At 40.3% G+C, this 144,179-nt stretch overlaps 2 protein-coding genes and 2 pseudogenes across 8 annotated transcripts; 1 reads left to right on the top strand and 3 right to left on the bottom strand.

Annotated features, from left to right (window-relative positions):
- The first annotated feature begins 20,526 nt into the window (after window positions 1-20,526).
- On the top strand, window positions 20,527-24,376 carry LOC149023943 (uncharacterized). The gene is made up of 7 exons (XM_089144374.1): window positions 20,527-20,616; window positions 21,710-21,732; window positions 21,847-21,927; window positions 22,036-22,144; window positions 22,405-22,554; window positions 22,999-23,062; window positions 23,145-24,376. Exons 1-7 carry the CDS (start codon window positions 20,614-20,616, stop codon window positions 23,816-23,818), a joined length of 1,104 nt encoding a protein of 367 aa, XP_089000500.1. The 5' UTR covers window positions 20,527-20,613; the 3' UTR covers window positions 23,819-24,376.
- A 33,451-nt stretch (window positions 24,377-57,827) lies between these two features.
- On the bottom strand, window positions 57,828-83,392 carry LOC149023942 (alpha-glucan phosphorylase, H isozyme-like). Its single transcript, XM_089144373.1, has 16 exons — window positions 82,751-83,392; window positions 82,040-82,277; window positions 80,703-80,882; window positions 80,004-80,180; window positions 79,832-79,917; window positions 79,488-79,677; window positions 79,043-79,135; window positions 76,840-77,024; window positions 76,563-76,680; window positions 76,335-76,463; window positions 67,755-67,973; window positions 67,450-67,653; window positions 64,425-64,583; window positions 63,583-63,846; window positions 62,537-62,727; window positions 57,828-58,217 (listed from the first exon to the last, which is right to left on the bottom strand). The coding sequence occupies exons 2-16, from the start codon at window positions 82,247-82,249 to the stop codon at window positions 58,091-58,093; spliced, it is 2,532 nt and encodes an 843-aa protein (XP_089000499.1). The 5' UTR covers window positions 82,250-82,277; window positions 82,751-83,392; the 3' UTR covers window positions 57,828-58,090.
- A 2,913-nt stretch (window positions 83,393-86,305) lies between these two features.
- LOC149023941 (pentatricopeptide repeat-containing protein At4g33170 pseudogene) lies at window positions 86,306-99,307 on the bottom strand (annotated as a pseudogene). Of its 6 annotated transcripts, none has more exons than XR_016171590.1 (3): window positions 97,167-99,307; window positions 95,065-96,951; window positions 86,306-89,370 (listed from the first exon to the last, which is right to left on the bottom strand). The product of XR_016171590.1 is annotated as a pentatricopeptide repeat-containing protein At4g33170 pseudogene, transcript variant X2 (transcript). The 6 variants fall into 6 exon arrangements; XR_016171591.1 differs by lacking the exon at window positions 86,306-89,370 and having other exon boundaries at window positions 94,937-95,171; window positions 95,517-96,951; XR_016171592.1 differs by lacking the exon at window positions 86,306-89,370 and having other exon boundaries at window positions 94,937-95,166; window positions 95,517-96,951.
- Window positions 99,308-108,325: 9,018 nt separating this feature from the next.
- On the bottom strand, window positions 108,326-128,871 carry LOC149023940 (uncharacterized; annotated as a pseudogene).
- Window positions 128,872-144,179: the final 15,308 nt, after the last annotated feature.

Below are 144,179 nucleotides of genomic sequence, written 5' to 3'. Positions count from 1 at the left end.
AAGGGAAACGTGTGGACTTTGCAATAAATGAAGTAGTGGGGAAGATTAATGCATCTTTCCGAAACGCATCTTCACAATATTTCTACAAAATTATTATTCGGCGAGGAATGTAAAGTTAAGTGATAAGTTTTATCATTTATACTTTGATATTCAAGGCAAGATTTCGGCAGGAGACAGGGAAATGGAAAGGCCAACATGAAAAAGAAATGTCTATTCATTAACAAGGAGGTCAATCTTTACAAAGATACAAAAGATAACTCCCTAAGCCTCTTCTTCATTGTTGCCCGAGGGACCTTGGTCGGGAGGACTTTTCTCAGGATCTTGAGAAGAGCCTTCCTCAAGAATGACATTGGCTGAGTCCTCTACAGCAGCAACTTGAGACTTGGCTAGTGATTTCTCCTCTGGAAGCGCCGGCTCGTCAGCCAGGTATGCCTCATATTGAGGGTCAGCTGGAAAAGGATCATCTTCTTCCCAAGCCCAGTCTGGGAGATCCATGCCAACTTTCCCGAAGACCTCTTTATGGCACACCTCACGAAAGGGAGCAGTATCGAAGGAAGGGATTGATGCGATAATTCACTCCCAAACGTCATTCTGCCCCAAGCGATAAGCTTGAATGTTGTAGGCACCTAGCAGCTCGGAGAAAGGTACGTTGTTCAGGTATTTCCGAACACACTCCTTCCGAAGCTCTGGCTTTATATGCTCGGGCTTGCTAGGGATCGCCAACTTCAGATATTCTTCGTTCTCCCTACATCGGAATTCAAGCCTGTCACCGAACAACGTGGCAGCTGCTTTTTGCTTCCTGGCCTCGCGCTCAGCAACAGCGGCACGAATCTTCGAAGCATCGAGGGCCTCCTTGAGGGAGATTACTTCTTCCTCATGCTTTTTCTGCAGCTGCAGTAAGCCGGTCTATCTCAGAATTGGCCTTGGCCAAATTCTCTTCACAGGTTTGCAGCAAGGAGCTGGTGCGGCCAACCTGACTCAATGCTTCCATGTGTTGATAGAAGCTCAACACAACATTCCTGGGAAGGCGGAAAATATTATGAGAAGTCATAACAAATTATGAAAAAATAAGTAAGCGAGAAGACCGGTACCTTGTGGATTGACTAACAAGGGAAATGTCATCCAGGGCTTCAAATTCCTGGCGGTCAGAAGGAGCAAGACTGAGGGAGCTCCACTCTGCAGCTTTCTCAGGATCCCGAGTCACCCTGTCGGTCAACTTCAGGGTCCACTGGGGGGTGAGGACCTCCTCACAATCCGTTGAAGCTTTGGATTTTTTATGGGAGGAAGCATCAATTGTGTCATGCCTCCTTTTGGTTCGGGCGGAGGAGGAGACATTAGACCTCTCCACCATTGGCTTCTTCCCTTTACCCGAAGCATCAGCCACGGGCCTGATATTCCTGATACCCCTATAAGAGGGGTCGGGAGGGGGAACAGAAGCCTCTTGATCTACGGTCAAGGCTCTGGGTGATCGTTGCTCGGCTGTCACAACGGCCCTAGCGGCCTTCGCTCGCAGGTTCTCAAGGTTCATTCTTGGAGGCACTGCAAAGAAGAACAAGGGTCAGAACTAAAGACATATCACTTCAGTAAAATTAAAGGATGATGGTTAGAAGCTCACAATGAGCCAAGCCCCAGTACTGAAGAATGGAGTTATACTCCACCTCAAGTCCATGTATCTCTTGATACCATGGAATGGATTTGATCTTCCTGACGGCCGCCTCATCTTCTTTGGATAAGGGGAGGCCTTGGTTATTCTCGGAAGAAGAAGTACACCGCCTCCAGGCAGTTGGGAAGTTAAGATCCGATGGAGGCGCTCGACAGAAAAAGTATTGTTCGCGCCATCTTTTGTGGTTAGAAGGGCAAGTTCCTTTGGCAAGGATCCTGCCCCTCCAATCAAGTTCAGCCTTATTGTGTTTGGACAGAAAAACCCATCCGGGAGGATGGGGGATAGAAAGATTATGAAAATGTACAAAGAGAGAAAGAGATGGCGTAATGCCAAGTTCAAAACACAAACCCAAGAAGCCGACGATGAGACGCCAGCTATTGGGAAGGAGCATTCCGAGACAAATGTCCCAATGATTCAGAATCATGGAGAACAAAGGATTAAAAAAGGGAAAGCGAACCCCGCTTTCCAGTGCATCTATGTACAGAGAAAATTCACCCGAAAGGGTTGAATCAACCCTCTCATCAGAAAGGGGAGCCCTAACCTGATAAGAGGAAGGAAAATCAAAATCTTGGATGGCTGAAAGAAGGGTTTCCTCATTATAAATGGAGGGAACAGAGCCAGGTCCACCATCGGACCTGGAAGTTTGAGGCTGCCTAGAAGACTCGACAATCTTGGAAGATCCAGACTCGAGGAAGGCAGGAGGAGTTTCGGTTTTTCTCTCTAAACCTTTTTGAGAAACTTCAGCAAACTCGCGCCAGAGGACAGTTAGGGTTTTGTTATCACTATCCAACTGTTCGGAAGCAGGAGAAGCAAAAGCCTCACTACTATTACCAACACTGGGTACCAGAGAAGCCCCATTGTCCTCCATTACTTGTTTCAGTAAACTACAAAAAGAAAAAGACCAATAAACTTACTAATTTAGTGAGGCATAAGCTTGAGAGCAAGAAGGCGCGAAGCAGACAACAAAGGTTCAAATTCCAGACAGGAAGAATGAAACCTACGAAGACAACGAACCGCTTTTAAAACACCCGCACGAGTGTTCGGGAATCTGAACAATCGAGATTGATTCAAAATCAACGACCGAGATTGAAAGACGTTTTGAAAGTTTGAACTCACGAATCCGAAACAGGCGTTCGGAAACCGTCGCTTGGATTACGTGAGCCACGACAGATCGACTGCAAGGTGACACGTGGCCTTACCCTCACAACGCTCGAGGAAAAGTGACCACCGCATTAAATGTGATATGACATTTAATGGAGCACGCATAGTCTATCGCCTGACAAAGAACCCAGTTAAAAACCAAGCCCTCGGGATCGACCGAACGCTTGGTCTGGGGGGCTCGTGATACAGAGAAATTATGATCAAACCGGGTTCGTACCTGGTTCGACCCTCGACCCCGGTCGAGACAGAGGGAACCAACTCGCTCCCAAGTGAACCGGATCCAGAAGATGGCTTGTTGAAGAAGAAAACTGATTCAGCTACAAGCACGCCCTAATCCTACTTATGGATTAGGGTAATTACCCTAATGATGGCAGACTCGAATTGACGGCTGCGGCTAATCATTATCGAAGGGATAATCATCGCATAACCTAAAGAGTTATCTCAGGAGTCCTCTACTAGTCCAAACTAGTAGAAGTCTGTTGCTCAACGGATCTATCTGCTAAGATCCAACGACTACCCGAAGAAGGCTCAAATGCATCCAACGAAGGAGATTCGAAGGTACACTCTATATAAACCTCACTACCATACGAGGTGAGGAGGATCGAAAACACACAATTTGAGACTCAGGTTCAGATACATACTGATAGACTTAAACTATCAGCGGCTTACGATCTAGATCACCTTTCCCAGTTCTTCATTCCTTAGCTCTGTACTTCTAGCAGAGCCGTTTGTGATTAAGTTCATCAACTGACTTAGCCTTCGGAGGTGGACTCCCGACCCCCGCGGTTGGGCCACATCTGACGCTTTCGTTTTGCAGGTCATCACGAGGAGATCTAAGGGCTGAGCAGATTTTGGACGCATCGCTTCTTTTTTTCTTTTAGTAAAAATAATTGTTGATTTAAAACAGGTTGCATTCATAATTAGCTTGAAATTGTGATTTTCCCATGAACTCCAAAGTAGGAGCACCTATGCTCAATTCACCAAGGAATCCTCATAGGCTTTGTATGTTTTGTAGCATAACAAACTCTCAATTCATTTCACTACTGAAAAGGTCCTCTTTTGGCCTTTAGCTTTGCCATTTTTACTTTCTACCTTCAATGTTCCAAGTCCGCTCCATATCTGCTGGTACATATACAGGCTTCCTGAATCTCTCAAATCATCCTTGAGCTTTTGAGCGAGTTGGTCATTTTTGTGGCTGGTGGATGGAAGGATCACTTTCTTTAATCAAATAATCTTGACCATGAGCAGGCCTGTGACTGTGGGTGTATGACTGTATGAATAGCCTGGGTGAAGAGGATTTGAATTTGTTATCTGTGGACAGGTTTTCTCCATTTTCAGGCCTCCCACCTAATAAACATGGAAAAGATTGACTTGCAGCCTATCCTCTTCATCAACTACTTGGAGTTTTGTTGTGGATTGATTTCCTCCAACTTTCTGCTCAAATTTGTCATCTGACTTCACTTTTTTGGAATCCATTTAGTATGTATCTACTACCTCTACTGCAGAATGAGTTGCAACTACTTTTTCTTCAGAGCTGTCAATCAATTTTCCCATCTACAGGATTATGGTATGAGGAAATGGCAGGAACCTCAGTCAATCTCACACTATGTAGATTAGTGACAACGGGTTCTTGGAAATATTACCGGATCTTTCATACTTCAAGAACTCCAACTCACTAAGTATGGAAAGCAAGAAATATAGAAACAAAATAGAAAAGTAGAATTTATAGTGGCAAACACGATAGGGATCCACCTTTGACCATGCTAATAATGTTGGAATGAACTAGGAAAATTAAAGCATGAAAAAATGCTTTCACTACGTGACATGTTCTAAGTAGAAAGGCATCATTTGTGGCAAGCATGATGATCTGGCCTAATTTCACTACGTGGCTTCTTGATCTTTGTAATCAGGACGTCATTAGTTTTGCCTGTTTCAATAAAATTCTCTTAAAAAAAAAAATTCCCAACAAAACCCACTTCATAAAGAGGATTGTAATAACTAAGGACCCATTCAATTATTAGAAAGAGACATCAATGATGTTATATGGCTCTAATCCATAGACATTAATGATGTTACATGGCTCTAATCCATTAAGAATCTTGTATCTCGCGCTTTAGCTCCTTTTAGTTGTTGTCATATTGTGCCATTGACAACATTATGTTCGTTTATTACATTAGATTGTTCATAGTTTTACCTCCAACATTTGGCTATGTTGTCATTAATAAGTCGTCTTTCCTCTCTCTCCAACAAGAGTGGTTGGTTTTGTATTAAATTGACATGAATAGTTCTCGATCCAACTTGGGTTCAATTTCTAGATACCACAATTGAAAGAATTATTTGTATCCTTGTTTGAATAATTGAGATGAACCTTTGCCTCCTAGTGAAATCCCAAAATTGGTCATTATGGGCAGCATCACGTAGGATGCACTAGCTAGCACAATCCGACTAAACATGCAATGAAAAAAAAATCATTAAAGTCCTGCCTATGTACAGGAACACAAGGAAAACAACTAAACTCCTTCATCTTGTCATCCTGAATGATTGAGTCAATATGTAAGTTAGATTTCAAATGTTCTGTCCCAATTTATTTGGGACCAATTAACCCTGACATTGTGGATCATCTCCCTCTTCCTCTCTTCCTCTCTTCCTGCCTATTACAACCACAGCTTGTGAAAACTGAAAACGGAAAGCTCTGCAACTCCTTCAGATCGAGCAGCTTGAGGCGGAGAGGCTCGCCTGAGTAGTCTCTCCACCTCCCCTGCTCCCCTCCGTCTCCGTCTCCGTCTCCGATCTCCTTCTCCTCTTCCGCCGCTCTCTCTCCCGCCCTTTCTGTTCTCTCCCGTTTCTTTTGTTTCTCTCTCCTGTCCTCTCTGTTTCTCTCTTCTGTTTCCCTGTTTGTCCCATTTTTCTCTGTTTCTATCTGTTTCTCTCTCCCGTCGGCTCTGTTCTTTCTCACTCCCTGTCCCCTCCGCCTGCCTTCCCTACTCCTCTTTTCCGTCCTCTTTCCCGTCTCCGTCTCCCTCTTTCCCGCCTCCATTTCACTTTCTCCGTTAATAACCAGATCTAGGGTTTCCCCTTAGATCTGCGGTTGCAGTACTTTGTTTTTGTTTTTGTTTTTTATTTTTTTTTTTATTTTTCACATAACAGCTCCTTTGCTTGCAGCGTTTCCTTGGTGCACACCCCAGAACAACTCCAGCTTTGGGTACAAGTTCTTCTGCGTCGAGCTTGATAGGTACGCCTATATGGCAAAGCCGGATGGCAGGTCCGATCCGCATTTTCGCTGCTACCATCACTACAACTGTAGGAGTTATGTGTCCGCCCTTGAAGCATGTTGTTTGTCCCCTTATGTGGGTGTTGTATGTCTGTCCCCTTCTGTGGGTGTTGGTGCTTTTTTGGTGTTTCTGTTCTAAGGGTTTTGTGGACGTGATCCATTTTGGGCTTGACCCAACCCTTACCCTGGCTGACCCTATCTATTGCATGTACGACAGTTTGGTCCTTGTCCGCTACTTGGTTCGGTTCGAACCTTGTGTTCTCATGCAGTTATGTTTGTACTTCTTTTAGTTATATGAATGAAGTGCTGTTTACCAAAAAAAAAAAAAAATTAACCCTGACATCCTCAATTTGTTTTTATGGTGGTTTGATGAATTTATAAGATAAAGGGTTTTCTCATTTTACCAGGCTTCTCAATCTTGGGGAAATGTTTTGCATTTTAGGTTTCAGCCTTTTGATCGTTTTGAGTTCTTTAAGGATTCTAGTTTTCGCCGTTAAAACACAGTGTTTGCTTTCATATTTTTCAGAGTCACGGGTTCATAAATTGAATGAAGAACCCTAGGAGTTGAAACTCAACTAAACAACTACAGTTTTCATATCTCATTGTTAACAAGCCCTACTTTTACTTTCTCCCTTAGTTTTGGATTTATTATTGCAGGGTAGGAAGATTACAACAGATTGTGACCTTTAAGTTTTCTTGGTAAGAACAAAACTTTGTAAGATCAATCAACCCAATGACCATACAACCAAAGTCTATTGTGAAATTTCAGATTAGGAATAAATTAGTCTCAGATGATGATCTTCTCTCATCTCCTAGTGCAAGTTGGATTCTCAGCCCTTCACTAGAAAATCAGTTTTTGCTCAAGAGAAGATAATAGAAGAACTAATTCAAGGTCATGAATCTGCAGGTCAGCTTCAACTTGTCTCCATGATCAAGTACTCACTGGATCTGCTCATGAATCAGCAATGACGCAAAATGTGATTCTTTGTTTTGTTTGGTTTAATTAGTGCAAAGTGCAGGTCTAATTGGATTATTAATACATATTGTTAGGGACTCTTAGTCATTATACTTTATCATATGGGTACTATTTCTTTGCATTTCACTTTATAAGTACATGTATTCATGTTTTACATAATACAACTTCTGATTCACTTTATGGTATCGAGCTTTCTCATGGGTCTCTGCCCTAACTTCGATTCTGGAGAATGGCGTCACCGAGTGTGTCGTCTCTCCCATCTCTATCTTCTGCTCTTGTGATTTCTCTGAATTTTGGAGCCAATCTCCCTATTAAACTTGATTCTACAAACTTTCTATTATGGCAAGCACAGTTTTTGACCTTTCTGCGTGGTCGTGAGTTGATCAATTTCGTTGATGATTCAAATCATCGTCCCATGCCTGATCCTCTGTTTGATTGAGTGTCTGATTCACTTTTGGAGTCTCAGCGGCTATGGGATCGTCAAGATCAACTTATACTTGGCTTCTTGGTGTCATTGCTGTCTCACTGTCTCCGAGTGTCGTGCCGCATATAATCTCTGCAACCACATCGTTTGAAGCATGGATGGTCTTGAACAAGATCTACGCCTTGTGTTCAAAATCTAGAGTTCTTGATTTAAAAGATAGGTTGTTTCATGTTCAAAAAGGCTCTTCCTCTGTTGCTGATTATCTTCTTGAAATTCGATCTTTTTCAAATGCTTTGGTTGCGGCTAATTCCCCTATTCCAGATAGCGATCTGGTATTAGCAACCCTTCATGGTCTTGGTGAAGAATTTACTAATTTTTCTATATCTATTCAGCTTCGGGCTGAGTTAGTTTCTTTTGATGAACTTTCTGGATTACTTCTGTCTCAAGAACTTCATATAAGGTGTTTGGCGTCTTCTTCTGTGGCTTCGATTTTAACTGCAAAACTTGCAGCTCAAGGATCTTCTAGTCGTCAGAATAGTTCTGTCCCTTATTCTTCTCATTCTGTCTCAAATTCATAGTATGGCTCAAGATTTGGCAATGATTTTTCTAATTACAATCGTCGTTCATGGAATCAGCGTGGTGGTCAATCTGGTGGTCGGTTTGGGTCTCAAGCTCGAAGTGTCGATCATAACACTGACTCGAATTTTGTGTCTTTTGATTCTCGTAACACTGAAGCTACCCCTTCTTTTCTAAATGAGTCACGTCTCATATGTCATCTCTGTGATGCTCCAAGACACAAATCCAAGCAATGCCCACAGCGCTTCAATCACGCATTTGTTGGAAGTTCTTGTGTTCTTCAGCTATTCTTGCATAAAAAAAACAGGTGGTAATTCAGTATGGGTCTTGAACACTAGATCTAATTCTCATATGACCACAAACTTAGCAAATTTGGTTGTTCAAAAACCATATACAGCACCGAAAAATGTTTACATAGGTAATGGTCAAGCTCATATTGGTGCTTCTACTATTATAGCATTTGGTAGAAAAAATTCTTTGACGAATCTTCTATGTGTGCCCTCTGTTACATGTAATCTACTGTCTATTTCTCGGTTCTCGATTTACAATAATGCTTATTTTGAATTTTTCTATGGGAATTTCTTGGTTAAGGATCGTTTGACACATAGGGTTTTACTAGAGGGGAAGAGCTCTGACGGTCTGTATTTTGTGGACTTTGGATTATTTTATGCTGTATGCAAGAAGTCTGCAAATTCCTATGTTATGTTTTGTAATTCTTCTAGTAGAAGTAATTGTATAGTAATTCTTCTAGTAGAAGTAATTGTATAGGAAATTCTTCTTTGAATTGTAGTGTTGCTACTACTGAGGACTGGCATCAATGTCTTGGTCATCCAGCTCCTCAGAGGACGCACTTGATTCTTCAACAACTTGGTCTATCATTTGCTTCCCTGCCTATGTGTGAAGCATGTCAATGTTCTCATAGTCACAGGCTACCCTTTTCATCTTCTACAACTTTGAGTCGTGCTCTTCTTGATATTGTTCATACAGACATTTGGGGACCTGCACCAGTTGTTTCATATGATGGATATAGATATTATGTTGTTTTTGTGGATCAACATACAAAATATACTTGGTTTTATATGATGAAACATAAATCTAATCTTCAGTCTGTGTTTGTTCGGTTCAAAACATTTGTGGAGAATCATTTTTCAGCTCGTATATGTACTTTACAAACTGATGGAGGTTCTGAATAAAAATATTTGTTTCAATTTCTTGGTGCACATGGTATTTCTCATCATATTTCTTTGTCCATATACTCCTCCCCAAAATGGGACTGTGAAGAGGAAGCATCGTCACATCCTTGAGTCAGGCTTAGCTTTACTTTTTCAAGCTGAGATGCCCTCAAAATTTTGGTTTGCTGTTGTTCGTACTTCGGTTTATTTGATAAATAGGATTCCCATTCCATTTCTGAAGTTTTGGTCACCTCTTGAAGTGTTCTTCTCTATTAAGCCAAATTATGTGAATTTAAAGATTTTTTGATGTCAATGCTTTCCTTGGCTTAGACCATATGCTACAACTAAACTTGATGTGCAATCTCGATCTTGTGTTTTTATTGGGTATCCTGATGGATATAAGGGGTATGCTTGTTATGATATTGTTTCCAGAAAAGCTTTTATTTCTAGACATGATCGATTTAATGAAGTTGTTTTTCCATTTAGAGAGGTTAAGTCTAGAACACTTGATCCATCACACTGGCTTGCTCTCTTTCCAACTTTGTCCAGTGATTCCAATGTAATCTGTAATACTCATCCTATTAATGAAAGCTCCCCACCCCTGCTACATGGGCCTAATATTGTTTGTAGGGCCACGGGTACTGTTGCTAGGAATGGAGATATGATGAATGGACCATTGATCCTAATTGGGCTTAATCAATGTTATTCTAGGCTGCCTTCAACTGGAGGTTCACATTTGTCCACTTTGTCTCAGCAGAATGCAATTTTGGCACCACCGAATACCGCTGAAGGGCCTACTATATCTGCCGCACTATAGCCTCCATTGAATAATTCAAGTGTACAAATGGATTCTACCATTGCTATTCAACCTCAACGCCATTTAATGGTTACTTGTCTAAATCTGGTTTATTAAACCAACGGTGAAATTAAATCTCATTGCTTCAACTGAGGATGAATCCATTCCCACTTGTTTTTCGTAAGCTATTCTTTCTTCTCAATGGCGGAACGCAATGAATGAAGAGTTTAATGCTTTGGTTTCTAATGGAACATGGGTACTTGTTCCTTTCAAATTTGCTTACAATGTCATAGGTTGTAAATGGGTATTTAGAATTAAGTGTAATCTGGATGGAACTGTGGAGCGCTACAAAGCTAGACTTGTCGCTAAAGGCTTTCATCAATGACCGGGTTATGATTTTGATGATAAATTTAGTCCGGTTGTTAAACATACTACCATCAAAGTGGTATTGTCTCTTGCTATTTCTAACAATTGGCTAATTCACTAATTAGATGTTTCTAATGCTTTTCTACATGGAGATTTAGTTGAAGATGTTTATATGGAACAACCTTCGGGGTTTGTGGATTCTTCTAAACTTGGTTATGTTTGTCATCTTAAAAAATCACTATATGGACTGAAACAAGCACCTCGAGCATGTATCACAAGCTTACTTCCTTTTTGGTCTCTCAAGGATTTATTGGGTCCAAGACAGATAGTTCACTATTTTTGTTTCATTCCTCCTCCGTTACGCTATATTTTCTTATATATGTTGATGATATTCTTATCACTGGGAACAATTTTGGAGCCATTAGTTCTCTCTTGAAGGCCTCATCAACTGCATTTGCCATTAAAGATTTGGGTAATTTGCATTATTTTCTTGGAATGGAGGCCAAGAGAACTTTCGATGGATTATTTTTTACTCAACACAAGTATATTGTTGACTTGTTAGCTCACACCAATATGACTAAAGCTAAGGCTGTTTCTACTCCAATGGCTTCGGGTACCCCGTTGTCTCTAGAACTTGGGACTTCTCTTCCTGGACGGAATATAGGAAGGTTGTCAGTGCTTCACAGTATCTTTCCAATACTCGTCCTGATATTGGCTTTGTTGTCAATCAAGTTGCTCAGTTTATGCACTCACCCACTGATGTTCATTGGAGCGCCGTTAAAAGAATTTTGTGCTATCTACGTGGTACTTCCACTATGGGTATTTTTTATTTCAGCAAATCTTCAGTTGTTCTAAGTGCTTATTCCGATGCGGATTGGGCTGGTTGCACTGATGATGGACTTTCTACCACTGGCTATTGTATTTTTCTCAACAATTATTTGGTCTCATGGAGTTCACAGAAGCAACGAACTGTTTCTCAATCTTCTACAGAGGCCAAATATAGAGCAATTGCTGCAGTTTCTGTAGAGTTGGTTTGGCTTCGCTCATTGCTTGGGGAGCTGCGTGTTTTTCTTCTTTTAGCACCGTAGATTTGGTGTGATAATGTAGGGGCTACTTATATGACTACCAATCCTATTTTTCATGCTTGCACTAAGCATGTGGAAATTGATTTTCATTTTTTTCGTTATGATTGCTTCTCATCAGTTGACTGTGTGCTACATGTCTACTACTGATCAACTTGCAGATCTTCTTACTAAGAGTCTTCCACGTGCATGTTTTCTACTACTTCGTGACAAGCTTTCGGTTGTGGATCTGTTACGCTTGAGAGGGTGTGTTAGGGACTCTTAGTCATTATACTTTATCATATGGGTACTTTGGGTATTTCTATGCATTTCACTTTATAAGTACATGTATTCACGTTTACATAATACAACTTCTGATTTACTTTACATATTACTTTCTATGAAGCTGATGAGGAATGGGAATCTCTCAAAATGCCTAGCCTATTTAGTTTAATTTCAAATTCTTTTCGTTTTATTAAGCCAAAGATGGGCGATGCAGTACTTTTCTGGAGCATGATGCCTGACGCAACTATAAATCCCTTAAGCTTGCATGGTCAGCTTTTGCCCGTCACTTCAGTTACTTCAATCCATAATTCTGATTTTCATTTTTGACTAATTCTAGGGGTAATTTATTTTGTTCTTGATTTAGTTAAGGTGCTTGTCCTGTGATTAGGGGGAATAAATGGGCATTACCAAAGTGGTTACGTGCAACGAGTACAAGCAGTAAGCCAGTACACAAGGTTCCTTTCTGTGATATGTGGACTGAACCTTGTTTGTGTTTTGTGGATAATAGCCTTGTTTAGGTGATGCATGGACTTGGATTTGTGTTTATCATGCTTGGTGTGTTATGTGTGTAAATGAGGATGGATGAATGGTGTCATCTTCCATCACAAGCGGTTATGTATATTGCCTCAGAGACGCTTTATATTTTACATTGCCAAGGATCCTACCTTTTTGCTGCTTCATTAAACAGCTTTTTGACTTGTTTCTAGCTATTGTACTTTCTCTACCTTTATGTAACTAGATAAAGATTTAGTCTCATTCTTCCTTACCCCTTTGGCAGGTTTTTGGATGAATTTTCTTGGATTATTGTTGTTGTAACATATTTAACAAATGGTGAGATAATTTTAGGCCACAGCTCATCTCTTGTTGGGCCTGAAATCTATGATGTTTCTTATTATGTAAATCACTTTGGCTTCAATTTTGACAAGACTAATGGAACCATGTTAACTAGCATTCAAGGTTGGTTGAAGCTAGTCAACCCCTCATCCAGCTAAAGAATCAAGAAGACATGTTTCCAAAGGAGCTTCTTCTTTTTTCTTTCTTCTGGTTGCTCGAGTTCAGGGTTGGGCTGCTGCTAGTAGACAATACTGTACTGAAACTATAAAACCTTATATACATTTAGTTGAAAATTTTACAATTTGATGTCTGATTGTTTCTCTTGGCTTCATCTTTGTCATATAGAAAAGCTATATTTCAAGTGGATCTAGGCTTCTGGATGTACAATGTTGATATAGAATAAATCCAAATCTAGGGAAGGAGCTCATCAAGCGCTTGTCTCCACTATGGTATTGATCTCTCTACGGCTTTGTGAATTGTTATCTGCCTTTCTTTGGGTATGTTTTGGCGGTTTGAGCTTCTAACTTATAATTTGTAACTTGAACTCACTAAATACAAGAGCTTGGTGTTGTCCTATCAATGATATGTTCATTATGATGTTAGAAGTATTAAACTTTTTTGAAGTGAGAGAAATGATGTTTGTTATTCCATGCCCTTGTTCTTGGTAAAGACATTCTTGTAGTCTTATTACATCTTTAATTGACAAATTTTTTTTAAGGATCTTTAGCTCAATTGGTAGAGCACTTGAAACATGAGCATGTTTCAAGAGATGGTGGTTCAAATCCTCCAAGGTTCTTTTGGTTCAATGATGAATTAGGGTTCAAAAAAAAAAAGTGATGAATTAGGGTTTAACCAACTATATGTAATTTGTTTAAGTTGAAATAAATGTGTTCCAAGTTTTTTACTTGTTTTATTTAAAAAAAAAAAAGTGCCAATCAAAATAAATGTGTTCCAAGATTTTGTGTCCATTTTGCAAGAGAAATGTAGACATCTTTGCCCAACCAATTCTAGAATCCATTCTATTCCCAATTTATCCATTTTACCACAGAAGCATAAAAAGTTGATTCTGTGCAGAAGTAGGCAAATTGGGACAGAATCATTGTCATACAACCCCTTACCTGATAATTTAAGCCCGCCAACGGTCCAACCCCCACTTTCTATTATGCAGGTCATAGAAGAAACATAAATACAAAATACAAATAAATAAATAAAAAATGAGTGGGAAAAGTAATTTGAACGTTGGAAAGCAACATCTCGATTGGATCTCTATTGACTCATCAAAGTACAAACACTATGCACTTGGTTGACGTGTACTTTAATTAAGTTTATAGATAGGGCTCAAAATATGTATTTTGATTATATTGCTTTACATGGGTGTTGGTGGAGCAACTCTTCTCTATTTAGAAGACATATTGATGTTGACCCAATGTGCAGGGAGTGTGGAACTGAAATTGAAACCTCTTTAGGAGTGGTTGATTTGCATATTCATTCAGACTGTTTACCTGTTGTTTGTGCTCTACAAGGTCTCCACTCATCTTTAGATTGGATGTGTCTCAGTTTAGTAGTAGATATTTTGAAGCGTTGTTCTTTCTTTACTAGGGTTTCTTTTAGTTATATTCCTAGAATTGGCAATGGCTTTGCTGATTTCCTTGTTAAGGGTGCTTGTAAGTTATCTTTAGACAGATCTTGGTGGGGTATACCACCTTTGTTTATTGTGGATTCCTCTCGTTTGTATAGGTCCTTTGACCTAAACTCTTTCATTTAATATAATAGCAGCTTTTTGTTTTGGCAAAAAAAAAAAAACAACAGCTGACCATATTATGTTTGCAAAGCAGTATCGTTTGGTTGGCCCCTCTCCTATCTAACTCCTACTACCCAATCCCCTTCAATTGTTAAATGGCTGCACTCTATGTCAGATGGAATCCATTGCGAAGAAAGAAAAGAAAGAATAGATTAGCTTATGCATGTACATCTGCTGGTACATTTGGATAGCCAGGAACGATCGAGTTTTCGAAAGAGGTGTGTGGCAGCCGAAGGAGGTTATTGAAAGAGCTTGGGCTATTAAAAAACCACCTAATCTGTTTGGTGCAGCCCAAAGGAATTTAGAGGTTAACAGCAAGCCCATTTCTCTGAATTAGTCATCTACTAGAGCCCATGTAGTGTATTGTGATGTGGCTCTCCCTTGCAACTCTATTAAAGGTGGAGTGGGCTTTGCTATACTTAACTCCAGGGGTCAAGCATGTCATTTATTCTCAGAGCCCATGGACTTTAATGAGGCTCTTGTGGGTGAATCATTAACTAGCGAGCTGCATTAATTGAGTGTCACCATCATGGATTCTGTGAGATCGAGATTGTTTCTGTGAAGCCATCATCAATATTCAAAATCATAACCCCAACCCCCAATAGTTGTGGCTGGCATTTTTTTTGACATTGGGCTCCTCATTGAGGAATTTGAAAGTTGTAATTTTTTTATTATCTCTAGGGATTGTAATGGGCTTGTGCACTCCCTAGCCAGGAAGGCTCTCATTGTTTCTTCTCGGATTGAGTGGCCACTATCCTCCCCATGGTTACATGAGGTGTTATCTGCCTTTCCCCGGCTTTGTCCTCTTGTTGAATGAAAATCCTTATTACCAAAAAAAAAAAACATGAACTGTTGTTTAGAAATGTCATTAACACTAGTAGCACCACTAGTAGTTTCACTATTAAAAGCAACACATTGCTTAAAAACAACCGAAGCATCACCTAGGAAGATTCAACCTAGAAAGAGCAATTTCAGCAGGTAAACACAATTTAGATGCATCAATACTCCCATTATGAGCTAAACAACAGTAGCTACAACATTAGGAAAGACAAATGAAAATGCAAATCAAAGAAAAGAAAAGAAAACACAATTTAGATGCATCAATACTACCATTATGAGCTAAACAACTAGTAGCCACAACATTAGGAAAGACAAATGAAAATGCAAGACAAAGAAAACAAAACAATAATGTGAAAGAAACTGGTGGTGCAGACGTATTTTCGAAAGGAAAAATAGTTTCATCATAAACAACAATGCCTGAATATAATGGTTTTATCAATGTAGGAGGATTAAAGCACTTATACCCATAATGTTTTTTTTTTGTTAAATTATACCCATAATGTTATGCAACCAAAGGCACACATAAACATTTTCTTGTAGAGTTTATGAAAAGGTAATCAAAAAGTTAGAGTAACAAAAGAAACCTATTAATAATATAAACCATACTACCAAAGGCATCACACCAAAAATCACATAGGTAATCCTGAATGAGCAAGCATAGACAACTCCGTCTCAACTATTTGACGTTGCTTCATTTCAACCTTCCTATTTTATTTAAACGTATGGGAGCATGACAATCTATGAGCAATCCATAGGACTAAAGAAAAAGGGGAGAAACTTCTAATTCCCCTTCCCAATCTAACTGAAAGACTTTAATAGAGGATAAAAATTGATTCTCTACAAGTCTTTTGAAAATTTAAAGTACTTGCAATGCATCAGATTTATGTCCTACAGTATATAACCAAGTTTATCTTCGTTAATCATTCACAAATGACACAAGATGTTGAAAATCTTCACTAGAAACAACATGACTTGGTCCCCACAAGTCAAAATGCACAATTTGAAGAGGTGTCGTTGTATAAGTATATGATGTTCAAAAGCAAGTTTGTGTGATTTTCCTACTTGACAAGAATCAGAAATAGTAGTGCTATGTTTAGCAATTGTAGGAAGACCAAACTTAGGAACTAGCTTCTTAATAGTATAAAGATCAACAAGTCTAAAATGTAAATGGCATAATATGGTGATGTACACAATAAAAACCACCTTAGAACTAGTAGATAAAAAATTTGTTGGGGAGGGATGTAAAACAATGAAGAAGAAAAATAACCAAACACAAAAATTTAAGTGGAAAACCCTAGTCTGGGGAAAAACTACTGCCGTTGTTAAGAGACAACTAGAGAAAATCACTATGTGAATATTATACAAACAACTCTCTTACAAGCCACATTTCCGATACACCCACTAGATACCATGACTCACACCCAAGGTCCGATATTTCGCCGGGTTCGCTATCCAGCGAACTGGGCGATATGGCAAAATATCGCCGAGATTTCGTCCCCCAGATTTGGGGGCTATTTTTGGTCAATTTGGGCTTAAAATTGGTGTCTACCCTAATTTGATGCCAATAAACACAGTGGGATCGCTGGTTTTGCCTAAAAACTCACCCAAATTGGTGTTCTTGATCAGCACATACTTGACTGTATATGGGTAAAACTGGAATTCTATAACATTATTTTAGACAATTAAACCAACATAAATATGCACAATGACAATAGAGTGATAACATCAACTAAGTACCTGTTAATACTCAATACTAAGTACTATGCCTCGGTGGATCCGTCAGCTTTGTCTCTACAAAACACCCCGATCTGCGTGAAATCTAACTTGATCGTTGTGAATATAATGCTATACCCATCAAAATGTAGTGAAAACTAAGGTTTTATGTCAAATATCTAACAAAGATATGGAAAAAATGCCAAGAACTAGAAGAAAGAAGCTCTGGGGGAGGTCTGGAGAGGAGAGAGAAAATCACAGAAAATTAATGACATAATTCGCATAAATCATATATATTGCGATATATATCTAACTCGGCAATATATTGGCAAGATATCATCGAGAAATTGGCGATGTCTCACCAGTTCGAGTATCGTTTTCTTGGGTAGCGAAATTCGGCGATATTCCCTACCTTGCTCACACCTTACATCTCCTATCTCCCAAATAATATAAGAAAAAAATAAATTTAACTAAAGTCAAATACAGTTTTTAACATGTATTGATTTGGATTTTGGATTGATAGAACCAAAGGCTTGGACCTTCTTATATAGGTTTTCCCCTTGCCTTCTTTTCTTATCTTTCCGATGTGGGATAAAATTAACTTTCTTCATTCTTTATTTTTAATAAAATCCAATAATCTCCACTTTGATTAAAAATAAACATAGCATCAGCTCTCGCTGTTTTCACCAATAGTTATAGTTCTCCTTGTAGAAAATTATCATACTCCACCATAAAAAATATCTCCACTTAGAATATATCAATTCTAAGAATTTTCTTTTAGCACATACTAAAAAACATTGCTTAAGATTATGGTGCAATTCTCTATTTTGCTTTCCTAGAAGTTTATCAGCCCTCGACATACAGTTTTCATCACACATCTTGCATCAATGTCAAATCAATGCCCGTGTGAAAATATGCAATCTAACAACTGATTGTCTAATCCTTTTCCTTCTTTTTTTATTTTTTTCCTTGGATCATCACTCCTTAACATTCAAACAATTGAAGGGAAAAAAAGAAAAAGAAAAACTACATGATCTCTAAACTGGATAATCCTACCTTCAATTAATCCATCGAAGCTTTTCTCGTTCTCCTTGAATCGATCCTCTCATTCTTGATTTTTTTCACCCTTCGGCATTGATCTACCGAACCTTACTCTGATATCACTTGTTGAGGACGGATGCACAATCACGAAAAGAAAAAAAAACACAAGAATTTATGTGAAAAACTCTAAATTAAGAAAAAACCACGGCCTTTGTCAAAAGCCAACTGGAGAAAATCATTATGTGACAATTTGTTTCGATTATACAAATAATTCTCTTACAACCCAATAGAATCCTTTGCCTTGGTAGTAAGAGAGAGTAAACTCCATCGTCCATAGGTCTAGCCAAAAATAGGTGCCCCAAGAATTGACCCTTTATATGAAAATGTTTGGATGAAATTCAAAGAAAACAGAGTTATTAACGGTAAACTTTTTAAAAATCAAGAGGTTACATGAAGTAGTAGGAATATGAAGAACATACTTAAGTTAAAAAGAAGAACCACCAAGAAATAGTAGAATTCCTAGAGTGTTAAATTAACAAGCCTGATCCATCACCAATTTTCATAGAATTAGGTCCTTGATACTTTGAGGGAGAATGAATGGCATTGAAATTAGTAGTATCGATGACATTCAAATTAGTAATGACGTGATGAGAAACCCTAGGCAGGGAACCATGAAGTTGCACCAAAGGAGATAGACGCTCCAACAAAATTGACTTGTGGATTTTCAGAAGCATAGATAATAGAAACATCCAACATGGCTAGGCTTGTTATAGATATGAAAGAAGAAAGATCTATTTGAAGCGTGACTCCACGAAAAAAATACCTTGCCATGCTGGTGGATGAGAAGATTTGAAGCCACCAAATTTCAAATCCAATGAAAGTGTGACCTACTTAAGCAGTAATGTTTGAAAGGCCTGGAAGAGCAGATGCAAGATGAATTTCTTCAGAGAGTAAAAAACCTTGAAGATTAGACATCTTGATCGGTGTCTCACGAGTAGTAAACAATGTAACAAAAGCTTGATTCTCAGGTCCAAGTCCACCAAGAACAAAGGAGACAAGGTCTAAATTAGAAACTGGTTGGGACGCAAGAGCAAGAGCATCACTAATTTTCTTGCTTCTTGACACCATGCAGCTGCATTCTCAATTAAATTATATGAGCCTTAGAGGATGAAGTATAAGCTGCTGAGAGAGCATTCCATACCTCAAAAGAAGTCTTCCACCCGACAACTTAGAGTGAATAGACTCGATTAGGGAAGATAAAATCCAACTGAGTAAGACTTGATCTTGCTTTTGCCAAATAAAGCTAGATTTGCGACTAGTATAGCATATGAAGACTCCAAAAATTATGGAGGACAAAGATGAATTTCATTGATGAATCTCAAAACACCAAAAGCTCGAGGCAGAGGTTGAAATTGGGATTGCCAAACCAAATAGTTAGATGAAGAGAGTTTGACCGAGAGATAATGATGTGCATCAGAAAATGAGAGATAATGAGTTATTAAATACGATACTAATAATAACATTTAGAAAAAAATATAACTCCAATAATCCATCTCTTCTCAAAATTTGAATTATGTGATATAACAAATTAAAATAATTAATAACAAAACTTCTAATCTACTACTAAATTTTGATGTAAAAAATTAAGAAAGAAAGAAAAAATAATAATAAACAAGAAATGGAATCATGAGGTTGAAATGACTCAGGATCAAAATCATTAGCTGTACCAAGGATTACACGAGGGTGAATATTAAGGTTATAAGCAAGATCTGAATAACCACAAAATTATGTCAAAGTTCGAGATTAAATGCATGACCAAAATTATGATCGAAATCAAGGCCACAAAATCAAAGATGTATTGAAATAGGTCTGACAAGACAAACACTAATTTTTTTCGGTCCGTCTTAGGCCCTAACCCCCAAAGACCAAAAGTTTGAATCAAGGCCAAATTTTCACCCCTAGGCTCAACTGTGGATGTTAGCTTTTCTATCATACATGACATAAAGAAAAACCTTCCGTGCCAGAATGCAACTTGAAATTGAGAGATTTTATAAGAAGATTTTATATATGAATTTTAGATTATCTAATTTGACAAGTAGATGATTGTGCTCCCTTCACACCCCCTCAATACACTCTTACGAGGAGGTTCACTTGCGATCATGGACAAAGTGAACTACAAATAAACTCCCTCTTAGATATATGATAAGAGATGTGAGGAAAGTTAACCCTCCACCCCAATGGGTAAAAGAATCCCAACTCAGTGAATAAGCAAGCATACGGTCATACATGGAACGCTTTTGGCATGAAAAGTTCTAAGGCTGAGATTGAGTCACCAGTCGCCATCGAAATAAACAAAGCACCGATACTCCTTATTGTTACCATTTCATTCTACTCCACACGATTAGAATTTCATTTAAGGCGTTGGTTCAAAGGCAGCCCTCCACACTCCACGTACTACTAAATTAGATTTTAATAGGGTTTCATGTCCGGATCGAGAAGCTTCTTTTTCTCTCTCCTCCACTTATATAACCTTCTTTCGTCCCTGCAGCAAAACTTATTTCTCGTTGAGGGCCTGAAGGAGTTGAAGAGCGATTCGTTGTAGCTGACCGGCCAATCTTCAACTGATCGTCGCAATGGTATGTTTTTAAGATTCCAGTGCTCCTATTGATGTTCGAACGGTTACGTTAGGAGCTGTTGGCCTGTATCTGATTCTGTGTTTTTGGGGTTCGATTTTCAATCTGATATGTAATTTGGTTTACTTGTTTGCTTGGATATGTATCAGTCCTCTACATGAATTTTATGTTTTTGTTTTATCGTGATAGGTACTATTTGATTCATTTATGTTCTAGGGAATTTCTGTGTAAATGAGAAAGGATAACTGTAGTGCTGTTTTGCATGTTGGTCTATCTGCATCTCTTTTTTTCTCCTCTTTCGTGTAATTGATATCGGGAACGGTAGCTACCATTATTCTACGGTTTTGATTCTGTTTTCTACACTTACAATTTTTTTTTTTGGGGGGGGGGGGGTTAATGATAAGGGGGGTTAATTATCATTTTTTTTTTGTTCAAGGGTTAATTATCATTTACTCGTTAGGGTTGCGATTTCCTGTCTGATATGAGGTTTAATGATGCGATCCGGTTGAGTCGTTGGTGTATGTTATGAATTCATTTCCCTTTGATATGTGTCATTGTTTTATTATGATTTAGATTCTACATGATTTTATCATATCTTCCACCTGATTGTATTATTATATTAGCGGTTTTTCGGTAGACATTGTGGCAGTTGTTTTATATTGATTTACTACCTTACAAAGGATTTTGATTTTGGTTTGTGTTTCTGTTTTGGGTACAAATTTTTAGTAGAATAATTGGGGTGTGTCCTTTGATCAGCAATTTTTTAATTGCTTTGCGTTCCCCTTTTCCTGCCCCTCCCTTTCTTCAAGGTTTTAGTTAATCAATCTTGTTGAACCAGTTTGGCTGTATGCTTATCTTTGATAAAAGAGCATGAGAGCACCCTTGCGAGGTCATTTAGTAGTCTGTTTTGTGGAATCGTTGAACTTTCTTGATGAGATCTCGAGAATGGATTGTTTTCTGTAATGATATGGGTATAGTATTTGGATTTTGCTCGACGGTGCTTCTTGACTCGATGGAATTGTGTTGTTCGTAATTTTTCTGATTGGATTCACTGGATTGTTTTACTGACTGAAATTATTGCATTGTGTTGCTCCAGATGTCGTATTCAAGGCGTTCAAGGTGCTGTTCCATACCATTTCCATTATATCATAGGCATGATTATGATTTGATAATCTGTCATGGTATATACTGATCCATTTCCGTATTGTGTGAATTTTCTCTTGAATTTTCCAGGTCTTACCGCTCTCGGTCTCCATATGAGCGGGACAGTAGGTCTGTTTCAAGGTCAATGTCAAGGTCGAGGAGCAGGTCAAGGTAAAGCCTATGTTATGATAGACCTTTGTATAATCTCGATGCATGTAGTTCTACATATTGGTTGAGCGCTCTAACAAAGTGTATCATCTTTTTTCTGTTGATGAGCAGAAGCCAATCAACTGATGTGGAAAATCCTGGAAACAATCTCTATGTGACAGGTCTGTCACCTCGTATTACGAAGAAAGAGTTGGAGAAGCATTTTTCATCTGAAGGAGAGGTATCTAGAAATTTTTTTGGTGTGTAATACCTGTATTTTGTGGATGCACTTCAATTTGTTCTGTATAAGATCAAGGATTTGAGTTTGAGGATGATTGGCTGTGGTTATATAATTGTATTTGAAGCCATTTGTTTATACATCCTATTTCTCACGCTCATTTGAATTTCTCACATTGTCGATGATATATGTGGAATCTTCTTAATCTTTGTGTGGTCAGGGGTTTATGGGTTGTTTTATAATGGAGGCTTTGTATTTTGCAGGTGATTGATGTTCACCTTGTTGCTGATCCATGGACAAGGGAGTCTCGAGGCTTTGGTTTTGTAACCATGGCCACAGTTAAGGATGCAGATCGCTGTGTCAAGTATCTGAATCGTACAGTTCTTGAAGGTCGGGTCATCACGGTTGAGAAGGTAAATTAAAACAATTTTTATTTGGAATTTTTCCGGTTGTCACTTAATTGGGCCATTGGTCTCTTTTGGAGGTTAATATAATTAGATTGGAAATGTTGACAAATTTGGATGTTCCTTTGTGTTTTGAGTATGTTACCTCTGTCGCTTGAAGTGTTTTTGGCAGCAGGTTAGCTGTGTGCAGCAGCCTCTTCACCAAACTCCAAAAGCCTTACCACAACTTTAACAACCAAATCAAACTCATCAAGCAAATATCAGACTATATAATCAGAGGGTTGTATGCCCTGCATTTCTCTCTCTTGAACATTTTAGCATATTCATTTTCGTTTTATGTTCCTAGCTCTACTCTTTAGTTGGATTTCTTTGCTAAGTTCCTGTTTTTTAGTTGCTGGTTTGCTGTGAATCTTGAATTCAACTCTCTCATATGTTACTCTTTTAAAACTTCAGGCTAGGAGGAGAAGAGGTCGAACTCCGACCCCTGGAAAGTATCTTGGAGTGAGGACCATCAGAGGTACACTCGTGATCCATACACTCTGCAGTTCGCATGATATGTATTTTGGATGATAGCTTATATTGTTCTTCTAATGTTGCAGTGCGCCGAAGATCACCTAGTTACTCGCCTTATCATAGGAGCCGTTACAGTTCCCCTCGTTATTCCTCTGAGGAGAGAGGGAGGGATGAATCTTACTCTCCCTACAGCCGGCGCAGGTCATACTCTCCTGACTACCGTCGGCGCAGGTCTCCATCTAGATCACGGTCCCCCTACAGCAGATCCCCTGTCGGCAGGAGAAGCCGTGTGTACTCGCCTTATTACTCAAGGTCATACCATAGGCGCCGCTCCTACTCTCCTGATGATTATTATTACTCAAGATCGCACTCCAGGCGCCGCTCTTATTCTCCAGATGACTCAAATGACCGCTCTGTTTCGCCGTACTACAGAAAGCGGTATGACCGATCGGTGTTGAGGAGTGTGTCACCAGTGCACAGGAGGAGCTCAAGGAGAAGCTATTCCCGCAGTGCGTCACCACCACCAAGGAGGAGCTCTAGGAGAAGCTACTCGCGCAGTGTGTCACCACCACCAAGGAGGAGCTCTAGGAGAAGCTACTCCCGTAGTTTGTCCCCTGCTCCTAGGAGTTCAAGGTGGATGAGCTATTCAAGGAGCCGTTCTAGAAGCCGCAGTGTGAGCTCAGAATCACGATCGAGATCAAGATCTGTATCTGTATCTGAATCTGAATCTGAATCGAGGTCAAGGTCGCCATCACCATAGGAAAGGCGTTAAAAGGGTATTTTGAAATATCAGTCAAAGTTTTAGATTTGCTACTGGTTCTGTATTTAGCAGAGCTTTCTCAAATCTCTGCTGTCGTACTTGAATATTAGGTCGTCTGTCACATATCTTGGTTTTTGACTTGTAATATCTAGATCTGTATTCGCCTCCTAAGTTATTTTCGCATCCTCTTTGGTGGTTGCCAAGAACTTGACAGCTTGTAGTGTTTCAGTTTCAATTCCTGGTTCTCGTTCTCTTTGGGGACGGATTGTCAGTATTCTGGAATTTAAGAAATTGACGCTAGCCACTCTAAAACTAGTGTGTTGTTGTAATGTGTACCAGTGGCAGCCTCCGGGCTTCAGTTATTCAAAAACAGAAAATGAGGAGATCCGAGTTTGATATGTCTCCAGGCTGAAAGAATTCAGATGGGTTAAGGTTGATGAGAAGGTACAGAGGAAGGGTATTAGGACAATCCACCGTCTGCCCCCATTTATTTAATTAACTAAGCCCTTGGACTTTGGATGTGTAAAATTTGATAGCAATGAAGAAATTATGTCGCATATCTTTTTATTTTGCAGTTGGACAAAGAGAGTTTGGGTCGGCATGATGGACACAGAAACAAAAAATTGATTATTGATTTTTTTCCATTTTTAGTATCACATGCTGAATTTTATAGTACATAAATCTTTTGAAGATACTAGCTAGTATCAATAAATGGATTGGTGAATTAAAGCTCTCTCAAACCAGGATTAATAATGAGAAAAAAACCTAATCAATCCATCTTTGCTTCTGAACATTATATAATTTTGGTTATTCATAAATACTCGTGCATAGGCTTATCTGATAGACTAGAAGCTGAAAGGTGGAGCATGGAGTGCTATGGGAAGGAAAAATTCAAAAACTCATTGAAGGAACAGCACTCGAAGGACAACTAGTGGGAGATCAACTATAAGCAATTTGAAATACAACAGTCAGCAAAACTGAAACAAATCCAAATGCAACAGCTCTGGTGTGATGAGTACATGATGGAACAAATGTTACACGGGAATATAGATCCAAATCTAGGCAACACATAGGACAATCTTATGTGGCAACTATGGACCATGATGGATTTAACTGCAACACCTTTACTTAATGGTAGCTTTTCTTTTCACAAAATAAAAAAAAAAAAAAAAAAACAATTACTCTCTCTTCGTTGTGGTTGGAAATGAGAAGCTTTTGGAAGAGGGTTCTTTCCAATAATTAAGATGTAAAGCGTAAGAGGGAAGGGAAGCTCGGAGTCTATGACACGTGAGACGGTGAGAGGCTAATCGGTTTGGGATTATTTTTATTTTTTTAGAAAGACGATTTTTGTATATAGAGGTTGAGTAATACCCCAACCATAATATATGGTCAGGTAAAGTTGAAATTACGATTTCTTTACTTAAAAGGTCGGTCTGACCAATCGAGCAATCTTGTAATGTTAGGAAGGAAATTGAATAACTTCCTCAAACCATTGACAAAAACGCCAGGTGTTTTAAGGGAAAGCACCACATTGTGCAAGAGAAACGTCAAATGGTTTTGGAGGTAAAAAATGTTCTGCATATCGTTGGTAGACGCAGTTGCGATGTCTATAAGGATCTTACAGAGTGGAGCTTGGCTCAGTTGAAGGCGAGTCAATATGCCTTTGTTAAAGTTATCCGATCACACAATCACAATCATATGAGCCTATCAGGCTCTGCATGACTGGACTTTTTTCAGGTCCATCCATTTTCTTTGAATGAAAACACTTGTCAATCAGTTACGTCTAAAGATTGAAATTAAATTAAAATAACAAGATTTCGAGTGACTCTTCCATCTGGAAAGCAATTTGTACTGTAACTTCCAAAGTGTTGAGCAACAGCAAAGTTGATGTTGGCAATGGAACTTCAGCTTTTTTCTAGGAAGATAATTGGCTGGAGGTGGGGCAGAACTTTAAGTCAAAAGCTATATATGATATTTCCAGTGGAATGAGTAAGGAAAAAATATCATCATTTGTGGATGGAAATTGAGGTTAGGGAAAGGAAAAATTCAAAAATATATTACCTTCTGACTGTTGCATTAAAATTGAAGCATGCCCACCGCCAAGTACAGGCGGAGGAAATGATGTATGGCTATGGAATCCATCACAGAATGGATGTTTTACAATAAAACCTGCATATGAAGTGTTAGAAGATTCCAATAGTCTTGGTGTGGACACTTCTTTTGATAACAGGTATTCGGAGGCCATTTGGAAGTTAAAGGTGTCGCAAAAAATTTCTTGTTTCATGTGGGTTCTAAGTCTTAACAAGCTGTTAACTAATGATAGGAAGTGGGAAATGGGACTCATGAACCACTCATTCTATAACTTCTATCTTCATGAAGCCAAAACTAGTCTACATGTATTTAGAGATTGTCAATATGCGAGTGGAGTATGGAAATGATTAATCCCAATGAATCAACAAGGACATTTCTTCAATTGTGATCATAGCGATTGGCTTTACTTAAACATATGTGGAAATCTATCACAACAACAGAAAGGATGGTTAGCCAATTTCGCCATCACACTATATCTACCCTGGGGTTGGAGAAATCGTGATACTCATGAAGAAGACTTCACTCGACCAGGGGGAGGGGTGGAAATGATAAAAGAATACTACTCACATGTGGAGGCAGCTTGGACCAAGGAAAATAATCCACAATCATTGCACGAAGTGTTAGAAGAAAGGCAAAGTGGAAAAGACCAACGGAAGGGTGGCTAAAATGCAATGTAGATGCTGCAGCTGGTAAAGAAGATTTCAATCAAATTGGAGGGGTTTTTCGCAGCTCAGAAGGGGTGTACTTGGGAGATTTTGTGCATAGAATCCCCAAGACAAGTGTTCTCAAAACTGAGCTTCATGCTATTTGTGTAGGCATATGCTATGCCGTAGAAAGAAATATGCTACCTGTTTATGTGGAGTCTGACTCTTCACAAGCAATCGATTGTTTGAAACTGAGTGCTCAAAATCAAGGAAGGATGACAAAGATTATTGTGGCGATTCGAGAGTTGGTAGATTTGCATGGAAATATCATCATTACTCATACTAATAGAGAAACAAATATGGTTGTCGATTGGATAGCAAAGAGAACAACAACATTGGAGTCTCCTACGCATTTCTTTCAGAAACCCCCTCAAGGTATAGAGGAGTTCCTTCAGGTGGATCGTTTGACCAGCTCTCTTTAAATTGATTTGGGTTTTTTAACCACGTTTATGTATAAAAAAAAAAAAAGAATGAGATTAAATTAAAATAAAAAATTTCTTTAATTTTCTTTTATTTTTTAATACAAAGACACTTTTTATATATAGGGATAGGGAATTACATATGCCGCCGGTAAGAGTTGAACCCATGACCTCTCCAGAGAAGTCAGGTTCCTAACCATCCTACTACTCCTCCATTGGCAAATTAAGAAATTTTTGACCTGATAAAATTACGTGCATAATGTAGGTAGACTTGTAAACAGATTGGATTCGGCTTTGATACACCAATATCCAAATCCATATCCGATTAGCAAGACAGCTATCCGTATCCGAATATGAATCTAGTGAAAATTTAGAGAAGACATCCAAATTCGAATTTGGAACTTAATCAGATATCCGATAATAATCCGATCCCATAAACTATATAATTTTTATTGTCATTTTTTTTAATTTCCAATTTCCACTTTTCGATTACCAATTACCGGTTTTCGAATCCAATTATCAGCCATTTTTAAGAGAAAATAATGTTTAATACTTTACTTTAGCCGGATAATTTTCGATTTCTAATTATCCGGTTACCGACTACCTGTTCGAATCCGATTATCATCTTTTTTCAGATAAACAAATGTTGAATAATTTATTGTATCCAGACATTATCTGATCCGATAAGCAATTATCCGAATTTGAATTTAGTTGCTTACCGATGGATACAAATATTTTTTGGTAAGAAAAATTCCAAATATGGACACCCTTAAAAGAATACAAATCCAAATTCAAAAGCGAATTTCGACTATCCATTTACATGTCTAACCGGAGGTTCTATGATAGACATGCACGCATGATGTATTAATGTGAACCACTTGTTGCTTCTAGCTTCCGCAAAAAAAAAAAAAAATGATAATTACTGTTTTTTTTTGTCCCATAGTTTAATTAGTATCTTATTTCTTGTATTTTTTTAAATTATCAACTCAACCTTTAAATTTGTCCACATTTATTAATGACCCCGTCATTAAGCTTCTTTTACTTAACTGATGAGTCGATGACACATCTTTATATTTTTTTTAAATCCCAAAATTACCGTGAAGTTTTCCTATACTTATTTAACCTCTTGTCAAGTTACTTTATCATCCATAATTAACTATGGAAAAAATTAATCTTTGAACCCACTGAGAATAAGGTAAAGACGTTCATAAAACTCATAGTCAATCCTTCAGAATCATGAGCTGCAATGGATTTCTTGAATCTCACAAAGAGGGAATTCCAAGTTCTCTGCCAAAAAAACAAGATTCCAGCAAATATGAAATGCAGACATCACTGAAAACTCTTTGCCACGTTGAAGGATTGTTAGAAAACCTAGAATCAATCTTTGATGCAACCAAAAAGATTTCATAGAGCTCTCTCGTACCACCCAAAAGTATCAACTCGGCGAAGAATAATAGTTGGAATTGAAATAAAAAACAATACCAACGTTTCAGGGATTTCTGAAACAACAATTACTTAGAAGAGTCGGAGAAGAGCCCCCCAAAAAATAAAAAAAGCCTACGTGTTCTGGTTCTCATTGTGGGGAGATCTGACAGACTGTCTGAGAAACGATTACGTGAGTCGGCTCAGAAGAAGAATAGCAGCAGTAAAAATTGCAATCTTATCTGAAGAAGAGTAGGAGGATTTTGAGAAAGAGAAACCGATAGAAGCTCATGAGATCTCTTGTCAACAAAGAAAATGAAGAATGTAATCTTGAGGTTTTTGATAGTGATATGGAGAAAATATGATCAAACCGGGTTTATACTTAGTTTGATCCTCTACCCCGGTCGGGACAGAAGGAATCGACTCGCTCCCGAGCGAATTGGATCCGTAAGATGGCTTGCTGAGGAAGAAAACTAATTCAGCTACAAGCACGCCCTAATCCAACTTATGGATTAGGTTAATTACCCTAATGATGGCAGACTCAAATTGATGGCTGCTGCTTATCATTATCGAAGGGATAATCATCGCATAACCTAGAGGTTATCTCAGGAGTCCTCTACTAGTCCAAACTAGTAGAAGTCTATCGCTCAACGGATCTAACTGTTAAGATCCAACGACTACCCGAAGAAGGCTCAAGTGCATCCAACGAAGGAGATTCGAAGGTACACTCTATATAAACCTCACTGCCATACGAGGTGAGGGACTCAGACTCATATACACACTAGTAGACATAAACTATCAGAGGCTTACGATCTAGATCACCTTTCCCAGTTCTTCATTCCTTAGCTCTATGCTTCTAGCAGAGCCGTTTGTGATTAAGTTCATCAACTGACTTAGCCTTCGGAGGTGGACTCCCGACCCCAGCGGTAGGGCCACGTCTGACGCTTTCGTTTTGCAGGTCATCACGAGGAGATCTAAGGGTTGAGCAGATTTTGGATGCATCATTTGGCGCCGTCTGTGGGAAACAACTTGTAAAGCCATGGTGTCTAGATCGGCAGCAGCCGCTGCACAGCGCGATTCCGGTGTTTAAATCCCTGGAGTGAATAATCCAGACGTTCCCCAGGGAAGCCAACATCCTCTTGAAGTAGATGGTGGTCAGAGAGGACATAATCCTCCAGATACATTCCAAGATCAATTGAATCAGGTGAAGATTCAACTCTTGGAGGTGAGCCAAGCACTCCGCTTGCTCACCAGACAAGTGGGATTACCGCAAGAACCTGATCATCGCGATTCAGGGAGGCATGCATTACCATATGATCAAAGATTGGCTGAAGATCGGAATATTGGTCAGAACTTTCGTGAAGGTGACCGAGGGCCTAGGAGAATTGACGATCAACCTAGGCGGGACGATCGGTTCGACAGACTGCAGGAAAGTACAACATATTCAAATACAAGGTTGGATACGGGGGTGAGGACTCACTCACCAACTGTCAGAAGAACCGTTCGTGATGATTGAGCAATTCGCGATGAGCGGAATGTTCGTGATGGACGGGCCGTTCGTGATGATCGAATAGCTCGTGAAGATCGTGTTTTTCGAGGTCGTGATCATATTGCTGAAGATCATCCGACCCAGATTGGTCAGGAATTGGCAACATCAATCAGAAATTAGGGCAGTTGGCTAAGGGAAGGATAACTGAAGATATTTGCTTAGTCATTCGGAAGACCCCCTTTGCCGAGCCAATTGCGGGATATCAGTTTCCCCATTATTCCGTTTGCCTACCTTTTCTACATTCGATGGCTCTGGAGACCCCACGGCCCACATTGGCTATTACCAACATACCATGGCAGTTTTAGGTAATTCTGATGAAATTCTATGCAGGGTTTTTGGTTCATCTTTAACCGGAACAGCACAAAAGTGGTTTTCGAACCTCCCATCTGGAAGGATCATAAACTTTGATGAGTTGGCACGCAAATTCATAGGGTGATTCCAGAGTGGAATACAGGTCAAGAAAATGGAAGAAACCTTGTTTACTGTCAGACAAGGAAAGAGCGAATCGATCAGAGAGTTTCTGAAAGATTCAACAAAGTAACGATGGAGATAGAAAATTTGGATGAGCAAGTAGCCAAAACTGCTCTATTCACTGGACTCACTAACCGAAAACTCCTTGAATTATTATTATAGGATATGATTGCAACTTATGCTGAGTTGGTACAGAGATGCCAGAAGTAGGCCGAAGTCATGGAGATGTTAGATGCGCGCCAAGGAGACAATAAAGCCTCCACTAAGGAACAGAAGGCTACTGAGCAGAAGTAGAAGCCAAAGAAGAATGTCCGCAATCGGGTTGGAAAATCTCAGGCTTGGCACTAGAGGTCTCCCGGTAAAAGTGAGTATACTCCATTGAATGCTCCTCGGGCTGATATTCTAAATATCATCAAAAGGCGAAATATTTTGAAGTGGCCACCTAAAATTCCTTTGAAGACTGGAGAGCAGCAGGATCAAGAAAAGTATTGCCGATTCCACAAGGACTATGGTCATTATACAAATGACTGTCGTCATCTAAAAGCAGATATTGAGAGATTAATATCTCAGGGACACTTGTCCAATTTTGTTAGCAGAAGAAGGGAGGAGCCACGTGAGCCAAGCGCGGCTGCCCCTAAAAGGGATCATTCGGTTAGTTCAGAATGATCAAGGGAGGCTCTGAAGTCTAAGAAAGGCAAGGAGGTGATTGAAGCTACTCGGTCACCGATCCTTACAATTTTCGGAGGACCAGAGCCCGAATCACTTCGGAGTTTGAAGACAAAATCCAAATTAATCGGAACCTGAGAGACGCAGAAGCGGAAGAAGCCAAACGGAGAAGATTCTATCACCTTTGGCGAGGAGGATGAAAGAGGCATTTGTCTACCTCATGATGATGCCATAGTCATCAAGGTAGAGATTGCACGCTAAGAAGTGCATAGAGTTTTGGTTGATACAGGGTCTGCAGCTGAACTAATTTCTTATGAAATGTATCAAAAGCTGAAGGTGGATGAGGACTTGATGGAGCCTTCATCCACGCATTTATATGGTTTTGCAGGATCATTTGCAGTGGTGGAAGGATTTGTCCAATTGGACTTATCTATTGGAAGTTTTCCTAAGGAAACGATCGTCCGAATCAATTTTTTGGTGGTTGGGGAACTGCCAGCTTATAATGTTATCCTCGGACGACCATCTTTATCCAAGATAGGTGTTATTTTTTCGACAAAACACCTGAAGATAAAATTCCCACCTGATATGGGAATTGGTCAAGTTTCCTCTGACTAGAGGATCTCTCGGCAATGTTACGTTGCCTATTTAAAAGACAAGGAGGGCCCGAGGAAGGTGACTTCCCTACCTATAGAAGTTCGAGATGATCGGGAAGAAGCAAAAATGCAAAGGCCCGAGCCAGTGGAAAAGCTACAACAAATCCAATTGTGTACCGAGAATGAGAAAAAGATTGCTTATATCGGGTCTGAGCAGCTGGAGGAATTCAAGGATGAGTTGAAGTTATTTCTTCAACGGAATAATGACGTATTCGCATGGTCTACCGAAGACATGCCAAGAATCGATCGGGCTGTCGCAGAGCACAAACTCTGGATAGATCCGAAGGTGAAACCAATGATACAAAAAAGGAGAAATTTCTCCATTGAAAAATATGAAGCCGTTCGGGCGAAGTTGAAAAATTGAAAAATTCTGGTTTCATAGAACCAATTGAATGCCCAACTTGGTTAGCCAACGTGGTAATGGTAAAAATGGCAAATGGGAAGTGGAGGATGTGTACAGACTACACAGATCTTAACAAGGCTTGCCCTAAAGATTGTTATCCATTACCTTGAATTGACCTTTTTTAGATGCGACTGCAGGATATGAAACTCTAAGTTTCATGGATGCCTACTCAGGGTATAATCAAATCCTTATGAATAAGGAAGATGAGAAGTTCACGGCTTTCATGACTGATCGTGAAGCTACTATTACAAAGTCATGCCATTTGGCCTGAAGAATGCAGGAGCTACATATCAGAAGGCCGTCAACAAGATTTTCAAAGACTTGATAGGGAAGAATATTGAAGCTTATGTTGACGACATGCTTGTGAAGAGCTTTACAAAAGCGAATCATATTGCAGATTTAACTGAGGTATTCTCAGTACTGCAAAAATATCAAATGAAGCTGAATCCAGAAAAGTGCACCTTTGGAGTTTCTTCAGGCAAATTTTTGGGCTTCATGATGTCACAGAGAGGTATTGAGGCTAATCCTACCAAAATACAGGCTCTAGTTGACATGGAGGCTCCCAAAACTGTTCATGATGTGCAGTGTTTAACAGGGAGAGTTGTCGCTTTGAATCGTTTCATCTCCAAGTCTGAAGAAAAGTGTTTGGCGTTCTTCAAGGCACTCAAAGATTTGAGGGGCAGCAAGGAAGCAAAATGGACCGACGAATGCCAGAAAGCTTTAGAGGAGTTAAAAGAGGCACTGGGACAACCACCGATTTTGTTCCGACCAGAGAAGGGGGAAATATTACAGCTATATCTAGCGACGTCCCTTTCAGCGGTCAGTGCAGTACTTGTTCGTGAGAAAGATAAAAAATAGTGGCCGATTTACTATGTGAGTCACGTATTACTTGATGCGGAGACACGATATTCGCAGATTGAGAAGCAGGCTCTGGCTCTCATGATGTCCGCCAGGAAGCTAAGGCCATATTTCCAAGCTCATCCAATAGAGGTATTTACAACTTTTCCTCTTAGTAAAGTTCTTAATTAACCTGATTTGTCTGGAAGGATGGTGGCCTGGTCGGTTGAACTCAGTGAGTTCCAAGTGAGCTTAAGCCTAGAAAGATAATCAAAACTCAGGCACTAGCCGTTTTTGTAATAGAAACTACTACACCAGTGGAGACCACCATTGAAGATCGCATTATACCAACCACTTGGGAGGTATATGTGGATGGTTCGAGTAATAAAGATGGAGCAGGGGCTGGAATTCTATTGAAAAGTCCAGCAGGATTTATTATTCGATATGCTTTGAGATTTGCATTCGAAGCAAGTAATAACGAAGCAGAATATGAAGCTCTGATAGCTGGACTTCGGTTGTCAAAAGCATTGTCCATTACAGATGTTACTATTTATAGTGACTCTCAACTTATAGTCAACCAAGTCCAGGGGGAGTATGGTATTAAAGAACCAAGCTTGCAGAAATATCAAGAGATTGTGCAGGCATTTCAAAAGCAATTTTGGAATCTAAAGATATCTCAGATTCCGAGGACTGAAAATATAGCGGCAGATGAGCTATCCCGACTAGCCAATGCCAAAGAAAAGAATCTAGACCCTTCGGTCTACATTGAATAGATAACATTTCCAAGTTATCATGAGAAAGAAATTTCTTATATCGAAGCGAGTGTTCTCTGGATGGGTCCGATAATTGAGTATCTAAGAGATGACAAATTACCCAAGGATCCAAAAGAGGCAAGATTGATCAAGATACGATCAGCAAGATTTGTCATCCAGAATGGGAGACTATACAAAAGATCTTATTCAAGACCCCTTATGAGATGTATAGGTCCCAAAGGAGCAAAATCAGCTTTGGCTGAGGTTCATGAAGGAATTTGTGGTGCTCACATGGGTGGACGAGCTCTGGCACACAAAATTCTAAGACTTGGGTTATATTGGCCTAAGATCCAAGAGGCTGCTATGGAGTATGTTCGTCGATGTAGCAATTGTCAAATTCATGCTATAGTATCGAAGCGCCCAACGGAAACCATGACTTCAATTCTAGATCCCATCCCCTTTGCGATGTGGGGAATTGATATCATGGGCAAATTCACCAAGGCGTCGGGCAGACGAGAATATTTGATAGTAGCAATTGATTACTTCACGAAATGGGTTGAAGCCAGCGCCCTGGCAACAATTACTGAGAAAAAAGCGGAGAAATCCGTGCTTGAGTCAATCATATATCGCTTTGGGATTCCAAAGATTATCGTCACTGACCATGGTACTCAGTTCGACTGTCCGCAATTCGAGCAATTTTGTGGAACTTATATGATCGAGCATCGTATGTCCTCAGTGGCATACCCCCAGAGCAATGGACAAGTAGAAGTTACTAACCGAATGCTACTGGAAGGAATAAAGAGAAGACTTGAAGCTGACAAGGCTCTATGGGTCGAAGAACTTCACAATGTACTGTGGGCTTATAGAACCACGGTTTGAACACCCACAGGAGAAACTCCATTCAGGTTAGCATATGGGTCCGAAGCATTGGCACCTGTGGAGATAATGGTGGGGACATTGCGGGATCGAGAGTTCGAGAAAAAAGTGAATGAACAAGGACTGCTTGATAGTCTTGATCTGTTGGACGAAGTTCGGACAAAGGCAATAGCATGAACTCAACATTATCAAAGAAAGATAGCGTCGCATTATAATACCCGAGTGAAGAATCGTCGGTATTTAGCCGGAGATTTGGTGTTGAGAAACACCTTAGCTTTAGACCCACGCCACCAAAGAAAATTGGACCCGTCCTGGGAAGGACCTTATATGGTTGTAAAACCAGTCGGTTCAGGAGCTTACAGGCTGAAGAACATCAACACCCAGAAGAGTTGGATTGTTCGTGGAATGCCAGGCATCTCAAAAAAATTTATCCTTGATGATGATTTCAATTTTGTTCACGATGTAAACATTTTCAACTCAATCAATGCAATTATTGGCTTTCAACAAATTATCTTTTGATTGGGGGGCATCATACACTACATTGAAGGACAAGATCCAACTATAAGGCATCGGATGAAAATCCATGTGGGTCCTTCAACACTTATGGAATTTTTTCGGAATTTCTTAAGTCAAGGCATCGGATGAAAATCCGAGTGAGTTCCTTTCGCAAGGCGTCAGTTTGAAACCCGAGTAATTTCCTTCAAGACTTATTGAATTTTCGAAATATCCTTAAGTAAAGGCATCGGTTTAAAACCCGAGTGAGTTCCTTCTACAAGGCATCGGTTTAAAACCCGAGTGAGTTCCTTCTCAGACTTATTGTATTTCTCCGGAAATCCTTAAGTAAAGGCATCGGTTTAAAACCCGAGTGAGTTCCTTCTACAAGGCATCGGTTTAAAACCCGAGTGAGTTCCTTCTCAGACTTATTGTATTTCTCCGGAAATCTTTAAGTAAAGGCATTGTTCTAAACAACTAAGACCTAGTGCAACAACGATTCAAATGACTAGCAAAGTTCAAGATGAAGTTAACTTCTTATTTCTTCAAAAGACCAAAAGAGGCCGGTCTCAACATCAAACATAAGATTACAAGAGCTAGATACAATCTTCGGTCAAAAAAGAAAGTCATCATCGATGATCATTAAGAAGTCATACAAGATCGGCACAACTTTGCTAGAACAAACACATGAGTCAATCATTGGTATGGATTCAAGGAAAAGAAGAGGAGAAATGAGGATTACAAAAAACATTTCAATATGTATAAAATCCTCCGCAATTTCATACTCTTTGTCAAGCTTGTCGAGGAGAAGTATGGTCCTCGACCAAACTTGCATTCAAGGCGAGCTCGACATAATTGAATCCTTCCAAGGGAGAATAAATAGGAGAATCTTCCAGATAATGCATAATATCTGGATCAGAAGGCGGAGGATCAATCTTATTTTTGGTCCAGTCAGGAGATGGAAGACCCAAGTTGGTAAATACTTCAGGATGGCAAATAGCACTGAAGGGAGTCGTATCAAAATAAGGATCCTTCCTTAGTATTGATTCACATACTTTGTTCTCACCATCCCGGTACGCCTGCAAGTTATAAGCATTCAGCATATCAACAAAGGGCTTACTATGTAAATACTTGAAGACACAGGCTATGTGAACGGCAATTGGAAGGGATTTGGGCAAAGGAATGACAGCTTGCCTTTGAGGTAACGCTTCAGATCCTTTGGCTCCTGACTTACCAACTCCTCGCTCTAGTTGTCGGATCTTCTCCCTGGCATCATCCAAGTCTGACCGGAGATGATCGATCACCGAATTCTTTTCTCCTGCAACCTCCAAAGCTAGCTTTCTAAGGCGAGCAATCTCAGCGTCTTTAGCTTCAGAGATTTCCCGAAGCCTGGAAACTTCATTGCTCAACCTATTGAGCCTAGAGGCTGCTTCCACTTGGTTGTGGAAGTTACCAGTAAGACTCCTACAAACAACTTCCGAGTTAAAAAGGAGCAGAAGAGTAAAATTCAGAATCAAAAGATAATGAAAAAAGACTTACATCACCATTGGCTTCATAAAGACCTCATCTGGAAGTTTGGAAAGAACTGCACTCTCAGAAGTCATTCGAGCAGTAGTGCACCATTCCAACGCTCTGTCAAACTCGTTTGACACTAATTTGGGCGAAGGATGAGAAGGATGAGAAGGATGAGCTTCATCACCTGCCAACCGACGACGCTTCTGGTGGCAAAATCCTCCGGCTCCAAATGAGAGACAGAGGATGCCAAACAAGCTCTAGAATTGGAAATAGAAGCAGCAACTGCTGGGACTGCACCTTCATCAGATGCCAACATAGTTGCCTCAGATGCCCGAAGAGTCTCCTTCAGGGGTGCACGAACGGTCTCTGCAGCAGGGGCGTCAGCAGCGCCATCAACAATGGAGTGATCAAGATCTTCTTGGGAAGAATGAGCGATCACTTCAGGTAGAAGAGGCGTAGGGGTGGAATCAATATAAATTGTGGGAATCTGACTTGAAGATTCACCAACAGCAGTCGCTTTACGCTTAGAGGATCCACCAGCTGAAACCACCTCACTGGCCCCAACCACCACCGATGGAATGATTTTCTTACAAGATTTCGCTCTGATAAAATTCGGATCGATTCTGGGAGCCACTGTATACACAGAAAAAACCGTATTTGCACAGAAACCCAACAACAAAACAAACGTGGGAAAACCCTAGTTCTCTGGTCGATATGAAATACCGATTAAATAAACCCCAAGTATTACTACTGTGCAGTTTACTCAGGGGGAAAGGGAAAGAGATGAATAATAGCAAAAAGCTCACTTGTTCAGAAGCTGATAGAGTTATTGTTGGAGTACGAGGAATACGGAAGCAAGCAGGAGGACAGAATGTTGCTTTTGCAAATCTAACTTGCAGATAGCAGGATAGATGGAGAGTACCCACAAAGGCTTTAAATAGCCTCAGGTATTGAGACGATGGTTGAGAGCTAAAGACAACCAATGGCCCAGATCGAAAAGACGCTTCGAAATCCACAACAAGCAAGATCAACGGTCAAGGAGGCCACGTGGAAACATGTGGAAGCAAGCACCCGATGCAAGAATACCTCCAATCGTCGCACCGCCATTGTGATAATGGATGTATTACCAATTTATTGGAAACAGCGAATGGTATACCAAAGCAAGAAAACGTTTGGACTTCGCAGGTACCAGAAGGGAAACGTGTGGACTTTGCAATAAATGAAAGAGTGGGGAAGATAAAGGCATCAAGGCATCTTTCCAAAACATATCTTCATAATATCTTTACAAGATTATCATTCGTTGAGGAATATGAAGTTAAGTGATAAATTATCAATTATATTTTGATAGTCAAGACAAGATTTCGATAGGAGACGAGGAAATAGTAAGGCAAACATGGAAGAAGTGTCTATTCATTTGCAAGGAGGTCAATCTTTACAAAAAATAAAAAGGATAACTCCCTAAGCCTCTTCCTCATTGTTGCCCTAGGACCCCTGTACAGGAGGACTTTTCTCAGGATCTTGAGAAGAGCCTTCCTCAAGATTGTCATTGTCAGAGTCCTCTTCAGCAACAGCTTGTGACTCGGCTTGTGACTTTTCCTCTTGAAGTGGTGGCTCGTCAGCAAGATATTCCTCATATTGTGGGTTAGCTGGAAAAGGATCATCCTCTTCCCGAGCCCAGTCAGGGAAATCCATTTTTAACTTCCCGAAGACCTTTTTGTGACACACCTCACGAAAGGGAGCAATATCGAAGGAAGGGATTGATTCAAGAATTCTTTCCCAAACGTCATTTTGCCCCAAACGGTAAGCTTGGATGTTGTAGGCACCCAGCAGTTTGGAGAAAGGTACGCTGTTCAGGTACTTCCGAACACAATCCTTTGGAAGCTCGGGCTTGATGTGCTCGGGCTTGCTAGGAATCGCCCACTTCAAGTATCTTTCGTTCTCCGCACACTGAAATTCCAGTCTGTCACCGAACAACGTGGCAGCTTCTTTCTGCTTCTTGGCGCCATTGAAGAATTGAGGGCCTCCTTAAGGGAGTTCATCTCCTCTTCATGCTTTTTTTGCAGCTCCTTAGCAGCTGCCGTCAGCCGGTCTATCTAAGAATTGGCTTTGGCCAAATTCTCTTCACAAGTCTGCAACAAGGAGCCGTTGCGGCCAACCCGGCTCAATGCTTCCATGTGCTGATAGAAGCTCAACACAACATTCCTGTGAAAGCGGAGATTATTAGAAGAAGTCATAAGAGATTATGAAAAAATAAACAAGCAGGAAGATCGGTACCTTGTGGATTGACTAACAAGGGCAACATCGTCCAGGGCTTCAAATTCCCGATGATCATAAGGTATCAGACTGAGGGAGCTCCACTCTGCAGCTTTCTCAGGGTCTCGTGTCACCCTATCGGTCAACTTCAGGGTCCACTAAGGAGTAAAGACCTCTTCGCAATCCTCAGAATTTTTGGATTTTTTATGGGAGGAAGCATCAATTGTATCATGCTTCCTTTTGGTTCGAACAGAGGAGGAGACATTTAACCTTTCCTCCATCGGTTTCCTCCCTTTTCTCGAAGCATCAGCCACGGTCCTGATGTTCCTAATGCCCCTGTAAGAAGGGTCGGGAGAGGGAATAGAAGCCTCTTGGTCAGCGGTTAGGGCTCTAGGCGACCGTTGCTCAGCTGTTACAACGGCCCTAGCGGCCTTCGCTCGCAGGTTCTCAGGGTTCATTCTTGGAGGCACTGCAAAGAAGAACATGAGTAAGAATTAAAGACATATCACTTCAGTAAAATTAAAGGATAATGGTTAGAAGCTCACAATGAGCCAAGCCCCAGTACTGAAGGATGGAGTTATACTCCACTTCAAGTCCAAGTATCTCTTGATACCATGGGATGAATTTGATCTTCCTGATGGCCGCCTTGTCTTCTTTGGATAAGGAAAGGCCCCGATTATTCTCAGAATAAGAAGTACACCGCTTCTAGACGGTCGGGAAGTTGAGATCTGATGGAGGCGGTCGACAAAAAAAATATCATTCGCGCCATCTTTTGTGGTTGGAAGGGCAAGTTCCTTTGACAAGAATGCTGCCCCTCCAATCAAGTTCAGCCTTATTGCGTTTGGACAGAAAAACCCAGCCGGGAGGATGGGAGATAGAAAAAATATGAAAGTGCACAAAAAGAGAAAGAGATGGCGTAACGCCAAGTTCAAAACACAAACCCAAGAAGCCGACGATGAGACGCCAGCTATTGGGAAGGAGCATTCCAGGGCAAATGTCCCAGTGATTCAGAACGGTTGAGAACAAATGATTAAAAAAGGGAAAGCGAACCCCGCTTTCCAGTGCATCTATGTACAGGGAAAACTCACCCGAAAGGGTTGAATCAACCCTCTCATCAAGATGGGGAGCCCTAACCTGATAAGAGGAAGGAAAATCAAAATCTTGGATTGCTAAAAGAAGGGTTTCCTCCTTGGAAACGGAGGGGACAGAGCCAGGTCCGCCATCAGACCTGGAAGTTTGAGGCTGCCTAGAAGACTCGGCAGTTACCCTAGGAGTCTTGGAAGATCCAAACTCAGGAAGGATAGAAGGAGTTTTGGTTTTTCTCTCCGAACTTTTTTGAGAAACTTCAGCAAATTCGCGCCGGAGGATAGTTAGGGTTTTGTTATCACTATCCGACTGTTCGGAAGGAGGGGAAGCAAAAGCTTCGTTACCACTACTATTACTGGCACTGGGTACCAGAGAAACCCTATTATCCGCCATTACTTGTTTCAGTAAGGTACAAAAAGAAAAAGACCAGTAAACTTACTAATTCAATGAGGCAAAAGCTCGAGAGCAGGAAGGCGCGAAGCAAACGACGAAGGTTCAAATTCCAGACAAGAAGAATGAAACCTACGAAGACAATGAACCGCTTTTAAAACACCCGCATGAGTGTTCGGGAATCTGAACGATCGAGATTGATTCAACATCGACGATCGAGATTAGAAGACGTTTTGAAAGTTTGAACTCACGAATCCAAAACAGGCGTTCGGAAACCGTCGCTTGGGTTAGGTGAGCCACGACAGACTGACTGCAAGGAGACATGTGGCATTGCCCTCACAACGCTTGAGGAAAAGTGACCACCGCATTAAATGTGATATGACATTTAATGGAACACGCAGAGACTATTGCTTGATGAAGAACCCAGTTAAAAACCAAGCCCTCGGGCTTGACCGAACACTTGGTCTGGGGGGCTCGTGATATGGAGAAAATATGATTGAATCGGGTTCATACTTGGTTTGATCCTCTACCCCGGTCGGGACAGAGGAATCGACTAGCTCCCAAGTGAACCGGATCCATAAGATGGCTTGCTGAGGAAGAAAACTAATTTAGCTACAAGCACGCCCTAATCCAACTTATGGATTAGGTTAATTACCCTAATGATGGTAGACTCAAATTGACGGCTGCTGCTTATCATTATCGAAGGGATAATCATCGCATAACCTAGAGGTTATCTCAGGAGTCCTCTACTAGTCCAAACTAGTAGAAGTCTATCGCTCAACGGATCTAACTGTTAAGATCCAACGACTACCCAAAGAAGGCTCAAGTGCATCCAACGAAGGAGATTCGAAGGTACACTCTATATAAACCTCACTGCCATACGAGGTGAGGGACTCAGATTGATATACACACTAGTAGACGTAAACTATCAGAGGCTTACGATCTAGATCACCTTTCCGAGTTCTTCATTCCTTAGCTCTGTGCTTCTAGCAGAGCCGTTTGTGATTAAGTTCATCAATTGACTTAGCCTTCGGGGGTGGACTCCCGACCCCAGCGGTTGGGCCACGTCTGACGCTTTTGTTTTGCAGGTCATCACAAGGAGATCTAAGGGCTGAGCAGATTTTGGACGCATCAGATAGCATAGTCAACATCAACAACAATTCTGAGATCTGTAATATAGAGGAGAGCTCTGTAGTGGATTCGAATGGTCCCAATCTCAAGAGAGTGAAGAATTGGATATTGAACCTCTGTCTGTAGAGTTTCAGGGAATGGGTCTCTGTTAGAGTATCTCACATCAGTATTATTTTCTCATATTGTTTTGTTATCATATTCTATAAATATAAGATTATGATCTCATATTGAGATCATGAGTTCACTTACTTAATATGGTATCATCACCGTAGGTTCGCTCTTGAGGATTCTTTTCCCACTGCTCACCTGTGTTCTTTTTCTCTCTTCTCCCTTCTTGATTTTTTGTTCGGTTATTGTGTCTTGCACTAACAATGGCTTCCGATTCAGTTACCTCTGTTCCAACCATGGAATCTCCTCCTAGTCACTGTTCTTCTTCACTGGGATTCTCGAACATTCATCATTTTCTCTCGATTGGCTTAACCTCTGAAAATTATCTTGTTGGTAGAGTTAGTTCCTTCCTATGCTTTGAAATTCTGGATTGATGGGGCTCATCGATGGTACAAACCTCATGCCTCCTCCATTTTTAAATCATGAGTCAGCTTCAACTACTACAAATCCCGATTTTCTTGCCTGGCAGTATCGAGATCAAACTCTTCTCAGCTGGATTCTTTCCAGTCTCACAGAGTCCGTTCATTCGCACGTTGTCGGTCTTTGCACATCTGCTGAGGTTTGGGCTGCGTTATCCTCTGCGTTTGCTTCCTCTTCTCAAGAAAGGGTTATGCAACTCCATCATGTAACGAAGGGTTCTGACTCCATGGCCGATTACTTACTTAAAATCAAGAAGCTCGCTGATGCCCTAGCCTTCGCATCTCAAACCAATACCTGATTCTGATCCATTGGATACCCGATTCGGGAGCCTCTCATCACATAACCTCTGAATTGGGTGCTCTCAGTTCTCCGGCCGAGCATCTTGGTTTTGATTCCATTCGTCTTGGTGATGGTTTAGGTCTGTCCATATCTCATACTGGCTCTTCTTCCTTCTTTGTGAATGGCAATAATTTTCATCTTGATAATGTGCTGCATGTGCCTACTGCTGCTCACAATTTACTATATGTAAATCGTTTTGCTTATGATAATGATGTTGTGCTTCCATTTGATGCATGTGTTTTTTTATTAAGGATCGATGCTCGAGCCAGGCCCTTCTCAGAGGTCCTGTTGATAATGGTGTTTAGACACTTCCTGTAATGTTGCATAATAATTCTATTAAAGCATTCTCTAGTATATGTGTTACTCCTAATGTTTGGCACTTTAGGCTGGGTCATGCTAGTTTTCCTGTTGTCAATCGTATAATGAATACATTTCATCTTCCTTCTTCTAGTTCTTGCTCCTCTTTTGTTTGCTCTTCCTGCCAGCTAGGTAAATCTCATAGGTTACCTTTTATCTTGTTCTACTACTACTACAACTCCTCTTCAATTGGTCTATTATGACTTGTGGGGGCCTTTCACTACTTTCATCCACCGAAGGCCATCGTTATTATGTTTCTTTCATGGATGATTTTACTTGTTTTACATGGCTTTACCCCATTACTACAAAGTCTGATGCTTTTCAGGTTTTTCAAATCTTTAAAGCTCTTCATGAAAATCAATTTTCTTGCTCTTTTAAAAGTTTTCAATCTGACTAGGGAGGGGAATTTCAGAGTTTACTACCTTTTTACAATCTTGTGGTATTCTTCATCGCCTTTCATGTCCTCACACCTCTGACCAAAATGGCCATGTAGAACGTAATTGTGGAAATGGGCCTTTCTTTGCTTGCTCATTCTGGCTTGCCGTTAAAGTTTTGGTCTGAGGCTTTTTCTACTGTTGCCTTCATTATTAATAATCTTCCTACCATTGCTTTACATTTTGACACTCCTTTTCATAAGCTTTTTAATCGACATCCTGATTATACCTTTCTTAAAGTGCTTGGCAGTAGTTGTTTTCCATTATGAGACCTTTTCATAAACACAAACTTGATTTTAGGTCTTCTGTCTTTATCGGCTACAGTCCTAAGCATCATGGGTATAAGTGTTTGTCTTTATCTACTGGAAAGGTTGTCATTTCTCGTCATGCTATTTTTGATGAATCTTCTTTTCCATTTTGTTCACTGCCATCTCTTGTTCCCCCTTCTCCCTTATCATAGTCTCCTTTATATGTTTCTTGTCCTTCATTGCCCGCACATACATTTTTCAAATCAGCTTCTCATAATTGTTCATCTGTTGTTCATTCTTCACATGTGAATACTCCTACTCTGTTGTTTCGAATCGCATATACTTGAGAGACATTTCTGAAGCACTAGCACGTGCACCTAGTTTTATGCAAACCATTGATATGATACCTCACCTTCGGACCGATTCAACTGAACCAAGTGGCATGAACGAAGTACCTCACCTTTGCCTTCGGATTGACTCAACTGAACAAGTGGCATGAACGAAGTACCTCACCCTCGGACCGACTCAAATGAACCAAGTGGCATGAACGAAGTTACACTTGGGGCAGAAGCCACACAAAGAACCACTCGCACTAAGGAACTGCTAGGGTATTTAAGGGATTATGTAAAGTAAAACAGAGGAGGGAAACATATATTTTAAGGGGAGGGGGAATATACCTCACAATGTTGATTTCCTATTGGCAACAAACGTAACCGACTATCAGCATGCAGAATTATATAATGGATAAACAATACTGTGAGAGGGATGAGAATTAACTCTCATCTCAGTCTTATCTCTAACCTCTCTTCTGTCTCTGCTACTTTCTCATTTCTTCTTTTCCTCACCTAGAATTTCCTCTATTCTATCATTGGTCCGACCTTTCGGATCTCCATGGAACTCGCGCACATCAAGCTAAAGAACTACTCCGTCAACTAAGTCATGCATCCACTGATCACGCCTCCCAGATTAGCGAGCCAGAAGGACACCTTGGTTGAACAATGAAATAATCTAACGGAGCAATGACTCATTCTTGTAGAGATCATGGCGAAATTGATAGCAATGGAGGTTAGATCAAACCAAGGATCTATCATGGCTGACAACAGAGGTATATTAGGCACTCCACCAGCAGCTTCCAGTGCCTCCTCAAGTCACCATACATTCCAAACCAGAGCAGCTCGCGTGGATTTCCCAAAGTTTGATGGCCATTATCCCATCGGATGGATCTTTCGAGCAGAAAAATTCTTTGAAGTGCATGGAACCCTTGATGGTCACAGATTGGCGATTTATCGATTCATATGGAAGGACTTGCCCTGCAATGGTTTCAATGGGTAAGTAAGGCTAAGCTATTTCATACCTGGTCTGTTTTCACTAAAGCATTAGAAATCATATTTGGGCCATTAGATTATGAAGATCCGAAAGCGGCCTTGGCGAAATTATTTCAGACAACCACGGTGATCAAATATCAAGCTCAATACGAAGCATTAGCCAATTGAGTGGAAGGGCTTCCGAATGATTTTCTAGTCTTCGATCTGACATCCGAAACGAGGTTAAGGCATTTCGCCCAACTGAATTGATGGATGCTGTAAAGCTTGCAAGGGTTCAAGAGTAGAAAATAATCGATTCCAAACTTGTCTTCATTTGGCTAGTACGACCACCGACCAACTCATTGGCCACCTTCATTTCCTCTGGCAACAATAATTTTTTTAAAAATACGGTCACACCGGCAGCAACAAATGGAATCCCAATTAAATGCCTCTCAACAGCAGAGATGCAGCAACGTCGAGAACGTGGCCTATGTTTCAACTGTGATGAAAAGTATATACCAGGGCATCGCTATATATCTCGGCACCTATTACTAATGGAGTTTGACGACGACGAAGTCAATACCGACGAGTTATTAAGCGAGCCTGAGGCTGTGAGCTCTGATTCGGTGCTTACAACAGAATTATCTTATCACTCTGTGGCAGGTATCACTACTCCCACACTCTTTGTTTTGTTGGTTATAAAAATGGCAAACTCTTACAAATATTGGTTGATAGCGGAAGCACACATAATTTTGTGCAAACCAGTATAGCTTGCCGTCTGGGCTTGGCCATTGCCGCTACTCCAAGCATGGTTGTTCTTGTGGGTGACGGTTATAGGTTACAGTGTGAGGGCCAAAATTTTGAATTACCGTTGGAAATACAAGACTATATCTGCAACATCCAGCCCAAACCTAGCCCGGACACCCTATTTATTTTGGGATAAAGAAAGACTTGTTCAATGTTAGACCTTAAAAGTTGGACTTTAATTTCAGTATTATTATCTTTGAAAACCTTAGGAAGCCATGTCAGACCTTTCCCTTAGGGTAGATCTGTAATGTCTGGCCTTATCCTAACCTTGACTCGGCCCGGGACCTGCTATGTTTGTAGGTCCAAAAACCTGAAGTGGGGGAAATGAGACTTGTGGACCCTTTTGGTTGAAGACATGGTGTTTGACCCGAACCCATGGGCATTGACGATGATACCCTTGGTTTGAATACATTGTCAGTGTTTAAGGAAAGTCTGTGCATCGGAGAAGATTAATTTAGTTGAAGTACCAAATGACCTCCTGTGCACAATCCGAAGGTATTCCCCGAAACTAGACTTCTTGATTGAATTGTAGAAGAAAACCTCACTCAAATTGACCTTGTATAGCCTTTCAAAACCCTACTTGAAGTTGCTGAACTAAACCTGTTTTTCTGCTGAGAAACATTTTGGTCGATCCTTTTGGTCGATACCATCGACCAAGGACCATCGACCAAAGTTTCCCAGTCTGCCAAGTTAATGATTCCATGGAATATTCCCATTCTATTTATTATAACCTCGAGCCTTGAGCCCTATTGCAATCATTTTCTCACCTGAAAACTTGGGGGGAGCTTCCCAAAGCAACTCCTTGGCTAATGTGAAGGGTACTCCACCAAAAACTCCTTGTTTATCATTGATTCTTGTCTACATCTTCAACACCAAGGTATGAATCACCCTTCCACTCTCTATCTTACCATTTTCTATTCTTTTCTATTCCTATCTTGCTGATGAGACATTGGAGATGGTGCTGCAACCTTGCAACCACCACTCCAAGTGTCTACTCATGCTTAATCCATGATTTTCTTAGCCATTCATTGATGCTATGCCTCCATCTCATGCCTAGAATATGTATTCTTTGATTTTTCTATTAACATCATGCCATTTTGTACCAAACTGAGTTGTATGGTATGTTATGTTCATGTTTATCACTATTATATGATTCCAATCGAATTTCTATTAGTTCCCCTAGCTATTACATGCCATTTCCTTGTCAATGCAATCAATTCCAACTCATGCCATGATGTTTGTCACTTGAACTTGGTAGCTCAATTTGGGGCTTTTTGTTTGGACCATTGGATTGGGTTAATTTCTTGACTTATAGTGTCCTACTACTGTTGTTAAGCATTCCTCCAAGTTTCAGATTGATCCGAACACCGGAAAATCAATTTCGGATGAAAACCCCCAAAATCCACTATTCTGTCCCAAAGAGAATTTTGGTCGATCCTTTTGGTCAATACCATCGACCAAGGACCATCGACCAAAGTTGTTGCTGACAGCAACCTTGGCCAGTTTTGATCCAATTGACATCCGATCTTCCCGACTTCTTCTCTAACTTATTATTGATGTTTGTTTAGGTTCTTAACAATTCTTTTGGACTAATTCTTGGTATTCTCAATTCATCATCAACTCAACATAAGGTAAGGATGGTTATCTCCATAAACATATAGATCATCAACTTATGATTCACGTTCTTATTTATGAATAGAATCTCTTGATTACTTTTAATCTTTATAAGACTGTTATATATGTGTTAGAACAGTAGTATTGAAATCTTTATACTCTTGTCATGTTACATTACTATTCTTGTTTACTTATGTCTATGATGATTTATTTCAATATCATGATTTAACTTGTATTATGAAGATGTATTGGATGTATGAGAAGTGATGAACTTGAATATGTGATTGCCTACGTATAACTTGGGATTGGGGAGTGTCCTATTGATGCTTCTGTCCTTGGGCACCGGAGGGAATAGTATGGGATGTTCTCTGAAGGTGCCTATCGACTCTTTCTCGGGTTATTGGATGACATACATAGGACTGTCTAGTGGTTTGGTTAGGATGTCCCAATCGTATCAGACCCGAATCGGAAGGGCATTGAGGCCGAACGACCCGTGGTAAAGTGGGGATTTGTGGGCACTCAAGACCGGTAACCAACCTGTGAGAGGTCACAAATCTCATTGTGGGAGCCATTTATTGGTAGGGTTGCAAATGGATAGACTTGGGCTCACGGGAGCTCAAGACCGGTAACCAACCCGTGAGAGGACGTGAGAGCTTCCCGTTTACTATTTGTGGATGACCAATAGGGTTGATGAGTCTGTAATCCGGGATTACGCTGACTCTAGCGTGAAGGATACCGGAAAGGATCGCCGGGGGCGAGGAATGGACGTTTCTGGATCTGAGATGATATGACTGAGTAGATGACTTGCACTGGGCTAGGCTTTACTGTGACATGCGCCATTACTTATACCAAATGGTGATGTGAGAGAGCGGTGACTGATCCCCTTACCATGGTTTTTGAGATGACTTTATCGAAAATCCCCTGGCATTCCCAAGATATGGAATGGGAGAGTGACAGACGACCCAAAGAAGTATGGTGCTATGATTTAAAGCATGTCTACCTTAGAGACCAGCATTCATAGAGTTAGAACCATACTTACATCATGTGTTCCATATCATATTGCATCATATTATGGCTTGTATCATATAGTTTATATTTTATGAAATGACTACCTTGCTGAGTTCTTTTGAACTCACTCCTTTTTGCAACATATTTTGTTAGACTTTTCTACAGGTACTACCACTGTTGACTGTGGCAGTCAACCCTCTGGAGGCCGAGTTGAAGACTTATATCATACTGGTGGCGATGAACCAGTTGATAAAGACGAGTAGACCGAGATCGGGACTTGTTTGTAGCAGTTCAGTTTTATATTTGTGTGTTAGGGATGGGATGTTGCCTCATTCCCTTTTTAACATTTTTTTTTGAATTGTCGGGACTATAGCTTAGTTGTTTCACTTGTTATTTGGTGAATCGGTTGTAACCTTTATTTTTAGTCGTTTCATCTTCCGCTAATATTATAGGATGGGTTCCCTCCCTCCTTTTCACACTTGATTGTTTATACTAATGGAATCCTTTCCGCACTCTGATGTTATTTGTGAATCCTTCTGAGGTACTTTCTCAACTTATATTATTAAATTATTTGGATACAAGGAATTGTTCTTGCTTTTGATTATATTATTGTGCTAAGTGACTATGATCGTTCCTAAACTTGATCAACGGGACTGTAATTCACTCCCCGGGTAATCCAGATAGGGTATCCCCTTGGTGGATTTAGGGCGGGATGTGACAATACCACTGTGGTTAAGGCTTACGTTCTACCCTTGGTTGGGGCTGATCTGATATTGGGCATTCAGTGGTTAGCTCAATTAGGCCTGGTTTTGTTTGATTATACAAAACACACTTTGGCATTTCAATTAGAAACTACAAAGATGACTTTGATGGGTACAGATGTTATGGCTTCACATCCAATTCATTATCATGGGCCGAAAGGGTTATTAATGACCCATGGATTAGCCACTCTATTTTTATTATCATTGACTACACCATCACCGAACAATGCAACCATTTGGGCCCCAGAAATTCAACAATTATTATCTGATTATGAGGATATATTTAAAGAGCCCATTGGGTTGCCTCCTCCAAGAAGCCAAGACCATAGTATTCCGTTGTTACCAGGATGCCAAGCAGTTAAAGTAAGGCCTTACCGATACCCTTATTTCCAAAAGAATGAGTTTGAAAGACAAGTGTAGGCCATGCTATAGTCTAGTATTATACGACCAAGTCATAGCCCATTTTCCTCGCTACTGTTATTGGTTAAAAAGAAAGATGGCACTTTGGATTTTGTGTGGATCGTAGGGCCTTAAACACTATCACTGTGAAGGATTGCTTTCCCATACCAACCATTGGTGAACTTTTCGATGAGTTACATGGAGCCCATTATTTTTCTAAGTTGGACCTTCGATCGGGTTATCATCAAGTACGTGTACGGGTTGAAGACATCCACAAAATGGCCTTTCGGACTCACGAAGGCCATTACAAGTTTTTGGTTATGCCATTCGGCCTCACCAATGCACCATCGACCTTTCAATGTATAATGAATGATATATTTCGCCCATTCCTTCGCCAATTTGTCTTGGTATTTTTCGATGATCTATTGGTTTATAATTCATCGTGGGCCACCCACATTCAACATTTGAAGGAGGTTTTCTACACTCTACGGGCCCACAAAATTTTTGCAAAGTTGTCTAAATGCTCTTTTGGACAGACTACCATAGATTACCTTGGACATGTAGTCTCTAGAAATGGACTGCAAGTTGATCCCAACAAAATAGCCCATGTATTGGAATGACCCATACCAAAGAATGTAAAAGAGGTGAGGTTTTTTGGGCCTCACAGGATACTACAAGGTTATGTTACGATAGCCAGCCCACTCACGGATTTGCTAAGACATGGGCCCTTTAAATGGACCGAAGCAGTCCAGCAAGCCTTCCAGGCCCTACATCACGCGATGGTACAAGCCCCCATTCTTGCCTTATCGGACTTCACTCAGTCTTTTATATTGGAGATGACGTTTTAGGTTGAGGCATTGGAGCCGTGTTAGCCCAAAATGGCCACCCAATTACTTATTATAGCAAGAAGTTATCACCCAAGTTACAAGCAGTGTCTACACATGCTCGTGAAATGTATGCCATCACCCAAGCCGTGGCTAAGTGGCGACAATATTTATTGGGCTGCCGGTTTGTTATCAAGACCAATAAAAAAAGTCTACAGGAGTTATGTACGCAAGTTATTCAAACCCCAAAACAGTACCAGTTCATGTCGATGATTGGGTATTAGTCAAGTTGCAACCGTATCGCCAGACAACAGTGGTTGCCCGCCTCAATCAGAAGCTCTCTAAATGCTTCTCCGATCCTTTTTGCATCACCGACCACATTGGCAAGGTTGCCTACCGCCTTGCTCTCCCTTCAGCAGTGATGATTCAACTTGTCTTTCACTTCGCTATATTGAAGAAATTTTTTGGTGATGCTCCACCTTCGTCTGCAATTACTTTGGCAATCCTTCCAGCAATCGCCCTTGTTCCTTTAGCTATTCTCCAACACTGCCACTTACTCAGTCAAGGCCACATGGTTCCCCAAGTCCTTGTGCACTGGCGAGATTGTCCACCTGAAGATGCTTCTTGGGTTGACCTGCACATTCTGGCATCACCGGTTTCCTAGATGAATCTTGAGGACAATGTTCCTCTGGATGGGATAGGGACTGATACGTCCCTGATACAATACATCACCTTCGGATCGACTCAACTGAACCAAGTGGCATACGAAGTACCTAACCTTCTGATTGACTCAACTGAACCAAGTGGCATGAACGAAGTATCTCACCCTCGGACTGACTCAAATGAACCAAGTGGCATGAACGAAGGTACACCTGAGGCAGAAGCCACACAAAGAACCACACACACTAAGGAACTGCTAGGGTATTTAAGGGATTATGTAAAGTAAAACAGAGGAGGGAAACAAATATTTTAAGGGGGGAATTTACCTCACAATGTTGATTTCCTATTGGCTACAGATGTAACCCACTATCAACATGCGAAATTATATAATGGATAAACAATATCGTGAGAGGGAGGAGAATTAACTCTCATCTCAGTCTTATCCCTAACCGCTCTTCTGTCTTTGCTACTTTCCCATTTCTTCTTTTCCTCACCTAGAATTTCCTCTGTTCTATCAACCTTTCAGCAGCTATTGCACCTGAATCACATTTTCTGAGCAAAATTTCAAAGGTTGCTGTCCCTGATTCAAGTCTACTGCAAGAAGACTCCTCCCATTCTGCTTAAGCTTTTATGAAAGATCTTTCAGAGGTTGCTGTACCTTAAAATTCTAAAGCTGATTTGGGCCCTCTACCAGAAAATTATGAAGCTGTTGTTCATGCTTGTGATCCTCTTTTGGTTCCTCGAAATGATTCTACTACTTCTCTGCAAGGTGTGCTTGTTGATGATGCTCAGCCGAATCATTCTGCAGCAAACACCCAGTCCACATATCAGCATACTAATGATGCTTTAGTTGTTGGGCTTGATAAAAATCATTCTGCTTTTGTTAATGGGTCTCCTACTTTTGGTACTAAAGATGTAAATAAAACAGGGTCTGTCTATGAACATTCCACAGGGATTGTTTCTATTAATGATGTTTTTACTTCAACTAGATTGGATACAAGTTCTATGTCTAGGCTTATTTGTTCTCATACCACTGTGACCTCTACACACCCTATGGTGATTCGTTCTATGGATGAGAACTGCATTCCAAAAGTACCCAAAAGTTACTATGCTTCTCGGTACCCAGTTCCACTAGCTCTTATTACTCATCACTAGCTTTGGGGAAGAACCAACTTGTTATGGTCAAGCATCTAAATCACTTGTTTGGCGCAATGCCATGGATGCTGAGTTTAATGCTCTTTTGTGCAATCACACCTGGGTACTTACCCCTCCACCATTGGATCTTCACTGATAGGGTGTAAGTGGCTTTATCGTGTCAAACGTAAGACTGATCGGACCATAGACCGCCACAAGGCTCCTTTAGTGGCTAAGGGATATACACAAGAATATGGATTGGACTATGATGAAACTTTCAGTCCTGTGGTAAAACCCATTACCATTCGCATTGTTCTTGCCTTGGCTGTCTCTTCCAAATGGCCTCTTTGATAGCTTGATGTCAACAATGCTTTTCTAAATGGTACTCCAACTGAGGAAGTCTATATAAAACAATTGCTAGGGTATGTGGACTCTCACTATCCTTTATATGTTTGCAAACTGTAGAAATCCCTCTATGGCCTCAAATAGGTGCCTAGGGCATGGTTCCAGCGCCTAAGTACCTTTCATCTACAACATGGCTTTGATGGTTCTAAAACCGATTCCTCATTGTTCATTCAACATCATCCTACAACAACCTTGTATGTCCTTGTTTATGTTGATGATATACTCATCACTGGGCCTTCTTCGCATGCTATTGATGCTTTACTTAACACTTTGTCCTCTTAAGTTTGCTCTTAAAGACTTAGGCCCAGCTCGTTATTTTTTGGGAGTTGAGCTCATTCCTCTCAAGACTGGGCTTCTTTTGTCACAACAAAAATATATCACTACTCTTCTGGATCGCGCTGGCTTATTGGATGCGAAGCCTATTTCCACTCCTATGTCCTCCTCTCTTCACTTCTCTAATGTATCTGATAAACCAATGGCTGATCCCACACTATATCGTCATTTAGTTGGTGGTCTTCAATATGTCACTCTTACTCGCCCTGATTTATCATATGTGGTGAATAAGCTCTGTCAATTTTGGCATCTTCCTAGGAGGTTCATTGGGTTGCTTTTAAAAGATTGCTGCGTTACTTGAAGGGTACTCTATTTTTTGGTCTTCATCTCACGCCATCTTCTTCTACCTCTTTAAAGGCCTATTCTGATGCTGACTGGGATGGCTGCCCTATTGATTGAAAATCGCAAAGTGGTTATCTTATTTACCTAGGCTCCAATCTGTTCTCTTGGCAATCCAAGAAGCAGTCTAATGTTGCACGTTCTAGTATTGAGAGTCAATATCGTGCTTTAGCCCTTGCTACTGCTGAACTTACCAGGATTTAGTCTCTTCTTGGGGAATTGGGGATCTCCCAAGTTTCTTCTCCGATCTTATGATATGATAATATTGGTGCAACCTATTTGTCAGCAAACCCTGTTTTTCATGCTCGAACCAAGCATATCGAGGTTGATTTTCATTTTCTTCGTTACAAGGTTGCTAAGCACGATCTTTGTGTTCGAAATGTCTCTACTACTGACCAACTTGCTGATGTTCTCACCCAAACCCCCCCCCCCCCCCCCCCCCCCCCCCCCCCCCCCAACAAACACCCTCTAACGCCCCCCCACCCCCGCGGGGGGGGTTAAAAAAAATAAACAAATATATTTTTTTTTTAATCCTATATTATTATCATACAACAACAACAACAACAACAATAAGCCTTTTCCCAACTAAATGGGGTCGGCTACATGGATTCTTGCCCTCCAATCGGTTCTGTTCAAGGCCATGCTAGATACAAGGCCTAAGCTATACATATCCTTTCTCACCACTTCTCCTAAGGTTATCTTAGGTCTACCCCTAGCTCTTCTAGTTCCTTCAATATGGATTATATCACTTCTCCGAACAGGAGCATTTATAGGTCTCCGTTGAACGTGGCCGTGCCACCTCAAACGACTTTCTCTAAGCTTATCACTTATAGGAGCAACTCCCAGACCAACTCTAATATGATCGTTTCTTATCTTATCCATCCTAGTTTTGCCACTCATCCATCTTAGCATCCTCATTTCTGCTACACTGAGTTTATCTATATGATTCTTCTTAACAGCCCAACACTCTGCACCGTACATCATAGCTGGTCGGACAACAATCCTATAAAATTTTCCTTTAAGCTTTAATGGAATACGCCGATCACATAAGACCCCGGATGCACCTCTCCACTTCATCCACCCTATTTTAATTCTTTGGGAAACCTCATCTTCTAAATCACCTCTTTTACTTATGATTGAACCTAGGTACCTAAAACAATCACTCGAGGAATCTCTTTATCGTCAAGTATCACCACTTCATCATCTGCCCGATCATGACTAAAGTTACAAACTAGATATTCTGTCTTCGATCTACTAAGTTTAAAGCCTTTTGATTCCAAAGCTACTCTCCATGATTCTAATTTGGTATTAATCCCCACTTGAGTCTCATCAATCAACACAATATCATCCGCAAAAAGCATACACCAGGGGGCCTCATCTTGAATGTCTTTGGTTAATTCATCCATTACCAGTGCAAATAGATATGGGCTTAAAGTTGACCCTTGATGTAGCCCAACTGTTATCGGGAATTCATTACTTTGTCCCCCCACTGTTCTAACACTAGTCACCGAACCATCATACATATCCTTAACTATATCTACATATTTACTTGCAACACTTCTTTTCTCTAGTACTTGCCAAATTAACGCTCTAGGGACTCTATCATAAGCTTTTTCTAGATCAATAAATACCATATGAAGGTCTTTCCTACATTCTCTATACCTTTCCATAAGTCTCCTAATTAAGTAAATAGCCTCCGTTGTAGATCTTCCCGGCATAAACCCAAATTGGTTCTCCGTAACTATAGTTAAGTGTCTCAACCGGGTTTCAATTATTCTCTCCCATAATTTCATCGTATGGCTCATCAATTTAATGCCTCTATAGTTATTACAACTTTGAATATCTCCTTTATTTTTGTAAATTGGAACCACAACACTTCTCCTCCAATCATCTGGCATTTTCCCCGTGCTCATAATCTTATTAAACAACTTAGTCAACCAAACTAGTCCATGGGTTCCTAAGCTCTTCCATACTTCAATTGGGATTTCATCAGGACCTTGTGTCTTGCCGAGTTTCATCCTCCTTAAAGCTTCTTTTACTTCGGACATCGAAATTCTACGAATATAAGTTCGGACACCAATGCCTTGGTGAAAAGTGTAATCGTCCGAACCATAAGTGCTTGAAGAATGCTCATTTAGTAAACTAGAGAAATAGGTTTCCCATCTTTTCTTAATATCCTCCTCACAAACTAATACTTTACCATCTCCATTTTTAATACATCTAACATGGTCAAGATCTCTACTCTTCCTATCCCTCATCTTAGCTATCTTATAAATAGATTTTTCCCCTTCCTTTGTGCCCAACTTATTGTATAACTCTTCATACTTCCTTTCCCTTGCTTTTCCCGCAATTTTCTTAGCTTCATTTCTATCTAACCTATACCTTTGAAGATCCTCAACATCCTTAGTTCTTTGCCATGTCTTAAAACTAGCTTTTTTATTCCTAATGGCAGCTTGAACCTCACTATCCCACCACCACGTCTCTCTATAAGAATGGATCTTTCCTTTTGATTCACCTAGAACATCTTTAGCCACTTTCTTAATACACATAGCCATCTCATTCCACATTGCATTGGTATCCCCTTTAAAATCCCATTTTCCTTGTTTGACTACTTCATTAACAAAGGATTTAGAGTACTCTCCTTTCAAATTCCACCATCTTATTCTGGGGATAGTTTACCTTGGACCTTTTATATGTTCTTGGGACTAAGCACATATCCAAGACCACAAGTCTATGTTGTGCAGTTAAGCTTTCCCCCGGTATCACCTTGCAATCCTTGCACAACAATCTATCAGTCCTTCTAGTTAGGAAGAAATCTATTTGGCTTCTATGCTGTCCACTTTTGAAAGTAATTAAATGCTCATCTCTCTTTTTGAAGTAAGTATTTATAATAGATAGATCAAAAGCAGTAGCAAAATCCAAAATTGAAATCCCCTCGTCATTCCTTTCTCCAAAACCATAACCTCCATGAACACTCTCATATCCTCTTTGATCTTTTCCAATATGTCCATTTAAATCACCTCCTATGATAATCTTTTCTCCTTGACGAATTCCTTGCAGTAATCCACCCATATTTTCCCAAAATTCTAGCTTTAGACTTTCATCTAGTCCTACTTGAGGTGCATATGCACAAATTATATTTACGAACTCTTTCTCCATTACAAGCTTGATAGCAATAATCCTATCACCCACTCTTTTAACATCCACCACATCATTTTTTAAATCTTTATCCACTATTATACCCACTCCATTTTTATTTGTTTTCTCCCCAGTATACCAAAGTTTAAAGTCATCCAACTCTTTGGCTTTTTTACCCCTCCATCTAGTCTCTTGAATGCAAGCTACATTAATCCTTCTTCTCCTCATAACATCTATCAATTCTAAGCTCTTACCAGTTAGAGATCCTATGTTCCAAGATGCCAATCTAATCCTATGCTTATGCTTATGGACTAGCTTCTTTACCCGCACTCGTCCACGGCGCGGGAACCCTTGCCTACTTATCACCGCATCCGGGCGCCGATGCGACGCGTCGCTTACAGGGGACGCCCTAGCTAACCCTTGCCCACTTATCACTACACCCGGGCCATAGTGTAGCGCGTCGCTTCTTTTGTCGGGGAACGCCCTAGCATAGCTTTTATCATATAAGGTCGAATCCATGAAAAAAGGTTTGGCTAGATTTTTCCGGTGCCGGCTGCCGACCCCCCCCCCCCCCCCCCCCCCCCCCCCCCCCCCCGCCCCCCCCCCCCCCCCCCCCCACCCCCCCCCCACCCCCGGGGGGAAAGAAAAAAATTTTTTGGTTGTTTGAATGATTGTTAGTTGGGGAACAAGACGGCCCCCCCTTTGTTAAAGATCCCTTCCCCCCCAACTCAAAACCACAGCCCAAAAAAACTTCTTCGCCGCGGTTTCTTTCCCCCCCCCGCCAAACAATCCTTTGGCCCAGGAGTCAACTTTAGAGATTTTATTGGAAACGAGAAACAGGGGTGGAAAATTTCAAGGTTGATGAACGCTCCGAAGGCGATAATGAAGATGACCCTATGTTTGTTCTTGAAAAAATGCAAACCAAAGAATTTGAGCAGCATCTTGTCAAGGATGAGAGCAACAAGATCCCTAAAGAGTTTGTCTTTGAATTGGAAGAAATTTCTTCTTTAGCACTTGAAAAACCAGTGAATTGCAATTTAAAGAGCGAGATGTTTGGGTTTTTGTCCCACTGAGAAACCAGTAGTGGCGAATGAAGGTGTTAACAGATAATGGTGATAAACTTGCCAGTGAAGAACTCGTCTCTCCTTCTAAAGTGGAGGATTTTTTACTTGCCCAAGTACAGATATGTGATCAGGGCCTTGTGATGAATAATGAAAGTGTTTTGTTCCCTGCAAGCTATTATTATTACCAACAATGATATTGTGTCGGATATATCAAACTGTGAAACAGATTATTTGGACGAACATTTCAAACGTTGCTTGGATAATGTCTAAGATAGAAGGTGAGCTGTTCTTTATTTTGACGGAAATGGATAGAGTTGACGGAAAGGAAAAAGTCTAAAATGACAAGAATATAAAGGTAAGACCGTAAGACTAGTATTCATTATGGTTTTTATAAATGAGAGTAGCATTATATTTTGATTTCTTAATTCTAATGAAGGGCAAAATAAAAATTAAACATTCAATTTTAACAGTCACTAAACACCGTTAAAAACGAGGGGGGGGGGACGGGGGGAGGGACAATAGTAATTTCGTAAAGAACAGGGTTTGATTAGTAATTAACCTATAGTACAGGCGGGCAACAATAATTATCCAAAAAAAAGAAGAGAGAAATCCAAGCAATACAACTATTCCACATTACAGAAAAAAACAAGTTCTACATTATGCTTGCAGCACCTATAATTATTTCATACAACAGTGTAGCATGATATGTTACAAGGATGAATGAAGTGACATAACTTTCATTATTTGCAAATAGAGGATAAAGCCAATGATATACATTGCAGCTATGTCAGTGCATCTAATAAGAGTTATGGTACCGGGCACTCCTCTATGTTCCAAATATCTTTGGCATACTGCGCAATTGTCCTGTCACTGCTGAATTTGCCACTTCCAGCAGTGCTAAGTATTGACATTCTGAGCCATTTCTTCCTGTCCCTGCAAGACGGTTATTGGTGTAAGATGACATACGTGAAAGTTATCAGGCTATATGAATCCATGATAAATCAATCAGTAGTAAAGCAGATTAAAAGATCCTCCACCAGGAGACAAATTCTTTTCATGACTTCAGAAAATAAAATCATCCGGACTTCATGGAGCTACCAAAGATAACATACAGGAAATACCAATTTGAATATCTATATCGAAAGCAACAAATCATTTTCAAACTCTAGAATTCCAATTATTCATGGAAAATCTTTTACTTTTGGGTTCTGTAGCTTCTGTACTGGGAAATTGGAGGGTAATATCCTAATTTTCAATTGCACTCTTCTGGTATGGCATCTCTGGTATGTGGAGGTGTATTAGACTGTAACCTTGAGGACGAGTAGCATAACCACATAATCCCCTAGTGAAAAAGTTTGGGGGAGATGCCCGGGAGGAAGAGCTCTGGTGGTGTTGGTTAATGGTACTCCCCTAGCCTGAATTTTGATGTGTATAAGAGAGCCAGCATATGGGAATTGGGGGTCAATAGAGTGACTGAAAGGATACAATTTCACACATTGAATTTCACGTAAGTTTGGTCAGGTTCCAGCTGTAGCAGTGACTAAAATCTGGACAACAAAGAAACAAGAAACACATACATAAGGAAGTGGGTTGGAACATGGTTTAGTTTTTCCACATCACTCATGGTGGTTGTCTCCTACTGCAATCATATCCATAGGGACATTGTATGTTGGTGACGGGGTGGACTAGAGTTGCAAGAAAGGCAGTTGGAACTTGAAGCAGATTATTGTATAACTTAGGCCAAGATGGCGATCTTGGGATGTTCCAGAGAGGATAGAATCATAAATAGATGAATCTGCGGGAATATAGGGGGATCACCAGATAGATGATAATATGAGGAGAGTTGACTCAGATGGTTTTGCATGTAGAATGCAGATTACGGACCGCAATTAGGGGCATGCTGGTTTTCAGGTATCAAATGAGTAAAATGGACAACATAAAGGCTAAAAGGCTGTGGGGATTGCATGTTTCACTGCATAATACAGATACATTTCCTGATAAAAGTAGAAAAGAATGCACCCAACCCATAGTTATCCATTCACCAAGGCGTTTAAGGCCCTTCTTGACTGCCTTGGCAATAGGGAAGCCACGGACGTCACCTCCATGAACTAGGTGTTCCAGTAAACTTGTTCCATGCAGATCCTTCTTGGATTTGGCACAAGATTCCTTTCATTGGCTTCCTTGTTCTTTCAGCTATCTCCATGAAGATAGTTGATGAGCTTTCATCTCCTTTTGGCTAGACCCGTAGCACCCTAGGTTCTCTCCATAATTTTGTAGCCACTCAGCTTACTGCTCTGGTACACCAAACATGCTTTGCTGTTTTCCTTTTTTGGTTTCAAAAAAGGAAAAAATAACCCTCATTCTTGGGTACAATCACTTACTCCTCTCTTCTAGTCTTTTGACACCAAATCTGGTTGGAATTTGACCTATCACTACTCCCACCATCTCTTGGTACCTATATCACCAAGCCACCATTTAACCATCTGGAGATCCCTTAATCCTTATATCCTCACCCAATCCTTCCTCCTTCACCACCATATCCAAGTCACCTCCCCCCCCCCCCCCCCAAAGGAAAGAAAAGAAAGAATAAAAGAAAAAGAGAGAGACCCCTGTTGCTGGAATGCTAAAGAGTCAAATCACTTTTTTTTTTCCCTTGCCCCCTTTGCCACCACTATTTGGACCAGAGTTGTCAATATTATCTGGCCATGTATTAGAAGACCGCTCCCTTTGCCAAATAGTGCTATTGATTTAAATTGCAGTTATGTTCTGGTCAAACCTTATTTAGAGCAAATGAATGCTGCCGAAATCACTTATCAAGGCAGATTTACTTCACTTTCGATAATTAAAAATGTTTAACCATGGTAAGATTTATGGATTTTTCAGATTTGAAAAGAAAAAAACCCCAAGCATTATGCAGTTTTGGAAAATTTCACACCTTGTTGAAAATCCAACTTCTGTTCAACTTGGAGGCTGACTTTTTATCCTCCTAAAATTTACTTCTTTTATCGTTTTTATTGGATTCAAATATAGGGTATTTGCTTATTTACAAAAAATATCTAAGTAAATGAATTATCAAATATAAAAATATCTGTATTTGTCATAAACAAGGGCCATTACTGGATCTAATACCAATAAAAGCTAGTGCAAGCCACTTGGCAATAAGATAGAAATTGACTTAGGACCAACAAAAACACCTCGACGTCAATGCCTTGAAAACTATGAGCCAACCCCAAACCGTGAATCAAGGCTATTTGCAGTTGTCAATGGTTCTCTCAATAAGAACACCAAGTTGGGAGGTTTGGGGAAAGTTGGTGATGGACCCTTACGGCCTTACCTCCCTTTCTCACCCATAGACTGACACTTGAAAAGAAGCATTTTTGCAGAGATGCAGGGAACCTACCTAGCTATCTCCAGAAAACATTATCCTATGTACCCTGCAAGTTGGTGATGGACCCTTACCTCCTTCCTTTCTCACCCATAGACCGACACTTGAAAAGAAGCATTTTTTGCAGAAATGCAGGTGAACCTACCTACCTATCTCCAGAAAACATTATCCTATGTACCCTTCTCAACTGGGGAGAATAAAAATAGAAAAACTATTTAGCCACTGATATTTGGTTACGCATCATGTAATATAAAATTTCTTTTGTACCTTACAATAGACAAAACCTAGTAATCAGGCGATCAGGTTTGTCAGATAATGTGGAGGGCAGAATAAACAACTCATAATCTTCTGGAGTGCCTGAATCCATTAAACAGGGTTTGGTCCTATGGGTAATTAGGTGTCCATCAAAATTTTCCCTACATGCACAGCATGTTATAGAACAGTGCTTTATAATTGCATTCCCCAAGGATAATAAGATGGATTTAATCACATTCCACCAAGAATCCAACTAAAGTAACTTCTCTCACTAAAATAACGAAAATATAGTTTCTCAGTGTGGGAACTGAAGCCTACAGTAACAGAACTTCTTCCATGTGGCAGTTAGCCTGGAATCATTTATAGGTTCATCTAAATTAACTGTTATGGTTCCCTTTACTACATCAGCTGTACCCCCAGAGAGTAGTTCACTTTCATCTTACTACTCTAGTGAAATTGACCCAACCCCAGCTTATTCCACCTTACAGCCAATCCCCTCCCCCCACCCCAACCCTCCCCAAAGAAAGAAACCTGGAGCATTGAGAACAGGAAAGAAAAAGGAAAGAAGAACAAAGAATGGAAAAATGGCATTCATGCATGGCAGTTGTCTGTTGGGACAAAACATGTTTAGAAACTGGAAATTGTGATTCATTACATGTGTAGAACCACTCCTGGCTGTCACGTGCAAAACACCACACTGAATATTTTTAATAAAACAACATATAAAGCATTGAAAACACTAAAAACTGAAGCAGTTCTTATGAAAAAGGTGGCTTAGAGAAGAGCATTTATAACATTGAGACTGCAAAATGACAGAATCCACAGAATTCCAGAGAAATATATAAAATAAACCCCTCAATATCATCCATGACTTCGTTTCCGATTTCTGTTATGCAATATGATGGCAGAGAATAGAAGGTTTGGTTAACTGTGTTGCACATTACAAACTGGTTCCTTAGATCTGGTCTGGAACTATACTAGGCCAGTTCAAGCCTCACCAGGCCCACTCTTTGGCGCAGCTGAAATGGGAGGATTCAGCATAAACTAGAGGATAAACAAAACCACAGGATAACAAGGTCAGAGGACCACTTGACTGTCTTTGGGGGACTTAGTCACCACTAGAGGACCTCAAACTCACAATCAGGTTCCCCATGGCACCTTTACAGGTTCCAAGAGTACAGATTATCGACCCCACCTTCTATGTATCCAAGGCAAACATATATAGTACATCTAGAAAGGAGTGCATATAAAAACAAAACCACTGCTTGAGAAAGATATTGGAAAAAAAGGGGGGGGGGGGAATTGGAGTAAGCATTAATTGCTCATTATCATGCTTGCAATTTCACTGACAATACCAGCCCAAAGCTTATGGGAGCCAAAGGTGAACTGGACAAATGGCTCACTGTTTCCCCATGGCAAGACTTGAATTTTATAAAAAGAATGGTATATACTCCAACAAAATACCCATGCATAGTCCAAAAGGACATCTGCAGAAAAGGCTAATATACAAACACTACACAGAGAGAGCCTAGGACTTGGCATACTTAGTAACATCATACAATGATCAAGCCATTATATGAGTGTGAAAGAGGAAGGTAAATGTTTTACTTACTTGTAAGCTTCATCCACTTTTGCCTGAGCTTCCATATAGCTTGGGAAATCATGACCAACGAGAAAATAATCACCACGCCCATACCCACTGTTACCCTCCAAAGATTCCAGGAGTGGGTTATAGTCATAGCTTCCAAATGCACCGCTCCTTAAAAATTTCTTTGTCTCTTCAAATCGTGGATCTGGCTTAAACTATACCATCAGCAAGGACTAAGGTCAGATTATGAATACAGAATCTCTGAATGAATGAACGATATATGTTCTGTTCTTATTACTAACATGTATGAACTTGTGCGTCTACTTGATTTTAGTGATAAAGTATCACAAGAATGCAAAATTGAGTCTGAAAACACACAAAAAGAGCCTCATTGTCTATTGTGAGGATTGTAGGTGAGAGTGACAAACATGTAGAGCAGTAACCAGTTAGCTTTCATGTAGGATGTGCACAATATAAAAACTTCCACTAATCATTGGCATATTTACCAAAATATATTCTCATTAATATGCAATGATGTTCATTCCACAACCCACAGCAATGGATGCAGGCACCAATAAATGTAAGTACAAATGTGGCAGCTGAAATGGGCGAACCTGGTGCCCAGGGCTTCTGCACAAGCAGTCTCGGGGGAGGAGGGATTTCCTACGCAATGACCCAGCAGTTTTTGCTGAGAGCCTGTTTTGATACCTTGACCTCAGGCTACATCTTTGGTCCACCGACCATTGTGCTAAGGCCTGCCCCTTAATGTGGCAACTGAAGTACTGCTAAGGAAAGAAGACTTCTGTAGACGAACAATATGACAGACTAGAGGAGCTCCAAGTTGGCTTTCCATCTTGGTGACTAAAAAGGGCAAACCAGGTGCCAAAGGCTTCACACAAGCAGATCCAGGGGGTCAATTCTCCATCTCGATGACTATCTTACTTAAAATGAGTTCAGTCAAGGAAAATTTTTTAACATAGTATGAACACAATGACCTGTCAGTTGCAAAAAATTAAAGCTGCAGGTGATAAGGATTATATGTTACCCATAGAAAAAATGCAGCGTATTACCAGTCCATCTTCTCGCTCCTGGCGCACCCTGGGGACTTCGTCTGCTTTGGCACCAAAAAGGAAGAAATTCTCCTCCCCAATTTCTTCTCTGATTTCCACGTTGGCTCCATCCAGTGTTCCAATTATGAGGCAACCATTGAGGGCAAATTTCATATTGCTCGTGCCACTTGCCTCCATACCTGCTGTGCTAATGTGTTGTGACAGCTCACTTCCAGGTATTAGCACTTCAGCCACAGAAACATTGTAATTTGGAACAAAGACAACCTGAAGTTCACAAGAATTAGAGGAAAATCAACCTGACAGTAGGAATGGTAAATTATATGTTTCAAGTAATAACCATCTCTAATTTATATATTATATCTTGAGAAACTGTTCCATGAGTTCAACATTGACCCTTAAACGTCACCATCCTTTTTCTGTTGGAATTAAAAGATGGTCCTCTAAGCTCTGAGGAATGACTGGCATAATAACAAATTACTGCAAAACCTCCTTCAAGTGTGAAAGTTATAGTGAAGCATGCTAATTAATTTCAGCTCATTGTTTAAATTGGACCAGTCCACCAGCATCCATTAGTTGGAAATTCTGGGGAACACAGCCCAATGATTTTTCTTCAAAAAGGCAGACTGTGGGGTGCTCAAAAAATTTGATGAAGTGATCACATCCATCATCAGTAGCAAAGGTTAACACCTCTGTAACAGAAAAAATTATCCTCTTTTACATGTGAAAGAGAGAGCAAGGGTATCCAGAAAATGATATTTAAAATTGGAAAGAAAAGAAATCCCAATACGAATGCAAGTCAATCCTGTAATAATTCCTGGCAATGCAATATGAAGTACTTCTACCTTCAAATAGTCATTGACTTCAGGATCAGTGTTGACAACATCACCAACATCAGTCACCAGCTTCACAATTGTTTTGGCATTTGAATATGTTGCAAATGCTTTGCCCCCGATCATGATTGTGCGTGGGGTAGTCTTCTTCCTTTCTTCAAGGCTCATCTCCTGTAAAAAAAACAAGTTCCAATATAAGCATCTTAGCTAAATCTACGCAAAATATGCTCAACGAAAGATGCCATAGAAGTGAGAATTGCAATTTTCATTTATATAAAAACACTGTTAACAAGTATATATTTAAGATAAAATGGCTCTGAAGCTTTTTATAGTCAAGTTAGACTGAAAGATAAATATAAAAATCTTGGAACTAGACATTGAATCAGTGGAGTCACTGAATGTGAAATATAAAAAACCAAATTGTTTGATAGAAAACCTATCGCCTTGGCATATGTAAGTGCAAAATGTTAGGGAATGACCTAACTACCCGTGGGGAGAATGTTAGGGAAATGACCAAAGTACCCTTCAAATGTTTTGATGAACACAAACACATATAATTGAGAACTAATGATATACTTGTGTGTTTAAGATAGACATATCGATATACAAACCCAAACACCTAAGCAAAGAGCATAAATTGCATGAAAGCAGTCCAAGCACTCTGAAAAGATGGATTTTAAGGACTCGAGGTGTGGAACAACAAATAGACATACCCACATGCAAGTATAAGTTCAAGGCTCAAGAATGATACAAAGACCCTCTTTGAAGATCACGTATATAGATTAGGAAAGTGGAAGATGTAATTACATGCATCTTTCAAGTTAAGGATTATAAGAAACTAATCATATGGGCAAAAGGGACTATTGAGTCAATCTCTAGGGTTGTAAATGGATTTTTAAAACTATTTTGGAGAGCCTTGAAAAAGTCACGGTTCTTGTGCTTGTTGACCATGAGCTAAATAAGCCTGATAGACCACTACCATCCCAGAGAGCTTGTAGTACAATCTGGTGGAGACTCTCCGGTCGACCATCAGACCACCAAACCCCCCGATCGATGGTCGTAGTTGACCATCAATCAATTGTGAAGCTAGTTATCCTTCTAACGGCTAGATTCCAATGACTAGATTGAGTTGGTTGACTGAAAGATGCTAGGTCGAGCATGAGTTAAAAAATATGACTGTTTTGTATCTATTGGGACCTAGTTTGACCCAGTCTTTTGGCCATAAATAGACATCACTGTGACACTCTAGAGCATGAATTCCAAACAGCAAAAAGCCCCCATTCTTATGCCATCATTATAGGTTTTTAGCCTCCCTAATATCCAAATCCCCTTAGAGATTTATTCCCTTTTCTTATAAAAGGTTGTAGTGTTGATCTCAAGGTATAGATTAGACAAAGCTTGAGACTGCATATACATTCATTTCATTCCAAGGGAACTGCCACTGCTAAGGTCTTGTAAGTGTTTGCAACTTCTTATTTATTTTATTACTTGTAATTGAGTACTCTTGCTTGGAAATAGGGGTTTGTAAAGGTCCTCTTTGGCTATACACTGTGTAAGAAGTTGTTGTGTCCCCACGCACCATACTAAAAGTGGACATACTAGAGAAAATCCTTCTAGATGATAAGGAGGAATAGACATAGATTCAATTGAATTGAAACATTAGAAATCCTTATGTCTTGTCTATCTGCCTTATTTTACTGCTTTAATTTTTTTTTTTAAATAATTGCAAAGACAAGGATGGCTTCTAGTCTCAACCTATTCACCCCCTCTCTAGGTTGACACTCAGAAAATGTTATGAATAAGGGAAGGAACAGAATATAATTTTCTTTTTCCGATTATATTAGGTCAAAGGCCAATTCAGTCAAATGAACCCAGTCATCTAAGTATTCAGTGTGATCAGCCAGAAAGCAACTAATTGGTACATATCTGAGAATCATTTTTCTCTTTCTCGAATGTCAAAACTAATCAAGAAAAATGAGAAGAAACTACTAGGAGAGCAAAAAGTGACCAAGGACTACACAAATAGAGAAAAAGCGAAGGAGTGCATATCCTAGAAAGACCAAACAGCCAACATGAACTCCTTGCTTGGATAGCTCATCCACAAGAGAGTCTTCAGTTACAGGCATCCAAGAGAACTATGAGTTCAATGAATGGCAGGGGCATAAAAAAAGAGACATGGAAATAAATGCCAAAGATGGCAGCAAGTTAATGTCTGTGGTAGAGTCTCCCACCATTATCAAGTTCTGAAGCCTGCAATGAAGCCAAACCAAGACATTATGTATGAGTGCAAATCTTCACCCTAATAGGTCTGTCGGTTGAGTTCTCCTATGAGTTCAATTCTGAGTTTTAGTTCATGTAATTTTCTATTTCTTGTTACCCAAGTAAGGGTATTTATGTAATAGTTCTCTTTTCACCTTCTTATAAATAAAGAGCTTTAGATCACATTGATCAATTAAGCCATTCTATCATAATCGATTGTCTCAACATGGTATCAACTTGAGGGGGAGTGTTGGTTGAGTTCTCCTAGGAGTTGCAATTCTGTTAGAGTTTTAGTTCATGTAATTTTCTATTTCTTGTTACCCAAGTAAGGGTATTTATGTAATAGTTCTCTTTCCACCTTCTTATAAATAAAGGTCTTGAGATCACACTAATCAATTAAACCATTCTATCATAATCGATTGTCTCAAGAAGGTCTCCCAAGCTATAGGGCATACTGGACGGTTATCTACAAAGACAGTTACGCCTATGTGTAGAAAAACCACCTAAAAATTGAGCAAGATGCCTTGCCTAGTGCACCTCTTGGGTGTCAAGGGGAGTTGAAGGCTGGATAATGCTTTTCTTAGTAGACAATATGAGAACCCCAGAGAGAGCCAATAGGGGAGTACCAATTGATAAAGCAATGTACTTTTCATTTTTGCTTCTAGAATATAGAAGATTGACATGTTCTAAAAACAATTTATACAGAAAAAGGGACAAAGAATATGAAACATGACCATGCATAGCTTAGGACTATATTGGCTAGTGGAGCCTTCTGTACCTTTAATTTTTTGTATCTATAAATTGCACCCAGAATGTTCATCAGCTGTCTCTTATATTCATGGATGCGCTTAACTTGTATGTCAAAAAGGCTGTTTGGGTCGATGCTGACACCTGTCACTTGTAAAACATACTCTGCCAGGCGTAGTTTGTTAGCCATCTTTGCACTTTCCCACTCAGCATGCAACTCCTCATTGTCAGCAAACTGTCACACATTGGGTGAGGAATTAAATGTGTAACTAAAATAAGTACCGATAGAAAGAAAAAGAAAGTTTATATAATAAGAAAAATATTTTGACCATATACCTGGGAAAGCTGTGAAAGAAGGTCAAGATTTGTGACCCATTTATCAGTTTTTAACCATTTGGTGATTATGTTACTCAATTCAGGGCTGCAAAAATGGAGCCATCGGCGAGGAGTGACACCATTAGTTTTATTTTGGAACTTGGTGGGCCATATGGAAACATAGTCGGCAAACAACTCTGATTTTAAGATCTGACTGTGTAACTCTGCGACTCCATTTACCTACAGAGCAATGTAAAGAAAAATTTATTTTATAAATCAATATTTAACTGAAAGAAATTCAAGAGGCTTTTTATTTCTACTGTTTTCCCACAGAGGAAGGATATAAAATCCCCAGACGATACCAAAAAGAGATACGGATGATACAGTTCATGCATGGTTATAAGTTGAAATGATCCATCAAGGTCAAAAGTGCCAAGGAACAACTCTCCCTAGCAACAGGTATGAGCCAATTCTTGATTGAAATTCATCAAATATGTTAAATGCTTTTCCAACATGATAAGTAGTATATAAAAGGGCTGACTTTTTTTTTTTCCATGGCCAAAGAGAGCATTTCTATACTGCCCTAACTTTTTATTTCCATGTGGCATAATATCTAGGGCAGTATTTGGGGCATGACCAAATTGATTGGAGTATGAAATGTGAAAGATGACCTGTCCAGACCTTTGCTTGTCATGACTGTTATGCAACCATTCCCAGGGAAAGTACAGGGCCTAGGATTTCTTCCCCAAACCTCATGGCCCCTAATTCCACCAGGGGTATTTTGGTCATTTTTGCAAATTCGTCGAGTCCAATCTAGGATGTCATTGGGTCCATCATGTTAGTGGGACCCCAGATCTACTTCTATTTTTAAATTTGAGTCCTTATTGAAAGTTATTGAAGAATCTTGATTAGAGTGAGATAGTTTGTGAAGGAGTCCCTTAGAGTTGTCCTACTTCTTGCAAGGAATCCACATCTACTCTTACAATTCACATTGGAACTCTCTAGAGTAAGTTATGGAGGTTCCTTGTGTGAGTTGAAGTATTAGGAGTTTTAGTTAGAATTGGATTACAAGTTAGAGTCCTATTTTGTTTTCTTTCTAAAGTTGAGTCCTGTTATGTTTTCTTCCTACAGTTGAGTCCTGTTATGTTTTCTTCCTTAGAGGCTATAAATAAGGCTTCATTCCTTTTAATCAGTAAGTTGAATTGAATTAATAAAATTGGTTAAGCATTGAAGGCAAGAGAAGTCGTGGGTTTCCTAAGGGAAGCCTGTGGCAGCTTCAAGAGATAAAATTCTGCAGTTTTCTTCAATTTCGGCAACATTGTTCAAGTCCAGCAGCCATATTTCATCTTCAAGTAAGTACAAATTACCCACAGCCCCTTCCCAGCCCTTCTCTTCTTCTTATCTACTGCACACAACCCTTCCTCATCCCTTGAAACCCTAATTTTTAGATTCCCAGCCCTTCCCTCAATTGCAGACAACCCCAGCCCCATCCCCAACCCCTGTCGCAACCTTAGGATCCATCCCCCCCCCCCCCCAAACCTCTTTCATAGTTACAGCCCCTTCCCCCCACCTTTTCTTCTTCTATTCTTCTTTTCTAGCCTGCAGTAACTCGGCAATTTTCCAGAATTTATAAACCCTAAGTGCAGAAGCTTAGTGTTACAATTATGAGTCCTATCCCCTAGGTCTAAACCCTTCCCCTTTTAAAATTAAGCTTTAAAACCATTCCCCTGCCTCCGATCCTAAACTCCAACCCCTTCCCAGTTTTTTTTTTTTTTTTTTTTTGGATGAATAAATAATTATATTACACGAAAAGGAGACAAGAGAACAAGGTCTTTAAGCAGGAGACCAAAAAACAAAACTAAGACCCCAAGAGACAACAATAAGCCTGTTCCTTGAATATCATCAACAGAGGGATGGGGGATAGCTAACAGTCTAGAAGATACATCAAAATATATAGCATTCCAAATCTTGTCTATAGAGCAGGATTTGGAGGTTCATCTTCAAAGATTGCACTCCCACAATAGGTGATGGATCAAGGCATAGTACACTAGCTTACCAATCTTATCACAAATGAAAGTACCTGAAAAGTTTCTTAAAATCCAAACCAATCTCGAGTAAATCCGTAGGAACGCCTAGAATGGGGCCAAATGGAAGCGAGGGCTTTCCCCCAGATAGATTTGAAGAAGGGGCAAGAAAAGAAAAGGTGCTTAAGGTTCTTCAAACCATTCCAACAAATGATGCAATTGGGGTTAGGGGGGATGTAGCTGTCAACAAGGAAGGATTGGGTGGGAGGGGCCCTCTAAAGGGTAAGGGATTGACGAGGAATGTAGCCTTTGAACCAAACCAATGGGGGCTAGGGGGCTTAGGGTTGTGGGATAATAAGGTAGAGAAGGTTTTGGTGGGGGAAGGGAGCCAAACAGTTAGGTCACAAGTGGAGTGAGAGAGGAGGGGAGAGATTCCCAAACCTGTGTGAGAATGGGGAGGGGAATTAGGATCCAGGATCCATTTGAGACGACGTTTGACAAGGGGTTGGTTTTGGGGATACGGGTGTCATAAATAGTGCAGGGACCAAAGTGGTTAAAGAAAATGCCCATCGAATGCCACTGGTCAAGCCAAAAAGATGTGGAAGAGCCAGAGGAGATGGTGGTAGAAATAGCAAAGATGGCGCAAGGGAGTAGCACGAGAATTTTCCTCCAAACCCATGAAAGGTTGGAGGATATAGGAGCACTCCAGAAGGAATCAGATAGGAGAAAGAAAGAATAAACCCACTTAACCCAGATAGAACCATGCTTTGAGCCAATTTTCTCGATAAGTTTGAGAAGGCAAGCTAAGTTAACATCAGTGATCTAGCGGATTCCTAGGCCACCTTCAGACGTAGGCGGCAGATGGATGACCAAGCGACCGGGTGGATGAAGCGCGAGGCTTCTTGCCCTTTCTAAAGGAAGGCACAAAATAAGGATTCCATAGCATGGATGGATGATTTGGGAATTCAGAAGATTCTGCACTAATAGAGATAAGTGGACTAAAGTACAGAACGGATGAGAACCACTCTACCAGCAAAAGACAGAAGCTGACCCTTCCAAAGCTATAGCTTTTTACGAATATTATCGAGCATTAGGAGGCAGTGGTGGTGAGTGAGCTTACTCGGAATGAGCGGGAGACCAAGATAGACCACGAGAAAGGAACTAAGCTTAATACTCGAGAGATGGAGGAGAGAGGCTTGAAGGTGATCGGGGACACCAGAGAGAAAGATGGTGGACTTGTCGAGGTTGACCTGAAGGCCAGAGAGGGATTCAAATTGCAAGAGGGCCGAGAGGATGGAGGAGATGGATAGGTCGTCCGCTTTAGAGAAGATCATAAGATCGCCAGCAAAAGCAAAATTGGTGAGGTTTAGGGACATGCACTTGGGAATAAAAGAGATGAGGTGATCAGTTTTGGATTGAAGGATATGGGAAGGACTTCCAAGGCTAAGTAGAAGAGGTAGGGAGATAGAGGACAGCCTTGGCGGATGCCAACACGAGATGGGAAGAATCTCGTCGGGGATCCGTTGGTGATGATGGAGAAGCGAGGAGAAGAGACAAGGGTCTCAATCCAGTGAATGAAAGGGGGAGGGAAACCCATGGAAGAGTGGACATCGCTAATGAAGTCCCAGAGAATAGAGTCAAAGGCTTTGTGAAGATCAACTTTAAGAAGCGCAGCCAGGGAGTGAGTAGATTTATCAAAGTCGCGGACAATTTCCGCACAAAGAAGGTTACTATCCACAATGCTACGGCCCAAGATAAAAGCCGATTTATTCAAACTCACAAGGGAAGGAAGAGCCTTTTTTAGCCTATTCGCTAGGACTTTAGAGATAAATTTGTAAAGGAGGTTAGAGAGGGAGATGGGGCGAAAATCGAAGAGGGAGGAGGCTCCTTGCTTCTTGGGAATGAGGCAAATGAAAGTTTGATTGATGTATGAGAGTTGAAAAGGGTTAAAGAAGAAACTACAGATGACATGGACAAGATCATTTTTAATGAAATCCCAAGAGGCAAGGAAGAAACCCATACTGAAACCATCAGGACCCGGGGCCTTATTGGGCTTGTGGGAACCGATGGCAAGAAGGATTTCTTCCCAAGAAGGGAAAGCGCTGAGAGAGGAGATTATAGAAGGGTTAATGAATTTATTAATAAGGTTGGAGGGAAGGGGGGTGCAGGGAGGAAGAGAGGGCGAGGAGAGAAGGTTGGAGAAGAAAGAGACGATCTTGGCCTTGATGCTAGTGGGATCGGAAATGCAAGTACCATTATTAGTGATGAAGGAGGGCATGGAGTTGAAGTTATTCCGAGCCTTAGAGGGATCGGTGGGAATAGGCAAAATCGGAGTCCCCGAGCTCAAGGCACTTTATTCTAGTTTTTTTACGGAGAAAACTTTCTTCCAAGGAGAGGAGGGAAGAAAGCTCAGAGGAGAGGGGTTTTTCATCTTTGGCAAGGGTGGGGTTGGAGGGGTCATTTTAGAGAAGAGATTGGGTGAGCTGAAGATTTGAGCGGCAGGAGGTGACCCTAGCAAAGATATTGCCAAAGGTAGAGGATTTCCAAGAGCGGAGAGCTTCCTTAGTGTTACGAAGCTTGGGGGCAAAGGCAATAAGAGGGAGAGGGTGACAGTGGACAGGCTTAGGCCAAGCTTCTTTGACAGTGGGAATGAAAGAAGGGCTCATAGTCCAAATATCAAAGAATTTGAAAGGCTTTAGACCAAAGGAGATGGGAGGGGAAAGGGGGAAAAACAGAGGGAGTGGTCAAAAAGATTAGAGTTAGAGAAAGAGGCATGGGAAGAAGGGAAGGAGGAGAGCCAAGAAGCATTTTGCTAGGAAGCGATCAAGCTTAAAGGCGATTCTAGCCGGACCTGATCGATGATTATGCCAAGTGAGAGGATGGCCTGACCAATGGAGGTTGTTAATACCCGAGTCATCAATGTAGGCATTAAAGTCATCCATCGCGATAGGATCAGGAGTGGAGCCATGGGAATATTTGATGATTTTAAAGTCCCCACCAATACCCCAGGGGAGATTTGGGGAGGAGGAAGAGATAGATCTGATATCCTCCCAAAGAGGGGTGCGATCAGCGGCACGATTGAAACTGTAGATGATGGTGAGAAGAAGGGGGGGGGGAGAGGTTGCCTAGGATATTGAGATGCAAGAGCTAGGGAGAGGATCTAAGAAGGGAGATTTGGAATCTCGAGGAGTCCCAAATAATCTAGATACGACCATTGACAGATGGAGAAGAGTTTGAGATGAAAGACCAAGAGGAGGCAATAGAATGAGCAATCCGATGGATATTATCCATTTGGACATGGGTTCTAAGAAGGGCACAAAGAGAGACTTTAGCTGTTTTGATGGTGTTTCTAAGATTAGTTTGTTTTGGAAGGGAGCTGAGCCCCCTGGCATTCCAAAAAAAGAAATCAGACATTATTAACAAAAATGGGGGGGGGGGCATCATTTTTGTTGTTGGGGATGGGGCAAGGGGGGCAGGGTATGAAGAGGGGAGTCTCACAAAGGGGGGAATTGAGAGGTGATGGAGTTTATAAGATGTTTGGATCAATGGAAGAGTTGGAGGAAGGGGATAGAGGCTCATGGCTGGCAATGGAGTTCAAGGGGGTAGAGGGAAGGCCTGGATTAGTGGTGAGAAGGCATGGGTTAGAGGGGGTCATGGGATTAAGGATGATGGGTTGGGTGGTTTTGCAGGTATTGTTTTGGGCTAATTGGGAATCAGGTAAAAGGTTTTGGAGTTCATGAACGCTGGTAGTGGGCTGGGTTTTATGGACACTGGCAGTCTTTAGAGGTGGATTTTAAAGATCTAAGGGGGCTAGAGGCTTTTGAAGGCCCATGAGGGTGAGTGAGGGGGGGCCTAAGGTTTTAAGAGGGCTAGGCCCATTTAAGTTGGGTTTAGGTAGGGAAGGGGGTTTGGGCTACGAGAGTTGGGCTTGGGCGACGGGGAGAGGTTTTGGATAAGGCTTTATTTGGTAAGTGAGATGAAGAGGGAAGGGGCAAAAAGGTATTTTTGGCCATTGGGTGAGGGGATAAGGATGTATCATTGACAGTGATCGTCGCAGGAAAAGAGGGGAGTCGAAGACCAGTTCCCACACCTAAAACCTTAAAATTTTGCAACTTATCTTTAATTTTAGGAAACCCTAACTCTAGAATCCACCAAACCCTAATTTACTTAAACCCTAACTTCAATTAAAGGTCTGAAACTGCAATTACAGCAAGGTTTATTGATTGAAAACCTAAAACCCTAGACCCCAAGCCTTGCTGAATCTACCCTAACCATAACCTAACCCTTACCAACCCCACGTCTATCCAAAACCCATCCACCAAGGTATTTGCAGCCCTAGTGATGTAACAGGGTTGAGGCCCCCCTCTAATTGGACTAAAAACCTAGACCCAAAAGGCCCAGTCCAAACCTGGCCAAATACCTCAGGGGTTTTTTGATCATTTTTCCAGCCCTTTTCAGCTCAAGAAGGGTTTGGTTAGAACACCTCAAATCCAAGGGTCATGGATCTATCTTCAGTTTTTTTATTGGAGTCCTATAGGGTCGTCAGCTATAGGGTTCTCGGAGGTCAAAATACTTAGTCAAATTTAGAGAGTTAGAGCATCTCTCAATTGGAATCTATTTTAAATTAAGATTCCTTTTGGATAATTAGGTGTTATTTTCAGATGGTTTCTTTTATTTGTGGTTGAGTTTTAGGGGGAATCTATTTTAAGGAGATTCTATTAGATCTTTAATTATTTATTTGGATGGCTGAGATTATTTGTAAAGAGGTTCTAATCTATAAAGGAAACCCGCTTCGGATTAGAGTCTTTTAGTAGGCCATAAATAAGCCTACTCTTTCTTTGTATTTTCTTAAGTCTGAATATTTGAATGAGATTACTTGAGTTGCGGACCGTGGTTCCTGTTGAGGGGGTCAAGTTGGATTTAAAGTCGAGTTTTTTCTTCAGAGATCAGTAACAACAATCTTTCTAACACCCTTCCTCAAGAAATTCCAGCAAGCTTGCAAGTAAGCAAACCCCAGCCCCTTCCTCTGTCCCCCCTACCATCACAGGCCTCTGCCACCCCTTTCCCTTCAATCGCAGCAACCCCAGCCCCTTCCTCACCTCCCCACACCCTCGCAAGACCCTCCACTGCCCTCCCCTGTTCTTCGCAGCCATAAAAAACCCCTCCACCTCGCTGTCACATGACTCACATCTCTGCAGCAGCTTCTTTGGGACCCCACAACACCCCTAACCCTCACAACTCCCCATATACCCTCCCCTACCCTATGGCACCCCTCTTCCCCTCTCTACCCCGTTCAGCTCTCTCTCCCTTTCTTCACCTCCTTGCGGCACACCAGAAACAGAAAAAACCAAAAGGAAAATGGAAGAAAGAAGAAAGGTGAGAAAATAAAGAAAAGAAAAGAAAGACAAGAAAAGAAGAGGAAAGCAAGGAAGAAATAGAAGAGATCCTTTCCAAGACCCAACCCATAACCATTCCCCATTCACTCCTAAACTTCCCCAAACCCAGCCGCAGGTCTACTTGGGCATCCTAGGATAAACTGGAGATCTCAAATCCCCTTCTATCTTGACTTTTTAAGGCCCCAACCTTTACTTGCCAACCTCACACAAATCCTATAATCATCTTTACTTAGCCTTTACCACACCAAACCCACCATAATTCTTGAAAGACATCCAAATCAACCAACACCCTTTCCTTGAAGTTTCCTAGTAATTCTAGAATCACCTATTAGATCCTTGTTATTTACTTGCAACATTATCAAAGATTATGGGCAACCCTTTATTTTAGGAAATTATTCCAAAAAACCCTAACCTAAAAATTGGGTTTACATCACCTAGAAGACTGCTGATTCTCAAGGAAGAGGATCCTAGAGTTAGCTTGGTTCTAGGGCTACATTCAATCAACTAACTAGGGTTCACATCAGACTGACAGCATAAGGTTTTCTTCCATATACCGTTGCTGCCTTTGAAATTGGTTCAGACATGTTATGATTAACAATTTAACATATATTTACAATCGGCCATCTCCAGAAGCCTAGGGCAAATGTTGTTTCTTTAAATTACACAGTTTGCAACCTTAAACTGACTGATGCTATTTTCTTAGGACATATAATGTAGCAGATCAGATTTAGGATCTACCCCACAACAACTCAACCTTATCACAACTGCATGGGATTGGCAACATAGATCTTTCCCTCCATCCAAGATTTACCATGACCCACAGTTCACCAATATGAGAGCTTTAATAATTCAGTCAAATGGACTTCAATCTGGACCTGGATTATTAGATTGCCAATGTATCAAGTTAGCAAAGATTAGCATAGATCTCCAAATTGGGACCACTCACTGGTAAATAGGATATAGGATCAGATCTATATGGATTGATCCAATTATGTACTGTGATTCTCAAGAAAGCCACTCAGTGTGTAAATAGGATATAGGATCAGATCTATATGGATTGATCGAGTTATGTACTGTAATTCTCAAGAAAGCATTCTTTGTATTATGATTTACATCAATTCTTGAAGTGCAATAACAAGGAGTGAAAAATGGCCAGTTTCACATTTTGATGCAGGTCTTACCGTGTGTGAGGACACGACACATAAATTTGCCATCCGCACAACTGGCTTCTGGGGATTATTGTCCAAGATGCACATGCCATTGAGCTTACTCTCAAGATCAGGATGGGTGGAACATATCATGGCCTTGAACTGGAAAAGGAGGAAGGGGAGGAGGGGAGTCACCAGTCAATCAGCAGATGAAGACTACAGATACAGAATACATAACAAAAGGTGGAAGTGGAACTATACGCGTTTATCGATTTCTTCTATGATCTCCATATGGCGAGGGAGAAGCTTCCACATTACAGATTGTGACCATTTCTCTAGTGCTTCAGGAAGGACCGTGTGATTGGTATAAGCAATAGTCCTGTAGATTGCAGAAGAAAATCATCCGCTACATTGTCAGCAACCATTAAGAAGAAGACATCACAATGTGCAAAGGTTAACTCCAAGATTGCACAGAGTAGAACAGCCAAGTAAACCATTGCTCTTTACACATTAAAGAAGATAGAACTAATTAATGCACCTAGTTGTTATATCCCAAGCTTCATCCCATCCAAGCCCCTCATCATCCATAAGTAGATGCATCAGTTCTGGAATTGCTAGAGTTGGATGTGTATCATTCAGTTGTACTGCAACCTTGCTAGGGAAGTCAGACCACTGCCATGAGCCTTTTTCAGCACTCCTCTCCTTAAACCGGAAAATAATGTCCTGTAACCATTAAGAAAGAGAAATTTATACAATAGAATGGAACCCAAAACTATGTTTTCTTGTACATTGAAGAAAAGTTCTGTAACAATTACAGCTTCACCACTATCTTAAGAAGAACTTACTGGTAAGTGTTGCATGGAAGTTTCTGCTACAAATATGTCCTAGCTCTAGTGCATTTGCACAAAACTTCAATAATTGCATCATTTTATTTCAAAGAACCAATCCCTAAATTCTCATTATCACTCTGAATGAAACTTTTAAAAAATTAGGATGGGCCAGTTGTACCAGAAGGAAGTGGAATCCCATCTTGCTTCAGATAAAGAACCATCTTGACTGAAAATAAAAGGGGGGATTCCAGACACTGTCTGGTTTTTCTTAAAAGCCACTTGATTCATTTAAAAAATTCCATGGTTTATAAACATATATTGAATTGCATGTGCAAATTTTTTATTCAACAATCTGCTTTGTAATCAATTAGCAGTAACCGTTGAACCAGGAAATGCCTTGTCGCTTAGTTCTTACCCTGTTTTCGTTTTTGGTTTTGGCTTTTTCTATGTATTTTGTTTCTTTATCTGTTTTTGCAATTACTAAATTTTTTAAATTCAATAAACCATGATTCTGCCAAAATCAGAAGCTATATCCTTTTCTGTTCAACCAAGTTTGGTTCTAAAGACTGATTCCAAACTCTATTTCTTTTAAAAATGGGGTGAACAGAGTTAGCCATGGGTAAACAAAATTCAACCTCTTTAAGAGAACACCTCATGCCTTGGAAGCTCATCAATTGGATTTTGAAGAAGTCATTAGGCCAAATTAACCATTTCCGACGTTAGAAAAGTCTTGAATTGATTTTCCATATCCTAAATTGAGATTCACTGGCAAGTCAAATCCAGTAATGATTTTGGAGAGGCATATTAACCGTTTATCTATGCATTACACACATAGTTCTACCATGTAGCAGGTTTGGACGGGACTGAAATTTTTTAGCTGGAAGACTTGAAGAACCCCTTGCTCAAAAAGGTTACAACCCAAATGGAGTTGGCTGGTGGCATAATATAAAAGAGCAACCTGGTGCATGAGGCTCCAATTATGATGATCTGGAAGGGAAAATGTATGCAGCCTTACCCCCATTTTGCGAAGCAGCTGTTTCCATGTTTCAACCTGCAACCTCATGGCTGCAATAAGACACTAAAATTTGAAAGGTTGTCCATAGATACCGTACTGCATGGGTGCGTCCCAATGATAGAACTGCCAAACAGGTGAATAACAATGTACAAAGGAAAAATGATCGACTTTGAGTCCAAAATTTGCCATTTCAAACTTGGATTCAATATCGCCCTACCGAGTGGATGAACTAGGTGGGCTGGCCATAGAACCCGTACAGATGGGCATGTCCATAGACCATTTGTAATACTTTAAATAACAAATTATTAAACAGAAGAAAGTATTTGGACTGTTGACGGGGTGAAAAGCTTCTAGGGACAATCATGAACCATATTTCTATACCTTTATTTCACAAGCAGGTTAATTATTGGAAAACAATTCAGCTTGACCCAGTCCAAAACAAATTGAAGTGCATAATTTTACAGGCCTTTTCTTTAGTTTTGACACACTATCTGGTTAGATCCAAATTTTTACTCATCTTACTTACTTGCCAATGTCAAGACCTAGTAGTTCAGCCTTGATGGCCATAACGTACTGCATCAACATTCATCAGTTGGAAAATCAGATGTACCTAGAGTTGGTGAGTTTGTACCAATGGTAGAAGTGGTACATCACCTAGGTAATGGCACAGTGTGGCCATGTCCTTGGGAAGTCATGCACACAGAATTTATGGTTAAAATATATAGCTGAAAGCAGAATATGGATTGCAAAGGATGTAAAATCAGAATTGAGTTTCAGTCTACAAAGTCAATTAAGAATAGAAATCCCTCATGGTTTTCAAAATTTTCTTTTCTTGGCTACTGAACGCACCGATGGAGTTAGAAAAGGCTGGGGCATGACAAAAAGTACCAAAATACCTGAAGTGAAGCACTACAGAGGAAAAATTGTTGCTTTAATCGTAAAAGCTTTCCATTTTCGGTAGCATCTCCTGGATATAGAACTGCACAAATCTGCAATATAAAATTTCAATATATCACAGAAGATCATATATAAATCATATATATAACCATACAAATCACAACTCAATCAAAAAGCACTCCGCTTTCACTGCAGCAACAGTTGGTTTAATACTTAGATCTTTTAACACGATCAAAACCAAGGTTGTCAAGGCGACAAGGTTACACCAGGTTGCCTTCACCCAAAGAAGGGTCAGGATGCCTAGGTGACGCTTATGCCTTGACAACCTTGATCAAAACGCACTCTGCTTACTCAATATATTACCAAGTAAACATTAACAAAGACAACTGAAAGGGACCTGATGGATTTACTCATAGCCTTTGTACCAAGCCAACAGTAACCAACCTGTTGAGCTGTGGAATGAAGCTGTGCAGCAGACTCATACTGCCCATCGTTAAATTTGAATAAATTGAAATCCTCAGCCCGAGCTTTTGCTTCCCAAAGGCGAAGACTAATGGTGTTCTTGGTTTTGTATCCTGGGATGGGCACATCATAAGCAAGAGCTTGAATAACCTCACCACCAACCCACTTTCTCCTGTCATTCATTTAATGGAAAGCCTCATGAAAGAATAAATGGATATGGGTGTTTTTACCCAAAATTTGAGGAGATTAAGAGAGATAATTAATATTGATGCTATATGGTAGTTCAAATTTTTTGTCAACAAATGCACAAAGACAGTGATGCTTACGATCCTGTAGGAGAGACCTCCACATGACCAAAAAACTTGATAGGATATATGACATCATGCCTAACAACTTCCCATGGACTGAATTTCTGCGCAATTCCCACCAGAAAGTATCAAGTAATATACAAGGTTTTTAAAAATAAAAAAACTAAAAAGAATTTGTATCCAAACAAACCTCAAGCCAATCCTCTGGAGTTTCTTCTTGGCCCTCCTTGGCAATCCTCTGCTTGAATAGTCCATATTTGTATCGTAAACCATATCCCCATGCAGGCAAATTTAGTGTGGCCATGGAGTCCAGAAAACACGACGCCAGCCTCCCTAGACCACCATTTCCAAGAGCTGCGTCTTTCTCCTACAAAAAGGGCAACCACCAAAATTAACAAGCAAATCAGATTGTCTTTCTGAAAATAAGTCCCAACAAGATGAACATAAATCTTATCATCTTAATCCATGAATGGAAAATCATTATCATCTTAACCCATGAATGGATACAAAGATGGTATCCTAATGGAGAGCAACAAAGCAAATGCAGGTCCACCCAAGCCTACCGAGAAAACAGAACCCCAAAAATGTGATCAAATATAAGAAAACATTACTTTAAGATTTTTCACACAAGGATACATCACACTAAGAAATAATATCCATTGGCATCCAACTTTTTTTTTTTTTTTTTTTTTTTTTTTGAAAAAATAATTTCTCATAGATCGTACCATGAAACTGGCCCAAATTAATTGGGTATAAAACCTGAACCTTATAAGGCGAAATGATAACATGAAGCATTAAACGATAATCTCTTTGAGGGAACTCCATGCAAATATAAGAAGCAGAAAAGATGTATTTTTATCCATGCAAAGAGTTAAATAATACAGGATACCTGTTCAGCAATATTCTCAAGTTCATGTCCCAACTTAATCAAAGCATCAGCATATGCATCTTGAGTGTCCAAATTCCCCATAGCATTGGTTAGAGCGCGGCCTTGGAGATACTCCATAGAAAGGTAGTATGTTTGTTTTGGATCAACTTTGTGGAAATGAAAGTAGGTTGCATTCCATTGCTGCAAAAGTAAAAAGTGAAGATATACATAAGGCTTTCATCCTAGAACTGAAAACTATTATAATATGCATGGTAATTTCCTGCGTCCACAGGTGAATAATGAAATGCTGAAATTGACTTTTGCAGCTCCAAAGCAAGCAATAACTGGAGATGAGTTTTCTCCTCAAGGAAGAAATGAAAATTGGAAGTCTTAATATATCCAAGCATCATGCTTGAAATTCCAAGTCCTGGGGCTTCATGATACTTCTATGTTATCAGGTGAAAAGAAATCATAAATAACAATAATGTATAACATGAAAGTAGAGATTTGCCACTTAACCCCATTACACACTTATTTACAAATATAACAAGAATATCCTCTAATTCAATTTTTCTTCCAAAATATCAATGATATTATCCAAGATGCAACTCTGGTTATTAGGCAGTCACTTCCACATTGATTCGGAAATATATATTAATTCATTTTCTTCCTCCATATTTTAATAGTCAACAATATTGTCTAGATTCAAGTCTGGTTACTAAGCACTCATTCTCACATTAACAGTAGGCATTACCTGCATCAGATAATCTCATGCAAGCAGGCTAACACAAAAAATGCCCCAACCGGCAATTCGTCACATCTGATGGGATATAGAGACTACAACATAGGTCATCCGGAAGACTGAATAGCTACACTAGTGAACACCTAAGGCTTGTGGCCCTCCAAATGGGTCTATGCCCCTCATGATCCTCATTGCAAATAGAAAATTTTATGGGTGTCCATTTCATGGAATTACTAATTTAAAACACAAGAAAGCTAATAGATTCATAATGAAAAGTTTAAGCACATGAACAATGAAGAGACTTAAGAGGGTTCAGTTGGAAAATCACTTATCCTGCAGGCTATAAAAAAGATAGGCACCCGCAAACATTTCCAAATTTATGGTTGGATACATTTTGCATATCAAGGAATTAAAAGGATTCTTATCACAATAAACCAAACTGTGCAGTAAAACTACTGCAACCTGATTCCCAGTAGCAGAGGCATGATATAAGAATTAAGAAAATCTTGTACCAGTGTTTGGCATGCATTCCAAACACACCTCACAAGAAAGAAGCTAGGTGAGGGCATATTTTTGCTTGAAACAAGGAGTTTCGTAAGGATTTCAGAAGGCTCACTTGTATGAGGCGATCACGAACACTCTCAGCTGTTGCATAGTATGCCTGCTCAGGATCAAACTTGAAAGGAGAAAAATGAGGGCTGTATTGTGCATGGTAATTGATATTGGCAGCAATATCTGATGATTCCTCTGCTAAGGGATGTGACACTGCCAGAATTTTAGCGGAAATTCCATGATCAAGACCATTGACTTTTGTAGTAGTTTCCATCTGAAGTTCTCCTAGAAATTCAGTTGATCTGCTAACAGCATCAGAAATTTACCAATCAAATCTTGGTACTTTACATAGTGAACATAGCAATCAAAGAAGTTGGATGCACAAAAGAGATACAAAAACCGAAAATTTAAGCTCTTTATCAACCAGAGAACAGTGATATGCTAACTGAAAGGCAGGTTGACAATACAGAAGTGAAACTAGTGACATTCAGAAACATGATAAGGACTGAACTGAAAAAGGACAAAGGAAAGAAAAGAAAAAAATTCATTACTAGACGCTAATGGACAAGCATATAACTAGAACCAACAAATTCATCAATTTATAGTTTAACATAAGAAAACTATCAGCTGAAATTAATGAAGAACTCCTGCTAAAATTAACAAATTTTATGCAACAAAAAACAACAAATCCTAGCGTTAAAAAGAAATAATCCAGTTTCCAACAAATAAGTTCGCTAATTATTCAACAGCAAATCCACTAGAAACAAGAATCTACCTGAATAAATAATTTAAAATAACCAAAAAACAATGCCTCCTTTTATAAAGTCTAACTTAAGATCTACTGGATTCAATCTTCTAGCTCCCGGTAAATCCCCGAGCAATTTGATAAGAAAGGTTGACAGTAGAGCAACAGAAGCTTAGCACCACACTGGCAATCAGAAGCGAAATCTCCAATTCACATGTCAAATTTGAGCGTCGCTTCAAGCGTGAGATCGAGTGGAGGAGATATCAGGAAAGAATACGACCATGACTGAGTGAAACTAGTGAGACTAGATATTTTCAGATGCTTTTTGATCGACAAGAAGACGAAGAAAGGTGATTTTCAGTGCTGTTTGGTGACATCGACGTCAACGGTTTATCAGCAAAGGATGTAATTCTTTGAGAGAATGAACCAAAAAAAAAAGATGATTGAAAATTAGAGACAATGCGAGTTCTCCCAGAAAGACCCGGAAGTCAAGTGGAAGTGATGTGCTGAGGAAGCGTGGGAGTGAATGTGTTGAGAGTGAGAGTGACTGTGCGAGTGAAGAGCGAGAGTGACGGAGAATATGCAGTTGCTAATGCCATCTTCTATGGGAAGGACACGTGGTACTGCAACATGGGTGTGAGAGATTTTTGGCGTCAAAGATACCAAAATGGCGCGCGAAGCAATCAGAAGGTTCATTATAACGCATATCTTTATTTCACCGGCTGCAATCTCAACTACCTCGGGGGAAACCGCCGAGTTACTTGTGAACCAAACCATCTCAAATTAATTTTTTTTTATTGGTATTGACCTTTATTTTTAATACTGGAAGTGAAATACCGTCTGCGAGGGTCGAACCCACAAACTCTCTACTGAGAAGTATGAATGTTATTACTCAACCAACCTGCATTGAGAAATCAGATTACTTTACATGTTATTTTTGGGTTGATAAAAATTTTATTTAATAACCAAAATGAGAAAATGGGGAATGGAAAAAAAAAATTAGTACAACAGATTCTATTTCTTTTTAAATCTGAAACCCAAGGGTAAGTGCAGCCAAGTTCATCATAAGATAACGACTATATTGATGGGGGAGGGGTAGAAGAAAACAGAATTGTCTGCTGTTTTGAAGTGAGATTATTAGCTGCAAAATTGCCTCAATAAGAAATTTTTCATAAGGGAGATATCTTTAACAAAATGTTTTATTTTCCAAGTTATTTTCTCTGATGAGGTCTGAAACCAAAGGATGATGGTGGCATTATCACTTTCTATCAGAATCCTTTGGAGTTACAAAGAAAAAGCATACTGGAGTGCCCATTTGATTGCTGCTGCCTCTGCCTGTAGTGCAGTGAAATTTTCACCAGACTGCGAAACAGAAGACCCACCAGGCCTAAATGATCTCTAGCCACTCCACCAAGTCCCGCTTGAAATTGTGTATCGTTCTTTTTTATGGATGTGCCGTCAATATTAATTTTGAAGAGTCCCTGTTCCGGAGCTGTCCAACGGAGTGACTTTTAACCCTGTTTTAGATTAGTCTTTCCTGCAGAATATAGGTACTCAAAAAGAGGAAACTTGCGAGCCACCAGACTTGTGAAGTTCCTGTATTGCCTGTGATAAGCTGCACTATTGAATAATGATCAGATGATCCAAATGATAATGAGATGCATTACAAGGGTTCTCCTTTGTTGTGGATTTGAATGTTGTTGTTTTCAACCAAAAGTATATCTGTTCACTAAGCTCTGGATATTGATTCCCCCAACAGAGTTTGAAATGTCTCCATACCTGCCTTGTATAACAGCACTATAGAAATATATGATTGACAGAAGCTCCTTCATTGTTAAATAAAGAGCAAATATCCGAGATGTTGCAGCCTGTTTCATTAAGAAGGGGGGAGGGGATTTATAAAGACTTGCCTCATTAAAATCTAGCAAAGCCATTTTCAAAATCAGAAAAAGAACTAGACATCAAACGGATTGAAGAAGACGTGCATTAAAAAATTGTTTTCTTTGCCTTTTTTGTTTCTAGGTCCTTTTCATATATGATTTTCTACCTTATGAAATGAGACTTAGATTAAACTCTCTAGGGAAACCACCTTAGAGATAGGAACAGAGTTGTTTACAGTGATTTGTGCACACGCGGTGGGGGTGGAGCCACAAGCAAGAAAGTCTGCCTGCAAATTCACACTTTTTGGGATATACTTAAACAGTTGAATATCAAAATAATCACTAAATTTCAGAAGTTCATCCACCAAACAACTGCTGATCCAATCCAGACTAGAAGGCTGTCCATTAAGAGCAGCAACTGCTGCTTGACAGTCCAAGAAGATGATCACCTGGTTGAGCTCAAATGAGAGGGAGAGCTGCACCCCATCTATAATGGGTTCAAGTTCTGTGGCTGTAGCTGAAAAATTCCTACTGAAAGATGTCCTTGCTGCAATAAATCTATCTCGGTCCTAAGCAATACACCTCTGCCACCCACGTGGGAAGATGAAGACCAAGAAGCATCAACAAAAACCTGATGTAGCTGAGAAGTGTAATGCTGTACAGGGATCACAGGAATAGAGTTGTGCCTTTCTGGACTTTCATTCGTCACACCTGTGGAATAAATTTCATCAAGAGAACTAGAAAGAAGTGTCATAATTTTATATAGGAAGGGGATTTCACCGAGAAACAGAGCAGCATTTCTGCTCTTCCAAATGATCCACAGCATGGTACTCCAGATAGAGTGGACATAATCTATGTCCTGAAACTGTTGAAAAACAGTCTGGATGAAATCTATTCAGTCAATGGACTGACCTGTGAATCTAGAAACATCAAGCCTTAAAGGAGAGGCTCTCCAGCACTCTTTTGAAAAGAACGGTGAAAGAAAGCATGACAAAGAATTAGAATCTGAAGTACAGTAAACATATAGGTGTTGATGTACTGTTCTTCTCAAACAGCAACTGATTCAAAGGGAGGGTTTCATGGGCAGCCCTCCAAATAGGGCTGCAACAGGGCTGGGCTGGGTTGGGCTTTTGCAATCCCAAGCCCAGCCCTATATATTCTTATCTAAGCCAATTCCCACTCTAACCCTAATTTAGGGCCAAGGATTATTGTCCCTGACCCTAAGCCTACAGGGCCAAGCCAAGCCCATTCCCGCCCTGATTGGCCCTGTCTCTGGCCCTATCCCTAGCCCTAGCTCTGGCCCTGATTAACCTTATACTTAGCCCTGGCCCTGATTGGCCCTATACTTGGCCCTGGCCCTGATTGGCCCTATCCTTGTCCCTATTACTAATTCGTTGAGATTAAGCATCTGGGACAAAATTAGGGCCAGGGTTAGGGCAAAAAATTAGGGATAAGTCGGGACAGGCCCAACGGACCAAAGAGTAATCCTAGGCCCGCCTTTGGCCTTAGTCAGGGTCAGAATATTTTGGCCCTAACTCGCCCTCAGGGCCAAAATCTTGAGCCCAAGCCCTATTCGGGCTCAAGGCAGGGTTAGTGCAGGTCAGGGCCGTCAAGGCCAAACTTGCACCCCTACCTCCAAATAAAATTATTTACCTTGGGAAAAGTTTTGATCATCCAGATGAGAGACCAGTGAGAATGGCTTGATGATGATGCCCCGAATGAGGCCTCAACAGGAGAAGAAGAGGTTAGTAGAGAGTTATAAGCAGATCTCACACTTAATCTACTTGATTTTGATAAACCCCAAACCCATAAATCAAAAGTATATATAGATAAAATGAGGAAGAAAGACCTTCCACTTCAACGGGTATAAAAAGTGACCTCAGAAGAGGAAGTTTCCACTGCTGTAAATTCCAATCTATGAGGTTGCGAACAAGATGGGTGGTATTGGGAAAAAGGGGGGGAGGGGATTGAATAAAATGCCAAGGGAAAAGGGGACCCAAGGGTCTGAGTAGACATGGGTGGGAAGACCATTTCCCACCCTTTGAAGCTAAACCCTTTGTTTAGAATGAGAAAGAGTAAACACAGTTATGCTCTAAGAGCTTAATAAGGAGGGGCTGCTGAGGTGAAGTATCTCGAATTCCCTATTTCATACTTATAGCTTAGTGAGTCATATCAAACAAGCATTCACCATACTTTATACCTAATGCATTCTTGCACCCTTCACATCTGCAGTTGATTGAACACCCAATGCCTCCTAAAAAGAGAAGCCAACATATCTGAGTTGATGACAATCAATAAAAGGTTACAAAGCCTGATAGCATCACAGTATTCCTTTAGGCAACTGGATTTCTTACAATTTTGATTAGTTTCGAAGCATAAATTTGTGCATGATCAACCTGGTCAGCATTTCTTGATTCATCTACTCAGTCAAAATTAGTGAAGCAACAAATGGATTTTTTGCTGCATTTAGACCAAGAAATGCAATCCCCAGTCCAAAAAATCCAATTGACTGAGTAAAGGCAACAAATTGGTTGTTACCAATTACATTAAGCTCAATAAGCGTCTAGATGAGTTGACCAAAATTTGATGATAGAGGATTGACTGAAATTCTCAGCAACTACATTACGAGCATTAGGCCAACCTATCCAACCACAACTAACTAGTAAGCATCTCACCATACACATAGTTTAGGATCAAGATTTCAATGAGATTGACTATTTTCTTTTCCTGTCGAAACCAAAGCCAGACTTGGATGGAAGGATAAGATTACAGTAAAATTTTGGGATATACTGAGAACATGTCAAGATAGCTAAGATCTCACCAAATTCTGATCAAAATATCCAAGATGTGAGCAAGATGACCGACATATGACTGAAATATCCAAGAACTCAGTCGAGTTTGGGTAATCCAGATTACTGAATGCTATCTCCCCTTGGATCTTGCAAGATTTCATGAGTTCTCAAACTATGATAATACATATGAAAAATGCAAATAGACATAAATAAATAGATGAGAAACAGAACAGACACAGAAACATTGTATCAAGAAGAGTTTCTACAGGTGATGTTAGCTCTACCACTGAAAAGATAAAAAAAAATAAAAATAAAAATAAAAAAAAAGCATGACGGATGTATCTACATGGGGGGAATAAAGAGAAATTCACTTAAGCATCATAGTTACTCATGACAAGTTTCCTTATAAATTGATCTTCAAAATTCAAACTGCACATTAGTGTCATTGCTCTTTCTCATTGGAATACCAGTTGAATTTTTCTTTTTAAAAGGATTTACAAAATAAACCCATGATCCACCATCCTAGAAAACAACTCAAGCACTGATTGCTTATCCCCCTGTTGTGCATAACCAGCGATCATTGCATTCCATCCAACTACATTCACGTCAGGCAATGCATTAATGATACAATGTGCTTCCGAAACAAGACCCAATTTCCAAGATATGCATCAACCAAGGTAGTCCCAACAACAACTTTCAAGTCAAATCCAATGACAACTGCATGACCATCAATTATCCTGCATTGTTCAAGAGCAGCAAGCTCTGATGCAGCATGGAGTGCGCCAGACACACTATACATGGTCAACCCAATACCAGCAAATCTCATATCAGTAAAGAGCGATGATGCACCCCTGGACTGGGAATCTGTGTGAGGCTAACGATGATGGCCGCATAACATATTTCATCTCTAAGAGGTATTTCATCAAACACCTTTCTTGCTTCTACTGGGAGACAACACCATGAGTACAAATGGACGAGAGCAGAGACAGAAAAGGGAAGGTCAGCAAGGGAGAGCTTGAGCGAGAGGGAGTGGAGCTGGAGGCCATTTGGTCATTCTTTGGGGTAGTTGTTGAAGAAAGACCTAGTTAAATCTTTTTGACCAAGCACTAAGAAATAAAACTAATATGATTCATCACTAGATAGTATGAGATCAGCTGACAAAAGTATATCACACCAACTGAAAGGGACTCTTCCTTGGTTCCTATAGTAATAAGAATTATCCACAGAATATGAAGTCTGTCAAAATATTATGTTTATTCCCAGCCAATACTGGTGCTGCTAATTATTGTTTTACCTACCTCCATATACATGGAGTTTTTCTTCCCTCCCCCCTTCACTCTCTCACATTTTCACCCCTACCTACTTTTTCCCATATCTTCTTCTGCTGAACTTGGACCGTCAACCATCAAACCTGCAGCTTCGTTTAATCTTTCATCTCCTCCAATATGTCACATTTTCCTATCTACTTGGTCTTTTGCAACTACGGAATTCCATTCTCCACCTAAACAAATTGACAAGAAACGACAGCCCAAACCCACGAACTGAAAATTAAGGGGGGAGGGAAGAAAACAAGAAAAGAGGACATAATCTAGCAATGGACTTACGAGATGGTTTGGTAACGTTATAATAAGCAAGAAGACAAGAAAATTATCATTATAATCCAACAGTTGGATTATCGGTTATCAGCGAAGGAGTGAAATTAGAAACTAGTTGATTCTTACACTAGATCTCTCAACAAAATAACAGAAGAGGTGAGAGCTGTTGCAGATAACCAGAAACTCCCATATGGAATTCGAATTAAAACTACATTTTACCATATAAAGTACCCTAATAAAAGATTCTGGGGATGCAAATACTCTCCATGGCTACATCCTTTAAACCAGCTAAATGAGAATGATCAAAAGAAAGCCTCAAGAAGCACTCATGGGGGGCAACTCGATCAAGGTCATATTGGCCACTGGATGTGATCCCCCTGCCACTGAAACAAACAAATGAAACAAATCATTAAGCCCAATTTTAACGTTCTACAACTGACGAGAAACTGTATGGTAAGAACAATGGGTAGAGTTGGTAGACAATGAAAAATGTCTTCCAACTAGTTGAAACCAACCACTCAATTACACCTACAGCATGTGTAGGATACTCTGGGGCTGTGGGGCAGAATAAAAGTGCTCACAACTCCTGTTACAGTAAAAATCTAGCTACTGAAAATTCATTAACAGTTAAAAGTGGGGTCGTTTTAAATGCAAATAAATATAGAATTCATAAAGAGAGTCATGGTTACTCAAGATTGAATTCATGAACCTCGTCAAGGCTGAACATCATGCTTTACACAACCATGGTGGGAGATCTCGCTCTCGAGCGAGACCTCGCCACTCAGAATACCGAGATCTCGACCGAGATGGTGAGATCTCGGTCGAGATATGCCAAAAAATTGGCGGTAGTCTCAGTGGCCCATCTTGGTGAGTTTTAGGGCTCTGGTTGGGCTGAAACTTGGTATTTAACCTATTTAAGGCATTTTGAACACATTGGTGGCCTTAGATTTGTGAGAAAATAACCCTAACTATGTCTCCTACGTCGACCCTATGTGTAAAACCGAAATTCTGTGAAATGCAAGGTTAGAGTCTTAGAGAATAGAGATTATAGATATAGAATTAGAGTCTTAGAGAGTCAGAGACAACATGTAATGTAATTATGTAAAGATATCAAGTAATTCAAGACTTCAAGTTAATGAGTTATCATTTATCAACCATCAAGTATCAAATACAAATATACAAATACAAATATACAATAACATTACACATCAAGTATTCAAGTCAACAAGTGATCAAAGTTCAAACTTCAAACTATCAAAGATTCAAAGTAATAAATTGTTAAATGTCTTCAAAATTTTACAACCATAAGAATTATGAAGATTACAACTTACAACTTACAAGACTAAGAGCATCACTCAACATTCCGCATCAATTGATTCTAAACGGTGACCACATATGACTCCCAAGTCAATTGATCACTGAAGTATGTCACATATCGGTTTATATGATCATTATATGTTTGCATGTCAGAATACTGGAGGAATAGCGATGCAGGATAACCGTCAATCGTGGGTGGGTGAAAGAGCCGTTGTTGTTGTTCATATAGTTGTTGAGTATTTGGGTACAAGTTTCTAAACCACTCATTTAACAACCCACCTTCACTCCCATATGCGTACTCTCCAGGTGAAGGGTCTTGAGGAATAGTATGACCTTCATAAGAAGAATACCCACTGTAATCGACCCGGTCTTTGTGATCCCCGTATTGGTACCCCGATGACAGGCTCTGCTGTTGTGAATCACTCTGATCTAGGCTCATGCTTCCCATGTTCAATTCAAGATCATGCATGCTCGCATCATCATTCGGTTGCCCCTGCCCTTGATTTGATCTGTTCTTCCTACTCCTACTATAAGTCCGAGAGATAGGGGAACTGTGGCTCACATGTGTCGGATGACTCGGACCTGGTGGAGGTGAGTCAGGTGACTCCCTTTGTTGACGCTGACTTCCACCGAAAACACGACCAGCTGATCGCCTCCATGACTCGAACTCGATGTCTGATTTGGGCCACTTGGCCGCATGGTATCATCGGCATCATCATCTGAATCCCCACTACTAGTTGTCACCTCAGTTGTTTCAAGTCGACCAGGTGGCTCCACAAATGGTACAGCTGATCTTTCTGATGCCGCTACAGCAGCCTGACCCTCATCAGAAGATAGGTGCTCAGCCACAGCATCTGGGACCATAACAAAGAATGGTAGGATCGGGCTGCCCTTCCGACCCATCCAAGACCTGGGCCACCTCGATCCCTAACCCACTGATATATGACATCATCTTCCTCATCTTCTGCGGGGGGCTCGTGGAATATATCAGTCAACTCAATCGGTTCACGATTGTCGTCATCTATATTATCTTGTATGTGCCCTACTCTCAATCTCATGTTGTAATGCACATACACCAAGTCCTCGAGCCTCTTACTCCCCAACTGCTCCGTACCTTACTATGGATGAGCGAGAAGGTGCTCCAGCCTCCTCTCGCAACCGCAGGATGAGCAAGTCTCGGGAGAGTACTTTAATTGCTATGTCCCCGAGATTTGGCGCACTAGTTCCATATATAAACCACCAACACCGCATAACCAAAAATAAGAATGCATTAGGCAAGTAAATCTTTATATTTATATAACTTATCAGTTATCATTTATAGAGTTGTAGTCTATAGACTTAATGACTTAAAGAGTAGTGAACTATTTACCAGGATCAGTTTTTTTCCTAGTTGCAACTGCAGAAGGCTTTCCAAAACTCCCAGAGGCATCCCTGAACTCCCTGATCTGTACACCAATTATTCAATTGTTGTATTATGTATATGCTTAATGCACTAATGCAAGAAGTTGAAGAAACAATTGAATAAGTTCTCACCTCTCCATTAATTGTCCCTTGCATGACGGGATTTGACACAAGCTTCTCCACCACCTCTTGCACCGCAGTCATCAACTTTACATCAAGCCCCAGATCATTCTTGTAATGGTACTTTGGGTTGAGGTAGTAAGCTTGCATTGTGGAAATAAAAAATTTGGTTAGTGACTTAGTGATTTGGTTGTTTACTAACTTACTTGTTTATAAATTATAAGTTATAAGTTATAACAAATAAAGAATTTAAATTAAAGTATACAACAAAAACTTAAAGACTTAAAAGTGACTCACCAGCCAAGTGCAAAGGATGCATCAAGTGCATCTCCCATCTATTATCGATGATCCTCTCGTAGGATTTGAAGGTGCTAGGGGCAGCAGTTTGCTAAAGGGCAACATATATGTGGGGCATTGTGGGCTTCTTCTCCGAATCCACCATCCTTAAAACAAACACAATAGGCTCTAAAATGCCCAGTGTCCTATTCAAATGCCTCCAAAAGGAATCATCAGCAATGGTTTGTTGGGCTAGTACTGCATCAGGATGGCTAGATCCACGCCAACCAAACCACTCCTCACTTGCAAACATGTGCCGAAGACCACCACTTTCTTCTGGAAGCTTTTCAGAGCTACATAATTGGTGGCGAATCTAGTTAATCCAGGTCTGACTAGATCACCCTTACAGTGGTTCCTCATCATCTTCAGCACATAACCATGGTTATAAATAAAATTACTTACCCTTCTAGCCCTCTCAACCACAGTATTGATTGACTTTCTTTTCCCCAAGTCCTTCAACATAAGATCAATCGAATGAGCAACACATGGTGTCCAAAAGAGGTGGATCCTGGTGCTCTTCTTCCTCATCAACATTTCACCAGCTTTTTTTAAGTTTGCACCATTATCTGTGACAATTTGGACAGCATTCTTTGGCCCTACCTCGAGGACCACCTCCCTAAGAAGCTTGTAAAGGTAGTCAGCATCTTTGATCTTATCTGAGGCATTCACTGACTTGAGGAAGGATGTTTTTCCATTGCAGCTCACCATGAAATTAATGATAGACTGTCTAGTAGGACCAATCCATCCATCAGCCATCACAGTAACACCATATGTACTCCATTTTTCTTTTAATGAACCAATGTATTCATCCACCTCCCGCTTTACCTTGGGTAAATATTTATTCATTACTTCCCAAGTCTGTTGGGCCTTTAACCCCTACACCGCCCTAGCAACCGCATTGATCATCCCCTGACAGTATGGTGTTTTGGCTACATTGGGTGCAATGTTATTATAGAGCATGAATTTGCTGATTGATAACCTAGCTTCCTCCTCCCTACTGCCTTCTCTACCTCCAGCAAACATATAAGGAATGCTTCTTTGATAGATGTCTTGTTGGTTGAAGAGGGAGGGGTCTTGGTCAAATGTGGAATCATAATGTGTAGTCTTCCTCCTCCTCCTTTCGGTCCTCTCAGCTCTCGGTTCCTCGAAAAACTATGTCTAGGTGGCATGGATGCCCCCGACCCCGAACCACCCGCTCCCCTTGTTTGTTCATATTGCCTCACACTATCAAAGCATGTAAGGACCGTCTCGCTAACTTCCATTGCAGCCTTCATCTGTCTCCATTCGGCTCATGACTCAACACCCATAACCCTCCTCCTCTCTTCATCATCGCTTGACTCCTCATCAACATCAAGAGTAGGTCCAGATAGCACTGTATCCTCAAATTCCCTTTGCTTTTGTGCCATCTCTTCCTTTTTTTTGTTTCCCTCCCTTTAAAGTTGCTGCAATTGCTTTTTGCACTTCATAAGGAACCCTGGGACACTTGGCAACATCTTTATAACCACCAGCCAAATGTTGCTTTAATCTGGTTGAACCACCAGAATTCAAAGTCTTAAGGCAATACTTGCATCGGGATTTCTTCTTGTCAGCAGTCAGTGGATCCCCATGTTGCCAAGCAATGTCTTGAGTCCCACTACCAGTCCCGCCACTCCCACTAGTTGCCATTTAAGATTCAAATGTACAGCACTGAAAGTCTGAAATACATACATGAATCATGAATATTCCCAAATAATCATTAAAATAATTTTAGATACATAAAAACATGTAAAAACAATTTATAAAACAACAAAACACACACTTTGTTCTAAGATAACATATATACATTGCTCAAACAAACATGTTAGTATTTTTAAAATAAACTACATAATATGAGCATCATTTAAAAAAAAAAAAAACAGAAATTTTTAATAACATATTATTTTTTATAATTATTTTATGTAAAAATAATTTATAAAACAACAACACACACTTTGTTCTAAGATAACATATATACAATGCTCAATAAGACATGTTTGTATTTTTAAAATAAATTACATAATATAAGCATCATTTAAAAATAAAATAAATAAATAAATAAAATAATAATTTTTTAATAAAATATTATTTTTCATAATTATTTTATTTAATTATTTAAATAAAAAAATTTTAAAAAAAATACAGCAAGCATGATAATCAAAATATTAATACATGAGATTGTAGCCTTCTAAATGTAGTTTAACATAAATAATAATCACATTCATATCATAAGTATTTATTTATAATCTTTAATTTTAATTTTTTAGATAATATATTTTTTAAATACGAAAATTCAAAAAAATAATAATAATAGAAAATTAAATTTTTTTTCCATGAAAGTGTAGATCAAAGCTTGAACATCAACATATATTTATATCACACTCATACAATCATTGTAGAACCTTGTATTTGAAAAAATCAAATTTGGGGGAAAATCTTACATTTCTTGAAGATCCCTTGAAATATGCTTGAATCGCTACAAATATGCTTCAATTTGTTGTTGTAGATGAGTTGATGATGTTGCTATGTTAAATCCCCAACAAATTCCGGCCAAATTCCGGCCAAAAATGGAGTTTTCCGGCCAATTTTGGTGATCCAGCGAGATAGAGGAGAGAGAGAGGCTCGAGAGAGGCGAGATATGCCTCTCTCGAGCGAGACAAGGCCTTTAAAAAGCCTCTAAAGAAGAAAAAATCCCACCGTTGGCGAGATCTCGAGCGAGATCTGCAAGATATCTCCCATGCTCACATATAAGATTGGGGAAGTAGATAAATGTAATACCTGAGTGACCTTGAGAGTAAAGTGACGCTTGTCTCTAAAAAGGCGAGATATCTCGCGAGATCTCCCACCATGCTCACATATAAGATTGGGGAAGTAGATAAATGTAATACCTGAGTGACCTTGAGAGTAAAGTGACGCTTGTCTCGTTGAGGATCAACATGTCTGACCAAGCACCAGCCAAAAACCAAAAGTTGCCATCATGGTCCATGACACTGCACTAAACCATGGATGTTTGAGGTCAGCACGATAATTCTGTTAGAGTGTCAGCATCTAACAATAAGTTCTCTTTACAATTGCACACTTAGATACCAGACCACATGGGTAATATTTTATTTCAGAAATTAACACTTCAGAGAGTGTTTTGAAGTAAATGGGCATCCAAGAGGGAAAAAGAAAGTATCCCTCCAGATGTGACAAGCAATGAGCATTATCATACTGGTGATGTGCGAATGATTTGTGTGTGTGCAAGTATGAGAGTGAGACTGAGACACACACAGAGAGAGAGAGAGAGAGAGAGAGAGAGAGAGAGAGGTTCTCTATAAAATTTGTATACATTACCCACCTGTGCATGGCCTTTGCTGCAACTACAGTCTATGTTGATATTTCGAAAGTAAGCACCTGAATGGAGGGATAACTTTGGTGTCTTAGATTTCTTCTCAGCAGATGGTATTGAAGCAATTCTCGTACTCCGTATGTACTCTAACTCAGATTTGGATATCTCAGAATGGCAATCAGGTGGACTTGATTCTGCAGACAACCAAACCAAAACCCAAAAAAATCCCGATAGTCTAAATATTACAAAAGGTCCAAATAGACCACTGCACAACATGAGGATAGGACAAAGCACTAGTTCAATCACAATTCCAAGTTGGAAGCCAGACATTGCAATTCCCACAGTCTGGGATCTTTCTGTTTGAGGGAACAACCTAAAAAGAAGCCAGTTCAAACAGTGAAAGAAATCTCTTCCAGGAAACCATAAGGGCTAACATATCGAGACATGAACCACAGAGGTACACAGTGGCCATGGATTGGGAAGGAGCCGAAGAGAGAGAGTCATTGAGAGGCCATTTACCAGCGATAGCTAAATGACCAGTTATAGCTTGTTGACTAGCTACTGGTGGGGACCACTATTCATGATATTGAGGGGACCAATCTGCATCTACAGTCAATTGGGATTGGTCCATCTATAGCCGGAGCTCTCATTCCAATCGATGGCCGTTCTTTTTTCTCTCTCGCTTAAATGGAAATGGAAATAGAAATAGAAGGCCTTTATTTGAAGCAATTATTTCTTATCGTCCCGTATCCAGTTGGACCATTCCACGACTATTCTACCAACATAATAATCAACCAGTACTCCTCCAGCAAATAGGACATTAGCAATCCCCATAGGCAAGCTGACTGCAATTAGTAGGGGATGAAAAATCATGAAACAATGAACAGAGGCCCAGGAGTTTGCCCCTGTCGTTATGGACAAAAACATTATTTCTAAAATGATACAACCAGTACCAGGTGGATGCTTGACCTGTAAATTACAGTCTCAATAATGACTCAGGAAGAACCAGAGCTAGAAAACTTGTAGGGTAGGTGGCAAGCAGTTATACATGATTGGTTATTCACTTCACATTCCAGAATTAATGGTTATGATTTCTACCTTGAGCATCTCTTTTCACTAACAGATTATCGAAGAGACATCTCTTTAGGGCCAGGGAAATTAATCATGTTGGTAGGCTGCAATGCCATAAATACACATGAGCTAACCAAAAAGGAAAAGGAATGTCTTTTACCCAAGGGTAGAAATTCCAAAAGAATGTGGGCAGCTGCCATTGACCATTTCACCAGTTGGATCGAAAGTAGGGCTGAATATGAACTTAACAGTAAACCTTAGTAGCATTGTGTTCATACCATTTCGGAAATTTCGCTTTCCCTTATAACCACCATGCAAGCTGCTCAGCTTATCCTTAAAAAATACACTTCGACTTGGCTCTTTAATCCTCTTCCTGACAATAAAAAGGCAATCAACTATATGAAATTGTAACCCAAATGAGCACACAGTTTGCAATCCAAAAGAACCAATTAGCAGGCAGCATATGGATTGCACTTTGCAAAAAGTCCTCAACAAATTTTGGATAACAAAACGTTTAATCATGAAAATATTAAAATGAATCAACATCCGTCTTAGTAGCTATCTAATTTGAAAGGATGGATTTCCAACCTACTCATCCGCAAACACTCCCTCAGTGGCTCTTATTCATGTATTGATGGCTCTAGAAGCAAGACTTCATGTTTGATCAGATGAGAACCGTTTATGATGAATGCTCATCATATTTCCTCCCTCAGCCTAAAGGGGTTTATCCTAGTTCAACTTTTATATTCACGATGGCTTGTCTCTAGCCTCTCTTTGATGAGATGTAAGGGCCTAGTTTTTGTGTTTGATATTTCAAATTACCAATAGTCTCCACAGGCACAAGTTCCATTCACAAACCGATGATATCTGTTGACATCCCGAACTACTATCTCCCTTTCTATCACCTTACTAAAATACTTGAAAGCCTCATGACAGTCTTGACAGATCCTCAAATTCTTCACCACCCTCACAGGCTTCCCTGGTGGAGCAGCTCCACTAATCAATGCAAATGCCACTGCTAACTTCTCACTGTGATACCAAAGTGCCTCTTTCTTCTCAGCTGCTTCAACCTCATGCAGCATTGCATCTGACACCTCCACATACCCCAATTTTTTAATCTCTTCCATCAAATCAGTAAGCTTAGCATATATCTCCATTGTCCTCTCATGCCTCCTATCGCCTGCTAAGAATACATGAACCTCACCACGCACCTCGATCCAGCTCTGCCCACCTTCCTTCTTGACCCTCCTATCTTTCATCAGCTTCCTCACTTGTGCCACCTCATCCCATCTCCCTGCAGTAGCATGCACATTTGCTAGAATAGCATATGCTGAGTCATCTTGAGAGTCAAGCTCTAATAACTGCTGGCCTACCATCCAAGCCATTTCAGATGCACCATGAACTGCACATGCTGATAACAGCGTTCGCCAAACTGCAGCATCTGGTTCAAATGGCATTGTCATGGCAAAGTGTTTGGCCTCCTCTAGTTGACCTGCACGGGCCATTGCACCCACTACACATGTATAATGTTCAATCCCTGGTTCCAATCCATAAACCAATTTCATAGAATTCAGCCATTTCTGTGCTTCAAGCACTGAACCAGCATTACTGCATGCAGAAAGAATGGCAAGAAAACTGTAATCATCAGCAACAAACCCTCGATCCACCATCCCAGAAAACAACTCAAGCACTGATTTTTTATCTCCCTGTTGAGCATGACCAGCCATCATTGCATTCCATCCAACAATATTCACGTCAGGCAATGCATTAAAGATACGATGTGCTTCTGAAACAAGACCCGATTTTCCATATGCATCAACCAAGGCAGTCCCAACAACAACATTCAAGTCAAGCCCAATGACAACCGCATGAGCATGAATTATCCTGCATTGTTCAAGAGCAGCAACCTCTGAAGCGGCACGGAGCACGCCAGACACACTATACATGGTCGACCCAATACCAGCAGCTCTCATATCAGTAAAAAGTGACAATGCACCGGTCGGCTGAGAATTCTGTGCGAGGCCAACAATGATGGCCGCATAACATACTTCATCTCTAAGAGGTATTTCATCGAACGCCTTTCTTGCTTCTCCTGGGAGACGACAACGTGAGTACAAGTGGACGAGAGCGGAGCCGGAAAAGGGAAGGTGAGCAAGGGAGAGCTTGAGGGAGAGGGAGTGGAGCTGGACGCCAAAGGAGATGTGAGAAAGTGAAGCGCAGGTTTTGAAGAGGGAAGCTAAGGTGCGCTGGTTGGGCAGTGTAGGATGACGAAGCATAGAGATGAAATGGTGGAAACAGAGGTGGGTATTGGCATGGGCGGAGATAAGAGATGTCCATGAGACGACATTGGGTGATGGGATTTGGTGGAAGAGACGAACTGCGTAGGAAAGGAGGTTTGCTTGGGAGTAGAGGGTGATGAGGTTGTTCAACACTGTTGTTGGGTTCCTGATAGCAGTTTTAATGGCGTGGGCGTGGATGCTGCTTGGATACACGGTGGCGGATTTTGGTTCAGGCAATTTGTCTCCCTCACGCATGTTAATGGTGGAAGTAGAAGATGACTAGTTGAGCGTTTCATCTAGGCATGAACTGCATTTGACTGGATATGACGACTCCTAATCAGCACCAACCCATCTCGCGTTTTGTAGAATTTCAGTCTCAGATTGAATACAGGCAATACAAAGGTCAATGCCTGTAGAAGCGCAAGGAATCAAGTAAACCACCTTTGCGATGGGCAAATCTGCATTAGGCCGGCTTATTTAAACCCCCCACGACCTACTCACCGAAATTGTGGGACTGACAACTCGGAATAAGAGTAGAAGACAACTGTGGGCCATCCAAATAAAGATCATTGGATTGAATCTCGAACCAATAAAAGTGAGAGGTGAAAAAGATGAATCTAGAGTTTTGCTAAATTTCAGAAAAAGAGCTGACACAAGCATTGACAGATTGAGAATGTGAATTAAGAGTTTATTGTCGACACTTTTGAAAGGTCCCAAAAATCAGGGAAGACACTCTTGTGGTGTGAGCTAAATGTTGAAGCAGAGTCATGGAGCTTTTGCCCATGAAACTCACTTAGGGGTGGAGAAAAAAAAACATGTGGACCCCACGTGTAGTGGGACAAATCTGCATTAGGCCGGCTTATTTAAACCCCCATGATCCTACTCACCGAAATTGTAGGATAGAGAACTCGTAATACAGAGTAGAAGACAACTGTGGGCCATCCAAATAAAGACCATTGGATTGAAGCTCGAACCAATGAAATGAGAAGTGAAAAAGATGAATCTAGAGTTTTGCTAAATTTCTGAAAAAGAGCTGACACAAGCATTGACATATTGGGAATGTGAATTAAAAGTTTATTGTCGACACTTTTGAAAGGTCCCAAAAATCAGGTAAGACACCCTTGCGGTGTGAGCTAAATGTTGAAACAGAGTCATGGAGCTTCTCCCCATGAAACTCACTTAGGGGTGGGGAAAAAAACATGTAGACCCCATGTGTAGTGGGGTGAAGGAGAAGGAACTACAAAAAAAAAGATTTTGTGGAAAAGTGTTAATTGTGGGTTACACTTTTCCACAAACTCCCACACATTTTGTGGGAGTTTTGAAAAGGCTTGGGGGTGGGAAAGTTAGTTTGTCACCTCATCAGACAAGTTTCCTTAATTTAAGAAAGCTTATTTCTAACTTTCTCACCTCAAACAACCAAACAAACTACACTTTTAAGATTTTAAGGAAAAGTTTGTTTTTTCAAGAATTTTCCTACCCCACCTTTATTCCAACAAACAAACACAGCCTTAAATAGTAACTTCCAGGGGTAGGGTCAATTGGGTGGGGTGAACCCTGGTGCCTGCTAGTAAGAAAGGGGTATTTTTGAGAATCCCCATTTAATGTTATTTTTTTATCTAAAACGTATTATTATACTCCTCAGTTGTCAAAGAGTGTTAGACCACGTCAGAGTGATCATTGCAAAGAAGGAGAACGTTGCAGAGATTGTCCGAAGAGTTATCCGTATTCTAACCACAAATCCTAAAGTTAGTAAATTCCATCGTTAGTATAGCTCATCTCTGTTTGATCTCTTGTTGTAGGAAGAATCTTGTGGAGAGATCTGTAATTATAGAAACCGAAATCTTATTTTTATATTGCATTTGGAGTGATTCTACAATCACTATGTTATTCCAATTTCTTCACAAGTAGATTTTGGAGAAACCTAATTTATTACTCAATAGATTATTGTTTAGATTCAAGTTTTTTAATGCTTATTGTAGTTAGATCTTGTTCTTAGGAGTTTTTAGAAAGTTCCTTTTGTTCTGGAAATTCTTTGGAACCCAAGGTGTCGGTTGTTGTCCGTGCACTGACAGGGGTCACCCGACATTAGTCTCCCCAGGCGACCCTACCCAATTTCTTTAAGCGACCTTACCCTTGGGTCAATTGGCAAGGGTCTCTACGAGCAACCCATTCAGGCAACCCTATCCCTATTGTTTTAGATTTTGTTTCTATTTTCGATGTTTTACTTCTAAGGTTAATTCTAACATGAACTAGCATTTAAATAGGACTATTTGGGACGTGTTAAGCCGTCTTTTGTTTTGCTTTGAAAAGGGTAAAGTCTACTTACAAGTTGAGGATATCCAACTATATATGTTTATCTTTGAAATCCAATTCGATATTGAATGTGCATAATAACTTGTATGCTACAGTTATCAAGTCTTAAATTCCAATCTTTTCGATTTGGATTTACCGTTTCTCAATAATGGACTTGACTTTTCGATTTGACACCTCAGCTTGCCCAATCATTTGTGGATGGTATGCAGTGGAAACACGATGAGTGACATTATACTTGCGGAATAATGCTTCAATCACTTTATTGCAAAAATGAGTGCCTCTATCACTAATCATTGCCTTGGGTGTGCCAAATCTGACAAAAATCTGAGACTTAACAAAATCCACAACCACTTTAAAATCATTAGTTCAGGTAGCTTTAGCCTCCACCCATTGGAGACATAATCCATAGCAAGAATTATATAAAAATTGCCAAAAGAATTAGAAAAATGACCCATATAATCTATATCCCATATAACAAAAATTTCACAAAAAAGTATAGGGATAAGGGGTAATTGATCTCTATGTCATAAGTGCCCAGTTTTTTTACAACGCTCACATGATTTACAAAACATATATGCATCATGAAACAAAGTTGGCCAATATAACTCACATTCTAAACTTTTCGAGCCGTTCTTGTTTGACCAAAATGTCCACCACAAGCATATGAATGACAGAATTGTAAGATGGATGATATTTCTTGCTGATGAACACATGCGAATAATTAAATCTGAACAATGCTTCCAAAGGTAAGGATCGTCCCACACATAATATTTGGCATCACTTTTTATTTTATATTTTTGAGCTCTAGATAAATCTTTAGGTAGAGTTTTAGTAACTAAATAGTTAACTTTATCTACATACCAAAGAATCTCATTAAGGAAAAAGAGATGCTCTGAGAAATTGTCTTGTAGTGGAGATGAGTCTTCACTTGAAATCAATCTACTCAAGTGGTCAACAACTAAATTTTCTGCACCTTTCTTGTCACGTATTTCCAAGTCAAATTCTTGTAACAAGAGTATCCAATGGATCAGCCTCGATTTTGCTTCTTTCTTAGAAAACAAATATTTCAAAGCTTCATGATCAGAGTAAATAACAATTTTAGTACCCAATAAATAAGAACGGAATTTTTCTAAAGCAAATACAATACCTAAAAGTTCTTTTTTCGTTGTTGTATAATTGCATTGTGCACTGTCAAGAGTTCTTAAAGCATAATAAATGACATGAGATTCTCTTCCAAAATTTTGTCCAAGAACAACTCCTATTGCATAGTGATAACTCTATGAAATAGAGTTAAGATTGGTAACTTTATGCTTGAGATGGCTTGATTTAGGAGTATTTTATCTTTGTTTTAGTGTTAGTATTCATTAGATGTTGTCTTATTGAGTCTTAACATGTTGCATCTTGTATAGGTCATTATTGTCACTCTTACATGAATTTCCCTTCAGATTAATGGATGAATTTGATTAATACTCTTTCTCTTGAAAAATGTAGGTGAAGATCCATAATAGAAGAGGAATCTTCATGTCCTCTAAATTTGCTGTAGAGTTGCTGCAGCAATACGAAGCAGAATATTCTTAGATCCAATTCAAGTGGAAATGACCAAAAAGGGCTAACTTAATGGACTTTCTTCTTTTTATTCCATGAAAGATCTCAGCCGTTGATATGAAAAGAAGGGTACAAAGGAGGAAAAACGTGAAAGGCAAGAGGAGAGGAGGAAAAGAGGAGAGAGAGGGACATTGCAACACACGGCTTTGGAGGCAAGAGAGAATACACGGCTGAGAGGAGAGAAGATAGAACCAAGGCTGGTTTCATGCGGAAGCAAGGAGAGCTGCTGGAGTTGCTGATTTTCTGGAGAAGAAGGTTGGAGCTCATGTGGAAGCATTGAAGCTTTAGTTTATTTTCATTCTTATAAATTTATCTTCTCATCTTCTAGCTTTATGTTAACAATAACTATTGCTGTGTTTTTAATGTCTTTTATGGGCTAAACTTGTGTTGTGTTGGGATGATAGTAGTACCTAACCTGAATTTTGAGATGTACTTATTATGTATGCTTTAGTTTTACTACAATACAACTTGTTATCAATGAATTCAACATGATATATATTGGTTAATTTCTGTTCTTGATGAATCTTTCATGAATGATTGTTATGATTGAGTTAGCTGGAAAGTTAATGCAGTCTAGATGTTTGTTGAATTGTGTGAGTTAGCATAACCTTTAATTAGTTGTGTTAATTAGTAGGTTGGGTAGGAATACCCAATTACCTCACATTACCATTGATTGGATTGGGTTTAAATTGCATTCATATTTCAATTCTTCATAGGAATATGCAAATGTTGATTTAGGATGCTAGCTTATGTGTATTGGAAAATACCATAGTGTCATTCATTCCAAGTTCTTGATATATTTAGGGGTTGTAGTACTACTTTAGTGATACGGAAGATTTCTACCCGACCGGGTCTGACCCGGATGGGGCTCCACATGCTAGTTAATCGGGAAAGATGCCGATCATCCATGACCAAAAGCGTAACATACGCCACATATATAGCAACCATCCTTGTTATAGAAGGTCAACTCAGCAGTTGATTGAATGGGACCAACGACAAGGGAGCATGATCCGAGGAGAAACATCAGCCCTTGTTTGGCTAACTTACCAAATACATAAAAGGTAACACCCACACTATAAATGCACAGATCTACCCCTCCGGTAAGCAACCAATACACTTTGAGCATAATCTTGTGTAGCTTCTGCACGAGACCTCATTCGGTTCATCATCTAACTTTGCCATCGGAGGCGGTTGCCCGGCACACAAGCCGGTCCGCATCTAACCTTTCTTGCAGGACTCATCGTCCGGGATACGAGAGGAGGCTCAGTCGGATCCAGAAGCATAATTGATCCGCATCAGTTTGGCGCCGTCTGTGGGAATGACAAAATCTTCAAGTCATGCCAAGACGAGGAGGAAATAATGGACGTTTCCGAATAGAAAATGTTGGCGGGAATCAGATTCCCGAAGATCAAACACATCAAGACGATGGAGTCCACTCAACCCGAGTTGAACAGGATCTAGGGTCAAGATGGCATCTAAACACTTGGCCTTAAACCAGTGTTTGGTCCATGTTCATCTTGACCAACTAATTACATTCAAGGTGGGTAGCAGCATCATAGGTAAGATCGAAATTGATCAATGCATCTTCCACCACTGCCGGGAGCCACGCTAATACCAGGTGGGCGTGCATAGCACAAACGGCAAAATCTTGCCCAGATTGAGGAGATAATTCTGGAGGATGTTCAACACCTCAAACAAGAAGTTTCTGCTGCAAGAGCTTCTCTACAATTACAACGCATTCAATATTTCTGCAACTAGTTTGCTAGAATTGAATCTAGTGGCCTCTGATGAGCCCGTCTATATCATGTTCTCTCAAACATAAGAAGAGGACAAGAAAAATCAGAGCAATCAAAGCCAAGTTTGAAAGTTCGAACGCGAACAAACTAGTAGCAAGTGAGGTTAAGAGACCTCAAAGCTTCAAAAGATATTCTACAATGATGGTGATGCATCCCCCGTGCCGAATTTGTACAACTTAAAAAATTAAGAAAGAATACAACAGAGATCGCGATGTTCGTGATCAAGATCATCATCGGGAGCGGAAAAAAGACTAAGATCGTGATAATGATCGTGTTGCTCGTGATAATGATCGTGTTGCTCGTGATAACGATCGTGTTGCTCGTGATAATGATCAAGATGATCGAGAATTTACAATGATCGAGATGATCGAGAATTTACAATGATCGAGATGATCAAGAATTTACAACGATTGGGAGGATCGAGAATTTACAATAATCAAAGACATCGGTTGGAAACCCGTGTGGATCCTTCTACAATCCCGGTCAACTTACACCTTTTTTAAGGTACTAATTTGAATCGGGTCAATCCCATTCATCTTGCGCCTTCCATAAGGACTTACACCTTTTTTAAGGTACTAATTTGAATCGGGTCAATCCCATTCAACTTGCGCCTTCCATAAGGACTTACACCTTTTTTAAGGTACTAATTTGAATCGGTCAATCCCATTCAACTTGCGCCTTCCATAAGGACTTACACCTTTTTTAAGGTACTAATTTGAATCGGGTCAATCCCATTCAACTTGCGCCTTCCATAAGGACTTACACCTTTTTTTAAGGTACTAATTTGAATCGGGTCAATCCCATTCATCTTGCGCCTTCCATAAGGACTTACACCTTTTTTAAGGTACTAATTTGAATCGGGTCAATCCCATTCAACTTGCGCCTTCCATAAGGACTTACACCTTTTTTAAGGTACTAATTTGAATCGGGTCAATTCCATTCATCTTGCGCCTTCCATAAGGACTTACACCTTTTTTAAGGTACTAATTTGAATCGGGTCAATCCCATTCTACTTGCGCCTTTCATAAGGACTTACACATTTTTTAAGGTAATAATTTGAATCGGGTCAATCCCATTCATCTTGCGTCTTCCATAAGGACTTGCACATTTTTTAAGGTAATTATTTAAATCGGGCCAATCCCATTCATCTTGCGCCTTCCATAAGGACTTACACCTTTTTTAAGGTAATATCTTTTTTAAGATAATTATTTGAATTGGGGCAATCCCATTCATCTTGCGCCTTCCATAAGGACTTGCACATTTTTTAAGGTAATTATTTGAATTGGGGCAATCTCATTCATCTTGCACCTTCCATAAGGACTTGCACCTTTTTTAAAGTAATTATTTGAATCGGGCCAATCCCATTCATCTTGCGCCTTCCATAAGGACTTGCACCTTTTTTAAGGTAACACATTTTTTAAGGTAATTATTTGAATTGGGTCAATCCCATTCATCTTGCGCCTTCCATAAGGACTTACACCTTTTTTAAGGTAACACCTTCTTTAAGGTAATAATTTGAATCGGGTCAATCCCATTCATCTTACGCCTTCCATAAGGACTTACGCCTTTTTTAATCTTCCTTGCTATCCCGCACGATGTAAACAACGTCCGGAATAGGGGGCTTATGATACGGAAGATTTCTACCTCACCGGGTCTGACCCGGATGGGGCTCCACATGCTAGTTAATCGGGAAAGATGCCGATCATCCATGACCAAAATCGTAACATACGCCACATATATATAGCAATCATCCTTGTTATAGAAGGTCAACTCAGCAGCTGATTGAATGGGACCAACGACAAGGGAGCATGATCCGAGGAGAAACATCAGCCCTTGTTTGGCTAACTTACCAAATACATAAAAGGTAACACCCACACTATAAATGCACAGATCTACCCCTCCGGTAAGCAACCAATACACTTTGAGCATAATCTTGTGTAGCTTCTGCACGAGACCTCATTCGGTTCATCATCTAACTTTGCCATCGGAGGCGGTTGCCCGGCACACAAGCCGGCCCGCATCTAACCTTTCTTGCAGGACTCATCGTCCGGGATACGAGAGGAGGCTCAGTCGGATCCAGAAGCATAATTGATCCGCATCAGTGTATTTGCATTATAAAATTCAGGGGAAGGGAAACTTGATTCCTAACACACTTTTCACTCACTAAGTTTCTTCTATTGATTAATCTCCATTTTAGTCCCTTAGTTTTATTACCTGTCATTTAGTTATTTAGTTAGTCAATCACAAATCAACCTTGTTAATCTCGTTTAAATCAATTTTACTTTTACATTGAAAGTTAATGATAGAATTCTCCGTGGGATCGATACTCTACTTATCATTTATTACTTGATTGCGACACGTGCACTTGCGTAACATCTTGGTACACAAGCAACACATAGTTACTTGCGTCACACATGATTTCAAAAGGGTGGTTCCAATATAGTGATCTGATGATGGGGGCTGAAATCAACTTGTCTTTTAAAATGTCAAAAGCTTCCTTGTACGCTTTATCAAAGTCAAATGTTACATCCTTTTGCAATAGTCTGCACAAAGGTTGTATGATTTGGAGAAGTCCTTGATAAAGTGACGATAAAATCCTGCATGCCCCAAAAAAGAACGAATCTCCCGTACAGTTACAGAATAAGGCAATGATTTTATAATACCAATTTTTGACTTATCAACCTCTATATCTTTTGCAGAAATGATATGTCCAAGAATAAGTCCTTGATCTACCATAAAGTGATATTTTTCATAATTCAAAACAAGATTAGCTTCTCAGACATCTCTCGCAGCACTTTTGTTAGCTTAGTTAGACATATATCAAAAGAATCACCATAGACTGTAAAATCATCCATAAACACTTCTATGATGTTATCAACATACTCATAAAAAAAACTAACCATACATCGCTGGAATGTAGCAGATGCATTGCAAAGTCCAAATGGCATCCGTCGGTAAGCAAAAGTACCAAAAGGACATGTAATTGTGGTTTTCTCTTGATCCTCTAGTGCAACCGAACTTAATGAAAACCTGAAAAGCCATCCAAACAACAATAATGAGATTTACCCACTAAACGTTCAAGCATTTGATCATAAATGGGAGAGGAAAATGATCATTCCTAGTCGATGCATTCAATCTACGATACTTTATACAAACTCTCCATCCGTTTTGGATTCGGGTGGGCACCAACTCACCATTCTCATTTTGAATCACAGTGATGCTAGTTTTCTTTAGAACTACCTGAACTGGACTTACCATTTGCTATCTGAGATTGGATAGATCATACCTGCATCAAGGAGTTCTAGAATTTCCTTTTTCACTACCTCCATCATGGGTGGGTTCAAACGGCGTTGAGGTTGCCTAGAAGGTTTGCAATTTTCTTCAAGTAGGATTTTGTGCATACATGTTGAGGGACTTAAACCTTTTATGTCCGCTATGGTCCATCCCATAGCCTCCTTATATTATCGAAGTACTCTAAGAAATTTCTTTTCTTCTAATGCATTCAGCTTACTTGAAATAATTACGGAGAGACTTTTATTATCACCCAAGAATGCATATTTTAAATGATCTGGCAATGTTGCAATGTTTTGAGTTCCAACTTGGGGGCCTACATAATAGAGGGTAAAAGTTTTGTGTTAGAAATAGGAAGATTAACAAAAGGAATATCAACCCTCATAGGTCTAAGTGATTTTAATTCAAAAACAATATTTTGCAACTCATTCTCTATTGCAAACTCTTCTTTTACAATCTACACTTATTCAAGAGTTAAACCATTACTAAGTGCAATTTTTAACTTATCTTCATCACAAAACTTAAATATTTTTTGAGCTAGAGTGTCAATGAAATCAAAAGCATAAACATCATATACATCATCAGGATATTTCATGGAAGCATAGATATTAAACTTAATGATCTCGCCATCAAACTCCATTGTTAATGTTCCATCATGTACATCGATTTTAGTTCTAGCAGTTTTTAAGAAAGGTCTCCCCAATAAAATCAAACTTGAGTTAGGAGAATAGTCATATCAAGTACATAAAAATCTGCAGGAAAAACTAATCCATTTACTTGAACTAAAACATCTTCTAACCCCTTCAGGATAAACATTTGATCTATCAGTTAATTGAATTATTACACTAGTATTTTTCAAAGGTCCAACATTCAAAGATTTATAAACTGATAAAGGCATAATATTAATAGAAACATCCAAATCACACATAGCCTTCTCAACTTTCACATTACCTATTTTACAAGGAATGAAAAACATACTTGGATCCTTGCACTTTGAAGGTAATTTCTTTTGTAACACAACTGAGACATTCTTCCTCACACTTATTTTCTCATTGCCTTGCAACTTTCTCTTATTAGTACATAATTCCGTAAGAAATTTTGTATAGCGAGGAATTTGTTTGATAGCATCAATTAAAGGAATACTTACCTACGAAATGTCTCAAGAATTTCTTTTTCCTCTTCAATTTTTTTTTTTGATTGAGAAAGTCTTGTTGGAAAAGGAGGGGGTGTTACCTTCGGGCTTACATGTTGTACAGGAGGTGTTACTTCTTTTTCTTTCTTCGCTCTTAAATTTGAATGATGAGTAATGGGTCCTTCTAACTCTTTGCCACTTCTCAATGTTATGGCGCTCATATTTTGCTTTGGATTGATAATTGTTTGTGAGGACAATTTTCCTTGATTCTCAAGCTTTCTTACTGAAGATGCGAGTTGACTGATTTAATTCTCTAAGTTCTGAATACTTGCTCTTGTTTCCTGTTAGAATTGATGAGAACTAAGAGCAAGGGATTCAACTAATTGTTCAAGAGACTTACCTTATGATGCGTCCAAAATCTGCTCAGTCCTTGTATCTCCACGTGATGTCCTGCAAAACGAAAGCGTCAGATGTGGCCCGACCGCTGGGGTCGGGAGTCCACCTCCGAAGGCTAAGTCAATTGATGAACTTAATCACAAACGGCTCTGCTAGAAGCACACAGCTAATGAATGAAGAACTGGGAAAGGTGATCTAGATAGCAGATCGCTGATAGTTTAGGTCTATCAGTATGTATCTGAACCTGAGTCTCAGATAGTATTCTTTTTGATCGATTGATTCCTCTCCTCACCTTGTATGGTAGTGAGGTTTATATAGAGTGTACCTTCGAATCTCCTTCGTTGGATGCACTTGAGCCTTCTTCGGGTAGTCGTTGAATCTCATCAGTGAGATCCGTTGAGCGATAGACTTCTACTAGTTTGGGCTAGTAGAGGACTCCTGAGATAACCTTTAGGTTATGCGATGGTTATCCCTTCGATAATGATTATCCGCAGCTGTCAGTTTGAGTATGCCGTCATCAGGGTGATTACCCTAATCCATAAGTAAGATTAGGGCACGCTTGCAGCCGAATAAGCTTTCTTCTTCAGCAAGCCATCTTCCGGATCCGGTTCGCTCGGGAGCGATTCGATTTTCTCCGTCTCGACCGGGGTCGAGGGTCGGACCAGGTATGAACCCGGTCTGATCATAAACTCTCCATATCACGAGCCCCCCAGACCAAGCGTTCGGTCGATCCCGAGGGCTTGGTTTTTAACTGGGTTCGTCGTCAGGTGATGATCTCTGCGTGCTTCATTAAATGTCATATCACATTTAATGCGGTGGTCACTTTTCCTCGAGCGTTGTGAGTGTAAGGCCACATATCTCGTTGCAGTTGATCTGTCGTGGCTCACGTCATCCAAGCGACGGTTTCCGAACGCCTATTTCGGATTCGTGAGTTCAAACTTTCAAAACGTCTTTCAATCTTGATCGTTGATTTTGAATCAATCTCGATCATTCAGATTCCCGAACACTCGTGCGGGAGTTTTAAAAGCGGTTCGTTGTCTTCGTAGGTTTCATTCTTCCCGTCTGGAATTTGAACCTTTGTTGTTCCTTCGCGCCTTCCTGCTCTCAAGCTTCCGTCTCACTGAATCAGTAAGTTTACCGGTCTTTTCTTTTTGTAGTTTACTGAAACGAGTAATGGCGGACGATAGGGCTTCTTTAGTACCCCATGTTGGTAATAGCGGTGATGCTTTTGCTTCTCCTGCTCCCGAACAGTCGGATAGTGATAACAAAACCCTAACCGTCCTCTGGCAGGAGTTCGCTGAAGTTTCTCAAAAAGGTTTTGAAAGAAAAACCGAAACTTCTCCTGTCCTTCTCGAGTCTGGATCTTCCAAGATTGTCGAGTCTTCTAGGCAGCCTCAAACCTCCGGGTCCAATGGTGGACCTGGCTCTGTTCCCTCCATTTACAATGAGGAAACCCTTCTTTCAGCTGTCCAAGATTTTGATCTTCCTTCCTCATATCAGGTTAGGGCTCCCCATCCTGATGAGAGGGTTGATTCATCCCTTTCGGGTGAATTTTCTCTGTATATAGATGCACTGGAAAGCGGGGTTCGCTTTCCCTTTTTTAATCCTTTGTTCTCCGCAATTTTGAATCACTGAAACATTTGTCCCGGAATGCTCCTCCCCAATAGCTGGCGTCTCATCGTTGGCTTCTTGGGTTTGTGTTTTGAGCTTGGCATTACGCCATCTCTTTCTCTTTTTGTACATTTTCATGTTCTTTCTATCTCCCATCCTCCCGGATGGGTCTTTCTTTCCAAACGCAATAAGGCTGAACTTGATTGGAGGGGCAGCATCCTTGTCAAAGGAACTTGCCCTTCTAACCACAAAAGATGGCACGAACGATACTTTTTCTGTCGAGCGCCTCCATCAGATCTTAACTTTCCAACCACCTGGAGGAGGTTTACTTCTTCGTCCGAGAGTAACCGAGGCCTTCCCTTATCCAGAGAAGACGAGGCGGCCATCAGGAAGATCAAATCCATTCCGTGGTATCAAGAGATACATGGATATGAAGTGGAGTATAACTCCATCCTTCAGTACTGGGGCTTGGCTCATTGTGAGCTTCTAACCATCATCCTTTGATTTGACTGAAGTGATATGTTTTGAATTCCGATTCTTGTCCTTCTTCTTTGCAGTGCCTCCCAGAACGAACCCTGAAAGCCTGCGGGTGAAGGCCACTAGGGCCGTTGTGACAGCCGAGCAACGATCGCCCAGGGTCTTGACCGTAGATCAAGAGGCTTCTCTTCCCTCTCCCGACCCCTCTTATAGGGGTATCAGGAATATCAGGCCTGTAGCTGATGCTTCGGGTAAAGGGAAGAAACCAATGGTGGAGAGGGCCAATGTCTCTTCCTCCGCCCGAACTAAGAGGAGGCATGACACAATTGATGCTCCCTCCAATAAAAAATCCAAAGCTTCGACAGATGGTGAGGAGGTCTTCATCCCCCAATGGACCCTGAAGATGACCGACAGGGTTACTCGGGATCCTGAGAAAGCTGCAGAATGGAGCTCCCTCGCTCTTGCTCCTTCGATCGCCAGGGGAGTTTGAAGCCTTGGATGACACCTCCCTTGTTAGTCAATCTACAAGGTACCGGTCTTCTTGATTACTTATGTTTTCATAATTTCTTATGACTTCTTCTGATATCTTCCGCCTTCCCAGGAATGCTGTGTTGAGCTTTTATCAACACATGGAAGCATTGAGCCGGGTTGGTCGCACCAGCTCCTTGCTGCAAACTTGTGAAGAGAAATTGGCCAAGGCCAATTTTGAAATAGACCAGCTGACTGCAACTACCGTGGAGCTGCAGAAAAAGCATGAGGAAGAAGTGATCTCCCTCAAGGAAGCCCTCGAAGCTTCGAAAATTCGTGTCACTGCTGCCGAGCACGAGGCCAGGAAGCAAAAGGCAGCTGCCACGTTGTTTGGTGACAGCCTTGAAATCAAAAGTAGGGAGCTCGAAGAACATCTGAAGTTGGCGATCCCTAGCAAGCCTGAGCATATAAAGCCAGAGCTTCGGAAGGAGTGCATTCGGAAATACCTGAACAACGTACCTTTCTCCGAGTTGCTAGGTTTCTACAACATTCAAGCTTATCGCATGGGGCAGAACGACGTTTGGGAGCAAATCCTTGGAACGATCCCTGACTTCGACACTGCTCCTTTTCGTGAGGTATGCCACCAAGAGGTCTTCGGGAAAGTTGGTATGGATCTCCCGGACTGGGCTCAGGGAGAAGATGATCCTTTTCCAGCTGACCCTCAATATGAGGCATACCTGAATGACGAGCCGGCACTTCCAGAGGAGAAATCACAAGTCGAGTCTCAAGTTGTTGCTGTAGAGGATTCAGCCGATGCCACTCTTGAGGAAGGCTCTTCTCATGGTCCTGAGAAAAGTCCTCCCGACCAGGGTCCCTCGGGCAAAAATGAAGAAAAGGCTTAGGGAGTTGTTCTTTTGTAAAGATTTACCCTTAATTTAATGAATAGACATTTCTTTTTTCATGTTGGCCTCTAAATTTCCCCGTCTCCTGCCGAAATCTTGCCTTGAATATCAAAGTATGATAAAACTTATCACTTAACTTTTCATTCCTCGCCGATTAATAATCTTGTAGAAATATTGTGAAGATGCGTTTCGGGAAGATGCATTAATCTTCCCTACTACTTCATTTATTGCAAAGTCCGCACGTTTCCCTTCTGCGAAGTTCAAACGTTTTCCTGCTTTTGTATACCATTCACTGTTTCCAATGAATCGGAAATACATCCATTATTTTAATGGCAGTGCGACTATTGGAGGTATCTCTCGCATCGGTGCTCGCTTCCACATGTTTTCATGTGGCATCCCTTCGACCGTTGATCTTGCTTTTTGCGGATTTCGAAGCGTCATTTCGATCTGGGTCGTCGGTTGTCCTTAGCCTTCAACCGTCGTCTTATACCTTAGGCTATTTAAAGCCTTCGTGGGTACTCTTCATCTATCCTGACTTCTGCAAGTTAGATTTGCTAAAGTGCCAAAGCAACCTTTCGTCCTTCGGCCTGCTTCCGTATTCCTTGTACTCCAACGACAGCTCTATCCATTTCTGAACAAGTGAGTTTTTTGATTACTCATCTCTTTCCCCACTTCCCCCCGGAGTAAACTGCATAGTAGTTATACTTGGGGTTTAGTTTGTTGGTTTGTCAGAAGCTGTAGAAAACTAGGGTTTCCCCGCTGTTGCTGTCGTTTATTTCTGTACAGATACGGCTGGTTTTTTTGTTGTTTTGCATAGTGGCTCCCAAGATCAACCCGACTTTATCAGAGCTAAATCTTGCAAGAAAAGCGTTCCATCGGTGGTGGTTGGGGCCAATGCGGTGGTTTCAGCTAGTGAATCCTCCAAGCGTAAGGCGACTGCTGGTGGTGAATCTTCAAGTCAGATTCCCGCAGCTTCTATTGTTGCCGTCCCTGCGCCTCCTTTGCCCGAAGTGATTGCTCGTCTTTCGCAGGAAGATCTTAATCATTCCGTTGCCGATGGTGCTGCCGGCGCTCCTGCTGGTGAGCCTGTTGGTGAGCCTGTTGGTGCACCCCCGAAGGAGACTCTTCGGGCATCTGAGGCAACTATGTTGGCATCTAGTGCTTGTTTGGCATCCTCCTCCTCTCCTTCTGAGTTGGAGGATTTTGCCACTAGGAAGCGCCGTCGGGTGACAAGTGATGAAGCTCATCCTTCTCTTGGTGTAGTTCATCCTTCTCATCCTTCACCTGAATTAGTGTTAAACGAGTTTGACAGAGCGTTGGAATGGTGTACTGCTGCTCGAATGACTTCTGAGAGTGCAGTTCTTTCCAAACTTCCAGATGAAGTCTTTACAAAGTCACTGGTGATGTAAGTCTTTCTTCATTATCCTCTGATTTTGAAAAATTACTTTTCTGCTCCTCGCTAACTCGGAAGTTGTTTGCAGGAGTCTTGCTGGTAACTTCCACAACCAAGTGGAAGCAGTTACTAGACTCAGTAGGTTGAGCAATGAAGTTTCTAGGCTTCGGGAAATCTCTGAAGCTAAAGATGTTGAGATTGCTCGCCTTCGGAATCTAGCTTGGGAGGTGGCAGGAGAAAAAATTCGATGATTGGTCGTCTTCGGTCGGACTTGGATGATGCCAGGGGAGAAGATCCGGCGATTGGAGCAAACAGTTGGAAAGTCGGGAGCCAAAGGATCTGAAACGTTACCTGAAAGGCAAGCTGTCGTTCCTTTGCCCAAATCCCTTCCAACTGATGTTCGCAGAGCCTATGTCTTCAAGTATTTACACAGTAAGCCCTTTGTTGATATGCTGAATGCTTATAACTTGCAGGCGTACCGAGATGGTGAGAACGAAGTATGGGAATCAATATTAAGGAAAGATCCTCATTTTGATAAGACTCCCTACAGTGCTGTTTGCCATCCTGAAGTATTTACCAACCTGGGTATTCCTCCTCCTGACTGGACCAAGGATAAGATTGATCCTCCACCTTCCGATCCAGATATTATGCAATATCTGGAAGATTCTCCTGTTTATTCTCCGCTGGAAGAAGTCAATTATGACGAGCTTGTACTGAATGCGAGTTTGGTCGAGGACCATTCTTCTCCTGGACAAGCTGGACAAAGAGTATGAAATTGCGGAGGATTTTATGCATACCGAAATATTTTTGTAATCCTCATTTCTTCTCTTCTTTTCCTTGTATCCCCACCAATGGTTGACTCATATGTTTGTTCTAGCAAAGTCGCATCGATCTTGTATAACTTGTTAACAGTCACCTGTAATGACTTTCTTCTTTGATCGAAGATTGTATCAAGCTCTTGTAATTGTTTTGACACTGGCCTCTTCGGATCTTTTGAAGAAATAAGAAATTACTTTATCTTGAACTTTGCTAGCCACTTGAATCGCCGTTGTATTAGGTCTTAGTTGTTTGAAACAATGCCTTTACTTAAGGATTTCCGGAGAAATACAATAAGTCTGAGAAGGAACTCACTCGGGTTTTAAACCGATGCCTTTACTTAAGGATTTCCGGAGAAATACAATAAGTCTGAGAAGGAACTCACTCGGGTTTTAAACCGATGCCTTTACTTAAGGATAATTCAAAAATTCAATAAGTCTCGAAGGAACTCACTCGGGTTTCAAACCGACGCCTTGCAAAAGGAACTCACTCGGATTTTCATCCGATGCCCCGACTTAAGAAAGTTCGAAAAATTTCCATAAGTGTTGAAGTGTTGAAGGACCCATAAGAATTTTCATCCGATGCCTTATAGTTGGATCTTGTTCTTGAATGTGGTGTATGATGCCCCCCAATCAAAAGATAGTTTGTTGAAAGCCAAAAATTGCATTGATTGAGTTGAAAATGATTACATCGCGAACAAAATTGAAATCATCCTCAAGGATAAAACTTTTTGAGATGCCTAGCATTCCACGAACGATCCAACTCTTTCTGGGAATCGATGTTCTTCAGCCTGTAAGCTCCTGAACCGACCGGTTTCACAACCATATAAGGTCCTTCCCAAGAAGGGTCCAACTTTCTTTGGTGACGCGGGTTGGAAGCTAGGGTGTTTCTCAACACCATATCTCCGGCTAAGTACTGACGATTCTTCACTCGAGTATTATAATGAGACGCTATCCTTCTTTGATAATGTTGAGTTCGTGCTATTGCCTTTGCCCGAACTTCGTCCAACAAATCAAGACTATCAAGCAGTCCTTGTTCATTTGCTTTTTCCTCGAACTCACGATCCCGTAATGTCCCCGCCATTATCTCCACTGGTGCCAATGCTTCGGATCCATATGCCAACCTGAATGGAGTTTCTCCTGTAGGTGTTCGAACCGTAGTTCTATAAGCCCACAGTACATTATGTAGTTCTTCGACCCAAGAAGCTTTGTCAGCTTCGAGTCTTCTCTTTATTCCTTCCAGTAGCGTTCGGTTAGTAACCTCTACCTGGCCATTGCTTTGGGGGTATGCCACTGAGGACATACGATGCTCGATCATATATGTTCCATAGAATTGCTCAAATTGTGGACAGTCGAACTGAGTACCATGGTCAGTGACAATAATCTTTGGAATCCCAAAGCGATATATGATTGATTCAAGCACAAATTTCTCCACTTTTTTCTCAGTAATTGTCGCCAGTGCACTGGCTTCTACCCATTTTGTGAAGTAATCAATTGCTACTATCAGATATTCCCGTCCGCCTGATGCCTTGGTGAATTTGCCCATGATATCAATTCCCCACATTGCAAAGGGAATGGGATTTAGAATTGAAGTCATAGTTTCCGCCGGGCGCTTCGATACTGTTGCATGAATTTGACAGTTACTACATCGACGAACGTAGTCCATAGCAACCTCTTGGACCTTAGGCCAATATAACCCAAGTCTTAGAATTTTGTGGGCCAGGGCTCGGCCACCCATGTGAGCTCCACAAATTCCTTCATGAACTTCAGCCAAAGCTGATTTTGCTCCTTCGGGGCCTATACATCTCATAAGGGGTCCAGCACAAGATCTTTTGTATAGTCTCCCATTTTGAATGACAAATCTAGCTGATCGAATCTTGATCAACCTTGCCTCTATTGGATCCTCGGGTAATTTGTCATCCCTTAGATACTCGATTATTGGATTCATCCAAAGAACGTTCGCTTCAATATAAGAAATTTCTGTCTCATGATAACTTGGAAAAGTTATCTCTTCAATGTAGACCGAAGGGTCTAGATTCTTTTCCTTGGCATTGGCTAGTCGGGATAGCTTATCTGCCATTGAATTTTCATTCCTCGAAATCTGAGATATCTTCAAATTCCGAAATTGGTTTTGAAATGCCTGCACTATCTCCCGATATTTTTGCAAGCGTGGTTCTTTAATGCCATACTCCCCCTGGACTTGGTTGACTATAAGCTGAGAGTCACTATGAATAGTAACATCTGCAATAGCTAATGCTTTTGACAACCGAAGTCCTGCTATCAGGGCCTCATATTCCGCTTCGTTATTACTTGCATCAAATGCGAATCTCAAAGCATATCGAATAATAAATCCTGCTGGACTTTTTAATAGAATTCCAGCGCCTGCTCCATCTTTATTACTCGAACCATCCACATATACCTCCCAAGTGGTTGGTATAATGGGATCCTCAATGGTGGGCTCCACTGGTGCAGTAGTTTCTACTACAAAGTCGGCTAATGCCTGAGCCTTGATTGCAGTTCTGGGCTTAAAGCTCACTTGGAACTCACTGAGCTCAACCGACTAGGACACCATCCTTCCAGACAAATCAGGTTTGTTAAGAACTTTACTAAGAGGAAAAGTTGTAAATACCTCAATTGGATGAGCCTGAAAATATGGCCTTAGCTTCCTGGCGGCCATCATGAGAGCCAGAGCCTGCTTCTCAATCTGCGAATATCTCGTCTCCGCATCTAGCAACACGTGGCTTACATAGTAGATCAGCCACTTTTTCTTATCTTTTTCCTGAACAAGTACTGCATTGACCGCTGAAAGGGACATCGCTAGATATAGCTGTAATATTTCCCCCTTCTCTGGCCTAGACAGGATCGGTGGTTGTCCAAGTGCTTCTTTTAATTCCTCAAAAGCTTTCTGGCACTCTTCAGTCCACTTTGCTTCCTTACTGCCCTTCAGGTCTTTAAGTGCCTTGAAAAAAGGCAAACATTTTTCTCCAGACTTGGAGATAAATCGATTTAAAGCAGCAACTCTCCCTGTCAAACATTGTACATCCCGAACGGTTTTGGGAGCCTCCATATCAATCAGAGCTTGTATTTTGGCAGGATTAGCCTCAATTCCCCTCTGTGATACCATAAAACCCAAAAATTTGCCCGAGGAGACTCCAAAGGCACATTTTTCTGGGTTTAACTTCATTTGATGCTTCCTCAGTACTGAGAAAACCTCAGTCAATTCTGCAATATGATTTGCTTTTGTAAAGCTTTTCACTAGCATATCGTCAACATAAGCTTCAACATTCTTTCCTATCAGCTCTTTGAAAATCTTGTTGACGGCCCTCTGATATGTTGCTCCTGCATTCTTCAGGCCAAAAGGCATGACCTTGTAATAATAGCTCTCACGATCAATCATGAAAGCCGTATACTTCTCATCCTCCTTATTCATAAGGATCTGATTATACCCTGAGTAGGCATCCATGAAACTTAAAGTTTCATATCCTGCAGTCGCATCTATCAAGAGGTCAATCCGAGGCAACGGGTAGCAATCTTTCGGGCAAGCTTTGTTTAGATCTGTGTAGTCTGTACACATCCTCCACTTTCCATTCGTCTTTTTCACCATCACCACGTTGGCCAACCAAGTTGGGCACTTGATTGGTTCTATGAAACCAGAATTCTTAAGTTTTTCAACTTCGCTCCGAACGGCTTCATACTTTTCAATAGAGAAATTTCTTCTTTTCTGTATCACTGGTTTCGCCTTAGGGTCTATCCAGAGTTTGTGCTCTGCAATGGTCCGATCGATCCCAGGCATGTCCTCAGCAGACCATGCGAATACATCCTTATTCTGTTGAAGAAAAAACTTCAACTCATCTTTAAACTCTTCCAGCTGTTCAGACCCGATATAAGTAATCTTTTTCTCATCTTCGGTACACAACTGGATTTGCTCCAGTTTCTCCACTGGTTCGGGCCTTTGCATCTCTGTCTCTTCCTGATCATCTCGAACTTCTATGGGGAGGGCAGTTACCTTCCTCGGACCCTCCTTGTCTTTTAAATAGGCAACATAACACTGCCGAGAGATCTTCTGGTCAGAGGAGACTTGACCAATTCCCATATCAGTCGGGAATTTTATCTTCAGGTGTTTTGTCGAAACAATAGCACCTATCTTGGATAAAGATGGTCGCCCGAGAATCATATTATAGGCTGGTAGTTCTCGAACCACCAAAAAATTGATTCGGACAATTGTTTCTTTAGGAAAACTTCCAATGGATAAATCCAACTGAACCGATCCTTCCGCTACTGCAGATGACCCTGCAAAGCCATATAGGTGTGTAGATGAAGGTTTCATCAAGTCCTGATCCCCCTTCAATTTTTGATACACTTCGTAGGAAATTAGGTCAGCTGCAGGCCCTGTATCAATCAAAACTCTATGCACTTCCCGCCGTGCAATCTCTACCTTGATGACTATAGCATCATCATGAGGTAAACAAACGTCTCTTTCGTCTTCTTCGCTAAAGGTGATAGAATCTTCACCATTCAGCTTCTTCCGCTTCTGCGCCTCTCCGGCTCCAACAAATTTGGATTTTGTTTTCAGACTCCGGAATGATTCGGGCTCTGGTCCCCCGAAGATGGTAAGGATCGGTGACCGAGTAGCAGCTTCAATCACCTCCTTGCCTTTTTTAGACTTCGGGGCCTCCCTCGATCGTTCTGAACTAACCGAACGATCCCTCTTTGGAGCAGCCGCACGTGGCCCACGTGGCTCCTCCCTTCTCCTGCTAACAAAACTGGACAGATGTCCCCGAGATATCAATCTCTCAATATCTGCCTTCAGATGACGACAATCATTAGTATAATGACCATAGTCCTTGTGGAATCGGCAATACTTTTCCCGATCCTGCTGCTCTCCGGGTTTCAAAAGAATTTTAGGCGGCCACTTTAAAATATTTTTTCTTTTGAGGATATTCAAAATATCAGCCCGAGGAGCATTCAATGGAGTGTACTCACTTCTACCGGGGGATCTTTGGCGCCAAGGCTGGGATTTTCCAACCCGATCACGAACATTCTTCTTTGGCTTCGCTTCGCTCGTAAGCCTTTTGTTCCTTATTGGAGACTTTATTATCTCCTTGGCGCGCATCTAGAATCTCCATGACTTCAGCCTGCTTCTGGCATCTCTATACCAACTCAGCATAAGTCGTGGGTATATCCTGTAGTAATAACTCCAGGAGTTTCCAATTAGTGAGTCCTGTGAATAGAGCGGTTCTGGCTACTTGTTCATCCAAGTTTTCTATCTCCATCGTCACTTTGTTGAATCTTTTCAGAACTCTCTGATCGATTCGTTCTTTCCTTGTTTGACAGTAAACAAGGTTTCTTCCGTTTTCTTGACTTGTATCCCACTCTGGAATCGCCCTATGAATTGGCGCGCCAATTCGTCAAAGTTTACGATCCTTCCAGAGGGGAGGTTAGAAAACCACTTTTGTGCCGCTCCAGTTAGAGATGAACCAAAAACCCTGAATAAAATTTCATCAGAATTACCTGAAACTGCCATGGTCTGTTGGTAATAGCCGATGTGAGCTGTTGGATCTCCAGAGCCATCAAATGTTGAGAAGGTAGGCAAACGGAAGTTATGGGGAAACCGATATCCCGCAATTGGCTCAGCAAAAGGAGTCTTCCGAATGATTGAGTAAATATCCTCAGTTATTCTTCCCTTTGCCAACTGCCCTAACTTCTCATTGATGTTGGCCAATTCTTGACCAATCTGGGTCGGGTGATCTTCAGCAATATGATCACGACCTCGATTAACACGATCATCCCGTGCTACTCGATCATCACGAACAGCCCGTCCTTCCCGAGCGTTCCTCTCGTCACGAACTGCTCGATCATCACGAACGGTTCTTCTGACCGTGGGTGAGTGAGTTCTTACCCCTGTATCCAACCTCGTGTTTGAATCAGTTGTACTCTCTTGTGGTCTGTCAAACCGATCGCCTCGCCTCGGTTGATCATCGATCCTCCGAAGTCCTCGGTCTCCTTCACGGAAATTCTGATCAACATTCCGGTCTTCAGCCATTCTCTGGTCACGTGGCAATGCACGTCTCCCTGAATCGCGTTGATCAGGCTCTTGTGGTAAAACCACTCATCTGGTGAGCATGCTGAGTGCTTGGCTCACCTCCAAGAGTTGAATCTTTACCTGATCTAATTGATCTTGGATTGTATCAGGAGGAGGATTACGTCCTCCCTGGCCATCATCCACTTCGATAGGATTTTGGCTTTCCGGGGAATATCTCGGATTATTCACTCCAGGTATCTGAACACCGGAATTGCGTTGTGCAGCGGCTGCTGCGGCTGCTAATCTAGTCACCATGGCTTTTCAAGTCTTTCCCACAGACGGCGCCAAATGATGCGTCCAAAATTTGCTCAGCCCTTGGATCTCCACGTGATGTCCTGCAAAAAGAAAGCGTCAGATGTGGCCCGACCGCTGGGGTCGGGAGTCCACCTCCGAAGGCTAAGTCAGTTGATGAACTTAATCACAAACGGCTCTGCTAGAAGCACAGAGCTAATGAATGAAGAACTGGGAAAGGTGATCTAGATAGCAGATCGCTGATAGTTTAGGTCTATCAGTATGTATCTGAACCCCTGAGTCTCAGATAGTATTCTTTTTGATCGATTGATCCCTCTCCTCACCTTGTATGGTAGTGAGGTTTATATAGAGTGTACCTTCGAATCTCCTTCGTTGGATGCACTTGAGCCTTCTTCGGGTAGTCGTTGGATATCATCAGTGAGATCCGTTGAGCGATAGACTTCTACTAGTTTGGGCTAGTAGAGGACTCCTGAGATAACCTTTAGGTTATGCGATGGTTATCCCTTCGATAATGATTATCCACAGCCGTCAGTTTGAGTCTGCCTTCATCAGGGTGATTACCCTAATCCATAAGTAAGATTAGGGCACGCTTGCAGCCGAATAAGCTTTCTTCTTCAGCAAGCCATCTTCCGGATCCGGTTCGCTCGGGAGCGATTCGGTTTTCTCCGTCTCGACCGGGGTCGAGGGTCGGACCAGGTATGAACCCGGTCTGATCATAAACTCTCCATATCACCTTACTTAGGAGCTTATTGATATTGTTGATCGGACTGCCTAGGCTGATATTGTTGTTGGAAATTGTTAGCTCTAGGCCCATAACTCAGATTTGGGTGATCCTTCCATCCTGGATTGTATGTGTTTGAGTATAGATCATATCTTCTTTGTGGTGGCCCTGAGAATCCTCCAACAAGATTGGCATGTTCATGAGTCTCATATTGAAGTGTTGGACATGCATCTGTGGAATGATTTGTTTTGAAGCAAAGGCCACAAGCCTTCACTTGTTGGATATTTCCTACAACCAATTTTTCCACAAGAGAAGTTAGTTATCTAAACTTTAGTCAATGGAAGAGACACTTACCTCCTAACTTTTCTTGGTGGATCATCCCGTCTAGTCCCAAATTGTTGAGTGTTGGCAGCCATATTAGAGATTAAGTTTCTTGCCTCAGTAGGGGTTTTATGTACCAACGCACTTCTACAAGCAACATCAATCATGTTCCTATCCATGTTAGATAGCCCTTCATAAAAATATTGAATTAGAAGTTGGTCAGAAATTTGATGTTGGGGACAACTAGCATACAATTGCTTGAATCTTTCCCAATACTTTGAAGAGTTTCTCCATGATATTGTCGGATCCCACATATATCTTTCCTTATAGTGGCAGCTCGCGAGGCAGGAAAAAACTTTTCAAGAAATTGCTTTTTCATCTCAATCTAGGTGGTTATTGAACCAGAAGGTAAGTAGTACAACCAATCTTTAGCTTTTTCAGACAAAGAAAATGGAAAGGCTCGTAACTTGATTTGCTCATCGATTACACCATGTGGCCTCATTGTAGAGCACACCACATGGAACTTCTTGAGATGTTTATGAGGATCTTCACTTGCGAGACCACGGAAAGTGGGGAGTAAATGAATCAAACCAAATTTTAATTCAAAAGCAACCTCAATATTTGGATATTCAATGCATAATGGTTGTTGGTTCAAATCTGGCATGGCTAAATCTTTTAAGGTCCTTTCATTAATATTATTAACGTCCATGGTTTCTTCTTCAACCCCAAATAATCCAATTAAATCGATACTAGAAGATGAAGAAGATGTTACTCCCTGAAAATGTTGTTTGGTTTCCTTCCTCAATCTACGAGTTGTTTTCTTAATTTTAGGATCAAATTGAAGTTCACCTGTACGAATGGATCAAGGCATAAAACAAACAACCAAGAGATTAAGGAAATAAATAAAGCAAAAGAAATAAATCTAAAAGAACCAATCCCTGGCAACGGCGCCAAAATTTGATGGGTGTCGAATTCATCAAAGATAATCCTTCTCTCAACTGAATTTGTAATAGTAATGAGTAGGGTCGAATCCGCAGAGATTGATGAAGATTTATTCCTTGATAAAAATGGAGGGGGGGGGGGGTTTGAATCAAGAAACTAAATAATGAATAAAACAAATCAATGAATGCAATAATTAACAAGAAAATCAGAATAATAAAAACTTTCAATTAAGATTTAATTTCAGTATTGATTCTCTTAATTGATCATTGACTTAAAAATAAAAACTTTAATTTCGAGTAGATTGGTTTTGGTCATTGAGAATCAATCCTCTAACAACCAATCTTTCCTTACTTTCTTGATAACCTTCAGATCCGTCCTTTGAGTTATCCCCTAATTAATAAACATAACCTTCGGATTTGTCTTTTGAGTTATGTTTATTAATCATATTAAATATAAAAGACCCAATTCCTAGTCAATAAACCCGGAAAAACTTTGTTTATTTAAACTAGGACATACATTCTTATAGCAAACTCTCTAGGGCATTGATTACCCATTCGAGGATGCTATTCGTCACTTATATGAGAATAATAAATAATTATTCCAATTGACTAGGTATTGTATTAATCATCAAACAACATGCCTCTTGTCTAAGGATTAATCCAATAACATAATAAATATGAAAAACTTATAAATACCTGAGAATTAAAGAAAACTAATTACCCAAAGTCTCACAATTGTCGAAAATCAAACTTCTATTAGTCTTAATCGAAAGATGAAATTAGCAAGACATGGAAAAGAAAAATAAATAAATGAAAATAGAAAACATCATGCTGTTGTTCCTCATAACTGTGGCTTCCTCTTGTTGTAGCTTGTCATTATAAATCTCTGAAAATGCCTTCCTTCTTGTATAGGATTCCTGCCAATTTTGCATCGTTTCCAATTTTGTCATTTCCATTGTTCGTTTTATCAATGCAATTCTTCCCAATTCAGTTGTTTCCTTTCTTTCTCCTTACCCATTTGATTGTTTCCATCTTCCTCCTTGCCAATGCAGTGGTTTTTAATTTAGTCACTTTTCAATTCAGCTTCTTCCTTAGATGTCCAATCACAAGAGAGAACGAAATCTTTGTTTGTTGAATTTAAGACATTTCACGAAAATCCTTTTGATTTGGACAAAATCAAATCTCTAGCTTTGAACATAATCAAATCCTCCATCTTAATTTGGGTATGGTTCTTTGATTTGATTTAAAAATGTGGCGATGTGGTTTTGACCATTCTTTTTATGGATATGATATCCAAATACTATAATCTGTCCATATCCAAATAAAATAACCAATTAATCTCATTAAAATACAAAAGGATTTAATATAATATTAATGCAATTAAATGACCAATCAGTCTCCCAACACAGAAGCATGTCAAAACAATTTTACCCAAGAACTGTCTCCCAGAACTAAAATGTTGCCAAATGCATAAGGAGTTACCGGCCTCAGGTTTGATTCACCCACTGGTCAGTCATATCAATAAAGGATAGATGATGATTATATCAGTGATCATAAGTTTGACTTTACTCTTCCAATAAAAAAAAGAAAACAGCATGATTTTGTTTCCTATGAGATTAAGAATTTTGGACATATAGATCCCAAGGATCCTCTATTCTGTCGTCATATCAATAAAGGATAGATGATGATCATATCAGTGATCATAAGTTTGACTTTGCTCTTCCAATAAAAAAAGAAAAGAAAATAGTGTGATTTTGTTTCCTATGAGATTAAGAATTTCTAGACATATAGATCCTCTATTCCCATGTAGGTTTCAAACAGGGTTTTCCAATGTGCCAAAACAAGTTTCATTCTTCCAAATAGCAAAGTAAAGCCATGATTAAAATGTGCCCTTGTATATGTGTTTGTCAGAGTCTTGATGTGAAGTGTTCTGAGCTTCATGCATTGGAGAGGAACTGCTCATGATTCTCGAAAGGTTACTGCTGTTGTACAAACAGGTCTTTCCATCCTCCCAAGTTACCTTATTTTTCGTTAAAAACCTCGGTTGCAACAGGAGTATGAAGGTCTATGAAGAACATATAATTCATCCTTTTATCTACTGTTTGTCCATGCATGGTATGACCTCCTTACTTGAAAGTTCCACCTCTCTTTAATCTAGTAAAGAAATGAGGATCCTGGTTACTGAACAAAATCTGTTGTTTTTTTCTATGTCTTTTTGAGTTTTTGTTTCCGGAAAAAACTTAACATGTGACAAATTGCCTGTAGAACCATTCTTGCTTTCTTTTATGACTTTTTCTGTTCCCTTTTCTATAGCAAGTCTTGGCTGAGCAACTAAATAATTAGTTTAGATTACCTCTTTTGTGTATCTTTTGATGCTGCAATGTTCCATCCTTCGGATTGTCAAATTTGACAAACCAATAGTTACTAATGAACATGTTTTTCCTGGCTAGAAGACTTGCTCTCCTGATGCATATAGGTTCCGGAAGAGCTGTTGATACATTTAAGAATGCCTGAAAAGATCCCAACCATTAGACAAAGTACCTAGTTCCAATAATGCTGATTATTGTTGCTACTGAACCAATTGAATTTGCAATCCCATGAAGCAATCCTGCATGCTCGGGAGGTGTATCCTGATCAAAACAACCAAAGAACATTAAATGTCAGTTGCTGATCAAAGTGCTATAATTCAGACTTGACTTAAGATCCATGATTTATTGAAGAGAGGAGTATCCTATCCCAAATGGGACCCAAAGAAATTCTTCAATGCTCTAACATTTTACTTCATTGGGATTTTCCATCGCCTCTATCTATCTATAAGCCCCTTCACCTAATATACTAGCCTTTTTGGATGGACTCTTAACATTGCAATAGAGGGATCTGTCCACTTGTAAGGTCCATAGGTAGTGGGAACATACATAGGTAGAGAAGCAATCATCATATGCATAGGTACTCTTGGTACAGATTTATCTCTACACGACCAAATCTGTACTATTAGATCGGCCGGCAGCACAATCTGACTATCTAGATTGAAAGACCATATGGATTGGAACAAATCCTCATAATGATTAGATTATCAAAGTAAAACTCAAATTCTGACGACTAGGTTTTTGATGGGGGAGTAAACACACTTTCCTAAAATAATGTAAAGAATGAAGCACTTAATTAATTCCAAGAAATGAAACAATTGTGTCACTAGTATTACAACACTTTACAAAGAGAACGTGAGACATATAAAGTGCTCCAGATTGATAAAAGTATCAATCCATCAGATCAGGTCCTGTCAGCCCAAGCCCCACTTCCATTACAGAACTCAAAAAACTGCCTAAGTATATCAGAGCAAGTCAATATTCAAACCTGGTATAAGAGTTTGAGGCACGCATAACAGTTGCAGTGGTTGCTGTCAAGCAAATGAATGATTTAAAATTAATGTTATGGAATCTGTGATTTCCCAACGATCATGCCACACAAAACAACTGTTACAGAAACTTCAAGTTTGTTAGTGCAATAAACTTGAATAAGTAAAAGAAATAGGGATATCAAGAGCAATGGAACAAAAGCTTCTCTCTCTTAAATTTAAGGAGTACTGAAAAAAAGAAAGAAAATACCAAAATATAATCACTGAAAGGAAAGAAGATGAGGATGGAAGCATATATCAACACTGGTGATATACTTAAGCCTCTATGTTGTGGTGATGTGATACAGACGACCATGGGTGTAAGACTGATGATGCCCACCAGCATCAAGTTGCTTGGGATCACAGAGGTAGCGAGCTTGCTCTCTAGAATTTAGCAACCAACCACCATGTCCTGTTCATGAAAAGAAAGATTGAGCAAATGGAAATCATATTCTACCGTATATTTGGATAGCCATCAAATAAAAATATTGAAAAAGAAGCATTGTTCATGGATCCTGCTCCATTGTTTGTTTAGAGAACACACCAAAAAAAAGCCTTCCTGTTCATGACAAGAAAGATTGAGCAAATGGAAATCATATTCTACAATATATTTGGATAGCCATCAAGATATTACTGTAGAAAAAAAAAGATTGGTTCATGGATCCTGCTCCATTGTTTGTTTATAGAGAACACACCGAAAAAAAGCCTTCCTGTTCCTCTTTGCTGTTATGAGTCCCTAGTCATATCAGCACCCTAAAAACAACAAATGGAATAAATACATACACACTATTAATCCAACAAGTCAATATTAAGTCACTATAAGAATAGGAACATAGCTTTGAACACAGGTGTTACCTCAAGTTGGTTAAATTATTATGCCAACCAGCTGAGCAACTAGGTACATAAAACTAAGACAATTTCACTGGGCTTCTCTAATCCATGTATGAGCAGTTGAGAACTTGGCCATGGATTCAAAAAATTTTGCTAGGATCAAGCAAGTCTCACTAAAGATACCTGTGAAAATTGTAGGCAAATATTGAGCTTTGTATCCAAGAGTTGCCCTCTCTTCTAGTTAATGTCAAAGCATTAAATTACAAATAATATGTTTTTTTAACATTGAAAATATAATCAAGAAAACTAAAGCCAGCCGGAGAACCAACAGGACAATACTCTCTCCAATTGGTCAAGTTTCATTCAATAACTTGGACAAGGTACCATCATAAAAAGAGATTTCTTGAAAGACAAATATTTGTGATCTGTATTCCTGCAAGATGTTACTCAGCACAAGTTGCATCAACAGATATAGTAGGGACTCCATTAAAGACATCTCTTCGTTTGTTCTCCAAGAATCTTCAAAGCTCTTACCTTACTCTCCAATTTGACATTCTTCGACATAAAGGCAACATTTTCTATGCTTGATAGCCCATTTAGATCCTTTGAATGTACTCCAATTCCTGGCAAGCACTCCCTGGCATGAGTATCATCTCAATGTTACTTAGGAGAAGATCTCCACATGCTCTACCTTATCCCTTTGTGTTTCCCTGGGTTCCTCATTGAGGTTTAACCTTTCTGTCTGCAAGTCATATTAAAAGCTAATGAGTCTATGGGAAAGACCACAGTTCAGTGAAAATTTTAAAACCATAATCTGAAATAAGAGAAATTCTATTTAGGATCAGTTGCTGTGTATTTCTACACTTAATTCTGAATTTCTTCTACTAATTCAACAAGCAAAGATTTATTTGAAAAAGAAAAGAAAGAAAAGAAAAGCATCCCAACTCCAATTATGTTCTAGCGCCTTCAATTTGTAGCATCAAAGGTTAAAGTATTAGTTAGAAATCGTACCATCTCCTCCCTGAGGAATTGCTTACAGGAGATCATCATTCTTAATATGTGTGTACAATGAAAGCTCCAACTGAGAGGGAGGTATTGCATCTGGGTTCTCCCTGTGCTAATTAAAAAAAAAAAAATACATATATTCAAAATTTGAAGTTGGCCATTTGAGAGGCCAGAAAATATATAAATAAAGTTTGTCTAAAATATTATATGCATCCACCCTCCTCTCTTTTATGTGCAAACCTTCTCTTCCCTGTTCTCTGTGACCCATTTTCTGATTTGACCAAAGACATGTAATTTTCTCATATAACCCACTTAAAAGTTAAAATATAAAACTATTGCCTTAGTATCTACTCACAAAAACTTCCTTAATCAAGAGGAAATTGAGGCATAACATGAAACATCATTATGCTATTGCTAGAAACATGGTAGCTTTGTGGTAGCTCTAACAGTGCTGTACATCTTTGATTTGCACCGAGAACTCGATTCGGAAGGTACATCAAGTGGATGATATAGGTTAAAAATCGTCAAAATATATAACTCAATCCACTACATAGCTTACATACATCTCTTAAATAAAGTAGGATACGAACCATACTGTTAAACAGAAAACTATATATTATTTTGTTCACTCATAAATCTAATTATGTTGGTTAAAAAGATTGTACTGAGGAAACTGTGCACAAATAGAAGGTATTTACAGATTGAATTTGAATTGACAACTGAATCTAGTAAGGTCTATAAAACTAAATCCATACTTTTCACATTACTTTTGATTAATTTGCTATCTATACCTTCGAGTAATCTGTAGGAGATGTGTTCTGGCATGTGCCAGTTGACCAACAACCAAAAGGAAGGTAATTTTATGAGCCTGCAACTTTGCACTGGTTGGTTTCTCCTTGCCTTTTTTTCAAATCAAAACCTTTTAGTGATCTGGATTAAAGAAGACTAAATAATATCAGATTTTCTTTGTTCATGAAATAAGAAAAAAAATCTCGTAATTTTATAAGCTAATGGAGCCTTAACAACAGAAAAGGCCCCAAAAAAGAAAAGAAAAGACATATCATGCAGACAATGAAGGGCTATAGAATGTGAAAAAGAAATCCATGAGTTAATACACAAAAACAGATCCTTGAGTATTATAGGACTGCTATACATGTTTTAGAACAATAGTATTGCGATTCATATACTCTTGTCATAATGATTTATTATTCTTGTTACTTGTATTCATGATGGATCAATTCGATGTTATAATTTAACTTTTATCATGATGATGTATCAAATGTATGAGATATGATGGGCTTGGGTATGTGATTGCCTAGGTATAACTTAGGATCGGGGAGTGTCCTATTGACGCTTCTGTCCTTGGGCATCGGAGGGAATAGTATGGGATGTTCTCCGAAGGTGCCTATCGACACTTTCCTGGGTTATTGGATGACATACATAAGATTGTCTAGTTGTGTGGCTAGGATTGTCCTTGTTATGTCAGACCCGAATTGGAAGGGCATTGAGACCGAACGACCCGTGGTAGTGTATGGTTTGATGGGCACTCAAGACCAGTAACCAACCAGGGAGAGGACATAAACCATGCTACGGATACCCGAAAGGGGCCATTTATTGTTAGGGTTGCAAATAGCTAGACTTGGGCTCACGGGCGCTCAAGACCGGTAACCAACCCGTGAGAGGACGTGAGAGCTTTCCGTTTATTATTTGTGGATGACCAATACGGTTGATGAGTCCGTAATCCGGGATTACGCTGACTCTAGTGTGAAGTTTACTGGAAAGGATCGCCTGGGGCGAGCAATGGACCTATCTGGATCTGAGTTGATACGATTGAGTAGATGACTTGCATTGGGCTAGGCTTTACCTTGACATGCGCCAATACTTATACCAAATGGTGATGTGAGAGAGTGGTGATCGAATCCCCTAGCATGGTTTGAGAGGACTTTACCCAACTACTATGGCAGTCCCAAGATACAGAATTGGTTGAGGGAGAGTGACTGACGACCCAAAGAAGTATGGTGCTATGGCTTAAAGCATGTCTACCATAGAGACTAGCATTCATAGAGTTAGAATCATATTTGCATCATATATCTCATATCACATTGCATTATGTTATGATTTTATTTTTATGATTTTAGATTATAGAATAACTGCCTTGCTGAGTTCTTTGAACTCATTCCTTTTGTGCAAATGTTGTTCGATTAGCCCGCAGGTATTGAAGACTTTGATGGCACACTCTACGAGACATATTTTGATTCCTCATACTACCCTCCGGGTGGTAGCTACGGTGAAGATTAGAGTTATGGTGCCGAAGAGGATTACTCTATGTACCAGGGTTAGCCCCACTATGGTGAGGGAGCGGCCGTGCTGGGCTTTCTTCGTCCACACCTATGAGGAGACGATCATTATGATAGAAGAAACCCTTGCTTAGTGCCCCATTTCCCTGGATTATTGTTAAACATTTTGGATATGTAATTAACTTTCTTGGAGTTACTTTTTAAACATGGATTGTAACTTAACTTGATTTTACTACTTTTTCGTTGCCTTGAGAGAGTGTCTTTCACACATTTTCTCATCCTTATGATTACACTTATACACTTGATTATTTATTGTTCATGATTGTGTTATCGCGTATGTGGGAGGCATGGTCTCTCGATGCTTGATCCTTGGACTGTGGATCACATTCCCGGGTATGCCATATAGGGTACCGGCTGGGTGGATGTGACATTAAGTCTATGTTGAAATCTAAATTTGAAATGAAAGATTTAGGGGCTGCTAAAAGGATTCTTGGCAATGATATTCATAGGGATAGGCCTAGTAGTGTTTTGACCTTGTCTCAGGTTGGTTATATTCATAAACTTGTTAACAAGTTTGGACATGATAATATTAGAACTATTAATACTCCTCTTGGTGCTCATTTCAAGCTTAGAATGGATTCTAGTGCTGTTGTAACTGATAGACCATATCAAGAATGTGTTGGTAGTCTCATGTATTCTTTGGTTTGTTGTAGACCTAATATAGCATACTCTGTTGGTCTTGTTTGTAGATACATGAGTAGGCCATGTGATTCACATTGGGATGCAATTATGTGGTTGTTGAGATACCTGAAAAATTCTGCATCTTATAAGATTGTTCGTGATAATTCTTGTGTTAATAAGCTAGGCATTATTGGATATTGTGACTTTGATTTTGCCTCTGATTTGGATAAAAGAAGATCCATAACTGGATACTTGTTTACTATTGGTGGGAATCTGGTGAGTTGGAAGTCCACACTCCAACATGTGGTGGCACTTTCAACCACTGAGGCTGAGTACATTGCCTTGTCTGAGGCTGTTAAGGAATGCATGTGGCTTAAGGGGCTTCTAGGGGAGCTTGGTTTTCATGACTTGCATTCTCTTATTTATTGTAATTCCCAGAGTGCTTTGTGTCTTGCTAGGAACAGTGTGTTTCATGAAAGAACAAAGCATGTTGATGTAAAGTTACATTTCATAGATATAATTGCTAAGGGTTTAATTGATATATGTAAGATAGATACTTCTATTAACCCTACAGATATTATGACTAAAGTAGTACCTGTTGATAAGTTTAAGTATGCTTTAAATTTGTTAAAATTATTATCTCTATAGTTTGCTTTACATTTCTTTTTATGTTTATTTGATGGGTTGTGTTTACTCTCAGGTTTATGCATCGGAAAAATAGCTGAGTCAAGGTGGAGAATGTTGTAAATGTATACAAGGGGGTAATTTTGTCCTTTTACTTGTTTTAGGACTAGGTTGTCTTATTGATTAGTTTAAGGGGCAAGGTTGTCTTTTCAGTTATCCTATTTGTATACATGAAATTGGGGGTTAGGGCTTTGGTTGTTCATTCGACTCATACGACTCTCTCTCCTCTCTTTCTCTTCTCTGTTAGTCTCTTGCTCTCGGTTCTTGAGTGCTGCTCTGATTATGCCCTAGATTCTCTTCAAGATTGATGCTCTAATGGTGGTTAATAGCTTCAACTATTGTATGCGTTGAAGGCACTGTCCAGAGGTGTTCTTGGCTTGCGAAGGAAGGAGAAAAGCTTCGGTTGGACTGCTGGTTACAGGTGTGGTCATTCCAAGTCTTGTATATTCTCTCTTGGTCCATGTATAGAGTCTTCACATCTTGATTTAGGGCTGTAACCTTGATTTGGCTATTTGATGATTGCATGAGCTTGGTGAGTGCTCAACTCATCCTTGGATGTAGGTCTTAGGACCGAACCAAGTAAATATTCTTTGTCACTTGCTTGATTGCTATCTTCTCTTCCTTTCTTGATGATAATCCGCTGCATTTAGGTTAGTTTTCTTAACAGTACCATTCCATGGTACCACCATATATAATAATCCAATTAGATATCCCCCTAGGAAATCCGACTGCAATTAGTAGAGGATGAAAAATCATGAAACGATGAACAGAGGCCCAGGAGTTTCCCCCCTCTGTCGTTATTGACAAAAATATAATTTCTAAAATGATACACTACCAATACCAGGTGGAAGCTTGACCTGTAGAAATGGCAGGCTCAATAATTACTCAGGAAAAACCAGAGGTTGTTTCTTTTGGGTACCCCTTTCTATCTCTGTTGAACCTCACAAGTTACTACATAGCTAGAAAACTTGATTGGTTACTCACTTCATATTCCTGAATTAATGGTTATGATTTCTACCTTTTTCACTAACAGATTATCGGAGAGACATCTGTTTAGGGCCAGGGAAATTAATCATGTCACTAGGGTGCAATGCCATAATACCCATGAGCTAACCAAAAGGAAAGGGAATGTCTATTACCCAAGGGTAGAAATTCCAAAAGAATGTAGGCAGCTGCCGTTGAATATTTACTAGTTGGATCGGAAGTAGGGCTGAATATGAACTTGACAGTAAAGCATAATAGCACTGTGTTCATACCATTTTGGAAAATTTGCTTTCCCTTAAAACCACCATGCAAGCTGCTCAGCTTATCCTTAGAAAAGAAACTTCGACTTAGCTCTTTAGTCCACTTCCTGACAATAAAAATGCAATCAACTATATGAAATTGTAACCCAAAGGAACACAAAGTTTGCAATCCAAAAGAACCAATTAGCAGGCAGCATATGGATTGCACTTCGCAGAAAGTCCTCAACAAATTTTGGATAACAAAATGTTTAACTCATGTAAATTTTAAAATGAATCAACATCCGTTAGTAGCTATCTAATTTGAAAGGATGGACTTACAACCTACTCATCTGCAAACACCTTCCTCAGTGACTCTGTATTCATGTATTGATGGCCTGATGGGTCTAGAAGCAAGACTTCATGTTGATCTGATGAGAACCGTTTATCATATTTCCTCCCTCAGCGTAAAGGGGTTTATCCTTGTTCAACTTTTATATTCACGATGGCTTGTCTCTAGCTAGCCTCTCTTTTGATGAGATGTAAGGGCCTAGTTTTTGTGTTTGATATTTCAAATTATCAATAGTCTCCAAAGGCAAAAGTTCCATTCACAAACCGATGATATCTGTTGGCATCCCAAACTACTATCTCCCTTTCTATCACCTTACTAAAATACTTGAAAGCCTCATGACAGTCTTGACAGATCCTTAAATTCTTCACCACCCTCACAGATTTCCCTGGTGGAGCAGCTCCACTAATCAATGATGTTGGAAATACATCAAAATTAATTCAATTCAATTAATTGATGGGGAAAAAATTCCTTACCTGGATTTGCTTTCCCTTACTTGAAGTATTCGCAGCGGAAGTCTAGATCCACGTTCTCGTTCCACGTTCTCGTTCCACCACCAAAGATTTACCGGCGAGATTCCTCAATCACAGGGAAAGGGAATAATATCCACAACCCAAATGCCGTGGATTAATGGAATGAAGATCAAATACTAGCAAAGAAGAAAATCTAAGCCTGCGATTCTAAGAGAGAGGGAGAGAGAGATGGAGCCGCCGTTTCTCAGAGATTCGCTCGTGCGAATGAATCACTCAGTTACTTACCCACTAATGCGGTGGTTACCAAAATATATAATCTATTTTGTAACCGCCCTAATAGTGAGTTTCCAATATTGCCCTTGGGCATTTAATTTATTAATCAAATCAATAAATTCCAACAGCTCCCACTTGCACAAGGGCAAGTGTTAATCTTTCAATGTGTCCCAGACACACCTGTATATCCCAGATATACACATTCAATCTCTCTGCTATGTATCCCAGATACATAGACCTCTTGTGTCCCAGACACACATGCATATCCCAGATATACATATATATTGATCTCTTCATCATGTATCCCAGATACATAGACCACCTGTGTCCCAGACACTAATATCCACAAGTCATACTGGCAAAATGGGTTGTGCGACCGGTGATATACACTACGCGTGAGCCCCAAACTAGAAACCTTCCCAGAAGGCCAGAATGGCACATCACTCATAGAAACAAATCAAATAAGCATTAGTATAACACAGTGTCCTAGGTTTATTCAAACTCACCAGACTAAAGGTATCTCGATCCCTCTGAGAGATCACCTTCTTGTCCTTAAAATGTTCACTATTGTAACACATACGGTTGGCGCCAAAGCAAACACTTTTAGGGTGCAATTGAATCAAACCTTTCCTTTTCGCCCAGACCATCACTACACTTAGGATTGACTCCTTTCCCGGTAGTGCCCCTTTAGGTCGAATCTATCATGACCATAGGTAACACCCCAAAGTAGCCACATCAACCCTTCGTTTCATGATGTCGTCGAAAGTCACTAAGAACACTAATGGACCATAAGGTCCAGGACTCACACAATGAGAGGAGCAGGGATCCATCCTCTCATTTCCAATGATCACTAAGCACACATAGTATGATATATGTGCTATGGTGGAGCATTCTATATACAATAGAACGTATGTCCATCTCAACACCATACAGGTCTTAGTCCAGTCGCAACCCCTTGCGCCTAACCCGAGTTTCTTTATTGTAGCCACCCTAGCGCCACATAAAGTACTGCGTTACTGCTCCTATAGGCAACATGAATAGTGGGAACATTCATGTCGATTCTCTTCACAAGAGAGAAACTCATCTTGATTCCAAATCAAGGCGACATCATGATTATGAATTGACCTACACAAAGTCATTCACAATCCGTCTCATCTCTGCTCGCCTCCAAGGCGCCAGAGGCGAATGCTCGTGTGAGTGAGCCATTCTCTTGCCTATTGACATATGTTGTTTTATGCTAGAAGAAACACAATCACACGTAAAGTGAATAAAAAAATGCTGGAATGAACTCATATTATTCATTAATAAGAAAGTCTCAGTACAAAAATAAGTCACAATCTACGCAAGCCCAAGGATTTTACATGAGAAATAAAAACATCCTTGGCTATAGGTTTGGTAAGAGGGTCAGCTACCATCAAACTAGTAGATATGTGCTTAAGTACAACTTTCTTTCTTGATGTAATGTCTCTAACAAAGTGATATCTCAACTGTATATGTTTGGTCTTCCCATGATACTTGGGGTCCTTGACATAGCTAAGAGCTGCCGTACTATCACAGTAGACAAGGGCAGCCTCTTTGGATGTCATCACAATCCCAGTATGTCGAAGGAATCTCCTCAACCAAACAGCCTCTTGAACCACAGCTGAGCATGCCACATACTCGCTTCCATGGTCAAGAGGGATATACAAGCCTCGCTTCTTGCTACACCACGAAATGGCCCCGCCATTCAGCAAGAAAGCATATCCAGAGGTTGATTTGCGCTCATCGATGTCTCCAGCCCAGTCGGCATCACTATAGCCAACTAACCGCAAATCCGATCTTGGTAACACAACATGTAGTTACTCGTTCCTCCGAGATATCTCAATATCCTCTTGATCGCTTTCAGTGCTCTATGCCTGGGTTTGATTGGTACCGACTAACCAAACCCACTGCATAACAAATATCCGGCCTAGTACACATCATAGCGTACATAAGGCTACCCACTGCACTGGAATATGGAACTCTTTCCATCTTGGTTTTCTCCTTTGGAGTCTTAGGACCCATATCAAGGCTCAAATGCAAACCCTTCTCCACTGGAGTATCAATTGGTTTGCAGTTGTGCATCTGGTATCTCGTCAAGACATTGTCAATATAGGTCTCTTGAGATAAACCCAGTAATCTCTTTTGCCTATTTCTGACAATCTTGACACCAAGCACATAGCTTGCTTCACCCATGTCCTTCATATCAAATACGGAGGACAACCATTTCTTAATGGTTTCCAATAGCTCCTTGCTATTGCTAGCCATAAGTATGTCATCTACGTACAGTGTCAGAATGACATAATTATTATCAGATCTCTTGGTGTAAACACAGTGGTCTTCCTCAAGCATGGAAAAACCATTTTCCATCATAGCTTGGTGGAAGCGCACATTCCACTGTCTAGATGCTTGCTTTAAGCCATATATGGACTTCTTAAGCTTGCACACTTTGCGCTCAAGTCCATTTGCTTCAAAACCTTGAGGTTGATCCATATAGATCTCTTCCTCAAGTTCTCCATTGAGAAAAGCAGTTTTTACATCCATCTGATAAAGCTCCAAGTCCAACCGAGCAACAATGGCTAGTATGAGGCGAATTGAGGCAAACCTAACCACAGGGGAAAAAATTTCCTCATAATCAACGCCCTCTCGTTGGGTGTAGCCCTTAGCCACTAAACGAGCCTTGAATCTCTCAATAGATCCATCCGCCTTTCTTTTGATCTTGAGAACTCACTTGTTCCCAATTGCCTTTCGGCCTGGCGGCAAGTCAACCAAGTCCCAGACATGATTAACTTTCATCGACTCCAACTCTTCCTTTATTGCTTTCAACCATTCCTTTGAGCTTGACCCCGCAAGAGCTTCCTACACGCTCTTTGGTTCATGCTCATCGACTGAAATCATCTCACAGTTGATCTCTTCAGGAGTTACCATGTAGGCTTCATCCTCTATTTCGAAACGTTGACGAGGAACTAGCCCGCGCCCACTACGGCGCAAGTGCATGTCAGATTGCTCACCGTCTAAGGTAGCTATCACATTTGCACTCCCACTCCCACTAGGATCTTCTGGATGAACCCCAGGTTCATTATCCAGAATCTGAATCCCTGGAGTGACAAGACCACTATCTTGTATCTCAAAGAATTCCGATGATTCTTTGTTAATTCCTGAAAGAGATGGAAAATCATTCTTTGTAAAGCTCAAGGTTCCTGCTATACTGTGCAGTGGTACCTTCCTCAGGTGGGGACATGGTCTAGTTTACGGTTTCCAGCATGTTCTATTCTTCTAGGAGATACTGCACCTTTCGGTGCCAAAGGTCATAATACCTCTCATTCGGTTTATCTCCTTTCGCGAAGTTAGCAACAATGCTCTTGGTAGCAACCATTTATTCTAGAGACATTACATACTAGGATGAGTTCAACTATTCTAGCATAAAACATAACTCAAGCAACAACAAATCACACTAGCATAGTCAACCTATGGGATAAGCATTTAAACCAAAAGAGATGCTAACAAACATTCAATCAAATTCTCATGCAAACCCACATAGGCTTATACACTAGTTTCATTCTGTGCAAGAAACATGATTGATAGACCCAAAATAAAAAATAGTTTTATTAAAATAAAACATGCAATCATGTTAAAGCTATGAGGTGGTTCACACAGAACACTTCTACATCATTAGCTCCCACTAGGCCCCAATAGGCCCTCAATGCCCAAACATCACACAGATTGTCGGGCCATTGGTGTCCAGTAAGTTAGAAACACATTCTGAACTGGACAGATCAATATCCAAAAAAAATCCATCTCCCAGACGGACTGCCGTCTGGCCGCACGGAATTCCGTCTGCCTTTTATGCCCAGGACGGATGACCGTCTCGCCCGCACGGAAATTCCGTCGGCATTCTCAGGACCAGACGGATGACCGTCTGGTTCAGACGGTCGACCGTCTGGCCCAGACGGATGACCGTCTCCCAGACGGAAATTCCGTCTGGGTCACTGTGACCACTTTGATAATAGACGGATGGTCAGACGGTCGTTCGTCTGGTCCACAGTGACAAAAAAACGGCGTTTTCTAGATTTTTCATGAACGAAATTTTTCCAAAAAACGGTAAAACACGTTTTTTCACTCAAAAAATCATCCAAAAACACATGGAAAAAATCCAACAAAAAATTTTAAACAAAAAATTATCATCATGGATTATCAATTCATGCAAATCTTCATTAGGGAAATTCACAAGGATCTCCCACTCGGATCCGAATCAAAATTAAAGGTTTCCAAAAACCCTATCAATTCTCCCATGGGTTTCGTATTAAACCCTTGATCCTCCCATTGGATCCATACAATAAAATTAAACAATGGGGAGGAACAATAAACGTGGGAACCAATGGCTCTGATGCCAATGTTGGTAATACATCAAAAGTAATTCAATTCAATTAATTGATGGGGAAAAAAATTCCTTACCTGGATTTGCTTTCCCTTACTTGAAGTATTCGCAGCGGAAGTCTAGATCCACGTTCTCGTTCCACCACCAAAGATTTACCGGCGAGATTCCTCAATCACAGGGAAAGGGAATAATATCCACAACCCAAATGCCGTGGATTAATGGAATGAAGATCAAATACTAACAAAGAAGAAAATCTAAGCCTGCGATTCTAAGAGAGAGGGAGAGAGAGATGGAGCCGCCGTTTCTCAGAGATTCGCTCGTGCGAATGAATCACTCAGTTACTTACCCACTAATGCGGTGGTTACCAAAATATATAACCTATTTTGTAACCGCCCTAATAGTGAGTTTCCAATATTGCCCTTGGGCATTTAATTTATTAATCAAATCAATAAATTCCAACAAATGCAAATGCCACTGCTAACTTCTCACTATGATACCAAAGTGCCTCTTTCTTCTCAGCTGCTTCAACCTCATGCAGCGTTGCATCTGAAACCTCCCCATACCCCAATTTTTTAATCTCCTTCATCAAATCAGTAAGCTTCGCATATATCTCCATTGTCCTCTCATGCCTCCTATCGCCTGCTAAGAAGACATGAACCTCACCACGCACTTCAATCCAGCTCTGCCCATCTTCCTTCTTGACCCTCCTATCTTTCATCTGCTTCCTTACTTGTGCCACCTCATCCCATATTCCTGCAGTAGCATGCACACATTTGCTAGAATAGCATATGCTGAGTCATCCTGAGAGTCAAGCTCTAATAACCGTTGGCCCTACCATCCAAGCCATTTCAGATGCACCATGAACTGCACACGCTGATAACAGCCTTCACCAAACTTCAGCATCTGGTCCAAATGGCATTGTAATGGCATGGTGTTTGGCCTCCTCTAGCTGACATGCACGGGCCATTGCACCCGCTACACATGTATAACGTTCAATCCCTGGTTCCAATCCATTAACCAATTTCATAGAACTCAGCCATTAATGTGCTTCAAGCACTGAACCAGCATTACTGCAAGCAGAAAGAATGGCAAGAAAACTGTAATCATCAGCAACAAACCCTCGATCCACCATCCCAGAAAAGAACTCAAGCACTGATTTTATTATCCCCTGTTGAGCATAACCAACCATCATTGCATTCCATTCAACAATATTCACGTCAGGCAATGCATTAAAGATATTCAAGTGCTTCCAAAACAAGACCCAATTTTCCGTATGTATCAACCAAGGCAGTCCCAACAACAAAATTCAAGTCAAACCCAGTGACAACCGCATGAGTATGAATTATCCTGCATTGTTCAAGAGCAGCAACCTCTGAAGCAGCACGGAGTGTGCCAGACACACTACACATGGTCGACCCAATACCAGCAGCTCTCATATCAGTAAACAGCGACAATGCACCGGTCGACTGAGAATTCTGTGCGAGACCAACAATGATGGCCGCATAACATACTTCATCTCTAAGAGGTATTTTATCGAACCCCTTTCTTGCTTCAGCTGAGAGACGACAACGTGAGTACAAGTGGACGAGTGCTCCAACAGTTACGGTGCCACCTATGGAGGTCTATCACCTACATACAGACGAGTCATAGGATAAAGGAACTGGTAGGGGAGGAAGGGGATGCATCATCTGGAATTCACAAGGAAGCTTCTTAGCGGATTCACATCGTCTAAGAAAAGGATTCTGACACATGACACGTGTCGTTAATTAAACCCAAGTCAGAATTGAATATAATGAATTTCTAAAACTGCTACCAATTTCATTCACATTTTTTCTTGAGACTTAATTTTAAGAATTTATTATATTCAATTTTTAATTGGATTCTAATTCTTACCATTGGATAATTAATTGTGACGTGTGATTGGATAATTAGTTACCACATGTCACAATCCAACATACTAATTAAAAGATGGGAATTGTAGAGGATGTAGATATGCTTCCGACTGAACAAACAAGCTACGCATAAAGTTCAGGTTGAACTCGAGGCCATTAGAGACCCCGAGGCCATTAGAGACCCCTTGCTACTTGCCAAATCTCTCAACATCACGTGCCTTATTCTGTCTTCAGAGTGCGGGGTTGCAATAGATTCTCTCAAAAAGTTTTGACTTAATTGGTTCGCCCAAGGTCTGCTAACATTTTCGACATCAGTTTCACCTTTAACTACTTAGACGTCCTTTTTGTTAATTGTTCAGTCGTTTACTTTGCTGATTTTATGGCCAGAGGAGCCAGACTACTTAGTTTAAATCCTCTTTGGAACCGGATGCCCTCTAATTTTTATGTTGCAAAACTCTCTTTCGCAGCCCAACAGAGTTTCTCTGGGGTTATTTCAATGAAGCTTTACTTTCCAGTTTGACTATTTAAAAAAAAAAAAAAAACGCTATTAATTGAGACCATTACCTTTATTTTGGTGAGAGATCAAGTGGCCTTGCAAATTTCATCCAGGAAGGTTACAACCAGATGCGTTCATTCCAAAAATTGACTGGACTTAACTCGCCTACTTGGGTAAAAATTCACTTGACTCGCCTACATGATTCTTTATTGAGTTTCCAAGATTATTAGTGGTCTAAACAAAGTTCTTCAACTATGCTATTGATATGAGTGAACCTGACTAGACCGCGCTAATCCGGACTGACCAGGTTTTGGTGTGGTTTGACTAGGATTGGTTGGACCATAAATAGATATAACATTCATAGGTTGCGTTCCAAGAGTTCAATTGTCTTCCAAAGACTCAGGAATAGATACATAGTCGAACCTGGAATCTCCAGGATAGATGATCACAAAACCGGGACTTTGGAGGAGTAGGGGAATCCTTATGAAATGAGGATTCCAGATTGGGCTCCATCACAACCATGTGCGTGTAATACTCTCTCAATGGATTAGACTCTATTCCTTCTTTGGAGAAGTTAGGAGCGATCATAAGAGTTCAGGACGAACTCCATCACCATACGGCTAACATAATCTCCTAAGACCTAAAAATACCCACACTTTCATCATTAATAGGTAGGTGCTATTTAGTTATTCCCTACCATCCTGAGCTCTGAAATTGGTGTTCTTTTCTTCTAAACCTGTGTGCCTCCACTGACTTGATCTTCTAAGGTGTCGCTTGGGCAACCTAATCGAGCATGTGTTTTGCAGGTTGATTCTCTTGTACGCCGAATAGGTTTTTGGAGCAATAATTTTTGGCACCGTCTGTGGGAAACTGATTGAGAACCCATTATACAAACCAGATCGAGGATGCTAATTTGAGGTAACTTGAACGACCAGGATGAAACTGAGGTTAATAAGAAGGATGCACCACAAGGAAAGGGGAAAACCCCTCCTTGTAATGATACCCTTACCAACCAGTTTGCGACTATCAATCAATTTAATGAGTTACAGAGACAACTGTTGGAGATGAACGGGTTAATTAGGGCTAGCGTCTGTCAACAAGTAATTCCACTAGGAGTTGGCCAACAAGGAAGTCCTATAAATCTCGATGGAAGGTAGGCCGATAGAGCATTGAAATAGCGAGATAGACAAGCACCTCCGCCAAATAGAACTAAAAGACCCTCTCAGAGAGATCATGAAAAAGGAAAAGGGAAGGTCAATGAGCAATCCCGACCAACACTTGGGGTAGTGTTCAAGGTCCTTCCCCTAGGAGATGAAGATTTCGAAGATCAAGAAAGTAGTTCTCCCCTGTTCGATTGTCGTGAAGGAGGGGGTAATAATGAAGTTCTGCCAAAGGAGTAGATTATGTTGATAGGCGGCTCGAGGAGCTTGATAAAAAAATTAAAAAAGCTGAAAGATTCAGGTAAAGATGATTTATATTTTGTACTAAAGGAAGATCCTTTTTTCGGACTATTTCGGAAGCAATGCCCAAAAACTTCAAGTGCCTGACCTTCACTATGTTTGATGGGACCAAGTGCCCAAGGCACCATATTATGCACTATAAGTCGATAATGTCCTCGTACAGGCACAATCAAGTAGCCATGTGTTGAATCTTTCCGCCTCGCTAACTAGAGCAACATTTGAATGGTTTCTGGGACTGAAGAATGGGTCAATTTTGGATTTCAACCAACTTGGTCGAGTCTTCCTATCATGCTTTCAAAGCGGTTTAAGTACAAAGAAGAGAGAGGACACCCTGTTCTCAATTAATCAAGGTCGTTCAGAATCAATAAGGGACTTCTTTTGGAGATTTAACAATCTAATTATTCAAATTGAAAATATGGACGTTAACATAGCTTTTCATGCACTTTATCAAGGACTTAACCATGATCGTCTACTCGAGAATTGCATGTTAGACATGCCCGAAAACTATGCGGACTTATTCGATCGATGCCACAGGTAAGTTGAGATATCAGAAATGATCGAGTCCAGGAAGAAGGATCTTGCCACAAAGACAAAATCAAATAAAAACAAACTTTGGCAGAACAAAATTTTGGCAGCAGCAGCCAACAGAGATGGTCGACCAGATCCCAAAAAGTTGTCTCCTGAACGAGCATATACTCTATTGATGCATTAGGGCCTCCTTGAGTAGCTGAGCAAGCTTTAGTCCCGACCTAAAGACCATGACAAAAGTAAGTATTGTGAATTTCATAAAGATCATGGTAGTTGGACTCACAATTGCAGGCAACTAAAGGCAAAAATCGTGAAACTCATCTCATAAGGACATCTAAAGAAATATCTCCGAACAAAGCAAGAAGCTCCACGGTCACCTGCCGAAGACAGAAAGAGGGCAAGGTCAACTAGTAGAGAAAGACACTACAGCCCTAGCAGAGGTCGGCCAAGGATAGGAGATGATAATCAGAAGAGAAGACAATCTCCAATTTATATAGTGCTTAGAGGTCCAACAAAAGAGTCAGTTAGACGATATATAGGCAATGCCAAACTCTAGAGGTCGGAAGTTAGGGTTGCATCAGAACCCATCACTATCTCCTCAAAAAGACATGCAGGATGTCAAGACTCCCTATGACGATGCTCTAGTAATTAATGTAATCCTCATTGGCACTAAAGTTCACAGAGTTATTGTCAACATTGGTTCGTCGGCATAGATATATTGTAACAACCTCCGTATTTCTAATCTGGGATCCGTATTGTAGGTCTGAGACCCGAAGATCCAGCCGAAATAAACTATGGACTATCTAGATTGAAGTCCATGATCCATA

This window comes from Hakea prostrata, chromosome 2 (genome assembly GCF_041222555.1).
Source record: "Hakea prostrata isolate BN-2017 chromosome 2, UWA_Hpros_2, whole genome shotgun sequence".
In the NCBI taxonomy this organism is placed as follows: domain Eukaryota; kingdom Viridiplantae; phylum Streptophyta; class Magnoliopsida; order Proteales; family Proteaceae; genus Hakea; species Hakea prostrata.
Note: the sequence above shows the minus strand (reverse complement) of the source record. Positions and strands in the feature narration are given on the sequence as shown.

Excerpts from the sequence above, each read along its gene's own strand:
- LOC149023943 (XM_089144374.1), top strand. Across the intron at positions 22,555-22,998 it reads GGGTCATCACGGTTGAGAAG|GCTAGGAGGAGAAGAGGTCG; the intron begins GTAAATTAAAAC and ends TTAAAACTTCAG. Across the intron at positions 23,063-23,144 it reads TGGAGTGAGGACCATCAGAG|TGCGCCGAAGATCACCTAGT; the intron begins GTACACTCGTGA and ends CTAATGTTGCAG.
- LOC149023942 (XM_089144373.1), bottom strand. The coding sequence starts at position 82,249 with ATGGAAACTACTACAAAAGTCAATGGTCTTGATCATGGAATTTCCGCT. Across the intron at positions 67,654-67,754 it reads TTCTTTCACAGCTTTCCCAG|TTTGCTGACAATGAGGAGTT; the intron begins GTATATGGTCAA and ends AATGTGTGACAG. Across the intron at positions 62,728-63,582 it reads AGGAGCGAGAAGATGGACTG|TTTAAGCCAGATCCACGATT; the intron begins GTAATACGCTGC and ends CTGATGGTATAG.